Source organism: Salmo trutta, chromosome 11 (assembly GCF_901001165.1).
Source record: "Salmo trutta chromosome 11, fSalTru1.1, whole genome shotgun sequence".
Classification (NCBI taxonomy): Eukaryota; Metazoa; Chordata; class Actinopteri; order Salmoniformes; family Salmonidae; genus Salmo; species Salmo trutta.
The window spans coordinates 4630656-4774834 of NC_042967.1; the positions used below are offsets into that span (position 1 = coordinate 4630656).

Sequence of the window (144179 nt, forward strand, 5' to 3'; positions counted from 1 at the left end):
GGCTCAGATTACCGTGTCTGCAGTAGCGTAACAGGCGTATAAGAAAGCTAAAGCAAAGTTGATACTGTGAGATTTCAAAACGTTTAAAACCATGACTTGATGGAGACTGTCAACAAACACAGCAAAGAGCTGCTGTTTCTATGAGTGAGTTCATGTTTAAGTTTTTACTCAGCACTGTCAACACGTTTTATTCAACCATTTTATAAATGTTTATATATCTTTTTAAATGGTCCGAACAACAATGCATTGGCAGGGCAATTCAAGCAAAGCCAATATGCAGTGAAATTGTATTGGGCCTATAGCCTACTGCACAAACCTCATAGCTAGGGTATTGTTTTTAATAGGTTAATGTTGCATAGGCTTATATTTTTTAAGTCATGTAAAAAAAAAAAATCTGAGAGGTAGATCTCGGCTTGTATTTTGACTCCGAAAGTTATCTTGACTCAGAAAAGGTTGGTGACCACTGGTATTGGGTGTGATCGTGTAAAATGTTTAACGGAATCAATATAATAAATCCAGTATACAGTAACAGTTCAGATTAATAATTATTAGGCAGTGCAGTTGCAGTTCAAATGCAAAATTACTGGGCATAATATTAACAGACTTATAATAACAGATGATGCTATTGTATCATTATGTTGACCAAACAAACCAGATGGGCTATTATTCAGAGATCAGAGGATAATTAACATCCTTTCAGAGAATTTACTGGGGTAATAATAACCAGAGTTGATTTTGTTATGATAATCTCTTTTAACCCAGAACTAAAGTCTCACGTAATTGGTCAGCTGCTCTATTAAATTCTGGGTCCATACGTGTTAAGAGAAGAGATGCTAGAACGAGGAGCGGAAACGGAATGAGGAGCTCTATAACCTCTCTTTTTACAAGTTACGGTCCGAAATTCGAAAGATGCTAACACCTGCGAAATTGTGATTTGTCCAAATAACCAACGAGGACAAAACCAAACACCGGAACTACTGCTGCTAGTCATCCAACGCATCCCGTTCCTTTCCGACAGATTCTATGGTAACCAGTTATGTTTACGTCAATCTGTCCACGAGAGATTAACCTTGTGATAACACACAAGTGAATGCTGATTTTATTAGATTAGGAACACAAAGACTACACATATTTGCCACAACACCATCATCAGGAGGAAAAGTAATTGATATCGGCCGTTTCGTGGTTATTTCTTTGTAAATCAACAGAGATACATGAGTGCACATTTTTGTTTTAGCCAAGCACTAGACCTGTTTAACATCAATAACTTGATGATTTCTTATTTAGTTTTTTTTTTTAAATGTCTTTATTTTTGCCTAAAGTATACAATATTTTATATCAATAACATCAGTCTCACTATTATCTCATCACCCTGAAAGACATTCCAAAACAAAGAATAATTCTGGTTTCTTAAAAAAAAATCTAACTTTATTTTGGGAATTATTATTTTTTGTTTGTTTTGATTACAAATTAATTCCCAGATATTATTAGATAAAAACATGGATATTTCAACAAAGGGATATATATTTAAAAAAAAGTGCCACCCCACCCCCTGGGAAAGCAGAGATTATGACCCCCGACCCTCCTACCCAACCCATCACCACCCCAACCCCCCCACTACTTTTATTCCCATCTCTTGACAGAATATCTCTTCATTTTCTTGCTTCTTTCCATTTTCATCCTGATTTCTTTCTTTATGGACTACCAGTATATGACTATCCAGGTTCACTTTATGTCTGAAGCTTTTCCCGCAGTCAGAACAATTAAATAAAGTCTCTCCTGTGTGAGTCAGCATATGCTTTTTAAGCCTATATTTGTGTCGGAAGCTTTCTCCACAGTCACCACAGCTAAATGGTTTCTCTCCTGTGTGAGTCAATGTATGCACGTTCAAGTGCTCTATGCGATTGAAGTTTTTCCCGCAGTCACCACAGTTAAATAATGTTTCTCGTGTGTGGGTCTGTATGTGCCTGTTCAGATGTCCCCTGTGTCTGAAGCATTTTCCGCAATCGCCACAGCTTAAAGGTTTCTCTTCTGTGTGAATCATTATATGTTTGGTTAGGTCTCCCTTCTCCTTGAAACTTTTCCCACAGTCGCCACAGTTAGATAATGTCTCTCGTGTATGAGTCAGAATATGCCTGTGAAAAGGCCCCTTGTGATTGAAGATTATTCCGCAATGTCCACAGCTAAATGGTTTCTCTCCAGTATGAGTCTTTATATGCTCATTTAGGGTCCCTTTGTGTTTTTTAGATGTGGTGCTGGGTTTAGTGCTGGGTTTCTTCAACGGTGGGCTGGTATCCAATGGTGGGCTGATGTAAAGTCCTACTGGATCGCTGCTTGCGGCTGAGCTGTGGCTGGATGCATTGCCTTGACTATCTGGAGGGTCACAGGGATTGTCAAGGTGGGTTACACTGACAAAAGGTTTTAGATTCATTGGTTTAGAGTCACTCTCTCTGTACTCCAACGTCTGGGAAAGAGTCAAGGACTGAAGTTGATCCACCTGATCGCATTCACTTTTCACACCGGGAGGAGTGAATATAAACTCTATGATGTCAGCCTCCAGCCCTTGAAGCTGCCCTACCTCCTGACTGGTCTTGATTTCCTCCTGTTCCTCTTTAATCTGTGTGGGCTCTGGTTTCTCCTGTCCCAGACTGGGGCTCTCCTGCTCACAGTGCTGCTGCTCAGGGGTAACCTCCTCTCCAGAGACAGCGAGCAAGAACTGGTGGGAGTCTATTCCACACCGTTTTATCTCGGGTGTGATCCGCAACAGTCTCCGAAACCGGTCAATCTCCTGTTGAGATCGGGAAATCTCTTCCCGATACTCCTTTATCACTTTCTCTACTACGTCAAAAATCTCCACTGCAGCCACCATTAAACGCTCACTAATAAACACACTCAAAGACTGTAGTTTAGCCATTTTCAGAGGACTGAGTGTTCGGTATTCAGTTCAATGCGTCTACGCCAGGTGCCTTCTACAAAAACAAAACAATTATCAAGCCTACTTCCGTGTTGTCTTCTTCGTTTGTGTTTGTCAGCGGTTGAGTCCCAAAACAGATAACAGCGCCCCCAGCAGTTGTGAGCTGGGATAGATAAGAACAAACATTTGGTTGGAAGGTTACTATGCTGAATGCATTCAACTGAAATGTGAGTATGCTCATGTAAAATATGATATATCTGTTATACGGTAATATAAATTTAAACATAATGCTAAGATAGAGATACTATTCAAATACAAAATATTGGGCATAAAATAACCAGTGGTGGAAAAAGTATCCAATTGTCATACTTGAGTAAAAGGTAAAGATACATTCATAGAAAATGACTCAAGTAAAAGGGTAAAAAGTCACCCAGTAAAATACTACTTGAGTAAAAGTCTAAAAGTATTTGGTATTAAATATACTTAAGTATCAAAAGTAAATGTAATATAATTATTCTAAACAAACCACAGAAGTGGTTAGAACTACAATTTCAGCTGCATTTTTGGTCGCCGTCGCTGGACGCGATGCAACGTGAGCTCCTGAGTGGCGCAGAGGTCTAAGGCACTGGATCTCAGTGTTTGAGGCGTCACTACAGACACCCTGGTTCGACACCCAGGCTGTATCACAACCGACCGTGATTGGAAGTCCCATAGGGCGGCGCACAATTAGTCCAGCGTCGTCCGGGTTTGGCCGGTGTAGGCCGTCATCGTAAATAAGAATTTGTTCTTAACTGACTTGTCTAGTTAAATAAAGGTTAAATAAAAAAAAAATAAAAAAAAAATGTGAAACAGGGAGTTTTAGTTCTTCAGAGAAAGCGTAGGTGTATTCGAACCATTATATTTCCTAAGCACTGAAACATTTTGCCATTTTGGTTTTGGAATCACAATCATGAAACACCCCTTAAACATATTACATAATGTTCTCACTACAATTTAGGACTTACAGTGGTGCACTTTATTTTTTTATAAATAGACCAAATGGCTTTCAGCTAGAGTTGAATATACTCATCAGTAAACTTGGGAAACAGCTTGATTGTACTACTAGACACTTTTAATGATAAGAATAAGCACATATTTGATTGATCAGAGGGATTATGTTCACATGCCAAGCCAACAGGCTCTGGGCCAGAACTTTAAACGCATCAGTTTTCACTATCTGAACAACTGAATCACTACATAGGCTAGGGTTGAATATAGTCATCATATATGCCAGGCTACACATATTCATATACAGCATACATAGGCCTACACGTTGTAGGTCAAAATAGTTTTAGGTTTTAGATCAGAGGCATGGTGCCGTGAGGTGTTTCCTCACTTGAAGCTAACTGCTGCGTGCCTGAGTGACCCGAGATAGAAGGGAGTCCTGTATGACCACAGTCCTGAACTCTGACTCCCCCATCTGCTGCTGATGAAACAGGTTTAAAGGGCTTTGTACAACGTGTGGTTCTAATCCAGAATTCTGATTGGTTAAAACCGCATTCCAGGTGGTGTCTATCCCCCAAGTTACAACCGGCTAAATCTATGACGTTAAAATGCCTATTTACTCTGTTCCATCTAACTGTGCAATACACTGTCTCATCAGCCCAGCAAGGCAATTTATAAACTTGATCTCCACTATAAAAAGCATCTAGACATTATCTCACATTTATTTTAGACTAACACTTTGAGATTTGTATAAAGAGATTTGTATAAACTTTGCTGTCTGTCTCTCCGACATTTGCAACATTGTTTCAATATTCAAATTCGATCTCCAGCTGTCCCATAGTAATGAACATGTCGGGAGTCGGGACAAGAGAAAGAGGCAGGCAGCGTTTCTCAGCCAGTCGAGATCATGAATCAGCTAGCACAGTTTTTATGGATTTTTTCAAAGAAATGTCAATTGAAAAAAAGATCAAACAAAACAAAGTGCAGCAAGTTTGCAGTCTTTCCATCTTCAGTTTGAAGTGGTTTGGTTAGCTGTGTTGTAGGCTAGCTCCTCTGAACAACAGTGTCCTGACGAGAGAGCACATTGTCTATGACAAGCGAAATCGTGCCTCATTAGCTCATTGTTATGGATGTATCCAAATAAATGTCACTAGAAAACAGCGTAAACAAACGCAAAGGGAGCTACTGCTATTATTCTGGCTGCACTGTTTGACCTGACTGTAAGTTAGCTGTTGTTGGCTAGCTAGCAACAAGGGATAAGAACGTTGCCAGCCAGTATGGCAATGGAACATTTAGAACGAACGACTGGGTCGCATCCATAGATACAGAACAAATAGACTGAACGACTGGATCATGTCTCTGGCAACCGAACTGATAGAATGAACGACCAGCCACCTTGGGTAGCAACCCTAGATTTGTGTTGGGACTATATGTTGTGCAAGGATGAAATGGTATGAATAAACTAATCAATATAACGTTTTTAATGAAAATATGTCAATCATTATTTGAATATGTTGGTAACCCGTTGTATAAAAGTGATAATGCCCAAGAAGCCAGTGTTTGTCTCGGGCCTAACAACACCCGTGCCAATATATCCTCCAAACACCGGCTTCTAGGGCATTATCGCTTACTTATTTTACACATGATCAGAGAGGGAGAGCGACATTAACCCCTTTACCAAAAGAGCAACTTCAATCTACAAATATCTATTATTGTACAGTGCTTCCCTTAGTTGTAAATGAGAACTTGTTCTCAACTGGCCCACCTGGTTAAATAAAGGTGAAATAAAATCTTTTAAAAAAAATATTTTCTCACAATAAAACCTCTTGCATGCATTTGTTAAGAGTCATTTCAGGGGCTGGCCCATCTCAAGTAATAATTTCATGGGAAAATTTAACAATAACAAGATAGAATGAGACAAATATATAATTCATTTACACCTACTAATATGTTTTCCAGTTGTTTGTTTCCAAAAGATGACAGTTGCTTAATGGTTAACTGATGCCCCAGACATCTAATGACGATGGTCCCCTCCTCAAAAGAGCAGTAGGGGAACCAACCTTTTCCACCACATTCATCTAACAGGGAAGACACAGAGAGCTTGCCATGAATAACATACATACATACTGTTTAGTGTTACAGGGAACACTAAACAACATTACATGTTGTCTGTAATCTATTGATGTGACTAAATGTATCTGTAATCTATTGATGTGAATAAATACATCTGTAATCTATTGATGTGACTAAATGCATCTGTAATCTATTGATGTGAATAAATACATCTGTAATCTATTGATGTGAATAAATACATCTGTAATCTATTGATGTGACTAAATGCATCTGTAATCTATTGTTGTGACTAAATGCATCTGCTGTTTGCTATTGTGAGAAAGGAAATCACTTTAAACATAAAGATACTAAATGTAGAATTGAAGACGTCTTTAACCGCCTGAACTAGATCTGCTCGTCTCCTCCGACCCTCCTGTGGTCCAGTTGTGTTTACACCTATGAACAATTAAACATGGTGCAGAATGACACTTGACATAGTATAGGACAAGTATAGCCACCCACCTAGTTATTATAATTATTATTACAATGATTATTATAGGTATTTATGGAAAATATGCTTAGGAAAACAAGAAACACAGCAACCACTTTGTCTGGCTTTTAATCTGTTTTACAATAGTACTTTACCTGCAAAGAAAAGGCAGAATTCTCTGACAACTCCAGTTGGCATGACAAACTGTTGCGCTCCACTAGTGGCCAGGTGCTGCACCTCCTTTTGTTCTCCATTTTTCTTCAAGATGACTTAACAAGACTTAACAAGAAGAAAATGTATTAAACTACATAAGGAAGAACCAAACATTACATTCATTTGATAAGAAATAGTCAAGTCTACACTTTTTATAATGAAAACAAATGACTAATTACATTTTCTGTAACACATAATAATTATATCTAAGTAATCTCTGAACCTATATTAACCTCTTCTCTTCTTTCATACTTCTTATCTTACCCTATGTGAGGTTCTAAAACAGTAAATCTTGTTCCAGCGCCATGGGATGCAGGTCTACCGTGACACAGCGCTAAGGCGAGCACACTATGTCGTTTCACTATTTAACCAGATGTTCACCTGACTAACAGGCCAAAATAGTTGAATCGTAAGTATGGCAAAAGTATGACCTACAGACAGGATCAGCTCTCTTTTTCCCTGGGCACGTCTCCCTAAACCTATGACCTTTTTATGTATTGCTGTTTTTAATTTAAAGTGAAAGCCAATAAGTATATATTGGTGATAGGATCATTGTATGAGAATTAGCGCTGAATATTGTGTGATATTATTGCGGAGCGCTCCAATGGTGATTATAGAGATGTGACTCTCTAATATTGGTACTGAAAGATATTGGTGCTTCAGATAATACATCTGTAGTCTATTTGAAATCAATCTCATGCACATCAGATACAACTGATTGCATTAGGCTGCATCAAGGGCTTTGTGATTCGCTGGCCAGTCAATTCAGGTGTGATAGTGGCGGGCTGGATAAAAATGCTTTCTTACTGTTCACTTGGAAACGAATTAGGAAACATGGTATCACTTTGTACTTACATAAGAACTGCTATGCAATTACAGTCTAGCATATTGGTTGTTAGATAACAGCACAACTCCAGCCAACATGTTTCAGAACAACTGCATTTATTATTGTTTACTAGTTATATAGGTTTGAGGGCAGCTTGATGTAGTCATTGGCGAAAATCTGATATCAACTTTGGAGGGGACAATTACATTACATTTTCTCAAGAGCAATTCCTGAGGGGGACACCAAAAGTAGTGCTGTAACACATATCCTACATTGTAATATGGTAAATGTATATTGAGGAACCAAAGAAATAAGGTGTTTGCCGTACTCCTAACCACCGGTACCCAAAACTTACACAACTAATCACAACAGCAATACCATTGCCTTTAACAAATCTTAGTTCAGTCACCAGTTTAAGTTGAGAGTGGGGGTATCCATGGCATTTTCCAATTATGTTCCTATTTTAAAAGTCAAAAAAATTGAGAACCTTTCATAATGTTGCCAAACAAGGACTCAACAAACTTACCTGAGACTCCTTGTCTCTGCCAGTCTGTCCCTGCATATCTGTCCCCAACTCTGCTGTCTGTGTGCCATCTGTTGCCTGCTCTGCCTAATGACATCATTGTGAAACATTTCCATTAGAATTTCATTTCTTTCTTATGAACATTTTATCAACTAGTCTTTGAGATATTAGGCTACTAGGGTTCTTACTATGCGTTTTGGTGTATTGAAAAATACTCTGATGTCCGTCTTTTATTTTTCTGCCATTTTTCTACCTGGCTGGCTGGCTGGCTACACACACAGTGTGTAGGTTATTTACAGTAGGAGATGGGCTTCTATCATCTTCAATCATTCTATTTGGGCTTCGATCTAAAAGGTAGCTAGCAAATGTGAAACGGATTAAAATGACAAGAGTTGACAGCTGTATGAGCTCACCATTTACACAACATATGCTGCAACCTTTTATAATTTTAATAGTTTGTTTCATGTTGGCTGGCTTCCAACAATAGCTGAATTTGCAAAGCTAGTGAGCACCAATTCAGTTTCAGTGGTGTTTGCTATAATCTTTGCTACCCGGGTTAAATAAAGGTGAAATAAAATAAATTAATAAAAGTTCACTTGCGACAATTTAGCTTTTGCAACGAGACCATTAAATATATTTAAGACAATGGTAGAAGAGAGTGTAGTTCTGTTCAGTTTGGATTTCAGTTTATCGCTAACCTTATCACAGGGACTTTGAAGCACTAACTTACATCATCTGCATGCTGATTCCATCTTTGACGACGCCACATAAATGGAATAGGTACTAGCTAGCTTAATAGTTAATATTTGCGCGCTAGCTCTGCATATTCAGCTAGTGTGTGTGCGCGATTGACTGGATTAACCTCACGTCAGTTACGTTCATTGAGTGCCTTTCAGACAGTAGATACGACCTCTCTGTTACCAAGCAAGATAAGGAACTGGCAGTGGATCAAACCATTGTGAGGCAAAGGGTGGGGGGGTTGCAATCTTTTGAAACTTAAAAACGCGCTATTAAGTGTCTATAATCAGCACAATTGCTTTCATTGCGTATTATTAATATTATTTAAATTACATAGTTATGTTTCAGTGATATATTGGGGGGGACCAATCATATTTTTCCCAGGATGGGGGGGTCGTGTCCCCCCGTCCCCCCCGGGATTTCCGCCCCTGGATGTAGTGTGACTAGCAGTGGTGGAAAAAGTACCCAATTGTCATACTTGAGTAAAAGTAAAGATACCTTAATAGAAAATTACACAAGTAAAAGTGAAAATCACCCAGTAAAATACTACTTGAGTTAAAGTCTAAAAGTATTTGGTTTTAAATATACTTAAGTATCAAAAATAAAGGTAATTGCTAAAATATACTTCAGTATCAAAAGTAAAAGTATAAATCATTTCACGTTCCTTATATTAAGCAAACCAGACGGCAGAATTTCCTTGTTTTTTTAATTTACGGAAAGCCAGGGGCACACTCCAACACTCAGACATAATTTCCAAATGAAGCATTTGTGTTTAGTGAGTCCGCCAGATAAGAGGCAGTAGGGATGACCAGGGATGTTCTCTAGATGTGTGTGAATCGGACCATTTTCCTGTCCTGCTAAGCATTCAAAATGTAACGAGTACTTTTGGGTGTCAGGGAAAATGTATGGAGTAAAAAGTAAATTATTTTCTTTAAGAATGTAGTGGAGTAAAAGTAAAAGTTGTAAAAAATATAAATAGTAAAGTAAATTACAGATACCCCCCAAAATTACTTAAGTAGTACTTTAAAGTATTTTTTACTTAAGTACTTTACACCACTGGTGACTAGATACACTATCATTACTACTTACATATGAATACATCTCACAGCTGCTGAATGATTATGAATTGATAAGTGATTTGTAGTGAACCGCATAGTTTTAGGTAATACATTTCTGAATACATTCCATTTATGATTCAAACCATGGACCTCATTCCTGTAAATCACTCATTAATTTGCAAAAACCTTCAACAATGAATGCTTATTGTTAGAAGAATCTATATACCTCCTACCCCTGGGCGAGATCATGTGACATCACAAAGTCCACTGCTATGCTGATGACTCCCAGCTCTACCTCTCCACCACTCCCCTCCCTCCCACCTCCCTCATCAGCTGCGTTTAACGTCCAGAGCTGGATGAGCATGAAGCACCTCAAACTCAACAGCAACAAGACAGAGGTCATGCTCATCTGCTCCAAATCCATTCTCTCCAAGCGTCACCACAGATGATTTCCCGGTCCCTCTGTAAACACAATCAAACGCCTCTGTGTTTCCTTGAAAAGTTCCCTCTCTTTCGAACCCCACATAAAAAAAACAGCACCCGTCCGGTTCTGCATTCTCCCACCTATGCAATATCTCCAGGCTCCGCCCCTCACTGTCACACCTCAGCACCCTCATCCATGCCGTCGTTACTTCCCTACTAGACGACTGTAACACTCGCCTCATCAGATCCCCACTAAACTCATCAATAGACTCCAACTGGTTCGGAACATTCCATAATCCACACCCACACCAGATCAACTGAATACATCAAACCAAACCTCATCAATCTACACTGGCTCCCTGTGCAATCCTGTATTAACTTTCAAACACTCCTCCTCACCTACAAAGCCCTCCACAACCTGGTACCCGCCTACCTCTCTAAAATTCTCCTAGTCTATGCCCCCTCCCTCTCCTCCTCTTCCGGTCTCCTTGTCTCCCCCCATTCCAACTCTCCACCATAGGTGCCCAGGCCTTTAGCTCTTATTCCCGTCACTAACACCTTAAACCAAATCCTTACCCTAAATCGGGTTTGTAACCTCTTCCCAACCACTCCCTCCTCTTTATATCTGTCTTGTTTTGTCCGGTCATTTTTAGATTGTTTAGATTTTATATTGCACTATTGATTGATGCACTTGATTTATCGAAGAAGAAAAAAACACAAAAAAAGAATGTCGTTGGTCAGTTAATATAATTGTTTAAGTAATACTCTTACTTTAAAATCCCCTTTAAAAGTATCCAGCAGGAAACAGTCTTATTTGAAATGAGGAATATCTTATATTTTTCGGACTAAAAAAGGAATACTGTGGAAAGACGCATTATGAAATGGAGAGGTGAAAGTAATAGAGTAATTCTCAACATTTCACATCAGAATGTAGGACTACATGTTTTATGTTGGAATACACATTAATCTGAGAATACCTACCTTTCTGTCACACCCTGATCTGTTTCACCTGTCTTTGTGATTCCCCCCCAGGTGTCAACCATCTTCCCCATTATCCCCAGTGTATTTATACCTGTGTTCTCTGTTTGTCTGTTGCCAGTTCGTTTTGTTCCTCAAGCCTACCAGTGGTTTTCCCCTTGCTCCTGTCTTGTTCTAGTTCCTGTTTTCTAGTTTTCCCGGTTTTGACCATTCTGCCTGCCCCGACCTTTGAGCGTGCCTGCTGTTCTGTACCTTGTCACACCACCCTGTATTATTGACCTCTGTCTGCCCTGACCTCGAGACTGCCTGCCGTTCTGTACCTTATGGACTCTGATCTGGATTACTGACCTCTGCCTGCCCTTGACCTGTCGTTTTGCCTGCCCCCTGTTCTAGTAATAAACTTTTGTTACTTCAACACTGTCTGCATCTGGGTCTGCTCCTGAAACGTGATACTTCCCACTTCAAAAGAGCATCTTTCCTTTATTTTCTCTCCTCAGCAACAACGGAAAACACCCCGAAACATCCCAATTTTTTTTGGGCATAGGAAACATATGTTTACATTGCCAAAGCTAGTGAAATAAACAAAGTGAACAGTAAATATTACACTCACACAAGTTCCAAAATAATAAAGACATTTTACATGTCATTATGCCTATATACAGTGTTGTAGTGATGTGCAGATAGTTAAAGTACAAAAGAGAAAATAAATAAAAATGGGTTGTATTTACAATGGTGTTCGTTCTGACCCATCTGTCTCTCACTCTCTCTTCCCAGCAACAATAGGAAAAATCTGTAAAGCCCTCTGCACACCACTCATGGTTCATCTTGATTGGCCCCAACAATCACACACCCTTCACATGAACAGAAACTGTCCCAACATATTTAAAGTAACGGTACATAATAATTTCACCAACATAGGCCCAACTGCGAAGGCTGTGGTAAAACGTAGAGCTAATCCACATATTATTATTATTTAACCATAGTTCAAAATATGTTTTAACAGGGTATTACATTTATTATTTTGAGACAAACATTGAAGGTAATTGTAGAACATACCATGAGTGATGCGAGAAATACTCATTGAGTTGGAACAGACTAGAGTGGGAACAGAGACATTACATGTAGCTACAACTTGACGAGGATAGCTAGCTAATTTAGCTAGCCAGCTAACTATCATAGCTAACTTAGCTAGCTCAGAGACTATGAAACTATGAAATTCAGGATCTAAACAGCTCATCAAGTTATTATTCAAACATGCTTTTTTAAGAATCATGCTAAATCTAAATATACTGCTCAAAAAAATAAAGGGAACACTTAAACAACACAATGTAACTCCAAGTCAATCACACTTCTGTGAAATCAAACTGTCCACTTAGGAAGCAACACTGATTGACAATAAATTTCACATGCTGTTGTGCAAATGGAAGAGACAACAGGTGGAAATTATAGGCAATAAGCAAGACACCACCAATAAAGGAGTGGTTCTGCCTGTGGAGACCACAGACCACTTCTCAGTTCCTATGCTTCCTGGCTGATGTTTGGTCACTTTTGAATGCTGGCGGTGCTTTCACTCTAGTGGTAGCATGAGACGGAGTCTACAACCCACACAAATGGCTCAGGTAGTGCAGCTCATCCAGGATGGCACATCAATGCGAGCTGTGGCAAGAAGGTTTGCTGTGTCTGTCAGCGTAGTGTCCAGAGCATGGAGGTGCTACCAGGAGACAGGCCAGTACATCAGGAGACGTGGAGGAGGCCGTAGGAGGGCAACAACCCAGCAGCAGGACCGCTACCTCCGCCTTTGTGCAAGGAGGAGCAGGAGGAGCACTGCCAGAGCCCTGCAAAATGACCTCCAGCAGGCCACAAATGTGCATGTGTCTGCTCAAATGGTCAGAAACAGACTCCATGAGGGTGGTATGAGGGCCCGACGTCCACAGGTGGGGGTTGTGCTTACAGCCCAACACCGTGCAGGACGTTTGGCATTTGCCAGAGAACACCAAGATTGGCAAATTCTCCACTGGCGCCCTGTGCTCTTCACAGATGAAAGCAGGTTCACACTGAGCACGTGACAGACGTGACAGAGTCTGGAGACGCTGTGGAGAACGTTCTGCTGCCTGCAACATCCTCCAGCATGACCGGTTTGGCGGTGGGTCAGTAATGGTGTGGGGTGGCATTTCTTCTCCATGTGCTCGCCAGAGGTAGCCTGACTGCCATTAGGTACCGAGATGAGATCCTCAGACCCCTTGTGAGACCATATGCTGGTGCGGTTGGCCCTGGGTTCCTCCTAATGCAAGACAATGCTAGACCTCATGTGGCTGGAGTGTGTCAGCAGTTCCTGCAAGAGGAAGGCATTGATGCTATGGACTGGCCCGCCCGTTCCCCAGACCTGAATCCAATTGAGCACATCTGGGACATCATGTCTCGCTCCATCCACCAACGCCACGTTGCACCACAGACTGTCCAGGAGTTGGCGGATGCTTTAGTCCAGGTCTGGGAGGAGATCCCTCAGGAGACCATCCGCCACCTCATCAGGTCATACAGGCACGTGGAGGCCACACACACTACTGAGCCTCATTTTGACTCGTTAAAGGACATTACATCAAAGTTGGATCAGCCTGTAGTGTGGTTTTCCACTTTAATTTTGAGTGTGACTCCAAATCCAGACCTCCATGGGTTGATAAATTGGATTTCCATTGATTATTTTTGTGTGATTTTGTTGTCAGCACATTCAACTATGTAAAGAAAAATATATTTAATAAGATTATTTCTTTCATTCAGATCTAGGATGTGTTGTTTAAGTGTTCCCTTTATTTTTTTGAGCAGTGTACAACAGGCTATACTTGCCAATGACATACAGTGGCAAGAAAAAGTATGTGAACCCTTTGGAAATAGCTGGATTTCTGCATAAATTGGTCCTAAAATTTGATCTGAACTTCATCTAGGTCACAACAATAGACAAACACAGTCTGCTCAAACTAATAACACACAAGCAATTATACATTTTCATGTCTTTATTGAACACACCGTGTAAACATTCATAGTGCAGAGTGGGAAAAGTATGTGAACCCTTGGATTTAATAACTGGTTGACCCTCCTTTGGCAGCAATAACCTCAACCAAACGTTTTCTCAAGTTGCGGATCAGACCTGCACAACGGTCAGAAGGAATTTTGGACCATTCCTCTTTACAAAACTGTTTCATTTCGGCAATATTCTTGGGATGTCTGGTGTGAACCTAATTTTATTCAAATCCTTTTACAAGTACGTCTACCCAGCTTTTTTTACGAAGTTCCTTAAATGTGCTGAGAATGTACCAAAGCCAAGTAACTGTCCTTCAACATTCCCATGGAAGGATGTTTGCAAAAAGAACAATTGGACAACAACACTCTCACCATGCTTTATGGTTCTTAGAACTTTGTGTGCTAGCTGAGAAGTCTGTTTTGAAATTCCTTGGCGGTCCTCTTGAGGACATCACGATTCAGGCTCTAATTCTCTGACATTCTTCAGAAGGTTGATCACGGGATCATCTACTTTGTTAAATGACAGCTAAAATATGAAAGGGCGTTATTTTGTATTGGGACTTTTACTTGTAATTATATGTATTAATAAATAGTAACCCAAATAGGATACATTCACATTACCCACAGATCTAGCCTCAGATTACCATAACCCCATTCACTGTACTTGTGCATGTGACATTAAAACTTGAAACACAGCTTCAGTTGGTCAGTAGTATCCTGTTCTAGTCCTAGGCCCTACTGTATGTCTCAAGCCCAGTTAGGCTCCAAGTCTCCAGCAGTTTGTGGCCTTAGTAGTAGCTGGCTATGAGTCCCGCTGCCTTATCAGGCCCTAGGCCTCCCGCCCTGCTAGGGTCTCAGCCATCTGACTTAAAGTGCCCACCCTTCCCGGACCCTGTGGGCCTGCTGCCTTCAGGTGTGTAAACCTGAGTCGGTACACTCCTGGCCTCCATGCATGGTCCCCAGAAACGACACTGCTCCTCTAGTTTTACGGCCAGATGCAACTTGACTGTCCTACTGTTGCCCACACCTTTGATTATAGCAATTTTATTGTTCAGATTTCCATTGAAGGCAACATAGGCAGAACAGCAAAGGGACCATGAGGGTGAAGTTCACCTCTAGTTAGTGTGTGTTTCTGTCGTGTCGAGAAGAGGATGCAAATCATTTTTATCAAGGACCCTTCTGTAAAGAGGCAATGACAGAAAAGTGTGTGTTCTCTTTCTCTTGGACCAGTTAAATAAATGTTTAACTCATACTTTTTGATAAGCAAACCCACTTTTATTCTGTCTTTCTCTCCATCTTTCTACTTTTTCCACCTTGCACTCCCTCTTTTCTAGAGTAAATCATAACCATGGAGACACTGAACGAAATTGATCACCTCCAATCATCTGGCTTTGGTATACCCCGACCCAGACTTCAACTCCTTCACTGGTTCTCCCACGACTGTCACATTCAACAACGACAGTGCGATGGTGACAGAGCACAACCCTAAGAAGGCGTTCGGCTTCCTCTGCTTCATCGATAACCAACTGCTACCAGACCAGGGCTTACCGTACTATGAAGTGGACAATCTGAATGCCCCAGGGTCTGAGAACCTGCTGGATTATGTTAGCGAAAACCACACAGGACACAATGACGAAAGCAACATAGACCGGATCATCATCAGCCTGCAGTCAGACCTGGTGTTGGACAGGATCTACGTGATCCAACATGATCATCACAGAGGTGCTTTTGACTCCCAGCGCACCTATCGCATCAGTAAGGGTTTGGTCAGCCTATAGGGATAAGGTCAGAGACCTGACAGCGTGGTGCAAGGACAACAACCTCTCCCTCAACGTGATCAAGACAAAGGAGATGATTGTGGACTACGGGAAAAGGAGGACCGAACACGTCCCCATTCTCATCGACGGGGCTGTAGTGGAGCAGGTTGAGAGCTTCAAGTTCCTTGGCGTCCACATCACCAACAAACTAACATGCTCCAAGCACACCAAGACAGTCGTGAAGAGGGCATGACAAAACCTATTCCCCCTCAGGAGACTGAAACGGTTTGGCATGGGTCCTCAGATCCTTAAAAGGTTCTACAGCTGCACCATCGAGAGCATCCTGACGAGTTGCATCACTGCCTGGTATGGCAACTGCTCGGCCTCCGACCGCAAGGCACTACAGAGGGTAGTGCGTACGGCCCAGTACATCACCGGGGCCAAGCTTCCTATCATCCAGGACCTCTACACAAGGTGTGTCAGACGAAGGGCCTAAAAATTGTCAGACTCCAGCCACCCGAGTCATAGACTGTTCTCTCTGCTACCGCACGGTAAGCGGTACGCGAGCACCAAGTCTAGGTCCAAGAGGCTTCTAAACAGCTTCTACCCCAAGCCATAAGACTCTTGAACATCTAGTCACATGGCTACCCAGACTATTTTCATTGCCCCCCCACGCTGCTGCTACTCTGTTATTACCTATGCATAGTTACTTTAACTCTACCTATATGTACATATTCCCTCAATTACCTCGACTAACTGGTGCCCCCGCACATTGACTCTGTACCAGTAACGCCTGTATATAGCCTTGCTATTGTTATCTTACTGCTGCTCTGTAATTATTTGTTACTTTAATTTCTTACTTTTCTAGGTATTTTTGTAAAACTGCATTTTTGGTTAAGGGCTCGTAATTAAGCATTTCACTATCAGGTCTACACCTGTTGTATTCGGCGCATGTGACAAATAAAATTTGATTTGAGTCAGTATCATCCGTAATCTGGAGACGGATGAACTCCTGGAGGAGACCGGATCCTCTTAAGACTTTTCCCCCTGGCCAAAGGGCATGTAGACAGAGGCATCGTACACAATCTGATGGTCAAAGTCAAAATCTTTAACTGTATTATTTTTTTTCCTTAAAAATGTATAATAGGCATGGGTATGAAATCATGTCTTCGATATTCCCCATCCATTATGCGTTGTAGGCAATTGTGAATGTTTTTATAAAAGGCCTTGGTTTTAGATGTTTCACATTCTGCGGTTATTTTTCCCCGACAATTTCACCTGCAATAGTTAATGCCACTAGTCTAAACTAGGAAACTGTAGTTATACATGTGCAGTGTTCAACCAATTAGCAAGTCGGGGGGGATTCATGTTTCTAATAAAGGACATGATTAGTTAATTCGTTTTTCATTTTAAATATTTAGTACAAAATGTTGAATATATCAATAACATCGGTCCCACCACATCAACACCATACTTTGAACAACAGCCTGTACTGTACTGTTTGACCATTATATCATTAATCAAATAAAATGAAACTTTATTTACATAAAATAAGTGTTTTACAAAATTAAATTAATCACATATCCATTTCTCTGAAACCTGGGTCGTTCAACCAATTAGGTGCCATTTGAGTGGTATAACCTCATTTTAACCCCCTAAAGTCTAAGGGCCCGGGTGTAAGAGTCACACAACCAGCGCTGGACATGGAGCCAACATGGAGAACCTGACAAACTTTTCTATCCCTGCAATTTTGTGTTTGCAGACTCATGCAAGTTGCTAGCTGACCAAGATCCGTTTTATTTCAGTAACTTTAACTAAAGTCTAAGGGCCCGGGCTGGGTTTTCTACTAAGCTAACATATGAAATTATTTTAAGATGGTCATACCAAGGATAATTTAGCTATTTCATTTAGACTTTTAGGACTATTTTATCTAACAAAATATACAGTATATACTGAACAAAAATATATACGCAACATGTAAAGTGTTGGTCCCATGTTTAACGATGTGAAACTAATTCTTACTCCCAAGTGGGTGGCCCTGGCTCCCATATGGGTGGGCCTATGCCCTCCCAGGCCCACCCATGGCTGTGCCCCTGCCCAGTCATGTGAAATCCATAGATTAGGGCCAAATGTATTTATATAAATTGTCTGAGTTCCTTATATGAACTGTAACTCAGTAAAATGTTGTGTTTCGAATTTTGTTCAGTATATATATATTTTTTTGTTGTTGTTGATGAAACACTTAATTTGGCCTTACTGATATTAGCCCATAGAAACACATTGAATAACAGATTCTTACATGGAAAAACAGTCCAAAAACACATCAAAAGGAGGTATGTTTTTGAAGTGTCTGTCCTATATCTGAGAGATACAAGAAAGCTCATAAAAAAGTTGGGGTTTAATTACCCGTATACCTTTGACATGGAAGTTCCATTCATTTTTCATCCCAGTACCAGGTTACCTTCAGATGGGGGTCGTAGAGCAAAACACCATCATGTTCATGAGAGTCTCATCTTTCCATACAGAGGTCATATTGGTTTGGATGCTACAGGCGTTCTTGTGAGAAGAAAGATTTTTGATGGTCTGACAAACACCACCTTCCACCACAGATGCGGAAGGCTGACATCGGCGGATGCGGTAGGAGATGCAGCCCATGCACAAAATACAGATATCTCTAGTTTAAACACAGATTTTGATGGGGAATTTTTAAATTATAATTAGATTGACACATGGGTATGTCAATCCATTTTAAAAAAAACATTCCCATTCCAAGAGGTTAATAAAAAAATACTATAGCCTATTAGGTGCCAAATAAAGTAACAGCCATAAATCCCCTTGTGATGCATTTACACTATGATTTGACTATTAGATATTCAATGTCTCTTTTGAAAAGTAAATATTTAAAATGGAATAGTCACACCATATTAAAACATAACAGGGTTGACCTTAAAATGAGGGACAGGTTGTTGTTTTTTTTACCTTAAAATGAATCACTAATAAAAAAAATATCTTCAGAAATGACTGTCAATGCAACCAAAAAACTTGGGTTTTACAATGTTGGTGAAGACTTGAAGAAATGTTGAGGTTAAGTGGGTTAAAATATTCCTACAAGTCACAGAGGATGCAAAGAGGGACATATGTCAATATACTGAATTTTGGCACTTTAGTCTTTCTTCATATAAAAATGTTGATTTATAGATTTTTCCATATGGTCTAGGTTATATTAAACAATACTTAATTTAATGTAAGAGGCTTTAAAATTCAATATTTGTGCACAATTTATACTTAAAATATCAACGGCACTTATTTTGTGGAACGACCCACCTACAAGAATGATTTAGAGTTGCTTTGCTTTAACAGTTTTGTCCATATCCTGCTTCTTATCTTAATTTTCTTTCTTCTTCTTTCCACTATCTTTCTGTTTTCTTTCTTTGTGGATGAACAGTATATGTCTGACGTTAACCTTGTAATTGAAGCTTTTTCCACATTTAAATGGTTTATCTTCCTTGTGAATCATTATATGTTTGGTTAAGTCACTCTTTTGCGTGAAGCTTTTCCCACAGTCAACACAGCTAAATGGTTTCTCTTCTGTGTGAGTCAGTAAATGAGAAGTTAGGTTCCTTTTCCTATTGAAGCTTTTCCCGCAGTCACCACAGCTAAATATTTTCTCTTCTGTGTGAGTCAGTAAATGAGAAGTTAGGTTCCTCTTCCTATTGAAGCTTTTCCCGCAGTCACCACAGCTAAATGGTTTCTCTTCTGTGTGAGTCAGTAAATGAGAAGTTAGGTTCCTCTTCCTATTGAAGCTTTTCCCGCAGTCACCACAGCTGAACGAATTTTTCTCCTGTATGATTCTGGATATGATCAATGAGGGTCTCCTTGCGATTGAAGCCTTTCCCACATTTTTCTCCGGTGTGAATCATTTTATGTCCGTCCAGGCTCTACTTGCGAGTGAAACTTTTCCCGCAGTCACCACAGCAAAATGATTTCTCTCCTTTCTTCTTTCCATTTTCTTTCTTTGTGGACAAGCAGTAAATGCTTGTTAAGGCTAACCTGGCGATTGAAGCTGTTCCCAGTCTCCACAGCTAAATGGTTTCGCCCCTGAATGAATCCTCGAGTGCATCTTCAGTCGGCCAACCCGAGTAAAGCATTTGCCACAGTCATGGCATCAATGAGTTTTTTTTTTAGACGTGGTGCTGTTTTTTTTTAGGTTTCCTCAAAGGTTTGCGATCAAACAGCTTAGAGTCATTCCCTCTGTCCTCCAGTCTGGGTTTGGGGAAGATCACGTTCACTATTCACACAGGGAGGAGTGAACATGAACTCTATGACGTCAGCCTCCTGTCCCTGAAGCTGCCCTACATCCTGACTGGTCCTGATTTCCTCCTGTTCCTCTTTAATCTGTGTGGGAGCTGTGTCCTCCTGCCCCAGACTGGGGCTCCACTCCTGCTCAGGTATAACCTCCTCCTCCACAGAGACAGCGAGAGATAACTGGAGGGAGTCTATTCTACGTGGTTTTATCTCCGGTGTGATCCGCAGCAGTCTCTGAAGCCGATCATTCTCCTGTTTAGATAGGGAAATCTCTTCCCGATTCTCTTCTACCACTTCCTCTACTACGTCAAAAATCTCCACTGCAGTCACCATTAAACGCTCACTAATAAATACACTCAGACTGTAGTTTGGCCATTTTCAGAGGACTGAGCGTTCGGTATTCAGTTCACTGCATCTAAACCCAAGCAAAGAATGTGCCATGTGTAAAATCAAAACAATCCTCCCACTAATTCTACTTCTGTGTTTTCTTCTTTTCTGTTTGTCAGTGGTTGGCTAGTCCCAAAAAAGAAAATAGTGTTATGAGCTGGAGAGATAAGAAAAAAAATATGGTTTAAAGGTTGATATGGCGAGTGTAAAATGTTTAAAATAGTCAATATAATGCAATTAATACAACGGGTTGTTCTAATTCTGAGTGCTGGTTAAAACCGCGTTCCAGCCGGTGTATATTCCATAAGTTACCACCGGCTAAATCTATGACGTTAAAATGCCTATTTACTCTGTTCCATCTGACTGTGCTGTCACTGTCTCATCAGCCCAGCTAAGTAGGTTATCGAGTTTTGTCCAAACAGGAAAAGGCCAGTGTCAATTCACCCCCTTGGGGGCTGTGCCGTGGCGGAGATCTTTGTGGGCTATACTCAGCCTTGTCCCGGGATGGTATGTTGGTGGTTGGAGATATCCCTCCAGTGGTGTGGAGGCTGTGCTTTGGCAAAGTGGGTGGGGTTATATCTTACCTGTTTGGCTCTGTCCGGGGGTTTCATCGGATGGGGCCACAGTGTCTCCTGACCCCTCCTGTCTCAGCCTCCAGTATTTATGCTGCAGTAGTTTATGTGTCGGGGGGCTAGGGTCAGTCTGTCACATCTGGAGTATTTCTCTTGTCTTTTCCGGTGTCCTGTGTGAATTTAAATATGCTCTCTCTAATTCTCTCTTTCTCTTTCTTTCTTTCTCTCTCTCGGAGGACCTGAGCCCTAGGACCATGCCTCAGGACTACCTGGCTTGATGACTCCTTGCTGTCCCCAGTTCACCTGGCCGTGCTGCTGCTCCAGTTCCAACTGTTCTGCCTGCAGCTATGGAACCCTGACCTGTTCACCGGATGTGCTACCTGTCCCAGACCTGTTGTCCCAGACCTGCTGGAACCCTGACCTATTCACCGGACGTGCTACCTGTCCCAGACCTGCTGTTTTCAACTCTCTAGATACAGCAGGAGCGGTAGAGATACTCTCAAAGATCGGCTATGAAAAAGCCAACTGACACTTACTCTTGTGTTACTGACTTGTTGCACCCTCGACAACTACTATGATTATTATTTGACAATGCTGGTCATTTATGAACATTTGAACATCTAGGCCATGTGCTGTTATAATCTCCACCCGGCACAGCCAGAAGAGGACTGGCCACCCCTCATAGCCTGGTTCCTCTCTAGGTTTCTTCCTAGGTTTTGGCCTTTCTAGGGACTTTTTCCTAGCCACCGTGCTTCTACACCTGCATTGCTTGCTGTTTGGGGTTTTAGGCTGGGTTTCTGTAGAACACTTTGAGATATCAGCTGATGTAAGAAGGGCTATATAAATAAATTTGATTTGATTAGTAGGCAAACGGAAGAGTGTCCTCCATTCGATAGCCTCCTCCCGGCTAAAATACTCATGAGTATCCTCCCAGCGGCTAGAGTGGAAGTGTTTTAAAATCTGCCACAACCCCTTAGAATCAGCTGTTGTTTTTCAAGGAAAAAAAGCATGCACACATTTAAAAAACGCTACTTTTCATTTTATCTATAAAATGTATTGCACAACGAGCTACATTTGTTTGGATCACTTTACAGATATTTTTGGGATTCATCCTATGTAAACGTAATTCGCCTCTCCTCTATTACTTTTTTAAAAGGAGGCGAAGAGAGGATGAAGGTGAGGACTTGAGGAGTCAAGCACTACCAATTGAGATTCTCCCGTTGCTTGCATCCCAATTCTCCACAGTTCTCCCAAAGTGTGAACTTGAATAATGCCCGTAATAGATTTCAAAGCATTGGGTTGGTGTTAGCATTGGCTGGAGGGAGTTTCCATCATTATCAAATCCATCAGGACTCTAGAGAACATAATAGAACAGTGTTCCTCACTCCATTCCCGGTTGACCCCCAGGGAATGCACATTTTTGTTTAAGCCCAGCACTACCACAGCTGTTTGTAATCAGGTAATTTAATCAATGATTGGTTAATTAGTTCATATCCCCTTTTTCCACCCTGAAAATTATAACATCTTTAATGTATTGATAACATCAGTTTTGCCATTCTCTCATAGCCCTGAGAGACACAAAAACAATCAGGAATTCCTGTTTCTAATAAGGTGAAAACATCAACATACTTTGAACAACAGCAGTGTTATCACGGGTGTCGTATAGATTAGACCAAGGCGCAGCGGGTTGTGTGCTCATCATCATATTTTATTATAAAGAACACAAAAAAACAATAAACAAAGAACGACAGGAAACAGTTTTGCAGGCTATAACTACAAGCAGTGCAAAAACAACTACCCAGAAACAAACAAGTGAAAACAAACTCTTTAAATATGACTCTCAATCAGGAACAACGATGAACAGCTGTTCCTGATCGAGAGCCACACAGACCACAAAGAAATATAACCACTAGAAAAACCCTACAATACAAAAACCAGAACATATACCAAAACCCCGGAACACATAAATAATGTGTTCCCTCTACGATACACATAACCCCCGAACCACATAAAACAAATACCCTCTGCCACGTCCTGACCAAACTATAATAACTAATACTCCCTCTACTGGTCAGGACGTGACAAGTGTGAGTTTCCTCACAGACCAGGACTGGTTTTTCCTACAATACTCTGTACTCTTTGATCATGAAATTAAATCAAACTCATTTTACAAAAGTAAATGAATCACACACATACAGTATATTTATCTTAAACCGACAACATGAATGATCCAGAATTGCTTTGCTTTCCTAACAGAGTTGTCCATCTCCTGATACTCTCCTGATCTCTGTCTTAATTGTCTTTATTTTTTCCAATTTTGTTCTGTTTTCTTTCTTTGTGGATGTTCTATATAAACTCAGCAAAAAAAAGAAACGTCCCTTTTCGTGACCCTGGCTTTCAAAGATAATTCATAAATCTACAAATAACTAAACACATCTTCATTGTAAAGTGTTTAAACACTGTTTCCCATGCTTATTCAATGAACCATAAACAATTAATGAACATGCACCTGTGGAACAGTCATAAAGACACGAACAGCTTACAGACAGTAGGCAATTAAGGTCACAGTTATGAAAACTTAGGACACTAAAGAGGCCTTTCTACTGACTCTGAAAAACACCAAAAGAAAGATGCCCAGAGTCCCTGCTCATCTGCATGAACGTGCCTTAAGCATGCCGACTGCAGATGTGGCCAGGGCAATAAATTGCAACGTCCGTACTGTGAGACGCCTAAGACAGCGCTACAGGGAGACAGGACGGACAGCTGATCGTCCTCGCAGTGGCAGACCTCATGTAACAACACCTGCACAGGGTCGGTACATCCGAACATCACACCTGCGGGACAGGTACAGGATGGCAACAACAACTGTCCGAGTTACACCAGGAACACACAATCCTTCCATCAGTGCGGGGCTTGTAGGCTTGTTTTAAGGCAGGTCCTCACCAGACATCACCGTCAACAACGTCGCCTATGGGCACAAACCCACTGTCGCTGGACCAGACAGGACTGGCAAAAAGTGCTTTTCACTGACGAGTTGCGGTTTTGTCTCACCAGGGGTGATGGTTGGATTCACATTTATTGTCGAAGGAATGAGCGTTACACTGAGGCCTGTACTCTGGAGCGGGATCGATTTGGAGGTGGAGGGTCCGTCATGGTCTGGGGCGGTGAGTCACAGCATCATCGGACTGAGCTTGTTGTCATTGCAGGCAATCTCAACGCTGTGCGTTAAAGGGAAGACATCTTCCTCCCTCATGTGGTACCCTTCCTGCAGGCTCATCCTGACATGACCCTCCAGCATGACAATGACACCAGCCATACTGCTCGTTCTGTGCGTGATTTCCTGCAAGACAGGAATGTTAATGTTCTGCCATGGCCAGCGAAGAGCTCGGATCTCAATCCCATTGAGCACGTCTGGGACCTGTTGGATCGGAAGGTGAGGGCTAGGGCAATTCCACCCCAGAAATATCTGGGAACTTGCAGGTGCCTTGGTGGAAGAGTAGGGTAACATCTCCCAGCAAGAACTGGCAAATCTGATGCAGTCCATGAGGAGGAGATGCACTGCAGTACTTAATGCAGCTGGTGGCCACCCCAGATACTGACTGTTACTTTTGATTTTGACCCCCCTTTGTTCAGGGACACATTATTCAATTTCTGCTAGTCAACATGTCTGTGGAACTTGTTCAGTTTATCTCAGTTGTTGAATCTTATGTTCATACAAATATTTACACGTTAAGTTTGCTGAAAACAAATGCAGCTGACAGTGAGAGGACGTTTCTTTTTTTGCTGAGTTTATTACTGTCCATGTTCAATTAGTGTCTGAAGCTTATCCCACAGTCACCACAGCGATATGGTTTCTCTCCAGTACCTTTATGAGTATGTATTTGCGCAGGTAGGTTTTCCTTGAGTATGAAGCTTTTCCCGCAGTCACCACAGTTAAATGTTTTTTTCTCCTGTGTGTGTCAGTAAATATACAGCTAGGTTCCCCTTCTTGTTGAAGCTTTTCCCACAGTTACCACAGCTACATGGTTTCTCTCCTGTATGAGCCCATATGTGCCTGTTAAGGCTAACATTCTGTCTGAAGCTTTTCCCGCAGTCACCTCAAATGATTTCTCCCCCGTGTGAGTCAGTACATGCCTGTTTAGAGAAACATTTTGATTGAAGCTTGTCCCCCAGTCACCACAGCTAAATTGTTTCACTCCGGTGTGACTCCGGATATACTCAGTTAGGTTCTTCTTGTGTCTGAAGCTCTTCCCGCAGACATCACAGCTAAATGGTTTATCTCCTGTATGAGTCTTTATATGCTAATTTAAGGTCCCTTTGCGATTGAAGCTCTTCTCGCAGTAACCACAGCTAAAGGGTTTCTCTCCTGTATGAGTCTGTATGTGCCTGTTCAAGGTCCCCTTGCAATTCAATCTTTTCCCAGTGTGAGGTTTTTTAGAAGTGGTGCTGGGTTTCTTCAATGGTGTGTTGGGATCCAATTGTCAGCTGATGTCAAGTCCTACTGGATCGCTGCTTGCGGTTGATCTGTGGCTGGAGGCATTGTCTTGATTATCTGGAGGGTCACAGTGACAAAAGGTTTGAGATTCACTGGTTTAGAGTCACTGTCTCTGTACTCCACCATTTGGGGAAGAGTCAAGGACTGAAGTTGATCCTCCTGATCACATAAATTTTTTCACACAGGGAGGAGTGAATATGAACTCAATACGTCAGCCTCGAGTCCCTGAAGCTGCCCTACATAATGACTGGTCCTGGGGGGGTCCTCTTCTTCAGAGACAGTGAGAGGGACCTGGAGGGGGTCTATTCTACATCGTTTTATTTCGGGTGTGATCCGCAGCAGTGTCCCTAGCCGGTTATTCTCCTCTCTAAATTGGGAAATCTCCTCCTTGTAACTCGCTACCACTTTCTCTATTACTCACAAAATCTCTACTGCAGCCACTGTTAAACGCTCACTAGCAAACACACTCAAAGACTGTACTTTGGCCATTTTCAGAGGACTGATAGATCGGCATTCAGTTCAAAACAAAATCGCCTCGACTTGCAGAATTGCTTGCATTGCCTTCTTCTTTTGTTTTCAGCGGGTGGCGAGCCCAGAAATAGACAACAGCGCCGCCCGCTGGATGGTGTTTTGAGCCGGGATAGATACAAAAGCAAATTGGAAGGGTTTTATTGTGAGTGTGATGTAAACGGAATCAATATAACAATATATTTCCAGTATATAGTACTAGTTCAGATGAATGACGAGGCTGTACAGCTACCGTTGAAATACAAACAATTATATTGGGCATAAAATAACAGAAAGAAGATGCTACTGTGTCATTCTGTGCTCACTATTTTACAACTTGATGTTAGATGGTTCCTCACCCTGAAAGTAATCTATGGGCCAAGAGAAACTGTAATCCATGGTTCAGTTTTCTTTAAACAGTCACTACAAACTTCAGCTAACCTTAGCACTTAAATTAGAATACTTGAAACTACTACTTAAGTAGTTTTTGGGGGTCGCTGTACCTTACTTTACTATTTATATTTTTGACAACTTTACCTTTAACTTCATTACCTTCCCAAAGAAAATTATTTCTCCATACATTTTCCCCGAGACCCAAAGGTACGCGTTACATTTTGAATACTTAGCAGGACAGGAAAATTGTCTAATTCGCACATTTATCAAGAGAACATCCCTTGTCATCCCTACTGCCTCTGATCTGGCGGACTAACTAAACACATGCTTTGTTTGTAAGTGATGTCTGAGTGTTGGAGCATACCCCTGGCTAATCGCAAATAAAATAAAAACAAGTAAATAATGCCGTCTGGTTTGCTTTAGTCCCAACAACGAATATTCAACATCAAAACAAACTCGCCTCCACTGACGTATGCTCGCCTCCAATTATATTTCTGCGTTGTCTTCTTTTGTGTTTTTCATCGGATGGCGAGCCTCTAGCTGGATGGAGTTGTAGCAAAGTGCAGTTGTAAATTAGTGGTCGGGCACATCATTCTGTAAATTTAAGCAGATCTTGCGGTGTTTTTTTATACTTCTCTCCAGTCTCAATGTATTATTAGTATAGATTATAGGGATTTATTTTATTTTTTATGTGTCTGTGCGTGGCAAACTTTCAGCTCAGATGATAAGGGTAGGTTCTATTGATTCACAAAGGGGCCTGTTTGTTTATCATATAATTAGAGCTTGTAACAGTTAGAATATTTACACATTTCCATGACACTAGTGTGAGTGAATACTGTAAGTCATTGGCCAATTTGATTAAATTGAAATAAACTTGAACTGTTCAAAATGCAACTTTTAGGCAAAACACTGACATTATTGCAATGTAACGTTAGTTAACCATCCGAGAGCCCAAATAGTACCTTATTCAATATGGGTGCCATTGCCTGTACATTTGTCAAAAATATTGTACACATATTTACAGTCACTTTGATATACTATTTACGTGTGTGTGTGTGCATTTGAGGAAAAACATGACAGTATTGATGATGAGGGCTCTTGTGCAAGTCGCACTACTATTTTATATCATTTCCGCCTCCTTGAACAGGGAATATAATGGCTGACACTGGGCCGATAAGTGTACATTGACTGAGGGGATTCATCAACAACACCGAAACGACTTATTTGTATTTATTGAGACACAGTCTTCTCCTGGCTCATAGAATGAGCCGTTGACCGTAAAGTGTTACGATAATTTCTCAAAAACTCACTGAGGTAATTCACTTCTTTCCACTACTTGTATTAGCCAAGGCAAGTGGCTAGTTCACCACCAGCTAGCTAACGTAGCATCATCACGCAGTTCGCTAGCTACCTTCCTACCTCCTTACCCAAAACAAAACTAGGTTGGTGCTGTATTTTCGAGTAGACATTAGCTAATGTATTTAACCAGCTACGTGGACTTATTTTGAAACTGTTATAGCCAACAATAACTAACTAGGTAGTTATCTATCTAGGCATGCAATCTTGTCAGGCCGTGAAATCTTGTTTGTTTTTAGTTAGCCAGCTAGCTAGCTAGATAGGTCACGCTAGCTAACGTTACTAGCAAGTAGACGTTACCTACGCAAGTGTCTGCAAGGTATTGTAATTCCTAGCTAACTGTAATTCCTACTAGATAGTGACGGTACTTTACTCTTCGAATTTAACATTAGCCTTTGTTTTGAACATTTTTCAAACTTTCAAAGGGCAGTGAATGCAACAATTTGTAACGTTAGTTAGCCTTCAATGTATTTTCCATTGTCGGAATTTCACCCCCAGTTTTCGCGGGGAAGGGGGGGCTCATGCGTTACCATGGCGTGCAACTTCATGTTGCCAAACAGTGACAAAGCCAACTAGTTTAGATTTGCATAGCCACATTGGTATCCCAAATGATGTCTACACCGCATCGATAGGCTATTGGAGTGTATATTGATGACGGTTTTTGTCCCCATTCTTCTTTCTTTACGTTAGCTAGAAATTCTCAGAGGGGGGGCTAGTTGTTGGTAGTGACAGTTGGCTCCCTCGAACTTGCTGAAGTGGAGGGAAATTCGGAAACTTTACCGGGAATTCTAGCGGTCTACAACGCTGGTTTTACACTAATTCCTCTTGACTAAACAGTGCATTTTGTTGAGAAGTTAGCTAACTACTGTTAGTCAGCAAGAAATCCTTACTCAGTCCGCGATCTCGCCAAAAGCAAACCAACAAATGAATAGTGGGTAACTGAATACATCGCACAGGTACGTAATCGATAGGTAAGGTAACGTTATTGATATCGGCACAGTTGTATTATGAGCTATGTCATAAATAAGTCATAGAATGGTTTGTAGCTAACTATGGTGTTTTGGATTATTAACGTTATGCCTTATGTTATGGTTTAGTTCACTGTAATACTTGTCATACTAAAGGAAAGGTCTGTGAATGTTGCTTAGCTGCAGGAACATTCCTCCAAACAAGGCACAGTTTCTGAAAGCAACAAACACCTCTAGAATCATGCACTCTGTTAATGTCATAACAGCGTAGCTACTTGGGAAACACACCTCTGTATATTGGTTTCCTTGTTTGTTTTGAAGTGTGTGTGTGTGTGTCAGGTTTTCCATGAGGAAAATGTGGTGCCAGACAACGTGACCTGAAAGATTTTAATTTGCTGTCAATTTGAAAAATGTACCTGACCCATAATGTTATGCATTGTGTGTATGACCCATTACAACTTCCACCCACGGTGCTAAGAATGACAGAAATGTAGATTATGGTATTCATTTTAACAGAACATCCAACTCCTGTAATGAAGCAGATACTAAAGCATTATCTTCAAACATTTGGCAAAATGCAATTTGTGGTAAAACAACACCATTCCAAACATCGCACCTGATGCCAGTGGTTTCATATGTGACAGAGAAATCTGTTAGAAACTTAGGTTGCTAATATAACTGGGATTGTGCCTTTGGCTTCTGGACAATGAAAGGTTATATGAAAACCAACAGGAGAGATGCTGGTTTAAATGGCATATGAGGAATTCTTTATAAAATAATTGCCTCTGTGTTTCTATGGTCAGATTTTTCCTAGGCTGCTTTGAAGGAAGGTAAGACATGCCTCATAATATGAAGTAAAACTTTCAGGTTAAAATTGTTTGTAAGTATATGTTTTCAAAATGCATACTGCTGCCAGCTCACATTCCAAAGTGGTGGGTGACGTGCTGATAGCATGCCTACCTTTGCACTTGATTGGGAGGCATGTTGCAATTGCCAGTTGAGAAATAAAAATAGTAGTTCTTTTTAATCGTGGCCGTCAAAACTGTTTTCAGGTGACTGCTTTCAAAATTGTTGCCCGATGACTGGTCTTATAAAAGTACATGTTTTACTTCAGCAGCAACGAGCTTTTTATTCCGCTCAAAATAGGCTCTGTGTGCAGGTATGAAATGATACATTACGACCCAGGTTCCTTCTAAAAAAAACTCGGCACTGAGAAAATTTCAGGTCTGCTGAGCTCGAACTTGAAAGTGGTAAAAATTCTGTGCAACTTCCAGTGTGCATTTACTCTGAACACTGAGGCTGTACCTGCTTTAAGTTAGTTTGAACAGTGGCCACGTATGTAGGCTACTGTGGCTATTTGATCATAATGTAGCCCTACCAGAGTGGCCTACTATCAAAAACAATGACGAAAATGCACCCCATAACATTTTAACATGGAGCTGTTCTATCTTTCAGCCTACAGTAGCAGCCAATGTGTGGTGTTCAATGTAGGTTTACATTCCATGAGACTTTTGAAAAAAACATACAGGGCTTGACAATAACCTGTTCATCAACTTGTCCTTCAGACAAGGTGACTGAAAATGCTGTTTGATCCAAGAAACCACTTTACAAAATAAAATCAATTATTATTGTCATACTATTATTACAGAGAATCAGAAATTACGCTACCCTCTGCCTATTGGCTACTTAGCTTATTCAAGCCTGTCTCAAAATACAACACTGCCCCTTTTAAGACAAAGCTCTTTATCTGACTCGCTATTCAAAGATGTCTGTGCAATCAGTCACCCATTGTTGACTAGAAATGAACTATTACTGACTACTAATTATCTATAACTGGACTAATAACTCTATTGGACTAATAACTTTATTTGCATGTAGGTCTACTGTAGCTCAGATTGGTTATGCCGCACCGGTCTGTATAGAGTATTATTTTTATTTAACTAGGCAAGTTGGTTAAGAAAAAAATATTATTTAGAATGAAGGGCTAGGAAGAGTGGGTTAACTGTCTTGTTCAGTGGCAGAACGACAGATTTTTACCTTGTCAGCTCGGGGATTCGATCTAGTAATCTTTTGGTTACTGGCCTAACACTCTAACCACTAAGCTACCTGCCGCCCCAGGTACGGGCTGAGTAGTGTGTCAATGCAATAGAATTCAAATCCGACGCGTTCTGTCTACAACAATCTCTTGCATAGTTTTTTGTTTTATGTTACATTGAATCAACACAATATTATCAATTTTCAATCACAATTTCCACAGTAAAGGGAAACGTTGATAGTGTTAACAGCGAAAAACTCTAGAACAATTAGGTTTATGCAGTAAACTATAGGCTCAAAACATTGTCACTGTATATTAGCTTTGCTTGAATTTCTCTGTCAACGCATTGTTGTTCGGGCCATTTAAAAAAAAATCTATAAATATTTCATAATTTGAGGTAGGCTATATGATCACACCGGTAATAGATCCGTTGATGTATTACGTGTGAGGCACATCTGAGTGAGCATATATTTGAAATAATTTGCTTTTAAATTTAATTTTAGTGGGCTGATGGTGCCTGCATCTGGTGGTCAGTCTCAGCAGAGGGGAGAGGGCAGCAGACTGAGCGTCCGCCTCTCAACATCCCTCCGCTCTCCCTTTCCTCCACTGACACTGACCAAAAAATGGACACCGTCTTCCAGCTGATGGTGAAACTCGAGTTGCACCACATTAATTCTGCCTCGTGCACAAATTCATGTTACTCCTATGGACAAAAAGTGAAATATTCCTCTGTATTAAAAAAGACCCAAGCTGCTAATAATGACGCATGCCTATAGATACACTTTCCTGCTCATGCATTACTGCTGCACTGCTTGTTGTAGCGCTGAGTGGAAATAGGAACCTGCATTTCATGGCCTATAAAAGTGTTGACAGTGCTGAGTAAGAACTTGAACTCAAATGAACTCATTCATATAAACAGCAGCTCTTTGCTGTATTCGTTGACAGTTTCTCTCTAGTCAGGGTTTTAAAAGTTTTACAGCAAAGTAGATACTGTGAGAGTATCTTTTTCTTTTACCCATGCGACGATACTGCAGACATGCTAATCTGAGCAATCTGATTGGCCATCGGTAGGCCTGTAGTGCACTTGATTTGCTCTCTGGGCCCTAGGGAAGGCAGAGTTTCTACCTTCAGACACATAAAATGGCAACAGTTCGCCTACCTGGCGCGCAGGGCAGGTGAATTGGGTGCACCTACCACCGACAGCCCGAGACCAATAAATAAATAGGAACATAGTGCTTTATTATTGTGTTTTTTACAGAAATGTTTCAGCGATTGACTAGGAATGCATTGGAGGTCGATCGTGATCGACCGGTTGGTGACAACTGTATTTCCATCAATTAATAAAAAGCATTATTTTGCACTGGGAGAATTATTATGATTTTTTTTCTTCTCCTGGTCAATTTGTCTGGCAACAATTTTATTGGCTTTTCATGTTGTTATCGTCCAAAGGCCGGCAATTACCCGCAAACGGAAACCCTGGTGAGTGAATGAGTACAGTATGCCAGTATGAAAGAGACCTACTGTGTGTGTGTGTGTGTGTGTGTGTACAGGCTTTTGTCTCCAGTCCAAAGCCGTTCTAGAGTGTTGACTGACAATGCATGCCATCAACACAACAGGTGCGGCGCGGAGAAGGACATGGCGACAGGGGGCACTCCCTTTGACGACTGCGCAGATGACCAGGAGCTGCACAACTGGACCGTTACCAACGGCAGCAGCCTAGAGGACAGGCTCAACAACATGGTACAGAGAAGATGAGAGAGACAATAGTTGCGTCCCAAATGGAACCCTATTCCCTATGTAGTGCAATGCACTACTTTTGATCAGAGCCCTATGGCTCTTGGTCGAAAGTAGGGCACTACTGGAATAGGGTGACATTGGGGACCATTGAGAATGGACACTAAAAGGTTGAATTCTAACTGGAGATTTGCGAAAGTAACTAAAGTCTTTGATTGCGTGAGTTGTTTGTGCATATAGCCCCACAGTGGAGATGTCATAAAACCTAGAGGTCAGGGAAATGGTTCCAATAATTTTCCCACCATCTACGCAATACGCCGTCCTTATGTGAAGTTTTTCTAAAATCCCTTATTGGGAAAAATGAATGTTGGAAAAACTATTGGAACTATTTCCCTGTTTGACCACTAGGTTTTATGGGTATTATGACTCTTACTGTGGTACTCTATAGCTTTAGTTAGGATTCAGCCCCCTCACTGTCTAGCTCTAGAGTCTGTATGTCTACCTACAATGCTGACCAAAGTGAGACATGAAATTGAAATAGTGTATTACAAGTTTATTGTGACGTGTCCCTTTTGGGGAACCACGATGTGCTTATCATCAAGCAAGTACAGCATTATACAGTACATGGTATTACATAAAACACATGCATATGTGGATATGACCGTCTGTCCTTTTTTAAAGCTTGACATTTACTTAAGTTTCCCCTAAGTAAATGTCAAGGATCAGCTTCCCCTCCCCCAACCCCAACCTGAACCATATGTGGTAGGGAAATGCAAAACTGACCCAAGATCAGTGTTTAGGGATAACTTCACCCTACACCCCTTTTTGAAAGCTTCCTGTCCCCTCTCAGGACTGGGGCATCCAGCAGAAGGCGGCCAACCGCTTGACGGAGAAGAACAGGAAGAAATTCTCAGCTGGCGGCGTGGCGGAGAGCCGGCTGACCAATGACATCTCCCCGGAGTCCACACCTGGCACGGGGCGGAGAAGGACAAACACCCCTCACTCCTTCCCCCACGTCAAGTACACCACCCAGATGTCGGTGCCCGACCAGGCCGAGCTGGACCGTCTCCGGCAGAGGATCAACTTCACTGATCTAGACGAGGTGAGAGGATTCTCCATAGAGCTTTCTTAACCAAGTATTTCTTCTTGGAGTATTTATCTGTAATTGTTGGGGGTTGGTGTCTGGGGGGGGGGTCATAGTTAATCCAGAAATGTGTAAAGTTCATCGAAGATGTTGTGGAAGGGTACTGTTCATGTAAAAACGCTCACTTTTCTTGGTGTGTTGTCTTTACGAATGTGAACGTTTTAAACTATTCAATGTTCCAAAGGACCTTCTTTCCAGCTTTTTATATCGCAGAGGTTCTGCTGCATTGTACTGTAACTTAGACTGGAAGCCAGGTTGTGACACATCCCTCGCGCTCTCTTTTCCCAGAGGAGCGTGGGCAGCGACTCCCAGGGTCGTGTCACAGCAGCCAACAACCAGCGAGAACTGGCGGCGGAAAACAAAAAACCCTTCAAATTCCTGCCGCTGCATGTCAACACCAACAAGAGTCGGGACACGCCCTCCACCTCGGCCCCCGCAACCCCCTCCGTCGCCGCCACAGCCAAGAAGCAGAGCCCTGGCCTGGGTCTCAGGGACGCGTTAACCCCCTCCCTGCCCAGCAATGACACCCCCAGGCTAGGTAGAGGGGCCGAGAGAGGGCTCCTTCCCTCTAGGGAGGATGGGAGAGGAGAGCGCAGCATCGACAGTAGCCAGGTAGGTAATGTCTAGGCACTTGGGTTTACTGGATTAGGGCTTTTCAGCACTTGCATTTTATACTCTCTGTATGTAGTCTGTTTTGTTTGATCAGCCACTTATTGCACAATGCAAATTATTGAAGTTTGTAGTTTCAATAATTAATTAAAATAGAACAAACATTGGACAATGCATACAATAAAGGAAGTTTATTTGTGGGTACATAGAGGAAAAACGTGTACATTTGTCTTACTCAGTAACCCATTTTGGACGTCTATATAAATAGCATACCTTGGAACAGCATTTTCACCGCTCAAGTCTGTGCTTGCGCTGAACTGATCGTCCTGTACTGTCTGCAAACGGTCACATGGCATGCTGTGCTCTCGATCTTGTAAGAAAATAAATGGTAGAACGAGGATGGGAGACTAGGCAAGCAAGATGATGATGAAACCAGTGCTTATTTAGGGCAATTTAAAAATATGCCACCACCGCAGGTTCCCAAGTGAGTTCTGCCCTCGTTTAGCTCAGTCTGCAGTGAGCGGACTGGTATCCGCGCTCTCACACACCATTTCTCTGTCTCGCTCTCTCTATCATTTACACTCAGACATGCACGCACACATGCTCTCTCTCTGCTGTGCCACTATCTCATAACACCCTGTCTCTCACACACCCTTAAACTCTCTGGTGTCCCTATCAGGTGGTGAGCAAGTTGGTTCAGATCCGGGAGTATATCGGCAAAGCCAGCTCCATGAGGGATGACCTGGTGGAGAAGAACGACATCCCGGCCAATGTGGAGCGCCTCACCCACCTCATCGCCCACCTCAAGGAGCAGGAGAGGTCCTACCTCCGCTTCCTGCAGAAGATGCTGGTCAGTACAGTACGCTGGCTTATCACGGCTTTCTCACGGTCTCTCTTTCTGTGTCTCTGTTTTTCTCCTTTCTCTCTTTGGCTTGATCTGTCTGTCTTTATTTTTCTCTTTCTCTTTCCATCCTTCTGTCATTTAAGGATGAAAGTGGCTGATTTCGAGAGACTTTTAGTTTGAATTCACTCTACGGTATTGATAGTAAAAACAAGCTACGGCAGCCTTGGGCTTTTGCCTGTTAAAGAAGCCTGCAGTCCACTGCTTCTTTCTCACATTGCTGTTGATAGTTCAAGGTGTTTTGCTTGGAACTTTTCACTGCACCCTGGTCATGTATTTTTAATGCCAAGGCGTCTGAAACACGCCGGCAAGACAGTCGTGTATCTTGTTCTATTTGGCAGACAAATCTAGGACATGACACACATTGCTTCTGAACTTCTGGATGGCACGTGTCATTTGATCTTGCTGTCAGCGCATCTTGCTATCAATATTACATAGGTTACCCCCCTCCGGCATTTATGTGCGAGTAGTTATGACTATTTTCATTGTTGTATACTAACTTTTTCACTCCATCCACTGTTCAAGTATTACATTGAAAGGGAAGGAAACGGTTGAAGACCTGTGTTCCCATAGCCACTACACCCTCAGTGTCCATAGTACCATAGTTCGGGCCAAAGAGGGAGACCGTGCTTGTAGTCCGTGCCTACTATTTTACTGACCGCCGCCTTTTCTGTAGGCGAGAGAAAACGAGGAGGACGAGGCGGGAACACTGGACTCAGCCGTGGGTTCAGGCTCATTGCCAGAGAGCACCACCCTCAACATCGAGGTGCGCTCCTCCGACGCCTCCAATGCCACCGTAAGTAGCCCTTCCTCTAGTTCTGACAACCAACCCCTCCTGCTAGTTTTTTGTTTTATAGAGGAGTTTGGATTGGTCACAAACGAGATCATCTGATATGCTGCATAGGGATTAGAGGTTGACCGATTATGATTTTTCAACGCCGATACCGATTATTGGATGACCAAAAAAGCTGCTACCGATTAATCGGCCGAAAGTAGCAACGCATACAAACCTAGCTAACTAGCCGCCGAATAGGCATCAACTCACCACGTAGCTTATTCTTAATGTTTGTCCATAGGCAACCAGAGTGAGGACAGACATTTTTCGGAATAAACGTGATGAGTGAAAAACGCAATGAAATAGACCACTCACTACCCGGTATCTTATTCTGCCGCTATACAGCTTTGTATGCGTTGTTTTTTGGCAACCTTGTTATTTACAAAGTTTTTGGAATAGATTCCTGTTGGAACGTTCCACAAATTATACCCACCGGGTTTGAAGTCATAAATGGCTTGAAACACAGCGACGAGCTGCTGGCAAAACGGACGAAAGTGCTGTCTGAATGAATGCTTACGAGTTATGTCAATGTTATGTCATAATTACGTAAAATTCTGGCAAGTTAGTTCGCAACGAGCCAGGTGGCCCAAACTGTTGCATATACCCTGACTCTGCGTGCAATGAACGCTAGAGATGTGACACAATTTCATGTTAGCAGGCAATATTAACTAAATATGCAGGTTTAAAAATATATACTTGTTTATTGATTTTAAAGAAAGGCATTGATGTTTATGGCTAGGTACATTGGTGCAACGACAGTGCTTTTTTTCGCAAATGCGCTTGTTAAATCAACACCCGTTTGGCGAAATAGGCTGTGATTCAATGGTAAATTAACAGGCACCGCATCGATTATATGCAACGCAGGATACGTTACATAAACTAGTAATATCATCAACCATGTGTAGTTAACTACCGTAATTTCCGCACTATTGAGCGCACCTGAATATAAGCCGCACCCACTGAATTTAAAAAAAATTATAATTTTGAACATAAATAAGCCGCACATGTCTAAAAGCCGCAGGTGCCTACCTGTACATTGAAACAAATTAACTTTACACAGGCTTTAACGAAACACGGCTTGTAACAAAAATAAATAGGCTTTAACGAAGCACGGCTTGTAACAAAAATAAATAGGCTTTAACGAAGCACGGCTTGTAACAAAAATAAATAGGCTTTAACGAAACATGGCTTGTAACAAAAAATTAGCAGTAAACAGTAGCCTACCAAGAAAGTCATTGGTCACTATCTTCCTCCTCCTGTACACTGAAACCATCTCCTTCGGTGTCGGAGTTGAATAGCCTCAGAATTGCTTCATCCGATATTGGATCGTTTTCATTGTCGCTCTCGTCACTTTCATCCGGAGGCAAATCCCCCGCTGAGCCCTCTTCAACACGCAGCAGTCCAGCCTTTCGAAACCCGTTGATGATAGTGGATTTTTTGACAATGCTCCACGCTGTCAGGACCCACAAATTTGAAAGCGGGAAAAATCCATATATTAGCCGTGTCATTGTTTAAGCCGCGAAGTTCAAAGCGTGGGAAAAAAGTTGCGGCTTATAGTCCGGAATTTACGGTAGTGATTATGTTAAGATTGATCGTTTTTTTATAAGATATGTTTAATGCTAGCTAGCAACTTACCTTGGCTTCTTGCTGCCCTCGCATAACAGGTAGTCAGCCTGCCATGCAGGCTCCTCGTGCGTTGGATTGGATTAGTAACCGGAAGGTTGCAAGAACGAATCCCCGAATCCCCCCTGAACAAGGCAGTTAATCCCCGTTCCTAGGCCGTCATTGAAAATAAGAATGTGTTCTTAATCTGACTTGCCTAGTTAAATAAAGGTGTAAAAAAAAAAAAAATTCTAAAAAGTCAACAACAAAAAAATATAAAAAATTAATAAAAAATCGGCAAATCGGTGGCCAAAAATACCAATTACCGATTGTTATGAAAACTTGAAATCGGCCCTAATTAATTGGCCATTCCGATTAATCGGTCGACCTCTAATAGGGATATGCATTACAATCTCTACCATATAGTAAGACACTTCGTCTAGAAGTAGTGTCACCCAAACAGACCAAGGCTATTTTATTGCTGCCATCCCTCCCTCTTATCATCCCATTCCCTCTCTCCCTCCCTCTCTCCCTCCCTCCTTCTCCCGTTCTCTCCATCCCTTCCATTGCCGGTGTAACACCAGGAAGTCTGCGCTGTCAGCATCTGACGCACTACCAGTTCTGCTTGTGCTGGTGATTTCTTATGTGCGTGTCTCCAACAGGGCCGTATTGCAGGCCGCAGTGACCAGAAGGAGGAGCTGGAGAACTTGAGGAAGCAGCACGAGCTCCTGAAGAAGATGCTGGAGCAGCAGGAGCAGCTCAGGGCTCTACAGGGCCGTCAGGCAGCACTACTGACCATGCAGCACAGCTCCCAGCAAGCCACACAAACCATGGCTGACACCGGTGAGACACGGGCCACATAGAGTGCACGCAGAGGAGCACACACAACCACATAGTGTAAACACACACTGGACACACAGCGCACTTGCAGAGCTGGTAGCTACACACACACGTAACCTTTTTTCATTTGGTGTGTGTGTTCCAGTGCCGACAGAGACCACAGGCAGTGTGTCAGGGCTGAGCATCACCTCGGAGCTGAACGATGAGCTGAACGACCTCATTCAACGCTTCCACAACCAGCTGCACGACTCCCAGGTACCAGCAACATACAATACTGGGTCGTATTAATTGGGGCACACCATAGTCAAAAGTATTAGCGCTTCTGTCTGATGCCTAATGAATACAATCCTGGCAAATGTCGAAAGTTGTAATAACATGGTATTGTTACCACTCTATTACCTGACGTGGTGTATAACCCTGTAACTAGAATGATTACATTTAAATGGGGGTAACTAGGCAAAATGAATTCTTCATGTTGAGTAATTAGGACTTATTACCATGTTATTACCACTTTATCCTATGTGGTAATGTAAAATGCTACCCATCAAAGTAATAAATTATGTTGAATGTTTGTTCAACTACTAACACTTACTAACATCCTGTGTGCCTTTCCTTCCTCAGACCAAGGCAGCAGTCCCAGACAACCGCAGACAAGCCGCGAGCCTCTCCCTCTCCCGGGAAGTCTGCCGCTCTCGCTCCTCCCAGCCTTCCCTTCCTTCCCGCTCTGCCTCCTCCTTCCTCCATCCCAGCTCTCTCACCTCCCTGACCTCTATCATTCCCACGTCGGCCTCGGCGGCGAGCGCCAAGCTGACCAAGTTGCAGGAGCTGCAGGACAAGAAGCAGACCATGGACAAGATCCTGCAGGAGCTGCACTCACTCCGTGACCAGACCCTCAACAACAACTCCTGTAAGTTATGGCGTGTCTCTGTAACTGACTAGTAGTAGGTAAACACCGTCAGGGATGGAGGCCCGGAGGGGGGGGGCAGTGATATTATTTGCGAGATTCTTGCTTATTTAAACACCTACAAATGCCATTTCCTGCAAAACATTGCCTTTAATGATGACAAACTTGTATTTATTTATTTTTATTTTTTGCGCAGCTCCCGTCTTACGTTCTTTGCGGGGAACCCTGGTGCATATGATAGAAGCTTGTAAGTTCGCTGCCGTGCATGTGTGAGTAATGTGTGTTCTGTCAGGTCGCGGTGGCAGTGTGTCCCTGTCCTCTCAGCGTAGCCTGGCTCTGGGCGCGGGCCCCTCCTCGGACCGCCCCTCTGCCCTGTACCGGGAGCCCAACGGGGCCTCAGCCGTGAGACGGGACCCCTCCACACACACCCAGCAACCCCAGCATGAGGACGCCCCGGCAGACAAACTCCGGTACTAAACTCCAACTATTATTACAATCAGTGCACATCACACCACAGTTGTATTCATAAGGAACCAAATGGTAGAAAACTGACTGAAATGCAGAGGGACTTCCTGCACTTGCCCAAATCACATTTTATTGGTTGCATACACATATTTAGCAGATGTTATTGCGGGTGTAGGGAAATGTAGCAACATGCTTGTGTTCCTAGCTCCAACAGTGCAGTAATATCCGAAAATTCAAAACAATACACACAAATCTCTAAAAGAATGGAATTAAGAAATATTAGGACGAGCAATGTCTTAGTCCGGCGTATGAATATGTATGTGTGCATGTATACAGTGCATGTGTGCATGTATACAGCGCATTCGGAAATCGTTCAGACCCTTGACTTTTTCCACATTTTGCCTTATTCTAAGAGGGGTTAAATAGTTTTCCCCTCATCAATCTACACACAGTACCCCATCATTACAAAGGAAAAACTGGTTTTTAGACATTTTTGCAAATGTATTAAAAATAAACTGAAATATCATATTTACGTAAGTATTCAGACCCTTTACTCAGTACTTTGTTGAAGCATCTTTGGCAGCGATTACAGCCTCAAGTCTTTTTGATTATGACGCTACAAGCTTGGCACACCTGTATTAGTGGAGTTTCTCGCGTTCTTCTCGGCAGATCCTTTCAAGCTCTGTCAGGTTGGATGGGGAGCGTCGCTGCACAGCTATTTCCAGGTCTTTCCAGAGATGTTCGAACGGGTTCAAGTCCAGGCATTGTCTGGGCCACTCAAGAACATTCAGAGACTTGTCCTGAAGCCACTCCTGCGTTGTCTTCGCTGTGTGCTTAGGGTCGTTGTTCTGTTGGAAGGTGAACTTTCGCCCCAGTCTGAGGACCTGTGTGCTCTGGAGCATTTTTTCATCAAGGATCTCTCTGTACTTTGCTTCGTTCATCTTTCCCTCAAACCTGACTAGTCTCCCAGTCCCAGCTGCTGAAAAATATCTCCACAGCATGATGCTGCCACCACCTTGCTTCTCCGTAGGGATGGTGCCAGATTTCCTCCAGATGTCACGCTTGCCGTTCAGGCCAAAGAGTTCAATCTTGGTTTCATCAGACCAGAGAATCTTGTTTCTCATAGTCGGAGTCCTTGAGGTGCATTTTGGGTGTACTCCAAGTGGGCTGTCGTGTTCCTTTTACTGAGGAGTGGCTTCTGTCTGGCCACTCAACCATAAAGGCCTGATTGGTGGATTGCTGCCAAGATGGTTGTCCTTCTGAAAGGTTCTCCCATCTCCACAGAGGAACTCTGGAGCTCTGTCAGTGACCATTGGGTTCTTGGTCACCTCCTTGACCAAGGGCCTTCTCCCCCGATTGCTCAGTTTGGCTGAGCAGCCAGCTCTAGGAAGAGTCTTGGTGGTTCTAAACTTTTTCCATTTAGGAATGATAGCCACTGTGTTCATGGGGACGTTCAATGCTGCAGACATTTTTTTGGTACCCTTTCCCCAGATCTGTGCTTTGCCGCAATCCTGTCTCGGAGCTCTACAGACAATTATTTCGACCTCATGGCATGGTTTTTGCTCTGACATGCGCTGTCGACTGTGGGACCTTACATAGACCGGTGTGTGTGCCTTTCCAAATCATGTCCAATCAATTGAATTTACAACCGGTGGACTCCGAAGTTGTAGAAACATCTCAAGGATGATCAATGGAAACAGGATGCACCTGAACTCAATTTCAAGTCATAGCAAAATGTCTGAATACTTATGTAAATAAGGAATTTCTGTTTTCTCTGTCATTATGGGGTATTGTGTGTTTGAGTACAATTTTGTATTTAGTACATTTTACATTAAGGCTGTAATTTATCAAAATGTGGATAAAGTCAAGTGGTCTGAATACTTTCCGAATGTACTGGATGGGATGTATAGACATGGATAGTAAACTCAGCAAAATAAAAAAGTCCTCTCACTGTCAACTGCGTTTATTTTCAGCCAACTTAACGTGTAAATATTTGTATGGACATAACAAGATTCAACAACTGAGACATAAACTGAACATGTTCCACAGACGTGACTAACAGAAATGGAATAATGTGTCCCTGAACAAAGGGGGGGATAAAATAAAAAAAAGCAGTCCGTATCTGGTGTGGCCACGAGCTGCATTAAGTACTACAGTGCATCTCCTCCTCATGGACTGCACCAGATTTGCCAGTTCTTGCTGTAAGATGTTGCCCCACTCTTCCACCAAGGCACCTGCAAGTTTCTGGGTGGAATGGCCTTAGCCCTCACCCTCCGATCCAATAGCTCCCAGACGTGCTCAATGGGTTTGAGATCCGGGCTCTTCGCTGGCCATGGCAGAACACTAACATTCCTGGTGAGACACAACTGCGACTCGTCAGTGAAGAGCACTTTTTGCCAGTCCTGTCTGGTCCAGCAACGGTGGGTTTGTGCCCGTAGGCGACGTTGTTGCCGGTGATGTCTGGTGAGGACCTAACTGGTGAGGACCTGCCTAACAGGCCTACAAGCCCTCAGTCCAGCTTCTCTCAGCCTATTGCAGACAGTCTGAGCACTGATGGAGGGATTGTGCGTTCCTGGTGTAACTCAGGCAGTTGTTCTTGCCATCCTGTACCTGTCCTGCAGGTGTGATGTTCGGATGTACTGATCCTGTGCAGGTGTTGTTACACGTGGACTGCCACTGCGAGGACGATCAGCTGTCCGTCCTGTCTCCCTGTAGCGCTGTCTTAGGCGTCTCACAGTACGGACATTGCAATTTCTTGCCCTGGCCACATCTGCAGTCCTCATGCTTCCTTGCAACATGCCTAAGGCACGTTCACGCAAATGAGCAGGGACCCTGGGCATATTTTTTTTTGGTGTTTTTCAGAGTCAGTAGAAAGGCCTCTTTGCATAACTGTGACCTTAATTGCCTTCCGTCTGTAAGCTGTTAGTGTCTTAATTACCGTTCCACAGGTGCGTGTTCATGAATTGTTTATGGTTCATTGAACAAGCATTGGAAACAGTGTTTAAACCCTTTACAATGCAGATCTGTGAAGTTATTTTGATTTTTACGAATTGTCTTTGAAAGACAGGGTCCTGAAAAAGGGACGTTACTTTTTTTGCTGAGTTTGTGTATAGAATATTATGTCTGTAGGATGGTATATATTCAGCAATAGTTGAATAGGATGGCATTGAATACAATGATTAAAACAGTATGTAAACATTATTGAAGTGACCAGTGTTCCATGTCTATTGGGACTACCTGGACTTAATGAATACAACACAGTGCCGATGAAGCAAAGGAGATGAGTAGAGGGAACCAACTCAGACTATTAGCATGCGCCCTTTGTATCTCTCTGGTACCGGCAGCTGAAGATCCATACTGTACCTTCAGACAAACTCTACCATCCATCACCCTTATCCCTCTAATTCATTCATTAGTCTGATGAATGAACAATAGATCCAATTAGTCAAGTGTCACTCCTTCATTGAATCAGTTGTCCATGTATCAACCTTAGTCTCTTTCCCCCATTCCATGTCTCCCCATTCAATCCTCCACACTCTCTGAAATGTGACTCAAAAGGAATAGACTGCTCTGTCTCACTTATGGTGCTTTTAAGACATTTAAAACAGAATCAGGCCTAAGTGTGTGTGTGTGTGTGTGTGTGTGTGTGTGTGTGTCCACAGGAAGCTGAAGGAGGTGCACAAGCGTCTGAACGAGCTGCGTGAGCTAGTGCAGTACTACGAGCAGACATCAGACATGATGGTGGACACAGTCAACGAGAATGTGAAGGAGGATGAGGAGACTGAGGAGGAGACTGAGGAGGACGGCTCCATGCTGGAGACCATGTTCGACTCGGAGCAGGAGAACCGCCGGCCCCCCATCACCAACATAAGGTACTTGAAGGACACGGACGGAATAGGGTGAAGTCTTTATTATTCCTCATTAGAGCTGTTTATTAGTGGGCCATGTCCAATTCTGATACTAAGCATCACAGACCTGGGATTCGAACCGGCAACCATGGACAGTAACTGGTTAGTTTCAAACCAAGCATATAATCTGTTCCCTTCATGTACCCCAAATTACCAGTTTATTGTAAAAGCTAGGTTGTTTTCAATTACTTTCCTGGCTAAGAAATATTATAAAGGTTTAGATAATACAATTCCCAAGTGCAAATCACGCCGGAGAGTGAAATTGAGACTTGACCCTCTTCTCCATCTTTCTTTCCCCTGGTCAGAAACCCACAGCATTCTGGGAACTGGACAGAAATGAACAGTCTGACCAACGGCCGAGGAGGCGGCAGCACCAACAACCACGTTGACGGGAGGCTCAACACCGAGTGTGAGATCAACAACCGCTCTGCAGCAGCCAACCTCCGCAGCCTCAACATCCCCTCAGCCATAGGTAGCGTGACACACATGCGCACATTACATGCATGCAACCTGTATACACACACAACCCACTCATCTCACTAACCCTCATTGTTTCTGTCTCCACCAGAGTGCCAGTACAACCGCCCCTACAACCAGGTCAAGGACGACGATGATGACGATGCCCTGGAGGATGAAGAGGAGGTGCCGGGGGTCGGGGGCCGGGACAGCGAGGGCTCGGGGTCGAGCAGAAGGAGCAGCCTGGAGAATGAGGACGCAGACTTCGCCCACAAAGTCCACCGGCTGCAGACCGCCAAGCAGAAACTACGGCAGCTCCAGGAGCTGGTGGCCATGGTGCAGGTGAGAGGACTGACGAGAAACAGAGAAGCATATCAAATCTATTTATATAGCCCTTCTTACATCAGCTGATATCAAAGTGCTGTACAGAAACCCAGCCTAAAACCCCAAACAGCAAGCAATGCAGGTGTAGAAGCATGGTGCCTAGGATAAACTCCCTAGAAAGGCCGAAACCTAGAGAGGAACCAGGCTATGAAGGGTGGCCAGTCCTCTTCTGGCTGTGCCAGGTGGAGATTATAATAGAACATGGCCAAGATGTTCAAATGTCATGGTCAAATAATAGTAATCACAGTGAACAGGTCAGGGTTCCATAGCCGCAGGCAGAACAGTTGAAACTGGAGCAGCAGCACGGCCAGGTTGACTGGGGACAACAAGGAGCCATCATGCCAGGTAGTCTTGAGGCATGGTCCTAGGGCTCAGGTCCTCCGAGAAAGAGAATTAGAGAGAGCATACATAATGTCATCATATGAGAGAGATATAGAATCTGAAATAAATTGTAGGCCCCATAGTGCAAGTCAGTAATGGGACCAATCTCGTCCAAAAAGTTGACTCAAGTTTGCCAAAAAGCACCTGGATGATCATCAAGACTCTTGGAAGTATGTTCTTTGGACAGATAATTCAGAAGTATAACTTTTTGGATGACATGGGTCCCATTTATTCCTGGCGAAAACCAAACATTGCATTCCAAAGAACCTTATACCAACAGTCAAGCATGGTGGTGGTAGTGTGATGGTTTAGGAGTACTTTGCTCAAGAACTGGATGACTTGCCTTAATGGAAGGAACCATGAATTCTGCTCTGTATCAGAGAATCCTACAGGGAACTGTCAGGCCACCTGTCTGTGAGCTGAAGCTGAAGCGCAGGACTTTAAACGAGCAGTTCATGCTTGAAAACCCACAAATGTTGCTGAGTTAAAGCAGTTTTGCATGGAAGAGTGGGCCGAAATTCGTCCACAGTGATGTGAGAGACTGCTCGACTACAGGAAGCGTTTGGTTGCAGTCTTTGCAGCTGAAGGTGGCACAACCAGCTATTGTGTGCAAGGGGACAATCACTTTTTCACACGGGCATTGGGTGTTGGATAACTTTGTTTATGAAATAAATTAAATTAGTATGTCATTGTTGTGCTATTTGTTCTCTTTATCTCATATTAGGTTTTGGTTGAAGATTTGATAACATTCAGTATAAAAAAAACATGCAAAAATAGAGCGAATTAGAAAGGGGCCAAATACTTTTTCACAGCACGTGTGAGTAGAAACATATCAACACGCATATAAGCCAATAATACAAAATAGAACACATGGTATTGAATCTAAAATGACCATGGTGCAGCTGAGTGGTCTAAACAGTTCGGAGTGGAAGAGGACCCTTTTGCAGTCCAAGAAAAATAAAGAGCTGGAATTTGAGTCATTGATGGGCAATGGCCTTATGGAATAGTAACCGTGTGACTTCCTGTCTCCAAGAGTGATGATACAGATGCCACCACAGCCGACGAGGGTCTCCACCAGCAGCCCAACAACACCAGAGGTGCTGCTGCTGGCTGCTCCTCCGCAGGCAAGAGCCCTAGAGACCTTACCCTCACAGACAAGGCCAGGTAGGAGACTGCTCGCACCCATAGGCTGCACCAACACACGCAGTAGAGGCCGTTGAACCATAATAAATGTATGAAAGTACCTGTGTCTATTTATATCTAAGTGAGTGCATTTAAGCATGTGAATTACACAGCTGTTGATTCTGTTTGTGCATCTAAAATATGTTGTGTGTGTCTCAGGGAGAAGCTGTATGAGGAGAAGCTTTGTCAGCAGCAGCAGGAGTTGCAGCAGCTTCACGAGGAACGCCAGCGGCTGATGGAGATCCAGGACAAGATCCAGGACCTGCAGTGGGCCTGCCCCGATCTGCAGGTAACACGTGCATGCACACACACTGAGAACTGAGCACACACCACCCTATTTCCTGATTGATTGTGTTGAAAGGCTTTGGTGTCAGAACTTCTTTCTGACCTCTTTTTAACCGTAGTGCTCTATATTGGTAATAGGGTATTATTTGAGACAGCCTCTCACACACTCTCTCCCTCCCATCTTCTCTCCAGTCGTCAGTGTCCAGCAGCACAGTGAGCCAACAGGCCCTGATGAGGAAGCCCCCAGCTGCAACTTCCACCCCGGCCCCTCCCCCTGCTCCGGCTGCAGCCCCCAAAGCCAACGCTTCTCCTGCTGCCACCGCTGTGCTCAAACCAACAGCCCAGGCCGCTGCTAATGCCTCTGTCACTGACAACGAGGTGGGTTCTTTATTTTGATTTGACAGGGTCAGTTCACTGTAACATCAAGGATAGTATGCTCATCCCACAGACTTATAGTGCTGGCTCGCCAAAATCAAAAGGAACACTTGTATCACCCGCTTAGTGCAAGGCTTTTCTTGAGGGTTAACTGGTAAGGGTTAGCGTAACCGTGTTAGCCATGGCTGGATGTCAGGGAGCTGTATAGTAGTGTGTGGGTTATCTTGCAGATGTAACCATGAAAATGACACTGCTTATTTACCTTCATGGTTCTCCAGCAGCTGTGGTGTGAGATGCGGCGCCACCAGATCCTGCGGGAGGAGCTGCGCCAGCGGAGGAAGCACCTGGAGTCCCTGATGGCCGAGCACCAGAGGAGGAGCGGCCTCAGCGACTCCCCCTACAAGATGGAGGACACAGAGGGACTCGCTGCCTCACAGCCTCTTAGCAGGGACGAGAGGTGAGCGAAGCATTACCCCTAGATTAAGACCCCTAAATAATCTGGGAGAATTCCATGATGTGAAACATTCTGAATGTTGCAGATACAAGTAGAATGACGCTTTTAGCCATCATGTGCTTTCATATCTACATGAAGTGCCTTGGGAGATCGGTTTAGTCTCTGAGTGGGGCCTTACTTGACTTGTTTCCCCCCTCAGGACCATGGCCACGTGGGGCGGCTCCACCCCCTGTCAGCTAGACGAGGACGGCTACCCCTCTGAGATGGGTGCTGAGGAGGAGGAGGAAGAAGAGGACGGAGCAGAGTCCAGCTCCAGTGATGACCTGCATCTCTACTCCACTAGGAAGCAGAGATCCTACAGCAATAGGAAGGCACTGGGCAGGTCTGTGAAAAATTCATACAAGGATATCTATTTTTTTTTTCTATTCAGGATAAAGAGACAGGGCACGATAGTCTTAACCTCTAAAAGTCTAAGCGGGGGGGGAGAGTAAGCTACATATGGAATTGTTTTAAGATGGTCATACCATGGCTCATTTAGCTATTTGATTTAGAATTTTAGGACCCCTTTGGGTATTAAAAAAATATATACCGTTAGGAGATTTTAAGAAAGATCAGGATATATTTTTTGGACACATATTTAACCCCTTAGTTTAGTGGCAACAAAATATCTCCATACTTCTATTTGTTTGCATGGGTTACCTTCAGACGAGTCCCGTGACACTTGTATAGCAAAAGGGTGAAAACCATCGTGTTCGTGCGTCTCATCAATCCATAGTCGTAGTAGTTTTCTAGGCCAAACCGTTCCGACGCTACAGACGTTTTCAAAATTAAAATCTGTAATATCTTATGTTTCACGAAGTCGTGGCTGAACGACGATATTAAGAACATACAGCTGGCGGGTTATACGCTCTATCGGCAAGATGGAACAGCGGCCTCTGGTAAGACACGGGGCGGGGGCCTATGCATATATGTAAACAACAGCTGGTGCATGATATCTAAGGAAGGTTTTGCTCGCCTGAGGTAAACCATCTCATGATAAGCTGTAGACCACACTATCTACCTAGAGAGTTTTCATCTGTATTTTTCATAGCTGTCTACATACCACCACAGACCGATGCTGGCACTAAAACCGCACTCAATGAGCTGTACACCGCCATAAGCAAACAGGAAAAAGCTCATCCAGAGGCGGCTCTCCTAGTGGCCGGGGACTTTAATGCAGGGAAACTTAAATCAGTTTTACCTAATTTCTATCAGCATGTTAAATGTGCAACCAGTTCTAGACCACCTTTACTCCACACAGACGCGTACAAAGTCATAACTCACATCAACACCATTATCCCAGAAACCCTAGACTCACTCCAATTTGCATACTGCACCAACAGATCAGCAGATCTCTATTGCAATCCACACTGCCCTTTCCCACCTGAACAGAAGGAACACCTATGTGAGAATGCTATTCATTGACTACAGCTCAGCGTTCAACACCAGAGTGCCCTCATAGCTGCACTTCCTGATGGGCCGTCCCCAGGTGGTAAGGGTAGGTAACAACACATCCGCCACGCTGATCCTCAACACGGGGGCCCCTCGGGTGTGTGCTCAGTCCCCTCCTGTACTCCCTGTTCACTCGTGACTGCATGGCCAGGCACGACTACAACACCATTAAGTTTGCTGATGACACAACAGTGGTAGGCCTGATCACCGACAACGATGAGACGGCCTATAGGGAGGAGGTCCGAGACCTGACTGTGTGGTGCAAGGACAACAACCTCTCCCTCAACGTGATCAAGACAAAGGAGATGATTGTGGACTACAGGAAAAGGAGGACCGAGTACGCCCCCATTCCCATCGACGGGGCTGCAGGTTGAGAGCTTCAAGTTCCTTTGCGTCCCCATCACCAACAAACTAACATGCTCCAAGCACACCAAGACAGTCGTGAAGATGGCATGACAAAACCTATTCCCCCTCAGGAGATTTGGCATGGGTCCTCAAATCCTTAAAAAGGTTCTACAGCTGCACCATCGAGAGCATCCTGACGAGTTGCATCACTGCCTGGTATGGCAACTGCTCGGCCTCCGACCGCAAGGCACTACAGAGGGTAGTGCAAACGGCCCAGTATATCACCGGGGCCAAGCTTCCTGCCATCCAGGACCTCTATACCAGGCTGTGTCATAGGAAGGCCCTAAAAATTGGTCAGACTCCAGCCACCTAGTCATAAACTGTTCTCTCTGCTACCGCAAGGCAAGCGGTATCGGAGCGTCAAGTCTAGGTTCAAGAGGCTTCTAAACAGCTTCTACCACCAAGCCATAAGAGTCCTGAACAGCTGCTCCCCCTTTCTACGCTGCTGCGACTCTCTTATTATCTATGCATAGTCACTTTAACTCTACCTACTTGTACATATTACCTCAACACCAGTGCCCCTGCACATTGACTCTGTACCGGTACCCCCTGTATATTGCCCCACTAGTCTTATTTACTGCTGATTTTTATTTTTATTTTTTATATTTTTTTTCTTAACTGCATTGTTGGTTAAGGGCTTGTAACTAAGTAATTTCACTGTACCTGTTGTATTCGGAGCATGTGACAAATACAATTTTATTTGCTTAATCAGTTGTAGTAGGTAGGAGGGGTTAGGGTTAACCCTAAAACAACTCCAGTCCTAGAGAGATGCTGGGTGTGCAGGCTTTTGTTCCACCCCATAGGTTTCTATTGATATATGGTTACATACGGTATTGTTCTGCCATTTACTTGGTTGGTATTTTCTTATTGTTGCATTCTCGAGAAGGAACCTGCAAGTAAGCACTTTGTTGGATGATGACCATACGTAGGCCGTTTTTATAAGACTAATAAAACTTGAATATTGGCATCATGAAAGTTCTGGGGGAAAATTGGGTCATGCATTCACAGCAGCACCCACAACTTGTTGGACACCCAATAATACAAATATATCACTCACCCCCTTCTTTCCCCAGCAACGTTCTGAAGCCGCCCCAACAATTTGCATCTGTAGCTAGTGGCCGACCCTCTCCCCGTTCTCGAGCCAAACAACAACAACAACAGTCCCAAGCCCATGGCGGCATCGGGGGTGCGAGGCGCCAGGAGAACCTGCGTTGGGCGGCTGAGCTGTCCTTCCAGGAGGGTTCTGGCACTGGGTCTGTGTTGGCATCAAACCATTGGCAGGAGCAGGTGGGCACACTACAGAGGCAGCTGGACTTCAGCACCAGCATGTGTCAGACCCTACTGCAGGACCAGCAGGTTGGTATAGCAGTTGGCACACACTTCAGTCACCTCACACCAATACATATGCTTATCTAAAACATTTGACATGGTTGAGGCGTGCCTGATTTAGCTTGTCAGGTACGAGGCAAGCTGGCATGAGGAGTTTGATTTCTATGTACCTGACAAGCTAAGCTATATCAAGGGAACCTTGCATGTCAACATTTTGGAATGTATTGATTTTAGCTTGTCTGGCATGAGGGATTTGCCCGCATTTCAGACTATTCCATTGTTTTCTTTGTACCTTCCAAGCTAAATTAAGTGCCTCAAGTATTTCAAATGTTTGGAATACGTATCAAACCATGTCTGAATTCACCAAACCGAAGGAGGTACTTGAGGTTAATTTAGCTTGCCTGACATGAGGAGTTTGTTTCCATTGTACATGACCAGCTAAGCCAAATAAAGTACACCAAGTATTTCAAATATTCGTAATATTGTGTGTTCACGCCTGGTCTGTGTCGTGACTTTACTTTCATTAATCTGTTGACTGTTATTTATCTAATCAAGTGACTGTTTAATTGTTACCCAATTTTAAATGAACTCATTAGGAATTGGGGCACCACGAGAGCGGTTCTTGAAAGAGTTACCATCTCCCGAATTAAACTCTAAGGGTCTTTTATTATCACATCCATAAACGGTCAACGTATTAATGATAACCTTGTATCATATCATCATTCTGAACAGTTGTAACCTCTTGCGTCAGCAAAAGCCCCAGCCTTACTTATGATTCAGTGCTACACATTGGTTTAATTATTTATTTACTAGCTAACTAAATGGTAACACAGGATAAACATACACACTTAATACATTAGCAAAAGGTCCCTAGTGGATTGACATAATATGGCGGCTTGTTACAATGGGAAGGGGGACATAATACTTTGGTATGTTTAGAAACTACTCTCACAGTAATCATATACTTTGCACACTAACCGCCACCCGTTTGGTATAAGAAGTCATCATGAATGTATTTACGTGTAATTGTCTTGGTTCATCATGAACACATGCTTTGTTTGTAAATTGTTGGAGTGTACCTCTGGCTCTCCGTAAGTAAACAAAACAAGAAAATGGTGCCGTCTGTTTTGCTTAATATTGGGAATTTAAGTATATTTTAGCAATTCCATTTACTTTTGATACTTAAGTATATTTTAAACCAAATACTTTTACTCAAGTAGTATTTACTGGGTGACTTTTACTTGAGTAATTTTCTTTTAAGGTATCCTTACTTTTACTCAAGTATGACAATTGGGTACTCTTTCCACCACTGATGCATTTCAAGTTACAGTATTTACATTTACATTTACGTCATTTAGCAGATGCTCTTATCCAGAGCTCCTTTACAAAAAAAAATATGACATCACAAAATAACAACCAAATTAGTGTTCTTTTAGGTCACATCTGCCCATTCCCTACGTTGTATGTTAGAAATATTGTTCCAGTATTTGCTTTAGAATGTGTTAGCGTTTCAGTGGGAAATGTCTGTGTAGACAAAGGCACATTACTGTGTGAACATTGGAGAGGGATGTTCTCTCCTTGATTTACTATCCCCACCAGCTCCCTTCTCTCCCCTCTGTATGTGAGAGGGGGTCCGGCTGAAGTTATTTATTGCAAAGCTTATCTGACCTATTTGGAGTCAGGACATCTGTTTCACCCAACCTACAGTAAAGGTAGCAGCAACCTAAGGCTTTAGGCACCGCCAAATAATGTTTGGCATTTCTGCTCGCTTTCCTTTCTGTTAAATGTCTATTACATTTCACTAAGGTCGATAAAGTAAGTTAATAAAGAAAATGTATTACTCACGCCAGTCTTGTGTTAGAGGTGCCTAAAATGGATTTTCTCCACGTTGTCATTGATATAGCATGGTGGCGGTGACACTTAACCTATAGGGCATGGTGTTGAATTTGAATTTATCCAGCGTGCGTCGTCCTGATGGAAATGCAAACGCTGCTATTCCTTTTATACAAATCAGCCGTTGGCTTGAGATCCTATTTGACTGGATGTCAGAACCTGTATGGGGAAACCAGTTGACAGACGGGTTCATGAATACCATTTTGTTCCCCTCCTTCTTTCTATCTCTTTCAAACTTTCTTTCTCTCTCCACACACACACACACACACACACACACTTTCTACATCTCTTCTTCTCACTCATCTACCCGTTTTCCTTGTCCCTACCCGTTCTCCCCTCCAGACGTTGTCCTACATGCTCCAGACCCTGCTGACAGGACCATACAACGCGCTGCCCAACAACCTGTCCTCCCCCCAGGTCCACCTGGTCATGCACCAGCTCAGCCAGTGTTACACACAGCTGGCCTGGCAGCAGAACAACGCCGAAAGGTAGACCGAACACACAAAAAAATCAACTAGAAATATGGATTCTATTGGTTTATTTACATTTTTGTCATTTAGCAGATGCTCTTATCAAGAGTAACTTACAGTATGTAAGTGTGTGCATACTTTTTCGTACTGGTCCAACCATGGGAATCGAACCCACAATTCTGGCGTTGCAAGCACCATGCTCTACCACCTAAGCCACACGGGCCCCATTTGACACAGATATTGTACAACAAACATTGCACCATATTTTAGCTATATACTGTAGCTAATTCTCATCTGAAGTCCCCAGATACTTTACTAATATGTTAATGTCACTGGCTCAATGTACTGCATGAGGGAAATGATCAGTGTCTGTTTTCCAGACCTTACAATTCAGTTGAACATTTATTCATTGCAGCTTTCGTTTGTTAGGTGCACACGCATGTCATGTCTACATTAGTTTATAGCTCTAAGTGCATAGCCAATCATGGTTTAATGACTATGCAGTATATGTGAACATGACATCAGGTTTAAACATGACTTGTGAATACAAGAATGTGGTTAGATTTTAACACTTGACTTGCCTGTGTTTGTCCCCAGACTGAAACTGGTGCTGAGCGACCTGCTTCGTCGTCAACAGCAGCAGCAGCCGCCCTCCTCATCGTCAGGTCAGCAGGCCCAGAACCAGGGCTCCACGTCCCGGGACTCCGGCAGTGCCTGTCCCCCCTTCTCCCCCACCAGTCTCTTTCTCCCCTTCATCTCCTCCATGCCCCCCTCTGTCAACCAGGCCCTCCACCTGCCTCCCGGCCTGGCCGGCTTCTCACCCCTCTCCTCCGGTAGGCCTTCCAACACCCTTTTATACATACATCTTCCATCCATTGTTTTTCGATCCTTCCTCGTTGATGTTATGACATATCTGTTTTGTATGAGTGAAAATTCTCAAAGGAATGAGAATGTACACAGTGTATACCAAACATTAGGAACAGCCTCAATTTGTCAGGGCATTGACTCTATAAGTTGTCAAGCGTTCCACAGGGATGCTGGCGCCCATGTCAACTCCAATGCGTCCCACAGTTGTGTCAAGTTGGCTGAGTGTCCTTTTTGGTGGTGGACCATTTTTGATACACACGGGAAACTGTTGAGCGTGAAAAACCCATTAGCGTTGCACTTCTTGACACAAACTGGTGTGCTTGGCACCTACTACCATTCGCCGTTCAAAGGCACTTAAATTCTTGCCCATTCACCCTCTGAATGGCACACATACAAAATCCATGTCTCAAGGCTTAAAAATCCTTTAACCTGTCTCCTTAAAGCTTTCACCTGATCAGTCTGTCATGGAAAGAGCAGGTGTTCATAATGCTTTGTATAGTTAGTGTTCAAATACAGTCTCTTTCAGGGACTGGGTGTGCAAAAATGTATCAATTGCTTTTGTAATAATGTCATAGAAGGCACTCTTCTTTAAATACTCGTCACCTTGACCCAGTTCAATTCAGAGGTTAGCTTTTAGAAATTGAGAAGCTATTGCACATATGAGTGTTATTGAAGAATAGAGGGCATACTGGAATAGTAGGAAAAATTCCTGATTTGATATGTTTGTAACCAAGTGTTTTCCAGATTACAATATATGCAGGTTGATGTTTATTGTCATCAGTCTTGTCCTGGAGGCAGAACTGAACGATTTCCCCTTAAATAAGCCAGTCAAAATTGTCTCTTGTAATAATTAATACAATTTAAAAGCTTTTTAGTCTTAGTTTAAGATTAGGGTTAGTAAGTAGGGTTGGGTTTAAAATCTGATTTTATTACTTTGTGGCTGTGCCAGCTAGTGACCACGCTGCAGATTTGCCTCCAGAACCAGATTCATGATGGAAAAACTGCTAACCTACACAATATACCTCTGTCTGCTCACTTCATTTCTTTCTCTCCTCCACAGGGTTTAACTTCAACCCCCTGTTCCCTTCTGCTATGGGGGAGTTCCCTCAGAGTGCTGGTGGCCAAGTCAGCCCAGACAACCAACAGCAGCAGCTGGATCCCAACACCTCAGTCAAGACAGAGTACTTGAGCTTCCCCCCGCCCCTACAATGCTCCCCATTCAACACTGTAGACAAAAGGTGTGTGTGTTAGTGATTGATTGGCGAAAAAAAATCAAATAGTTGCATATCGTGATATTTTTGGATGATATTATTACTGATGTTTGACTCCCAAGTATCGATTTGTAAAATCGATGTAGGCAGCGTTAGCTAGCGCTAGTTGGTTGTACCTGTGCCAAAACTCCAGTATTTATTTATCCTATAGCATGTTCTCCATCTTTTTTAAATAGTGAGCCAACATGCTTTCAGTACTTCCATTTTCCTGACTGATCAAAACTAGTTTTCTCTTGTCCCTCTACAGCAGACATATAGTGAGCAATATGTTTGGAACATCAAATCGCAATACAATCTGTGTCAAATCGTAATACATATAGAATCGCAATACATATCGTATTGGCACCTAAGTATCGTGATAATATTGTATCGTGATGTCCCTTGCCTTTCCCAGGCCTGTGTGTGTGTGTGTGCAAAGAATGAAAGGCATACTTCATTGCTACTTAGTTCTATCTTACTCACATTTTTTTCCTTCATTAGTCCAACTGTCTTTCTCTGTCTGTATCCATCCCACCAGGCCCCGGAGGCAGAATGAAGGAACCGGCAGTCGTGGCCATGAATCTGGCTGGCTCAACGTCTCCCAGCCTCCAGCTCCTATCACCGAATCCCCCTCCCCTCTACCCCATAGAGGGGCTAACAACACCCGGCCCCAGGCCTTCGACCAGGCCTCCCAGGAGAGCTTCAGCAGCATGCCGGACCCGGCTGACCCCACCATCGTCACCAAGGCCTTCAGGGCAGGACGTAAGGCCTCTGCCCAGGCAAGCCTGGCCTCCCGCGACAAGACGCCCAACTCCAAGAGGAGGACCCGGCTGGCCAAGGGACACCACAAGAACACTGGTACGGGGACATGGGATACTGTGTAGGGACCTGTAATGATTTATATTGACTGCTTTTTCTCTAGAACTTGACATTTCGTTCCTTTCCGGCAGCTCAGTTAGGATGGCCAGGAAGTAACTCACACTGACCACCACGACTGTGTAGCACCTGCCTGTTGATATATTTACAACATAATACTAGAGATTTGAAGACCTCAATATTTCAGAGACAGAACTGAAACAGTATTGCTCAAGGCGACTTGGTCAACACTATCTATGCAAAAGACGAATGCACAAATAGGGTATTTTTTTAAACATATGTGTGTAAATGTTTCTTTTTGCATATCTAACACTTTCTCCCCTCTTTGTTTTGTGTGTTTCACTTTCCTTGCTTGTGTATCTCCAGGAGTGGAGAGTGACAGCGTGTCCAGCACGGCCAACTTTGTCCAGGAGAGGGTGCCGCAGCCCCATCGCCAGAGGGACCAGAACCAGAGCCTGCTAGACAAACTGACCCAGGAGAAACTGGACACCAAGACCAAGACGGGCAACAAGCCCAACGACCTCTCCTCCGGTACAAAACCTTGACCAGATCACACCACACCTTGTCCACTCACATCTTCAGTTTCATTATTATTGTTATTTGAGTTTAATCTTGGTTTAATTGTTTTTATGTCCTCACATTTTTGTAACGTGACCACATTTTACTTTTTGTTTATTTATTTTTGGTTTATTTATGTCGTTACTTTTTTGATTTTCCTCACAGCCTATGCTTGGAGAACACCTTTCCTCTCTAACAGAATTGCATGCACTGAAGCGCCAGGTAAACTCACCCCTAGCACACAGCTACAGTGGGGGGAAAAAGTATTTGATCCCCTGCTGATTTTGTACGTTTGCCCACTGACAAAGAAAGGATCAGTCTATAATTTTAATGGTAGGTTTATTTGAACAGTGAGAGACAGAATAACAACAAAAATATCCAGAAAAATGCATGTCAAAAATGTTATGAATTGATTTGCATTTTAATGAGGGAAATAAGTATTTGACCCCCTCTCAATCAGAAAGATTTCTGGCTCCCAGGTGTCTTTTATACAGGTAATGAGCTGAGATTAGGAGCACACTCTTAAAGGGAGTGCTCCTAACCGCAGCTTGTTACCTGTAAAAAAGACACCTGTCCACAGAAGCAATCAATCAACCAGATTCCAAACTCTCCACCATGGCCAAGACCAAAGAGCTCTCCAAGGATGTCAGGGACAAGATTGTAGACCTGCACAAGGCTGGAATGGGCTACAAGACCATCGCCAAGCAGCTTGGTCAGAAGGTGACAACATTTGGTGCGATTATTCGCAAATGGAAGAAACACAAAAGAACTGTCGATCTCCCTCGGCCTGGGGCTCCATGCAAGATCTCACCTCGTGGAGTTGCAATGATCATGAGAACGGTGAGGAATCAGCCCAGATCTACACGGGAGGATCTTGTCAATGATCTCAAGGCAGCTGGGACCATAGTCACCAAGAAAACAATTGGTACCACACTACGCCGTGAAGGACTGAAATCCTGCAGCGCCAGCAAGGTCCCCCAACTCAAGAATACATATACATGCCCGTCTGAAGTTTGCCAATGAACATCTGAATGACTCGGAGGACAACTGGTGAAAGTGTTGTGGTCAGATGAGACCAAAATGGAGCTCTTTGACATCAACTCAACTCACCGTGTTTGAAGGAGGAGGAATGCTGCCTATGACCCCAAGAACACCATCTCCACCGTCAAACATGGAGGTGGAAACATTATGCTTTGGGGGTGTTTTTCTGCTAAGGGGACAGGACAACTTCACCGCATCAAAGGGACGATGGACGGGGCCATGTACCGTCAAATCTTGGGTCAGAACCTCCTTCCCTCAGCCAGGGCATTGAAAATGGGTCGTGGATGGGTATTCCAGTATGACAATGACCCAAAACACACGGCCAAGGTAACAAAGGAGTGGCTCAAGAAGAAGCACTTTAAGGTCCTGGAGTGGCCTAGTCAGTCTCCAGACCTTAATCCCATAGAAAATCTGTGGAGGGAGCTGAAGGTTCGAGTTGCCAAACGTCAGCCTCGAAACCTTAATGACTTGGAGAAGATCTGCAAAGAGGAGTGGGACAAAATCCCTCCTGAGATGTGTGCAAACCTGGTGGCCAACTACAAGAAACGTCTGACCTCTGTGATTGCCAACAAGTGTTTTGCCACCAAGTACTAAGTCATGTTTTGCAGAGGGGTCAAATACTTATTTCCCTCATTAAAATGCAAATCATTTTATAACATTTTTGACACTTTTTTTTTTCTGGATTTTTTTGTTATTCTGTCTCTCACTGTTCAAATAAACCTACTATTAAAATTAAAGTCTGATCATTTCTTTGTAAGTGGGCAAACGTACAAAATCAGCAGGGGATCAAATACTTTTTTCCCCCACTGTAAGCACCAGCTAACACTGATTGTCATTGATTTGAACTTTTGTGTAATATCGGTCATCCAAGCACCTCATGCATGTAATACAGTTAAACTTTTAACGGACTCAAACAAGATCCCAACCTTAGTGTAACCTTGGAGTCTCTCGGTTGATCTAATGGACTTAGCTAACAATTGAAAGGGGGATACCTAGTCCGTTGTCCAACTGAATGTATTCAACTTAAATGTGTCTTCCGCATTTACCCCAACCCCTCTGAATCAGTAATATGCTGGCATTTTAATTGGCTTTAAAAAAACATTTTTTTAAATGCAATTGCTTTTTCTTTTACATTTAGGAATGTGTTGGATTGTACAGTATCATTGCCTTCGATACATTACTCTTAGAGAACTACTAGGTGTGCAGGCTTTTCCTCCAACTCTACTCTTAACACATCTGATTCAGCCAATCAAGGTCCTGATGAAGGTATGTTTCAGCAGAGCTGGAGCCAAAGACTACACCGCCACCTGTGCAATACTGGATGGATGGATATATATAATATATCCCCAATAGACTGCCACATATGACTGCTTCTTATACTTGCAACAACATCTTCTCGAGTGTCTGTCTTGTGTTTTAACACCTCCAGATGCCAGCAGTGACTTCTCCCTGTTCGAGGCCCTGAGGGAGACCATCTACTCGGAGGTGGCCACGCTCATCTCCCAGAACGAGTCGCGGCCCCACTTCCTCATCGAGCTCTTCCACGAGCTGCAGCTGCTCAACACTGACTACCTGCGCCAGAGGGCACTCTACACCCTAGAGGTAAACACTTACGAATGAGGATTTAGTGCTGATCATAGACCAGCACTCCTATTCTGAGACTATAAATAGTATTTCATACAATCCATGGGTAAACCTCATAGTAATGGATACAAGCCACAAGGAGCTACTGATAAAGACCTGAGGTGTCGAAATATTGATAAATCACGTAGGAGCATAGAATGCAGTGTTTCTTCTAAATGTACAGCTCATGCTTTAACGTTCTTCCTTGCTGTTGGATTCTCATGTTTAACCACGTCTTTTTGCTGTTGACCTCCAGGACATAGTGACCAGGCACCTGACGGAGAAGAGTGCGGCCGAGGACCAGGCCTCCACCCTGGGCCCTGTTGCCTGGGCAGCCGGCTCCCAGTCGGAGCTCACCCCCAGCGAGAGCCTGGCCACCAGCGACGGGGTGAGACAGACGGATTTACACACACACACACCTGCCTCCTCATTATATCACTTGCCTGTCATATCTCCCACTCCCTCTTTTCTCTTCTCAAGCTTTCCCTGCCTCATTAAATCACTTGCCTGTCATATCTCCCACTCCCTCTTTTCTCTTCTCAAGCTTTCCCTATCTCTCGCTCTTTTCTCTAGCTCTTGCCAATGTCTCATTCCTGACACCTCTCACTTTCTCTCAACATCTCTCGCTCTTTCCAGCCATCCATCTTAAACACTGTCCATCTATTTTTATTTCACTCTCATCCATCTTAAACACTCCGTCCATCTCTTTTTCTCTCTCTACCTACCTCCTTTGTTCTCCACCCCCCCACCCCCCTCGTCTTTGAAATCGAGTGCTCCAGTTGTCAGTAAGGCTGTGCCTTGAGGCCTATCCGTCAGTCTGAGTGAAGCGTTGCGGTTGCTGCCTGCCGGACAGATTAGGTGTGTGGCTGTGCAGGTCTTTGTTCTAGCCCATATCCCCGGATGTTTCGCTAAATTATAACAATCCCTTTTGTCTTTGTAAATCACTCTTTTGTTCCCCAGTGATGGATGAGATGCCCGATTCCCCATGTTTGGAGAAAAGGATACAAGGGCAGATGCGCTGCCCATTGTTTTTAGTCTATTGCATCCCTCACTAATTTCACGAGATAGAATGGATGCAAAATCGGTCAAGGGAGTTTAGCAGAGCGGTCTCTGCAATGAATCAATGTTTTTTTTTTTGTTCTCCCCCCTCTCTTCCTCATTCGGACAATGAAGGATGAATGGGTTCTCGTTTAGGATTGAAAAAAAACAATTTTCTCTCTAAATTGTGTTTGTTATCCCCCATGGGTGAGTGGTGTGTGACTGAATTCCCTTTTTACCTCTCTCAGGATGTGTCGGAGAAGAACATCCGGATCATCAAGCATCACGTCCCAATTAAGAGGCGGAACGACGCAGAATCGGTAGACAACGAGAGCACCCTGTCCACCACCTCCAACCTGGAGCCGTTCGCTAACGACGACTTAGGTAAAAAGAAATACATGCTCTAAAATACAGCATATTAGGTTAAATAACTTCAGCTTGTGGCCAGTTGAGTTTATCCCGCATTGCTCTTCTAATATCCTTATCTTGTGTTCTCTTGCGCTCTCTCTCCCTCCCCTCTCCTGCCACTTGCTATGCTGTACTGCCAGGTAACACAGTGATCCACTTAGACAAGGCTCTAGCCAGGATGAGGGAGTACGAGCGCATGAAGCTCAAGGCTGAGTTTAGCCCCAACACCACCGCTGCTACTGCCTCTGAGGCCTCTGCTAACTCTTCTGCTAGTGCTGCTCAGCTGCTGGAAGGTACACATCTCTCTCTCTCGACTTCTCTCTGTTCTACAGCTCTCTATCTCTGGTAGAAATTCGTAACGCTTGCTCCCCAAAGCCATGTGCTTCGTCCCACTCTCCGGTGTTGCGGTCGGCGGGTGTGAACACTCCCACACATGTTTCCAAATGCAAAGCACTTTGGCTGTCTGCGGTCTCATGTAGAGTCCTTGATGTGTGCAGTCGCGCCCTCACACACTTAGTAAAGACAAATGGGATGTGGCAATGGTGTGCTGAGCTGTTTCGATTTCTCTTGGTGCCAGCTTACAAAACACAGACCTCAGATGGGAGATAATGTGTGTGTGTGTTTGTGTGTGTGTGTGTGTGTGTGTAAAGGTGCGGGAGTCTGGTCAGGTGATGTCCACTGTCCCCAGATCGACACCCAGCAGCTGGACAGACAGATTAAGGCCATAATGACTGAAGTCATCCCCTTCCTCAAGGTAGGAACCCAGGACCCACCTCAATACTCTATAGTGGTCTCCCTTTTGTCTCCTGTCCTTCATTTATACTAGGGGTGGTCAATCCTCATCCTGGAAAGCTACTGGTCTGGATGTGCCCAAGCCTTGCTCAGATAATCCCTACCATTGTGTAGCAGAGTTGTCATAATGCTTCAGCGAATGTACATTATCCAAGGGGCGTTGGCAGACACAATGCAAGTAACTTAATGTGTCCCTCTAATTGCCTTGAATGCCTCTGTTGATCCTACAGCTATTGTAGGCAGAAATCATGTACCTATGAAGCAGTTATACTGTTAGCACTGAGACGGTGTGCCCTAGTAGGAAGTCCACTGTGTGCAGCTCACCCTGCACTATCAGCTCAAACATAAATAACATGAGCATGTCTACTTATGCTAAGCTTCCCATTAAAGCAATGAAAACAATCAAGCATCCCAGAAAAGTTATAAAAATAGCCCACATATGTAGCCTAAGAAACAATATTCTATCTCTGAAACACACTTTGATACAGTGGTAGCAATACATGGCTATAACATCTACAGAAATGCCAATGATGGAGGTGTTGCAGTTTTATATTCAGAACCACATACCTGTAAAGCTTTGAGGATCTCATGTTAAATACTGTTGACGTAATATGGCTACAGGTTCATCTGCCTCACCTAAAGCCCATTCTTGTGGGAAGCTGCTATAGACCACCAAGTGCTGACAGTCCGTATCTGGATAATATGTATGATAATATATGTGATCTCAACAGAGAGGTATACTTTGTGGGTGATTTTTAAATATTGACTTTCATCAAGCTGCCTACTCAAGAAAAAGTTTCAAACTAACCCGTGCCTGCAACCTGGTTTAGGTTATCAGTCAACCTACCAGGGTAGTTACAAACAGCACCGGAATAAAATCATCAACATGTATTGATCACATCTTCACTAATGCTGCAGGAATTTACTTTAAAGCAATATCCAAATCCATAGGATGTAGTGATCACAATATAATAGCCATATCTAGGAAAACCAAAGTTCCAAAGACTGGGCCTAATAGTGTATGAGGTCAAACAAGACGTATTGTAGTGATTCCTATGTTGATGTAAAGAATATTTGTGGTTTGTAATGAGGAGCAACCAGACGCTGCGCTTGACACATTTATGAAATTGCTTATTCCAGTTACGAAGAAGCATGCACCCATTTTTAAGAAATTAAATAAAAACTGTTAAATCCCCTTGGATTGAGGAATTGAAAAACGGTATGGTTGAGAGGGATGAGGCAAAAGGAATGGCAAGTCTGGCTGCACAGCCGATTGACCAACTTAGTGAAAATGGAGAAATCATGTGACTAAACTGAGTAAAAAGAAGAAACTAATATGAAACAAAGATGAATGATAGTAATAAGCTTTGGAGCACCTTAAATGAAATGTTGGGCAAAAAGGCAAACTCTGCTCCATTCATTGAATCAGATGGCTGGCTCATTCTTCACAAAACCCACTGATATTGCCAATGACGTTTTCATTGGCAAGATTAGCCAATTTAGGAATGACGTGCCAGCAACAAACGCTGACACTACACATTCAAGTATAACTGATTTAAATTAGGAAAGACAAGCACTGTAATTTTGAATTCCATAAAGTGAGTGTGGAAGAAGTGAAAAAATGATTGTCTATCAACAATGACAAGCCACCAGGGTCTGACAACTTGGAAAATGACTGAGGATAATAGCAGATGATATTCCCACTCCTATTTGCCATATTTTTTTTCACCGTTTTATTTAACCAGGTAGGCCAGTTGAGAACAAGTTCTCATTTACAACTGCGACTTGGCCAAGATAAAGCAAAGCAGTGTGACAGACAACACAGAGTTACACATGGAATAAACAATAAACAAGCCAATAACACAATAAACAAGTCAATGACACAGTAGAAAAACAGAAAGTCTATATACAGTGTTTGCAAAAGGCGTGAGGAGGTAGGCAATAAATAGGCCATAGTAGCGAAGAATTACAATGGCAGATTAACACTGGAGTGATAAATGGGCAGATGATGATGTGCAAGTAGAGATACTGGTGTGCAAAAGAGCAGAAAAGTAAATAAAAACACGGAAAGAGTGTTTTATGGCATTGACGCTCATTTGGAGGTTTGTTAAAACACAGTGTCCAAAGAAAGGCCAGAAGTATACTGAATGGTGTCGTCTGCATAGAGGTGGATCAGAGAATCACCAGCAGCAAGAGCGACATCATTGATATATACAGAGAAAAGAGTCGGCCCGAGAATTGAACCCTATGGCACCCCCATAGAGACTGCCAGAGGTCCAGACAACAGGCCCTCCGATTTGACACACTGAACTCTGAGAAGTAGTTGGTGAACCAGGCGAGGCAGTCATTTGAGAAACAAAGGCTATTGAGTCTGCCGATAAGAATGCAGTGATTGACAGAGTCGAAAGCCTTATCAGGTCGAGGAAGACGGCTGCACAATAATGTCTTTTATCGATGGCGATTATGATATCGTTTAGGACCTTGACCAGTTCGGAAACCAGATTGCATCTTCAATTTTAAGCCTACTAGAAAGTGTATGCCCTCAGGCCTGGAGGGAAGCAAAAGTCTTTCCGCTACTCAAGAAAAGTAAAGCCCCCTTTACTGGCTCAAATAGCCGACCAATCAGCCTGTTACCAACCCTTAGTAAACAAATTGACAGGACTTTCAGCACGCTTATAGGGAAGGACATTCAACAAGCATGGCACTTACACAAATGACTGATTGGCTGAGAGAAATGTATGATAAAAAGATTGTGGGAGCTGTCTTGTTAGACTTCAGTGCAGCTTTTGACATTATCGACATTACAGCGGTAGGCCTGATTACCAACAACGAGACGGCCTACAGGGAGGAGGTGAGGGCCCTTGGAGTGTGGTGTCAGGAAAATAACCTCTCACTCAACGTCAACAAAACAAAGGAGATGATGGTGGACTTCAGGAAACAGCCGAGGGAGCACCCCCCCCCATCCACATGGAAAGTTTTAAGTTCATCGGCGTACACATCACGGACAAACTGAAATGGTCCACCCACACAGACAGCGTGGTGAAGAAGGCGCAACAGCACCTCTTCAACCTCAGGAGGCTGAAGAAATTTGGCTTGTCATCTAAAACACTCACAAACCTTTACAGATGCACAATCGAGAATCGAGAGTATCCTGTCGGGCTGTATCACTGGTGCGGTTGAGGGCAGTGCAATTGCCGTAAGGCTCTACAGAGGGTAGTGTGGTCTACCCAACGCATCACCGGGGGCAAACTACCTGCCCTCCAGGACACCTACAGCACCCGATGTCACAGGAAGGTCAAAAACATCAAGGACAACAACCACCCGAGCCCACTGCCTGTTCACCCCGCTAATATCTAGAAGGTGAGGTCAGTACAGATGCATCAAAGTTGGGACCGAGAGACTGAAAAACAGCTTCTATCTCAAGGCCATCAGACTGTTAAACAGCCGTCACTAACATAGAGGCTGCTGCCAACATACAGACTCAAATCTCTGGCCACTTAAATAAATGGACTTAATAAAGGTATCACTAGTCACTTTAAATAATGCCACTTTAATAATGTTTACATATCCTACGTTACTCATGTCATATGTATATACTGTATTCTGTTTATATATATATGTACATATTATATTCATCCCTTTACATTTGTGTGTATAAGGTAGTTGTGAATTTGTTACAGTACAGTCATGGCCAAAAGTTTTGAGAATGGCACAAATATTAATTTCCACAAAGTTTGCTGTTTCTGTGTCTTTAGATATTTTTGTCAGATGTTACTATGGAATACTGAAGTATAATTACAAGCATTTCATAAGTGTCAAAGGCTTTTATTGACAATTACATGAAGTTGATGCAAAGAGTCAGTGTTGACCCTTCTTTTTCAAGACCTCTGCAATCCACCCTGGCATGCTGTCAATTAACTTCTGGGCCACATCCTGACTGATGGCAGCCCATTCTTGCATAATCAATGCTTGGAGTTTGTCAGAATTTGTGGGGTTTTGTTTGTCCACCCGCCTTTTGAGGATTGACCACAAGTTCTCAATGGGATTAAGGTCTGGGTTTCCTGGCCATAGACCCAAAATGTCGATGTTTTGTTCCCCGAGCCACTTAGTTATCACTTTTGCCTTATGGCAAGGTGCTCCATCATGCTGGAAAAGGCATTGTTCGTCACCAAACTGTTCCTGGATGGTTTGGAGAAGTTGCTCTTTGAGGATGTGTTGGTACCATTCTTTATTCATGGCTGTGTTCTTAGGGAAAATTGTGAGTGAGCCCACTCCCTTGGCTGAGAAGCAACCCCACATATGAATGGTCTCAGGATGCTTTACTGTTGGCATGACACAGGACTGATGGTAGCTCTCACCTTGACAATCGGAAAGGGGGATTCATCAGAGAATGACTTTATCCCAGTCCTCAGCAGTCCAATCCCTGTACCTTTTGCAGAATGTCAGTCTGTCCCTGATGTTTTTCCTGGAGAGAAGTGGCTTCTTTGCTGCCTTTCTTGACACCAGGCCATCCTCCAAAAGTCTTTGCCTCACTGTGCGTGCAGATGCACTCACACCTGCCTGCTCTCATTCCTGAGTAAGCTCTGTACTGGCGGTGCCCCGATCCTGCAGCTGAATCAACTTTAGGAGACGGTCCTGGCGCTTGCTGGACTTTCTTGGGCGCCCTGAAGCCTCTTCACAACAATTGAACCGCTCTCCTTGAAGTTCTTGATGATCCGATAAATGGTTGATTTAGGTGCAATCTTACTGGCAGCAATATCCTTGCCTGTGAAGCCCTTTTTGTGCAAAGCAATGATGATGGCACGTGTTTCATTGCAGGTAACCAAGGTTGACAAAGGAAGAACAATGATTCCAAGCACCAACCTCCTTTTGTCATGCTGATTGAGTTTGAAGCTTCCAGTCTGTTTTTCAGAGTAATCTCCAGCCTTGTCCTCGATAACACTCACACCTGTGTTAATGAGAGAATCACTGACATGCCAGCTGGTCCTTTTGTGGCAGGGCTGAAATGCAGTGTAAATGTTTTTGGGGGATTCAGTTCATTCAATTAATTGCAATTCATCTGATCACTATTCATAACATTCTGGAGTATATGCAAATTGACATCAATGATGTCGCTCTTGCTGCTGGTGATTCTCTGATCCACCTCTACACAGACGACACCATTTTGTATACTTCTGGCCCTTCTTTGGACATTGTTAACTAACCTCCAGTCGAGCTTCAATGCCATACAACTCTCCTTCCGTGGCCTCCAACTACTCTTAAATGCAAGTAAAACTAAATGCATGCTCTTCAACAGATCGCTACCCACACCTACCCACCTGTCCAGCATCACTACTCTGGACAGTTCTGACTTAGAATATGTGGACAACTACAAATACCTAGGTGTCTGGTTAGACTGTAAACTCTCCTTCCAGATGCACATTAAGCATCTCCAATCCAAAATTAAATCTAGAATCAGCTTCCTATTTCGCAACAAAGCATCCTTCACTCATGCTGCAAAACATGTCCTCGTAAAACTGACCATCCTACCGATCCTCAACTTCAGCGAAGTCATTTACAAAATAGCCTCCAACACTCTACTCAACAAATTGGATGCAGTCTATCACAGTGCCATCCGTTTTGTCACCAAAGCCCCATATACTACCCACCACTGCGACCTGTCCACTCTCGTTGGCTGGCCCTCGCTTCATACTCATCGCCAAACCCACTGGCTCCAGGTCATCTACAAGTCTCTGCTAGGTAAAGCCCCGCCTTAGCTCACTGGTCACCACAGCAGCACCCACCCGTAGCACGCACTCTAGCAGGCATATCTCACTGGTCACCCCCAAAGCCAATTCCTCCTTTGGTCGCCTTTCTTCCAGTTCTCTGCTGCCAATGACTGGAATGAACTGCAAAAATCACTGAAGCTGGAGACACATCTCCCTCACTAGCTTTAAGCACCAGCTGTCAGAGCAGCTCACAGATCACTGCACCTGTACATAGCCCATCCAACTACCTCGTCCCCATACTGTATTTATTTATTAATCTTGTTCCTTTGCACCCCAGTATCTCTACTTGCACATTAATCTTCTGCACATCTACAATTCTAATGTTTAATTGCTATATTGTAATTACTTTGCCATCATGGCCTATTTATTGCCTTACCTCCCTTATCCTACCTCATTTGCACATACTGTATAGACTTTTTCTACTGTATTATTGACTGTATGTTTGTTTATTCCATGTGTAACTCTGTATGTGTTGAACTGCTTTGCTTTATCTTGGCCAGGTCGAAGTTGCAAATGAGAACTTGTTCTCAACTAGCCTACCTGGTTAAATAAAGGTGAAATAAGAAATAAAAAAAGATGGGGAGAAGTCCATAATAAAGCGCTGCTCTGTCTTAACAACACGATCAACAAGGCAGGTCCTACAGGCCCTAGTTTTGTTGCATCTGGACTACTGTTCAATTGTGTGGTCAGGTGCCACAAAGAGGGACCTCAAATGTACAATTGGCTCAGAACAGGGCAGCACAGCTGGCCCTTTAATGTACACAGAGTGATAACATAATGTGCATGTAAATCTCTCATGGCTGAAACTGGAGGAGAGTTTGACTTCGAAAGAAGTGTGGACATGCTGAATGCACAGCTCGGACTAGCACACAGCTCGGACACCCATGCATACCCCACAAGACAAGCCACCAGAAGTTTCTTCACAAACCCCAAGTCAAGAACAGACTATGGGAGGCACACAGTACTATAGAGCCATGACTACATGGAACTATAATCCACATCAGGTAACTGATGCAAGCAGTGGAATCGGATAAAAAGATAAAAATACACCTTATGGAACAGCGGGGACTGAAGAGACACTCGGGAACAGACACTCATACGCACACCCACTCAGCACACCCACTCTACACACACGTACGTTATAATATTGTTGTATGGTGGTATTATACATTTTGTATTGTAGATATGTAGTGGTGTAATAATGGTATATGATGTACTGTTTTATCTTTGGTTTTATGTGTGATGTAAGTGCCTTAATGTGTTTGGACCCCAGGAAGAGTTGACAGCAGCTAATGGGGACCCCTAATAAATACCAATGTGCAGACTCATGCTACATTTGGAGTGCGATAATATAAGAATATTGTGACTGTGTGACTTGAGCAATTGTTCACTATTGGCAATGGAAAAGCCCATGTTTTTGCTTTGACAAACAATTTGGCAAACTAGTATGATTTGAATCCAGAAACAGTCAGGGACCCAGGCTAGCAATATACTATGTTAAAGGCAAAGAACTGAAAGAGGTTGTTTTTGTTCTTGTGGTCTGTCAGGAGCACATGGACGAGGTGTGTTCCTACCAGCTGCTGACATCGGTGCGGCACATGGTGCTCACCCTCACCCAGCAGAACGACGAGAGCAAGGAGTTTGTCCGCTTCTTCCACCGACAGCTGGGAGGCATACTGCAGGTATGATAAGCATTATGATGATATAGCAAATTTAGAGGTTTTCCCCACTGCGACTCAAACCTCAGATTAGTCGGGTAACTGTTTATTTTGGTATAAGAGCTGAAAACATCCACTCAAACAAGTTAAAGTGCAGACTAACATAAGAATTTATATCCAGAAATATTGGTTCAGCCATTTTTAAAATTAGTATATGCAAAGATTTTTATGACCACAGCCTGTTGTTTCCATGGGAACAAATGAGCTATAGTGGGCAGAACAAGCAAGGAGGGGGCAAGAGCCAAGCATGAGCTAGTGAGATCCTATTGGTTCAGCCATTTAAAAAAAAATAAGTATCAATGTGCAGCTTTCTTAGACAGTATCAATGTGCAGCTTTCTTTAGCTTATCGTTATTGTCAAAATGGAGTCCTAAGTTTCTCTCCCTCCCCCTCAGGACTCTCTGAGTAAGTTTGCAGGACGTACTCTAAAGGACTGTGGCGAGGACCTGCTTGTGGAGATCTCTGAGATCCTGTTTAACGAGCTGGCCTTCTTCAGACTCATGCAAGACCTGGACAGCAACAGCAGTAGTACTGCTACTATAGCTAACTCCCAGGCCAGGCACAAGAACCACAAGAGACCTAATAATAACCAAGTCAAGCAGGAACACAGAAATAATGAGGTAGGTGGAGGGGATAGGGGTGTGGGTGAGTGTTTTCATATTGGATTTGTGTGTGTCATTCAATTTAATACGAAATGAGCGAATACATTTCAAGACAATTGAACATTTGACTACTTTCAGGAGAAGAAGTCTCCGGAGGTCGAGAAGTCCTTTTCCCCAGCATACCTCGATGAAGACAAAGTGAGGAAATCAACATTCAACATCTGATTTTCTTGTGTGGTTTCAAGCCAGATCTGTCTCTTTAGACTACACATAGTGTAATCCAGGGGTGTCAAACTCAGAAAATCTGCTATTTATTTGCCGTCGACGCTCCCGAACTGTCTAGCTTTCATTTCAGTGATTATTAGCAAGCTGGACAATGTATGAATGTAGGTCCATTATAATTTCTACAGTTTCAATTTGGTTTAGTCATTTTAAAATGTATGTATGTATGTACTCACTCAGCAAAAAAGAAACGACTTCTCACTGTCAACTGCGTTTATTTTCAGCAAACTTAACATGTGTACATTTTTGTATGAACATAAGATTCAACAACTGAGACATAAACTGAACAAGTTCCACAGACGTGATTAACAGAAATTGAATATTGTGTCCCTGAAATGGTGCATTAAGTAATGCAATGCATCTCCTCCTCATGGACTGCACCAGAGTTGCCAGTTCTTGCTGGGAGATGTTACCCCACTCTTCCACCAAGGCACCTGCAAGTTCCCGGACATTTCTGGGGTGAATGGCCCTAGCCCTCACCCTCCGATCCAACAGGTCCCAGACGTGCTCAATGGGATTGAGATCCGGGCTCTTCGCTGGCCATGGCAGAACACTGACATTCCTGTCTTGTAGGAAATCACACACAGAATGAGCAGTATGGCTGGTGGCATTGTCATGCCAGGATGAGCCTGCAGGAAGGAGGAAGTCTTCCCTGTAACGCACAGCGTTGAGATTGCCTGCAATGACAAGCTCAGTCCGATGATGCTGTGACACACCGCCCCAGACCATGACGAACCCTCCTCCTCAATCGATCCCGCTCCAGAGTACAGGCCTCAGTGTAACGCTCATTCCTTCGACGATAAACGCGAATCCGACCATCACCCCTGGTGAGACAAAACCGCGACTTGTCAGTGAAGAGCACTTTTTGCCAGTCCTGTCTGGTCCAGCGACGGTGGGTTTTTGCCCATAGGTGACGTTGTTGCCGGTGATGTCTGAGGACCTGCCTTACAACAGGCCTACAAGCCCTCAATCCAGCCTCTCGGCCTATTGCGGACAGTCTGAGCACTGATGGAGGGATTGTGCTTTCCTGGTGTAACTCGGGCAGTTGTTGCCATCCTGTACCTGTCCCACAGGTGTGATGTTCAGATGTCCCGATCCTGTGCAGGTGTTGTTGCACGTGTTCTGCCACTGGGAGGACAATCTGCTGTCCGCCCTGTCTCCCTGTAGCGCTGTCTTAGGCATCTCACAGTACAGATATTGCAATTTATTGCCCTGGCCACATCTGCAGTCCTCATGCCTCCTTGCAGCATGCCTAAGGCACGTTCACGTAGATGAGCAGGGACCCTGGGCATCTTTCTTTTGGTGTTTTTCAGAGTCAGTAGAAAGGCCTCTTTAGTGTCCTAAGTTTTCATAACTGTGACCTTAATTGCCTACTGTCTGTAAGCTGTTAGTTTCTTAATGACCGTTCCACTGGTGCATATTCATTAATTTTTATGGTTCATTGAACAAGCATGGGAAACAGTGTTTAAACCCTTTGGAAGACATGGTCCTGAAAAAGGGACATTTCTTTTTTGCTGAGTGTGTGTGTGTATATATATGTGTGTATATATATTTGACACCCCTGGTGTAGTCTAAAGGTTGGGATTAAGGCGTGTAAATGTCTTAACTTTTTACATCTCACTCTGTGTGCCAGGATGAAGACGAGACGGAGCAGAAAGAGACCGAGAGGGAGCAGCATGGAGGAGAGGGGAAGGACAGCAGGAGCAGTGAGGCCTCTGAGACGGAGGAGGAAGATGGGGTTAGAGAGGGACTGCTTCGCTCTATTAGTGAGTGAACACTACAATGCGAGAAGCCTCAATTAGCCTAAAAGCTACTCTGTAAAGTGAGTTAGTTCAACCACGGAAAACCTTGCTAGTGACCGTAGCTACTAGAGGAAGCTTGTGATCGAGTGTTCTGCAGGTTCACAATGGAGGATTTGTTGTGAATCTTTATGGTCACATCATTACAACTGTCGCCAACCTATTTCCAACAAAGTAAACTCCTAGTAGGATTGTCGAGTGCCACACCCTTGATTAGTGTTCCTAGTGCTAACCCTTCATTGTTTGTGTTCTTTGCCAGGTCTGTCCAAGGCGGAGACCCCGGCCCTGACTAACTACGGCAGTGGGGAGGATGAGAACGAGGTGCAGATGGAGTTTGAAGCTGAGCCCCAGGACGTCCAGACCTCCCTGCAGGCTAGCAATGATGGCGGAGAGCAACGGGTTAGGACAGACACACACTCAGTACACACACTTCCGTTAGACTGTCTAGTTACCATCTTCTCCTGTATTTTAGGTAGCAGCAAATGAAGCCCCATCAAATGGAAACCGAGAGACGAAGTCTGACCACGAAAACTCTGAGAGTAACGATGGTAAGAACGCTCACTGTTGTTTTTCTGTCTCTTGGCTTTTAGTCAAGTCAAAATAGTACCTGTTTTTCATCTACTTTTTGCTGTGTACATAGTCCACATTTTGATAAATGGTTGTCAGATGTTTTCATTATAGCAATGTTTGGTCTGATGGATGCCTGTGTTTTCAGCCCCTCTGATTCTCAACTAACCCCCCCCCCCCCATCCTGTCTCTCCCTCCCTCTTTTTTCCTTACCTTCTCCTCTCTATCCTAAACTTTTCTGCTTGCTTATCGCCCCCACCCCCAGTCAAGAGCAGTAAGTCCGAGTCCATTGAGATGGTGGACTCCCCAGAGGAAGAGCGTGAGGGTGTGGAGCACGGGAGGCAGGAGGGGGAAAGCCAGGGAGGTGCAGCCTCAACCACCACCAACAACCAGGAGGGCTCCCACTCACAGGGCTCAAACAGCAGCAGCAGCCCTGACACCGAGTCACCTGTCATGCTCAACATAGATGTAACACACTACATAGACCTATGATCCTTTTTAAACTACAAAAATCTTTAATAGTTCATTTAAGTTGTAATTTTATGTGTGTATTCCAATATCTTTATTACTTCTCCAAACCCTTTATAATGTATATGGTTTCATTTAATTCATGCAGGAGGTGGGATCGGGAAACATGAGCCAAAAGTCCGACGAGGAAGACTTTGTAAAAGTGGAGGACTTACCCATGCAGCTGAGTGTCATATGTGAGGTGGGACTAGCCAGAATGACTCCATTTCCCCTGTTATCAATACGTCCACTTCCTTTTTTTCCTCTTCTTACAAACTGTCTGATCATTGGTCTTGTGAAATCTAATAATGTTCTCTGTGTGTGTGTGTGTGTGTGTGTGTGTGTGTGTGTGTGTGTGATGAACAGGAGGCGCTCCAGAAGAGGGTAGTTGAGGAACAGCAGAATAATAATCTGTCTGCTGAGATCCTCAATGGGAACACTGACACTAGTGGACTAGTGGGCAATGGATACACACTCAAAGAACCAGGTAGGTACATACAGTATCTAGTGAAATGATTCACTATCTGGCACAGTTTTCATTTCAAAATTGTTTCATGAAACTGGTAGAGCGCAACTTCACAGAATGTCCAGGGAAATAAATGCATGTTGCAGCACCGATATTAGTCTGCCATGTAGACGTGTAAATGTTGGCTATGTACTATTTATACTTTATACTATTGTATCCATCTGTGTTTGCGATATCTCTAGGAAGACAATGATTCGTCTACTTTTTTTTCTTCTCATCTTTCTTACAGAAACGATAGGTGCACAAAGTGCATAAAAAGACCGTCTTGTACAAACGTTGTCGAATGACCACTACAGAATAATCCTAAAGATGTTCAGAATCCTATTGGTACTTAATGATTGGATGGTAGCAAGGGTTGGCGAGGCAATGTCATGACGTGCCAGTGACTAAGCTTCGCTCGAAACCGTTTGACCAACTACAACGGTTAAAAACAACTACAACGTAATCAACACTGTTTTGTTTATTTCTACTCCTGAGGCTGTATCTATTAAGCACGTCAGAGTAGGAGTGCTGAAGATCTAAGATCAGTTTGGTATTTTTGATCATCATACATACTGATTGTATGGGCAAGTTGGACCTGATCCTAGATCAGTACCCATGCTCTGAGACACTTGATACATACAGCCCCTGATTACTGAATGTGTTCTTTGATTTGGGGTTTTAGGGTGGGGTCTCTCTCTCACTCTGCTGCTGTGTTACGTATAAAGTTTTACAAGCTTTGTTTGAATCTTCTAGTCTAGCAAACTTGTTGAAAATCGCCTTAGTTCTGTTTTTTGCGGATTTGGAATCGGTTTGTCATTTTGAATAATTTTATTTGTTCATCTTCTTGGCCTTGTCTTATTCTCTCTCGCTAGCTCCCATGCTTTTCAAGCATCTGACCTTTTGAACTCTTAACTACAACACTAATGAACTACAAGTACGACTTCAAACTAGATTCAGGCTGCAAAGACTACATTGACACCTAACATCTTTTCCCTTATGTCATGGGGCTGTCGTCACCGTTTACTGCACTCTTAATGTTACCTTTTCCCTTCCAAATCTTAGTTTGACATTTTTTGTAGGCATGTTGACATTTATTTTTGTTTTCTTGGGGCAGTTTCCCATGTAATTAAAGATTACTACTGTATGTAGTTTTAAAGAATAAAATGATGGAACTTTTCAAAGCGGTGGCTTGTCTTTGGGTTTAACAAATGTAGTTTACTGGAAGGCTGTAGACATAAGACCTAAAATCAGATTACTTGAATGCAAACTATGAACTGATTGATCAATGCTTTCATGAGCCCAGATTATACCTGGTGCTGACATGTGTTCTGGGCACTTTCTCAATTGTGTAAAAATGTGACTTGTAAATAGATTTGGTAAATGGAGGCGTTTCCTCACCAATCATTCCCTACCGCGGTAGAAAGGCTTTATCGTTGATATAAATTACAGGCTAATACATGTTAATTTGGAACAAAGCGTGAATGGAAAATGTTTTCTAAATATTATATTAAGGTGCCATTTAACCCTTTACACTTGTGGGAATTGGCCTATTGAAATGTTTCTCACAAAGGCATATGCATGAACATGGAAGTAATTGAAAGGTAACCGTGTGGAAATTATTAGACCAAAGGGGAGTACACAAGTTCAACTGAATCCAAATTTTACACATGATTTGCATTTGAGCTTTGTGTACATTTTGATATTTTTTTTTTTTTAAACCTCCAGATACATCCAGTAACAAGACTATTATTGGGAAGTGTGGGGTAGGTGCAACAAGACATGTTACGCTTTCACAAGGCAATTCAGACATTGTAATTTTGCTGCACATAGAAAGGAGTCATGAGTGCAGCAGCAAAAAAATATAAATAAAATGGGCTCAATTTTTTTCAGGAAAATCAAGGGTATGATGACATTACATCTTGTAACTGTACATCAAACAGTGATCATAAACATTTGGCACTGTATAGACATGAGTTTTACGATTTGGAAAGTGCACATTTGAACTCCCAGGTGTTTGGGTTGCTTGTATGACATCAAAGTGGTATTTATTATAATCCCCTGTCATCTTTCAAAATACATCGAGTTCTCTTAATTTACAGCATTTCTCACTCAGACAAAGTTGCCCAATTACTGGGAAGGCAACTTGTTGCGCAATGCTCCAGTTCAGAGAATGTGATCTCTGACATATATAGCATGTTACTGTGCAGCCGACTGTTCCAATTGTGGTGCTTAACAGTGCCCAAATCTGCCATTTTCAACCCATGTACGAGTGTTAAGGGTTAAGCAATGTTGAGGCAATATTTCGATTGGAGCCTTTAGTTACAGTGCATTCTCCAGTTGTTTCTGAATCAGTTAAGCCCATCTCCCCACCACCGTTCTGTGCAATAGATTATTTAGAAACCCATCTGGAGGCTTCACCAGGGCATACAGGGGTTGGGGCAGTCACGGATGTAGGATTCCAGTTTGCCCTTGTTCACATCCATCAACGTGGTGTATGTGGTCAACTGCAATGACAAGTCAATGTCACTCGGGTGGTCTTTTCAAAAATGCTAACAGGACTTAGGCATTAGACAGATTTATTGAATCGATAGAAATACCTTGAATGGTTCCTTGTGAAAATGGTTGATAATAGTAAATAAGGGCTCACCTTGTTCAAGACTGGTTTTGTCGACAGCACATCGTACACGGTCTTCAGTGAGATGTTCTGAGAAGAAAGGATAGGGGAAAAGAATCTTAGCACTTTGTTTAGCACAAAGATACCTTGTCTGAATTTGTACAGGAAATTGAAACCAATATCCAGAAATCTAACGTAAGGAGAAGAGCCAAATTATAGTTGACTTTTTGTTCAGCCATGGAATGGTTGGTATCTGCCCAACTACATCTATATGGCTTATCTATGGTTGTAGTACTCACTGCCTGCATGGTCTGGTTCATACACTTCATGGCTGGAGTTCTGCGGTTGTCCAAGAACAGAGGCTCCTTCCAGTGATCGTAGTTTGTTTCCAGAACGTACCAGCGGCCCAGCTTCAGCTCAATCCTTCACAACAGGAGTACAATGTTTAGGAATGTGATGCTTCCTGATTAAATCAGGAATATCTAGGCCTCCTGCGTTGCGCAGTGCTATTAGTGTCACTACAGATCCGGGTTCGACGCCGGCCGCGACCAGGAAACCTATGAGGCGGCGCACAATTAGCCCAGCGTTGTCCAGGTTTGGCCGGCTGGGATGTCCTTGTCCCATTGCGCTCTAGCGACTCTTTGTGGCAGACCGGGCATATGCACGCTGACTTTGGTCGCCAGTTGTACGGTGTTTCCTCTGACACGTTGGTGCGGCTGGCTTCCGGGTTAAGTGAGCAGTGTGTCGAGAAGCAGTGCGGCTTGGCAGGGTCGTGTTTCGGAGGACGCATGGCTCTCGACCGTCGCCTCTCCCGAGTCCGTACGGGAGTTGCATTGATGGGACAAGACTAACTACCAATTGGACGTCACGAAATGGGTAAAAAAAAATCTACTTTACATGTATCCTTATGTAATAGAAATGTACCTATTGGCTAGACATTTCAGATTTCCCTGTTTTTGTAGTCTGGATCACATCCCTGAATGTTAAACAATATGACTAGTGTGACGCAAGGTGATATTGTTCCACCCCAGCACCTTTTCAAATCAGTGCTGGAACAGAAGCCTGCACAGCTAGTATTTCTCCGTGACACAAGTTAGAGACCCCTGCTACACTACTAGTGTGTTAGTATTTAATTTCAGTAGTTGAAAGTGGATAGTAATATGTTTTAGCCACTCACTCCCAGATGTCGAGGCTGAGGACTCTGGAGCGGGTGATGACACAGCCCTGGCCCGTCTGGTTCCCTCCCAGGATGAAGTAGGCTGGGGCCAGCAGCTTGGTCTGGGCCAGAAGGTTCTTTGCCTCCTCGTAGCTGGACACACACAGGGTTAAAGAAAGGGTGTGTTTTCACGTGAGACCAAAGAAATGTCAGTTTCGTAATGCTGGTCTTGAATGTGCTCAGGTTTTCCTCCATAATACAGCCCTCATTAAAGCAAGAATGTGTTATTGCCGTCAATAACAAAACATTAACAAATGATCACGTCAACTGTAGTTAAATGACATTGTCATTTGATACTTCCATGAAAGTAGAAAGATACCTGGTAGCGTTCTCTAAGACCGAGCGAGTGAGGAAGCTCATCCACATCCCATCTCTATTCCCCAGGATCCACTCCACGATCCCTGAGAGGACAGACACACTTAATATTCCCTGCTCCACATTCATAACAGGTCTATAAATGTACTGATTGAGAGACCGGGAGAGTTGGGTAGCTCACCGATGTATCCTCCATCAAGGCTGAAGCGCTCATTCATTGTCAGAGTGAAAGCATGCTTCAAAGAAAATGAGAAATGTTAACATTTTAGTCATATTACACTTTCACAACTACCATGATGTTAAAACAGATGTTTGTCATCATTGGCTGAAAAAGACGCCACTTCAGGGTCACATTCAAAAGGGATTAATTTTTCCTTTTTGACAATGTTCCCATTTGAAAATGTTGCTTTCTTCCATTTGTGCCTGCTGAATGCAGCCCGGAGCTCACCGGCTTGATGCCAGTCAACATGCCCACGTAGCCGGCGAAGTTAGTGGACTTGAAGACAGTCTTGTTGCGTCTCTGGAAGTCAATGTTGACCACCAGAGGCTTGAGTTTCTCTGTTATCAACCAGGACCTGTTCTTCATGTCCCAACTGGTAGAGAAAGAAACAATGGGATTATTTTCAGTAAAGAATGAAAGGTGTAGCAACTGGAAAAAAGTTTACCGAAAACCGGGTGGAGGTGAAATTTGTTAAAAGGTATTGTTCACCCAAATAAATGCACACCTGATATAAATCAGTGACTGACTAGTGATTTGGGTTTGTAATAGCTACAGTGTCCTATTAACACAATGCATGGTAGGACCCTTGATATGCCTTCCTTTGTCACTAAACCGTAGCAGTGACATTCTTACCCCATGAATAGTCCAAAGTCCATATTCCGCCCATGGATAAGGTTACCTATGACAATGCAAGAAGAAACCAAAATGCTGTGTGTACATGAACATTTCAAGCATCACGTCCTACCGTGATGACATGTACATAACTAAAGTATTGATTCAAATGTCATAACGTGAGCTACTTACCATTTGAGTCCTCTGCCACTAGAGAAGTGCACACCGTAAAGATCTCATAGAAGATGTTGTAGAGGACAACCTCGCCTGTAGTGAAACAAGTATAATAGAATCAGAATAGAGGGAGGTGAGAAACTAGAGACTGAATGATAGTGACGTTGGTTGAAATAAGCAATTGTGGGTTACTGTATATTACCAAGGGGAACACCCGAGGAAGTCGCGATTCCTTTTATTTCTTCATTGAATGGGTAGGGTAGGGTATCCACTATCAAAGGCTGCAGAACACACAAGACCATTGGTAATGTAATGTAACTGTTTCTGATCCATTATCAAATTAAATTATTTTGAGATGTAATAGTTTTCCAGTGAAATGCTCAAACGCTCTCACCAAGTCCTTGTCGACCAAATCTATCAGTTTCCCACTAGGAACAAATGCGTTGGCCAAATCCCTGATAGCCTGGATCATGTTGACCAACTGAAGAAAACCAGACAAATGGTGAATAAGAAAACAGTACGAGTATTGATCCTACTGTAAATACATTTACGTAATTGAAATTGATACGAACAAGACATGTAATACTCTCACCTCAGCCTTTTTGTCAGTGATGATTAGCTTCCATCTTTCGCTGGGGGGCAAATCCAGGTCTATTGTGTACCAGGTGACAGACCCTTTGAATCTGATCCAAATCGTGACATGAGAAATGTTAGATTGATGCATAATGACATTGAGGTCACCCTGCAAGTGGTATTACACAATTTTGTCATGTGAGATTCATTTTAAGGCTACAGTAGTCAAAGTTGCCCCAGACCAATTACAATGGACAGAGGCAGGTAGCTAATGACTAAATGCACCTGGTTATACACAATACAAACACTTCTTGTTAACCTGGCATAAGTGTGCCGCCTCATGCATGATCTGGGACCGGCCGGGTATTACGAAACTTATGCAAGTTGTTTAGATGTTATGGACATTTGGCAGCACCTCGGACAACTAGCTAACATAACTAGCATACTGTGACTAACTAATGGAAAATACTTACGTTGGACCTTTGGGAGGGTACATGCCCGTCTGGCATTCTTCCGTATACTGTTAAGAGGGCGAAATAAACCAAAGCTTTGTTCAGGTGAAAACGCACTTTCTAGCTAGCACTCAGGCGAACTAATATTTGGCAGACAGTTTACAATTACAGAATATTCATTATTTGGATCACTTACCGGTGGCACAAACTGTGCCGATACTACAGATAAGGACACCAAAAGAAGACAACACAACCTATCCATCTTGTGTCCCATTGTTTGTGTGTGAAGCTTCTCCTGACTTTTGGTCAGCTTCAAAATACGGAAGTGTATGCTTTCCTCGTGATTTGAGAGGGAGCGTACCATTACAGTATGGACGGGCGGTTACAACATATTTTATGGTGGCATTTTTCTCTGATTCAGATACATTAGTTGTTTTGTTTATGTCACGTATTACATTTGTATATGTAAGTGTATAAATAGGATTCTACTTATGTGGAATGATATGTCCTCCCACCCCTGATACTGGTACATTCCTGAATGTTATACTGAAATGAAAACAAGTGCACACATGACATGACTGGCAATTAAATATCAATAGTATGGGATTATTGTAGTTAAAATTGGGCACAGGTTACTCATAAAACTGAAAGCAAATTTAAGGGGTTGCGACAAATGACTTTTTAAAGCTAATTCGCTTGTCAGCAAATGATGTTCAAAATAGTTTGAAAAAGATGAGGAAAAGCGGAGGAGCCTTGTCATATTCACACCTTGAAGCTGTAGGGGAGCGTGGGGTAAATTGAGCCGAACACAAAATTCATAATTTGACCAAATATGTAGAAAGAGGTCATCATTTCATGGAGTCTGTGAAGGAAGAAACCACATGGGAAAAAGTATTAAGCAAGTTAGGTCCAAAAAAATGTAACAAGTCAAATGAATGTGTTAGAGGTTTCATGATGCTTTTATCGAAACCAAAGTAAATCATTGTTCTATACATCAGTTGGTGTCTCTATAAGATTTAATATGAGGACATAAAATGAGCATTAAAGTGCATCATTGTAGCTGTGTGGGCTAATATAGTCAAAATGTTTGCCTTGGGATAAGTTGAGCCAATGGCAAGTTGAGAAAATTAAAGTTTGTTTTCTTCCCAGGTGAAATGCAAGGCATTATTGCTGGGATATGAGGCAACAGGGCCTGGCCTATGTTAAAAGTACAAAGTGTTTGTAAGGTGTTAAGCCTGTGTTAAAAGATACTTTCAATTATTAAAAGACAACAAAGCAATTGTGTTGAATTGTATTTGGGAAATACAGATAGACATGGTTTTAAAAAGGTAGTGGTGATATTTCATTCAGTAGACATTTGCAAGCAGCTTAAAGGATCCAACCCTTTGTTACATTTTCACCTAAAATGACATACCCAAATCTAACGGCCTGTAGCTCAGGACCTGAAGCAAAGATATGCATATTCTTGATGCCATTTGAAAGGAAACACTTTGAAGTTTGTGGAAATGTGAAATTAATGTAGGAGAATAACACATTTGATCTGCTAAAAGATAATACAAAGAAAAAAGCATGCATTTTTTTTGTACCATCATCTTTGAAAGAGAGGCCAAAATCTATTATTCCAGCCCAGGCACAATTTAGATTTTGGCAACTAGATGGCAGCAGTGTATGTGCAAAGTTTTAGACTGATCCAATATAACCATTGCATATCTGTTCAAAATGTTGTATCAAGACTGCCCAAAATGTGCCTAATTGGTTTATTAATACATTTAAATTCATAATTGTGCACTCTCCTCAAACAATAGCATGGTATTATTTAACTATAATAGCTAGTGTCAATTGGATGCGGGGGGATACCGATTCCATAGAGGTTAACGTACCTTGTCCTGCGGCTCAGTTTACCACATACCGGGGGTATGTTTTGCCAAAATAACTTTTTTTGGACAAGCTGTTTTCAAAACTGTAAATGGTCACATGAATTGGGATTATTTCCAGGGATACACAACATCCTGAAATATGTAGATATCTTTGCTAGAACGAATACTACACTGCTCAAAAAAATAAAGGGAACACTTAAACAACACAATGTAACTCCAAGTCAATCACACTTCTGTGAAATCAAACTGTCCACGTAGGAAGCAACACTGACAATACATTTCACATGCTGTTGTGCAAATGGAATAGACAACAGGTAGAAATTATAGGCAATTAGCAAGACACCCCCAATAAAGGAGTGGTTCTGCAGGTGGGGACCACAGACCACTTCTCAGTTCCTATGCTTCTTGGCTGATGTTTTGGTCACTTTTGAATGCTGGCGGTGCTTTCACTCTAGTGGTAGCATGAGACGGAGTCTACAACCCACACAAGTGGCTCAGGTAGTGCAGCTCATCCAGGATGGCACATCAATGCGAGCTGTGGCAAGAAGGTTTGCTGTGTCTGTCAGCGTAGTGTCCAGAGCATGGAGGCGCTACCAGGAGACAGGCCAGTACATCAGATGTGGAGGAGGCCAACAACCCAGCAGCAGGAGGAGCAAGGAGGAGCAGGAGGAGCAGGAGGAGCACTGCCAGAGCCCTGCAAAATGACCTCCAGCAGGCCACAAATGTGCATGTGTCTGCTCAAACGGTCAGAAACAGACTCCATGAGGATGGTATGAGGGTCCGACGTCCACAGGTGGGGGTTGTGCTTACAGCCCAACACCGTGCATGACGTTTGGCATTTGCCAGAGAACACCAAGATTGGCAAATTCGCCACTGGCGCCCTGTGCTCTTCACAGATGAAAGCAGGTTCACACTGAGCACGTGACAGACGTGACAGAGTCTGGAGAAGCCATGGAGAACGTTCTGCTGCCTGCAACATCCTCCAGTATGACCGGTTTGGCGGTGGGTCAGTCATGGTGTGGGGTGGCATTTCTTTGGGGGGCCCGCACAGCCCTCCATGTGCTCGCCAGAGGTAGCCTGACTGCCATTAGGTACCGAGATGAGATCCTCAGACCCCTTGTGAGACCATATGCTGGTTGGCCCTGGGTTCCTCCTAATGCAAGACAATGCTAGACCTCATGTGGCTGGAGTGTGTCAGCAGTTCCTGCAAGAGGAAGGCATTGATGCTACGGACTGGCCCGCCCGTTCCCCAGACCTGAATCCAATTGAGCACATCTGGGACATCATGTCTCGCTCCATCCACCAACGCCACGTTGCACCACAGACTGTCCAGGAGTTGGCAGATGCTTTAGTCCAGGTCTGGGAGGAGATCCCTCAGGAGACCATCCGCCACCTCATCAGGAGCATGCCCAGGCGTTGTAGGGAGGTCACGGAGGCCACACACACTACTGAGCTTCATTTTGACTTGTTTTAAGGACATTACATCAAAGTTGGATCAGGCTGTAGTGTGGTTTTCCACTTTAATTTTGAGTGTGACTCCAAATCCAGACCTCCATGGGTTGATAAATTGGATTTCCATTGATTATTTTTGTGTGATTTTGTTGTCAGCACATTCAACTATGTAAAGAAAAATGTATTTAATAAGATTATTTCTTTCATTCAGATCTAGGATGTGTTATTTTAGTGTTCCCTTTATTTTTTTGAGCAGTGTATATTTCCCTTGATGGAGTGATGCGGTAAGCAAAGATTGGCTTAACTTACCCCCCTCTTCCCTACCGTATTCCCTAATAAACAAACATCAATGGACTGTCCCAAACATCTGACAGGTCTGCTGATCTGGTCAAAACAAAGATAGTGGTGGTAGGCATGTTGGCAATGATTTACAGGAAATACAATCCAGTTCACCATAACCACAAATGCAGTTTATTATCTGAGAGATGACGCATAGGGAAACCAAGTGAAACAAGCTAATCAGTCTTCTGAGCAGCCAGCTAGGGAAGGGGTTTAGGGATTGAAATTACACAATCCCACAATTGACTTTCTCTTACCCAAATAACATTTATTCATGATAAAAAGTTACATCAAAACAGATTAATCAATGCCAGCCAAACAAATAAAAAATAAAAGCCTTTTTGATTTCAATATAAGGAATTCAAAGACGAGTGGACAATCCATAAACTTTTGTATCTTCACTTGCAGTATCGGTCTGCTTTCATCTTGGCTCTCCTGTGGACAAATAAAAAGTCACAAGTGGTTATTTTTAGTCCTTACATCACCACTATCCACCACACAATGTAAATAGGTATCATGTGACAAGTCAGCTTGTCGCAACATGTTGAATTGAAACAGGTTTGCGCAAATAGGTTTAAAGGGTGTTGGCAGTTTGACCAGTTATGTGACTGACTCCTGCTATTAAAATAGCCATCAGTAGGAGTCATGTCACCAGTTCCAGAGTGATTTCTTGGAAAGGAAGTTCGGATGTGTTGATCAATAAAACCAGTTTGTGTGTTCTTGTTTCGTTTGGGGCAGCTACCGCCACTCAAATAATTTTCACTTATTCATGAATTGATGTCAATGGGAGACTGAATGAAAATTTGTTTAGGATTTGCCTCTTTATGAAGATGTTCTCCCACCTGTCTAACAGCTCCTCGTGGAACTTCCCATCTTTTCGGGCCATCTTCAGTGTGGTGCTGTCCTCCTCGTTCACCCTCAGCCGCCTGTCCTGGAAACTCTGGAATTTCTTTCTGTAATATCAGAAATCCGTGTTCAGTGAGACTTATTACACACACAAATATCATACAAAGCCTCATGATAAGACACGGAAGGACCAGTCACACCACTATCAAACACAAAGAATAGCATCACTGAATCAAATTTTATTGGTCTTACAGATATTTTACAGATGTTATCCCAAGTGTAGTGAAATGCTTGTGTTCCTAGCTCCAACAGTGCAGTGTTACAAAACAAAAACGCAAATCCTCCAAATAACATATTAGAACGAGCAATGTCAGAGAATATAAATAACATTGCACTCTCTGGGGCTACTATTATCAATGACAAATGTGTATAGAGCGACTTACACTCGTAAGTACCGTGCCATTTCCATTGAAGTAAACAGTGCTGAAAGTAGATACATACAGAGTGCAACGGGGCCGCAAACAAACGCATAGATTTTTATAAGGCGCGCTAACGACATTTAGACCCTCTAGCCGTGGTTACAGTCTGTCAGTTGTTTATGATTCACGGACAGTGCTCGGTTCGCGAAACACGCTCGGGGATGCTAAGCACTACATCACGATGACGGGCTCAAGAACAGCCATTATCGTCACGTCAACATGATGAGTCCATTTCCCCCGTGTTTTCCTCTAAAATAAAAAAAAATACGATGGAGGGGGAAGATAAAACGGAAAACGAAGTTGAAAGGGGAAGAGGAGAAACGGAACACAATGACAGCCTTGTTCACGCTTAGCCCTCAGAACTTAATGGGCCGCCGCAGGCCGTGAAAGCGGCTGCGGCGTTCCGTTCTCGTTTCCATCCCCGCAGCTTTGGCCCATCAATCAGCATTTTAAGGGAGTGGGATTGATGAAGTGGCACCCCTATGCTCTCCCCACCTTCTCCTCGCGCATCCGGGCCTGTGATTTAGTTGTCAAAATCTTGCCGGAGCAGAAGGTTGTCAGGTGAAAACTGGAGGGAAATCACTGCCTGTCTACGGAAGGTCATAGTGTTCAACCCCTCCACCTTCCTGGCTGTCTTTTCTACATAAAATGCTTCACCCACCACTGTGAGAACTGGTAGGTGAAGTTTAAAGGAAAATTCCACCGCAAAATGTTTTGCATGTCAACAATCAAGTTTAAGATATATAACTTTCAAAATACATAAACAAAAAGTCCCCTTTTCAGTACCCTGTCTTTCAAAGATAATTTGTAATCCAAATAACTTCACAGATCTTCATTGTAAAGGGTTTAAACACTGTTTCCCATGCTTGTTCAATGAACCATAAACAATTAATGAACATGCACCTGTGGAACGGTCGTTAAGAAACTTACAGACGGTATGCAATTAAGGTCACAATTATGAAAACTTTGGACACTAAAAGAGGCCTTTCTACTGACTCTGAAAAACACCAAAAGAAAGATGCCCAAGGTCCCTGCTCATCTGCGTGAATGTGCCTTAGGCATGCTGCAAGGAGGCATGAAGACTGCAGATGTGGCCAGGGCAATAAATCGCAATGTCCGTACTGTGAGATGCCTAAGAAAGCGATACTGGGAGACAGGACGGACAGCTGATCATCCTCGCAGTGGCAGACCACGTATAACAACACCTGCACAGGATCGGTACATCCAAACATCACACCTGCGGGACAGGTACAGGATGGCAACAACAACTGCCCGAGTTACACCGGGAACGCACAATCCCTCCATCAGTGCTCAGACTGTCCGCAATAGGCTGAGAGAGGCTGGACTGAGGGCTTGTTGGCCTGTTGTAAGGCAGGTCCTCAGACATCACCGGCAAAAACGTCACCTATGGGCACAAACCCACTGTAGCTGGACCAGACAGGACTGGCAGAAAGTGCTCTTCACTGACGAGTCGTGGTTTTGTCTCACCAGGGGTGATGGTCGGATTCGCGTTTATCATCGAAGAAATGAGCGTTACACCGAGGCCTGTACTCTGCAGCGGGATCGATTTGGAGGTGGAGGGCCCGTCATGGTCTGGGGCGGTGTGTCACAGCATCATCGGACTGAGCTTGTCGTCATTGCAGGAAATCTCAACGCTGTGCATTACAGGGAAGACTTCCTCCTCCCTCATGTGGTACCCTTCCTGTAGGCTCATCCTGACATGACCCTCCAGCATGACAATGCCACCAGACATACTGCTTGTTCTGTGCGTGATTTCCTGCAAGACAGGAATGTCAGCATTCTGCCATAGCCAGCGAAGAGCCCGGATCTCAATCCCATTGAGCACATGTTAAGTTGCTCAAAATAAAGTTTATATGCAGCCAGAATGATGCAGTTTGCATCATATGATTCTGATTGATTGATGATTTCTGATTCTGAAAGTTACATCATCTTAAATCTGATAAGATTTTGGGACTATATTAACAATAGACGAATGAAACAAATACCAAAAGATAGTTTTTGGGTGGAGTTGTCCTTTAACTGTGATGCATGCATTACTGAACTGGTATATGGTATAATTTCAGTACTGTAATTTAGATTAACAGTTCAGTGTTGATCCTTGTTGGGCTTGTTCAAGTTTTTCATAAATGCATAAAACATTGTCATGATATAGGGCAGGCCATTGCATTTCCTATACCTTTACCATGAATAAAGTTAATTTGGACAAGATCAGCTGTACAACAGGGGTAACAACCTCTCTAGACTAGAGGGCATGGAATCACCACCATGTATGATTACCGCTGCAAATGTTGCTGCCACTGTGACATAGGTAGAGAGACGGTACATACACGTAGTTGAGCTCGCAGTTCTTCACGTTGCCCCTGTCCTCGTCGGCAATGTCGTCGTTCCGCTTGACCTCCCTCTCCGCGCATGACCGGATCTGTTCATCATCATTTAAAAGAGGCAGAAGGAGAGAGGGGGAAAACACAAAACAGTTGCATGTTGAATAGCAATATCCTGGCCCCCCTAATGTTCAGAGACATTTAGTTTTTTCATTCCGTCACTAACTTCAGACTCCCCCATGGTGATGTAATTGCTATATTATAGGTGGGGGGGGGTTTATGGAGTGACCTTGTGAAATATATACATCACCTTAACCATCTCGTCGTCCCCCGCCAACTTGCTCTTGGCCTCAATGTCCCCACTTTCACTGTAGGAGATGAAACAGCTATTTGCTGCCATGAGAGCCATTTTGCCCTGGGAAAAAAATGGAAGACAAAACAGAAATGAAATGAAGAGATTAGTTGACAGATCAGTTTCACCTCATGCTGATACACCATTTGCGAGGTAAAAGCTCAATTATATGCAGAGAGCGTCAAGCTTTCTCTCCGATATGCATCAACAAAGCAACAAGTTGTAAGGAAAACGAGCCTTATCTATATCTAGGGTTACTTTGCAACAAATTCTATAAGATATGGCATTATATCACAGTCTTTGTATGCATTGACTTTGACGTTTTTTTTGATTGGCAGTTGCTTCACTCACGTCCTGGAAAACAGGTTCCCACTGTTCCCGGGAGCCGATGGCGTCGGAACGTCCCACCACGACCCCCTCCGAGGTGATCCCTAGATACTTCCCATAGCCAGACTTCAGGGCTACCCTGGGGGGGGAGAAACACGGGAGAACAAAATTCATTCCTGGATAATGGCAAGTTGATTCGAGTGTCTAACAACTTTTGCAAAGTCTATTCAAAGATCATTTGAACAACAGAAGCGAAGCTCTTTTATAACGTTGTAATTAAAATCCAATTTTGTATTTACAAAATTGCATACCTGCAGAGACTGTAAGTGTTCTTCCGAAGTCTATTATAACTCACCAGGATACACTTTCCATTCAGATTTGGGGGGAGAGGAAGTCAACATAAAATGTGCGTAGGTGATATTTACTCCTTTCATACGCACCTAGAGTCTGACAACTTGATGGCAGTGAATTGCTCCGGGGGGTCTGGCCCTTCGTCGTCTGCAAAATATCAAAGACAACATTTCCCTTTTAGAGTCACGAATCGCTGATTGATATTCTAAAAATCAGAGCATTCTCTCTTTATCATCCCAGAGGAGCCTTCGTTTTGGTTTAATGAGGATTAAAAACAAGATGACTCTTTACTATCACTTCAAACATTTGGGAGCTTGGCTCTGCCGACTTAACATTCAGAGTGTCGAGACGTTGTGTACGATTAGCATTTCTCACATTCTCTCGCCAGGTTCGTGATCTTGAAAAAGAAAATCTGTCGCAGAGGTGCCAATACAATGCATTTGATCTCGGATGTATTAGCGCACAATTACGATGTGTCATTCTGAAAACAGACCATTTGCATAACTTCCTCTAGCAGCGGGTCTACCCTTGAGACGCACTGACGTAGAGCCTTCACGTTTTACTAACGCTTCATGGTCATTTATAAACACACAACGTTGCTGCTGGGTGCTATTGATCGCGTACACCCACCCTAATCTCGGAAACCCAGACCTCAAATCTCGTGTAATTGCATCAGATGCTCGAGTAGGTTCTGGGGTGAGATGTATGAGAACAGATGCTATAAAGACTAGAGAAGTCTCCAACCCCTTAAACGGAAACTCTCAGCTAAAGGCTCCACCCCTTCAGAAAATGTTCCACTTGTAATCATTTCTTGAAATCCCCGCCCCCATTTAAGCACCATCGTCACACAATCCTGATCTGGCCAAATAATCAGCGACGGGAAAGCAAAGCACCGGGACTACTGTTGCTTGTTAGTCATCGTAGTCCAAGAGATTAAACCCACCCTGACCGATGTAAAATTACAGGCAATCCTTATCCTGAGTTCCAAAACTCTTCTCTGGCTTTGTAGGCTCGGCCCTAATTTGTGTTCTGTCACCTGGAGCTGCATGGCAAATTGTCCAGGAACAAAGGACAATTCTCAAGGACTAAATCAGCCCTTCCCCCTCTAAGGGGCCAAAATGTATATCTCTTTTACAGTATCAAGAGGACTGACTATAAAATTAATGATAGAATAATGCTGTAATATCCATGTTTGGTATCTGAAACCTGTTCACTCAGGATAACTCTGATTCTAACTATATGGATGTATCTTGTATAAAGTGAACTCTGAATTACTATATCCAAAAAGGTTTTATGGTCCTCTGTCTTATTTACATTGGTCTCATCCCCCACACAAGCCTTTAAAATGATATGATCACCTGTGGAGATTGGGCATGTTTAGGTTACTGTCAACTTGGCATCATTTGATTGGTTAACGGTGATTGGTTTTGGGTTGAAAGGTTACACCTTCAGATGTTATAAATGGAATGAAATGCCTTTGTTCTCTCTCTTATCCTGTATCCAGTCCATGGAGGAAAGTTGTGTGATCAATTCTCATTTCCTAGACTTCTAGGCCTCTCTTTGTACATGCGTTGTCCTGTAAGTTAACCTTAGGATCTATATGCTTGGAATATTGCCTAATGCTTGCTTGTATATATTCATTATCTTTATGGAGTCAGAAACATTTTAATAGGCTAATTGCTTAGTCGCATGTGATGTATATACTGTATAATATACTGTATAATATACTGAATATTCACATGTCAACTATTACTGCCCAATATAGCTTCATGCCCTAGTGTCCTTTCCTCTTTCATCAGTGATGGATAAAAGTTGTGGATGGATTTCTACCCTATTGCTTTGACCTATCATGTTTTTCTCTAAATGTAACCTTTATTTAACTAGGCAAGTCAGTTAAGAACAAATTCTTATTTACAATGACAGCCTACTCCGGCCTAACCTGAACAACGCTGGGCCAATTGTGCGCCGCCCGATGGGACTCTCAATCACAGCCGGATGTGACACAGCCTGGATTCGAACCAGGCACTATAGTGACACCTCTTGCACTGAGACGCAGTGCCTTAGACCGCTGAGCCACTTGGGAGCCCTGCCAGATCATGTCCTGCCAGATCAGTGGCCACTGATGAAAGGAAGCTAGTTAATCATACAGAGAAACACTCCGTAAGGATGTGACCATCACAGATTCTCACAACGTTAGGGAAAGTTAAAGGGGGGAAAGTCTGTCAATTTCAAGGACAGATTGATGCAAATTGGGAAACCACACCTCTGTGTGCAATCATTTGGGCATTGGGATAGCGAATAAAATCCCTAGGCTCACATACCTCCATGTTTCTCAGACCACAATAGTCAGACAGGTTATAGTCTAATCATATTTCATCCCCTAAAGCAGGCCTATATCTCCCTGTGACCCTTGAGTTTACACAGAGGGTATTCACAATGTCTCCTGCATCCAGTGACTAAGCACCTCGAGGGCTTTTCTCAGCTTGAGAAGGCGAAACTATTCTAGATGGGTTTCCTGCTTACTGAAAATCCCATAAAAGTGCAGAAACATCATCTCTCTCTCTCCCTGTAACTCAATTTCTCTTTCATCTCATTTAAAATGTGCCTGCCTCCCGAGTTAGAGCCTCACCAAGGGAATAGGAATGGTTCATGTTTTTATCTCCTGGCGCATTTTCCCCTCTTAAATAAAAAAAACGTGAGCTGAATCCCAGGTCTGCGTTTCTGTCTTTGGAGGGTGGATGGGTTTTATTGAACATTTCTTAAACATGTCTCGCCTTAAGGCAGAGAATCTTTGCCTGGAAACTCCCATTTAGTCTAGCTTGGCTAGTTAGGTTAGGTGCTCCACCCCCAAGTCGAGTCCTTTTGCCAGAGGCTCAGGGTCTGGTGTAATGGGGCTCTGGCCTGCTAGTCAGTGGGGCTAACGGTGGGGAGACGAAGCATGTCGCCTGTGAGTCTTTGATTGAAAGATGTGATTCCGGCACGTTGGCAATGTCCCTCTAACTTGTAACGATAAACATACTATCGAAATGAAATGGTTGGTGCCTATCTTTCCCATTCATTTTAGATTGTGGACTACAGTTTTCACCTTAGCCTACCGTGTGGGTCCGGATACTCGCAACAGATGCTATCTATCGTGGACCCCAGACACAATACCATTTGGTGGTATGAAAACACGTGACCAATTTAAAAGTTGTGCTGCAAAACTATCCATTTAAGAGGCAAGGAATCACAATGACATTAGTTCAATGAAACTCATGTGGATCTTTGCCTGTTACCTTGTTGCATTCTAACCCAGCACAGAGCTGTGCAATACATTTCCTCCTTGTAAATGATTTCATTGTCTGCAAGTGGATGGGCACCATAAATCGTAGCTAGCACCGGATTCATATTGATGATATCCAATAACATGCTTGAGAGGACAAAGAAATGGATTAATGCCTGTTGTGTGTGTGTGTGTGTGTGTGTGTGTGTGTGTGTGTGTGTGTGTGTGTGTGTGTGTGTGTGTGGAGGAGCAATTCCAGCTTCCTCTCTAAACCATTACCCGGCAAGCTGTGCAGAAATGAATGTCCTAATAGCTTCTGGAACAACATAGTAGTTCAGTTCTCCCTTTCATTTTACATGTCCACTCTCTCAGAGTGTGATTTCAAATTGATTTAGAATGAAAACGCCACTAAATCTTATACCGTTTAGGACAAAATTGGTTTTGAGTTCTAAACGCTTGGTACTTCACGTAGGCAGCCATCGAATGCGGCGGTCATCGAAAAAGCAAGAAAATGAAGTTGGAGGAAACAATTAGGGAGTTCCCCCCCTTATTCTCCACAAATGAATGACACAAAAAAATTGCCTGCCGCTTTGCCGGGCTAGCCACGCTAATGGAACGCAATGTCCATTACAGCTCTTAAGGTTTGCTCTCTTCGTATTAGAATAGAATGGAACATGAGAAAACTAGGATCTTCTTCCATTCTATTATGGGATTCATTCATTCCTGACAATTTCCAGCTCCATTTGCTCTGCCTATAATGCCCGATTACAGAATCCGTTGCAGACAAAAAAAGTGTATTTAAATAAAGTACCCCTTTTTTCTCCCCAATTTCGTGATATCCAAATTGGTAGTTACAGTCTTGTCCCATCGCTGCAACTCCCGTATGGACTCAGGAGAGGAGAAGGTCGAGAGCCATGCGTCCTCCGAAACACGACTCCGCCAAGCCGCACTGCTTCTTGACACATTGCTCGCTTAACCCGGAAGCCGGCCGCACCAATGTGTAGGAGGAAACACCGTACAGCTGGCGACCAAAGTTAGCGTGCATATGCCCAGCCGCCACAAGGAGTCGCTAGAGGACATCCCTGCCGGCCAAACCCTCGGATAACCCAGACAACACTGGGCCAATTGTGCACTGCCTCATGGGTCTCCCAGTCATGGCCGGCTGCGACACAGCCTGGGACCGAACCTGGATCTGTAGTGTCGCCTCTAGCACTGCGACGCAGTGCCTTCGACCGCTGCGCCACTCGAGAGGCCCTGATGCAGACAATTTAAGTAAATGCAAGCGACATGCTGGGCTGGCTTGCATTTCAAAAATGACTTTATAAGAGGGAACAATCAACAGGACCACTTCAGATTTTTTTCTATCTCCTTCATTTCAAATCTTGTTAGTTTGAATTGCAAGGCTTTAACAAAGTGAAATCATTTAAGAATTTAGTCATTTTAGAGTGACTTCTGACAACTTGAATGACGTTGCCATCTAAAATGGTTGAACAAGACACCAGACTGCCTGGACTTAAGCCGTTTATGTTCAAACAATGTGTGCTCAAGCTACCAGTTGCGAGACCAAACCTTACTATAACCAGCATTTATGATAATCAAAATGTATGATGATTATAGGCAAATCAAGTTCCAATTGAAACTACGCTCCAATTAGTTTTTCTGAGGCATGAAGATGCCTTTAGTTTAGTGAGCCAACCTGTTTTGAGTTGTGCAGACCACCCAAGTTGGAGATACCCTGGTTGGCAACATTGGTGCAAGCAACTTGAATCACAGTTGATTTCAGCAGCTGAGTTGCTCGGGATGCTACAGAGATGAGGGGATTAAGAAGTGTTTAGGCATTAGCTTGCCAAACTACCCTCTCAAAGCTCCTGCAACATCTGGCTGACATTTAACTGTGTCCATGGTTACTAGCCTGGTTCCACAGCTACACCAGCGGAAGAAGGCAAAGGATGATGGCGAATTTAGCCCCTGGTCAGAGGCCACTTCTGGTGTGCCACAAGAGGGCGTGGTCTCACCACATCCGTTTCTCCTTCACATGTCCACCCGAAAAGTTGTCTTCAGTGACACTGGGTATGCTGATGATGTGGAGCTGTCCCAAGCCATATACCACTAACCAGCATCCTGGAGGACACTTCCATGGGCTTGGAGGCAAAGCAGCTGGATGAGTTGGCTACATCCAACAACATGCTCCTGAACGGGAAAAAGTATGGAAATCTGGATATGCTTTGAGAGAGACCCTCCACAACCTGCACCACTCATCCTAGGAGGACAGGAAGCACCAGTGGTAACAACAGCCAAGTATCTTGGTTTTCATCTAGACTCTAACCTCAGTGGTGACACACATGTGGAGCAGTCAGTGAGGGAGGCCTCAAAACACCTGCACTTTTTGACTGTTCTTGACAGAAATGGCCTACCCACTGAAGATCTGGTCACAGTCTATACTACCCTGGTGAGGACTGGTCTGGAATACGGTGGAGTGCTGTTAGTTGGATGCAGCAAAAAGCAGCAGGCCCAACTGGACAGGGTGCAGAGGAGGGCCCTGAGGATCATCTCCATAGGTGGAGCAGTCCAACCACAGCTCCAGTCACTGCAGAGCAGGCTGCAGTGCACCCGGCAAGGTGTATGCACATTCAAACACACATCTGCTCCATCTAATAAAGGGATGTGAGTGCACCACCAGGCTTCGAGAAACAGACTGTCCTGTATTACTGCCCGTATTATACATAAAAAAAAAATTAAAAACACACTACCCACTGCTGTCAGACTGTACAATAACACGGAACCCAAACCGGCTAGCTAGCTTGCACTTGCTAGCTAACTTGTCCTATTTAGCTAGCTTGCTGTTGCTAGCTAATTTGTCCGGGGATATAAACATTGAGTTGTTATTTTACCTGAAATGCACAAGGTCCTTATCTCCGACAATTAATCCACACATAAAACGGTCAACCGAATCGTTTCTAGTCATCTCTCCTCCTACTAGGCTTTTTCTTCTCTGGACATTATATTGCGATTGGCAACTTTCATAAATTAGGTGCATTACCACCACTGACCTCGTTCGTCTTTCAGTCACCCACGTGGATATAACCAATGAGGAGATGGCACGTGGGCACCTGCCTCTATAAACCAAAGAGGAGATGGGAGAGGCAGGACTTGCAGCGCGATCTGTGTCACAAATAGAACTGACTTCTATTTTAGCCCTTGGCAACGCAGGCGCTCGTTGGCGCGCCCGAGCAGTGTGGATGCAATAATTGAATAATATAGATTTCAAAATTTGACTACACCGCACGCGATGCGAGCGGTGTAGTCAGCCTGTAACTCTAGCTCTTACATATTTTCAAAGTAGACCTAATCTTTTTTTAACAATTCAGTTTTCCATCATCAAAAGAAAATGTCCAGGAATACACTATATATACAAAAGTATATGGACAACCCTTCAAATTTGTGGATTCTGCTATTTCAGCCACACCAGTTGCTGACAGGTGTATATAAAAAAAAAATATTTGAGCACACAGCCAAGCAATCTCCATAAACAAACAATGGCAATACTGAAGAGCTCAGTGACTTTAACGTGGCACCGTCATAGGATGCCACCTTTCCAACAAGTCAGTTCATCAAATTTCTGCCTTGCTAGAGCTGCACCAGTCAACTGTAAGTACTGTTATTGTGAAGTGGAAATGTCTAGGAGCAACAATTGCTCAGCCGCGAAGTGGTAGGCCACGCAAGCTCACAGAACGGGACCGCCAAATACTGAAGTGCGTAGTAGAGGTCGACCGATTATGATTTTTCAACGCCGAAACCGATTATTGGATGACAAAAATGTGTAATATATTTGTAATATATATTTGTAATAATGACAATTACAACAATACTGAATGAACACTTATTTTAACTTAACATAATCCATACATAAAAATCGATTTAGTCTCAAATAAATAATGCAAAAACGCTAATGTTTAAGGTCCTTGCTCAGAACATGAGAACATATGAAAGCTTGTGGTTCCTTTTAACATGAGTCTTCAATATTCCCAAGTTTTAGGTTGTAGTTATTATAGGAAATATAGGACTATTTATCTCTATACCATAGGTATTTCATATACCTTTGACTATTGGATGTTCTTATAGGCACTAATAGTATTAACATCCTAATAGCGGGAGTTGATAGGCTTGAAGTTATAAACATCGCTGTATTCAAGCATTGCGAAGAGCTGCTGGCAAATGCAGGAAAGTGCTGTTTGAATGAATGCTTACGAGCCTGCTGCTGCCTACCACCGCTCAGTCAAACTGCTCTATCAAACATCAAATCATAGACTTAATTATAATATAATAAACACACAGAAGTACGAGCCTTAGATCATTAATATGGTCAAATCCGGAAACTATCATTTCGAAAACAAAACGTTTATTCTTTCAGTGAAATACAGAACCGTTCCGTATCGAACGGGTGGCATCAATAAGTCTAAATATTGCTGCTACATTGCACAACCTTCAATGTTATGTCATAATTATGTAAAATTCTGGCAAATTAATTACAGTCTTTGTTAGGAATAAATGGTCTTCACACAGTTCGCAACGAGCCAGGCGGACCAAACTGCTGCATATACGCTGACTCTGCTTGCACAGAACGCAAGAGAAGTGACAATTTCCCTAGTTAATATTGCCTGCTAACATGAATTTCTTTTAACTAAATATGCAGGTTTAAAAAAATATAATTGTGTATTGATTTGAAAAAAAGGCATTGATATTTATGGTTAGGTACATTGGTGTAACGACAGTGCTTTTTTTCGCAAATGCGCTTGTTAAATCATCACCCATTTGGCCAAGTAGGCTGTGATTCGATGATAAATTAACAGGCACCGCATTGATTATTAACAACGCAGGACAAGCTAGTTAAACTGGTAATATCATCAACCAAGTGTAGTTAACTAGTGATTAAGTTAAGATTGATTGTTTTTTATAAGATACGTATAATGCTAGCTAGCACCTTACCTTGACTCCTTGCTGCACTCGCATAACAGGTAGTCAGCCTGCCACGCAGTCTCCTCGTGGAGTGCAATGTAATCAGTGTCCCAAAAAAAATGCAGATTACCGATTGTTATGAAAACTTGAACTCGACCCTAATTAATCGGTCGATCTCTAGTGCGTAGGGCGTAAAAACCGTCAGTCCTAATAAAATGGGTTTCCATGGCCGAGCAGCCATGGGCAATGCCAAGCGACGGCTGGAGTGGTGCCATTGGACTCTGGAGCAGTGGAAACGCGTTCTCTCGGTTTTGGCGGATGCCAGGAGAACGCTACCTGCCCCACTGCATAGTGCCAACTGTAAAGTTTGGTGGAGGAAGAATAATGATCTGGGGCTGTTATTCATGGTTCGGGCTAGGCTTAGTACCAGTGAAGGGAAATCTTAACGCTACAGCATTGAAATGCTAGACGATTCTGTGCTTCCAACTTTGTGGCAACAGTTTGGGGAAGGCACTTTCCTGTTTCAGCATGACAATGCCCCCATGCACAAACCGAGGTCCATACAGAAATGGTTTGTCGAGATCGGTGTGGAAGAACTTGACTGGCCTGCACAGAGAGCCCTGACCTCAACCCCATCGAACACCTTTGGGATTCATTGAAAAGCCGACTGCGAGCCAGGCCTAATCGCCCAACAACAGCAGCAAAGAGGGGCACCAACTCCATATTAATGCCCATGACTTTGGAATGAGATGTTCGACAAGCAAGTGTCCACATACTTTTGCCCATGTAGTGTATGTATCCAAGTGTTCTGCAGTATGTTTATGCCATGTATTATGTATCCAAGTGAATGTTTTCTTATGCTATTTTCTATGCAATTTTTTTATGATGTAAATTCTGCATTTCTTCAGTTTTTCTGTGATGAATAATGTCAAACTAAAGGCTACTCAGTGTTCATGTCTTGTGATGGGTAACCCTACCCCAAAGATTTGTGTTAACTTTCTGAGCCCTTCTACAATGGACAAATAGGTATGGAAAGTTTAGTTCAAATCAAACGGGGTGCTGTCAAAAAGTGAGTGAATTCAAAAGGATTTTACCCTTAGGTCTTGAATTGTGCAGACATCTACTATTTGATACCCGTGGTTTGCAATCTCTTCCACTGTTTGTGTTTCATAAGTCTCAAACAGTAATCTGTATGTCAACATATCAAAAGTTCCACTACGTTAAACCTCCCTCACTGCTCCCTGGTTACAGGTGGAGCAGGAGGGTGAGAGCTGTAACAGGGACTCGACCCCTAACTCAAGCGGTGCAGAGGTGAAAGCCTAACGGACTGTACCACAAAAGCCTCTGGGTAAAGGCAGTACAACGCTCCCATACACCACTTAGTCAAGCATAACATTTTATGATCACGCCCCACACACATCATCACCAACACTTCAAAATGAACCCTATCGACTCAGTGATGTAACAAAAGGCCAAATGCCTCTCAAAACACGTCCCCCTGTCCAATCAAGTAGCATAACAACCTAGTATGGCATACAGCAAATTGTGTGCATCATCATGCATTAATGCAAAACACATGACACCCTACTCCCTATATTATTGTGCTCTACGTTTGGCCAGAGCTCTACGTGGCTCTAATGAGATGTGGTGCACTATAAAGGAAATACTGGGTAGATTTAGCTCAAGAAACTCTCTCTTTTCTTACCTTGATGTGGTGCACCAACTGTGAACAGACCAGTATCCAGGGCATGGATGTAGGAATTAGTCTGCATCTCTATTGCAACCGTTCCTGAAATCTCCCCAAAGCCACTGATACACCACCATCCACCTAGAAAGCAGAAATAAAACATAGTTGTTTGCTACTTTGTGGAATATCGTAATAACCATTTTCAGTTTAGTTACATATCTAGCTAGCTAGCTGCATAGATTGACCAGCAAACAACATACCAACAATATCAGGTTTATCTTGTGCATCATCTCTTTTTCTCTTCTTATCCTTGTGCTTCTTCTTCTTTCTACAAGACAATTGTGGATCAACATTAGCAAGGTCAAATTAGAAATGGGGGGAAAAAAATAAAATAGCAAAGAGTTAGCTAGCTAACATTAGCCAGTAGCTAACTGTTGATGCCTGGTCAGTCAATGAATGACAGCTAGCTAGATAGCATTATTAGCCAGCTTGATTCGCCATATTCTACACAAACAAATATTGAATTCGATGTTGAGGAATAAACGCACCCCTTGTTTAGTCCTTTCAAAACAAGTTTTGTTGTTTTCACTTTTGAATAGTCAGCCATAGCTTCAGATTATGATAAACTAGCTAACATACACAAACGAAAACAACATGGGAGTACGGTGCCCGTCGAGGTAAAAACGAATATCACTTAACAAACGAGCGACATCTATTGTTTGGAGAATATATTACATTGTATGTGTTCGGGAAAATACATTGAATGTGTTCAGATTCGGAATAATGCCTTGTTTGTTTTTCAGCACTTTCTTTTATGCTATTTAAAAGTTGGTGTGTAACTAATTATGTGTTACTAGGTGTGACAGAGAGTCGCACACTATATATAATTTCACTGTTTGTCTACATAACCTGGTTCAAACATTCATGACATTGCCCTGAAGAAGGTACAGTGATGCCAAAACGTTTGTGGTTTACCCAATAAATTACTGGAAGCTTATATAGAGGGTGTGTGACTCTCTTTATTTGTATAGCCTACAGTTTACTCGCTGTTAGTCAGCAGTCAGCACCTCTACTAACTTTTTAGACTAAGTGTGCCAGAGAAAATCAAACACACAGACACACACACACACACGTGCTCTTAAACTTGCACATGCACACACTCAAAATATCACCCCAACTCACACACACACACACATGCATGCCGTAGTCAAGGGGCAGCTTAAGTGCCCATGTGCACAGTCTCACATAGAGTGTGTCTCTGTAAACTACCTGAGTCCAGGCCAAGGCTGGCAGTGTGAGGGAGATTAACTGTCTGTTTTCTGGCTCAGAGGGGTACTGGAGTTTGGCTTTTCTCTTAATAGACTGTGTGTCTGCTGTCCCTGACCAGCAAATTACTGTAAATTACTTCCCAGACGTTGGTTCTGCTTTTTCATTCACCAAGACTCCTGGAGGGGTTGAAAGAGAGCATGAACACAGACCAATGCACGCACACGCACGCTTACATGCACACACACACACACACACACACACACACACACACACACACACACACACACACACACACACACACACACACACACGTATTCCACCTCAACGAACACGCATATGTGTGCTGCTCAACATCACACAATGCACCAGAAGAGTTATACACAGACTCCACCAACTGCTAGCAGGTACATGGCATTGTGTCAAATTCCTGCACCAATTCCTCCCAGAGTCTTCGTTGAAACAATCAACCTGTGAGCCATAGCAGATATCGACCTCCGAGAAAGGGGTGCGCTCAAACTAATGTTTTTACTAATGACACCCCATTAAGGAAGAATAGCCCAATCAGGAAGCCTGTGACGGGAGGTAATAAATCATTGGATGACAGTGTCAGGAATAAAATTAATGAGACAGAAGCTTGTGCGACCTGCCCTTTGTGGCAGCTGTGTTTCTCAGAGCTTAAAAGTCACACAGACAAAGAGGAGAGACTCTGAAGTCAATGAAATGCTTTCAGCGATGATAAATGGTAATTTTAGGGAGTTGTATTGGCTCCTCGTTAGTTGATATTACAATTTACGATCAATCAATCAAATGTATTTTATATAAAGCCCTTTTCACATCAGCAGTTGTCAAAGTTCTTTACAGATACCCAGCCTAAAACCCCAATGAGCAAGCAATGCAGAGGCAGAAGCACAGTGGCTTGGAAAACTCCCTAGAAGGCACGGAGCTATAAGAAACCTAGAGAGAAACCAGGCTCCAGGGGTTGGCCAGTCTTCTTCTGGCTATACTGGGTATAGATTTAAGTAAGACAAATCAAATCTGCAAGGACATGTTAGGTGCAAGCAATATGGTGAAATTCCCTCACACCCTTCCACTATAGTTTGGAAGGAAATTAGGCAATTCGATTGGATCACAGCCCATTAACATTTCTCAAATGGTAAGATTGTAGTGAAAGTTCTCTAGATGCCAGACTTTAAAAAATTATTCAGATATTGCAGCGATAACAAAATTCGATAATAAACACTATAGGCCCTGGTCAAAAGTAGTGCACTACAAAGGGAATAGGGTGCATTTTGGACTCAGACTCTTATCTCTTTGTAATTGAGCTCTGTGATTTTCTCTTTCTGTTCTTTGCCTCTTTTTCATGTCCTTAAAATGCATTTTATCTAATAAGTCTTCCTGCCCCATTAGCTGCCTTTCAGCTGTGAAGGAAAATTCTTCGTCCTTTATGTGACCAAGACACAAAACAAGGATAACAAAAAAAATTGGTTTAGGAAATAGTGTTTCAGAGAGAAGAGAGATGTTAGTGGAATTTGGTTGAGTGGCATTTTAGTTTGACTTCTAAACGTGAAGGGATTATGACAATAAACTATGACAAACCCTTTGAAAGTTAATATCAAAGTGCAAGCACGCGCATGAGCACACACACATATACCCAAGCACACACCACAGTAAACTATGAACCCTATGATGATGGCTATGCACACAGTAAGTAGTTAAATACCCAGGAAAGCAATCCCTTTTGTAAAATGATGAGATTGACCAGAGGTGTTCCTAAATAACAGCTATTCAGTAAAAACCATCTTGAGGACTGAGTGCTCCCACGTCAGATAACGGCAGGCAGTACGAGATGTCACAATTGATAGGAACTGACATGCAACCCTCCCTTCCCTCTCTCTCGTTCTCTCTCTCCCTCTCTCCCTCCATCTCTCCCTCCTCTCCCTCCGTTCCTTTCTCCCAAACCATTAGCACTACGGTCCCTCAACTCCTGTTCCGCCCGCCTTGCGAACATAAGTGCCGTCTACTCTCTTCCGCAACCACCTCTTTCCTCTCTCTCCCATGTCACTCAAATCCTTCCTGCGAGGACTGGGGTGGTTCGGGGTGAAGTGACTGACAGCGCCCAAGCAGGTGTCCCTGACTCTCTGTTAAGTGACGGCGTGCAGTTATGCTCCTCTATGGGCCCCGCTGACTTTGTCAATGTCACCGGGCCCTGCTGACGGCTGCTCCTCAGGGATTACGACGGCGGTGCAGATGTACCAACTCCTGGAGTGCTCTTTAATGTGGGTGACATTGGAGAGACGGCAGAGAGTAAAGGATTCTTAAAACATGGTCCCAAGGGGCCCACTGAGTTAAAAATGACACGGTGATGTCATCTCCTGACTAGATGGGGGAGGGAGGGTATTTTTTGTCATTTGAGAGGGGCGTAACCTCTGACCTGATTATGAAGTAACCATCCATATAGGAGTGGTCGGGGCTTCCCACCCTATGGCTACATGGCCCAGTCCAAAAACAACCCCTAGCCTCTAAATCAAAGGCACTTTCTGTAGATCTGAAAAAACTGTGGGAGTATTCGCACAATATGGTAGTAGCTCCACCTTGCACTCTTAGGGAATTTGGCCCACCAAGATTTACATGCTAAAATCGCCACTGCTTAACTTGTCACACCCTGATCTGTTTCACCTGTCCTTGTTATTGTCTCCATCCACTCCAGGTGTTGCTTGTTTTCCCCAGTGTATTTAGCAGGAGGTCAGCGTTCCCTCGGCCCAGACGCCGCTGTCGACGTACCTGGAGAAGAGCCAGGGTATCTTCGACAAGCGGACAGTCGCCGGACCCCAGCTCCCCGCTATCACATTGGGCAGAGGGTATGGCTTTCCACTCGGGATCTGCCCCTTCGAATGGAGTCCCGCAAGCTGTCTCCCCGTTTCATTGGTCCTTTTCCCATCTCCAGAGTCCTGAGTTCCACCGCTGTCCGTCTTGTGTTACCCCGTACCCTCCGTACCCTCCGTATTCACCCTACCTCCATGTGTCTAGGATTAAGCCCTTGTCTCACAGTCCTTTGTCTTCTGTTTTCAGGCCCATCCCTCCCCCCGGGTCATCGATGACCAGACAGCGTATACGGTGAGACGCCTCCTGAGGGTTCGACCACGGGGCAGGGGTTTCCATTACCTGGTTGCACCGTCGACACCCCGGTCAGCCAGGTGGCGCCCCTGGGGGGGGGGGGGGATACTGTCACACCCTGATCTGTTTCACTTGTCCTTCTTAGTGTCTCCACCCCTTCCAGGTGTCGCTTGTTTTCCCCGGTGTATTTATCCATGTGTTTCCTGTCTCTGTGCCAGTTCGTCTTGTATATCCAAGTCAACCAGTGTTTTTTTCCCCGTTCTCCTGCTTTTGCTATTTCTCCTTTTTCTAGTCCTCACGGTTTTGACCTTTGCCTGTTTCTGGACTCTGTACCAACCTGCCTGACCATTCTGCCTGCCTGCCACTCTGTACCTCTTGGACTCTGATCTGGTTTTGACGTTTTGCCTGTCCACGACCATTCTCTTGCCTACTCGTTTTTGGATTATTAAGCATCTAAGACTCCAACCATCTGCCTCCTGTGTCTGCATCTGGGTCTCGCCTTGAGTTATATAACTTGGACAGATTTTGGACAGACATCAGTTCAATGTCTATTTTTGATTTACATTTAGTTGAGTTGTCAACTAACGTGAATTCCACATGAACTAAATAAAACAATTCGCCATGTCATTGAATTTAGGTTATAAGTTAGGTGAACATTTTTTGAATTCCCTTATGTGAGCTATTTTCAAATCCAATCATTTCCCCACGTTGATTCAACGTCATCACATATAACGTTTAGGTTGAAATGACGTGGAAACAAAGCTTCGCCTCCCTCTCTCTGTTAGTACCAAGCCTTCCAAAAAGAGAGAGGTCAGCAACACAAGGGTGGACCCTCAACCACAGACTCTATGGGCTGGTTTCCCGGACACAAATTAAGCCAGTCCTAGACTAAAAATAATATTCAATGGAGATTCACCACTGAAAAGACTAGGCTTAATCTGTGTCTGGGAAACGGGCTATATAAGCATAGCAAGCTGTAAACCATGCTTTTTCATACGTTTTTGACTTATGTTGTGTTACTGTAAATTCACTTCTGCAAATGAGAGTCCAATGAAAAAAAACTCCAGAAATACATTTAATTCAACCTTAAGTCAGCTCAAACAAAGTTATCACTTTGTGTCTGTGGGCTCCTTATGTCTGTGGGCCCTGCATTTCCAATTCTGTTTCAAGAAAGAAGAGAGAGCACAAATAAAAAGCTAATTAAGGTTAAACTGAAGATGTGCTGCGCTGTATACTCTCAAGTTGAAAAAAAGATTTAACTCGGGAAGAAAAAGGTGTTCAGACGATAAAAGTAGTAAGAAGCCGTCTAGGGGCTAATGTTTTGGAGTGAGTAGAATACTTCTCTCATGGTGTGCTGGACTGCGGTATTACCTGACTTCATGGGGCTCTACTTCGGGAAATTGACTACAGTCTCTAGTCATTTGTTGGGCTTATGGCAATTCCGCCGCAGGCTATGGAAGATGGGAGTTCAGCAAATGGATAAACAGCCATGAAATTTCCTTTCAGCACCTTGTTGGAGGTAGCAGACAACCCTTTTCTGCATTGTTTCTCTCTCCACCGCTCATTTTCCCGCCTGTCTTTTTCTCAACGCTCACTCGGAGCCTAGAGAGGATGAGAAACGTTGCACTCTCTGGGGGACGAGTGTCGCTAGCGACGCTACAGGGAGGAAAACAGAGGTAGCCCCTTTATGGGTTCCACGTGAAGAGGTCGGATGTTGGTGATAGGAAAAGAAACAAGTAGTAATTCTCATAAGGCCAAGTGAGAGACGAGTCAACGGCGGTCTGACTTTGCTAGACATGCCATTTCACGGTGGCACACCTGACAAACCTATTTCAAACAATGAACTTGATGGAGAACTGACATATGAATGGCTGCCAAACAAAGGTCCATGGTGGAAATTGTAATGATCAAAATGGCTCCATCCACGGTCATATAAAACAGGGTTGCTCTTTATTTGAAGGGTTCCTACATAACACATTCATAATCCATACATTATGCATTCATGACAGTAGCCTACTTGAGCATTTCATAACTATCTCGTTCCAGGCGACCAAATGAGGGTGGCTCATTTCATGAACGCTTATGTCAACAAATACATATAGATAATTGCAGTAGTAGTGACATTGATGTAACAAAAATATTAGTTTATCATATTAGGGGTTTGGAGAAAAACAGTGATTTGAGAAAATCCCTTTACAATCATCCGCCATCTCCGATTCCATATAGTGCCATGGACCACGGTTAAATATAGGCCCGTAGCTGGCTCTCTGTAATTACAAACGGTGCGGTGGAGATTGAAGAAACCAGTCATTTTGGTGTCCAGTAAAAAACATTTTAAAAAAAGACTAAAAATGTCTTCCCTTCTCTTTGTCAGAGCACAGTAATACACCATTGGACACACTAGTGACACTCAGGTTTGTCGCAGGTTACCCTGCGGTAGATGTCCTACGCATGCACACAGACAGACAGACAGACAGACAGACAGACAGACAGACAGACAGACAGACAGACAGACAGACAGACAGACAGACAGACAGACAGACAGACAGACAGACACACACACACTCCCCAGGTACACCTCAGCATGCCTTCTCCCTGGCAGGTGCTCGCTGTGTGGGGACCGTACCGTTGGCACACACTCCCGTTCCCGCTACAAAACTCCCTCACCCTCTCCTTCTGTCACTCTCTCCTTCCCTCCCTCCTTCCCTCTCTTCTTCCACTCGTCTTCTGCAGGTCCCTCGACCCTTTCATCCTTCCAGACCTAGAGGTCGTGCTTCATCAGTTGTGAATGTTAAAGAGATTAATTTAGCAGCCAAATGGGTCTTCTTGCTGCTGGGCCAATGAGATTAGGCTGTAGAGTCCAGTCAATGTGTGTGTGTGTGTGTGTGTGTGTGTGTGTTTGAGAGAGTGCATGTGCGCGTGTGTCTGTGTGTGCTAAAATTCAGTTTCAATATTTTATCATAGTCTACCCTCACCACTGTCTGTCACATGCCAACACTAGGGGGCAGTGTCACCTCATAGATACTGTATGTACTACTAATCACTAGGGTCAGTGCTATCCGAGATCCTTGCGATGTCCCAACCCTTACCCTAACCCTAACCTTAACCTGGCCTTACCTAACCCTCACCTTAACCCTTACCTTAACCATTTTACATTTCAACTTCAATGGGGTAGGGATGTCTCAAGGATCCAGGACTACAGAGACCTAACCACTACCAGCACAAGTCAAGTGAAATTGCTCATGCACAGTGCTTCGTGCTGCCAGCCTGCCACTGTGCCACTGAGTGTGCCACTGAGATTTAGGAAGGATTCTAAAGTAAATCATACTGAAATGTATTTGGCCTGTGCATATCTGAATGTGTAATTCTGAGGAACATCATTATATTTCAAGGAAATCTAATATGGCTTGTGATTGGAGTGTTGTGGAGTGTGTAGAGGGTGCAGGACGAGCCACCTGGGATGAGAGGAACTGGTTTATAAAGCACACATGATATTCATTGAGGTCCTTTTTAATGGCATAGGTACAGGTTGTAGGAGGTGAACACATCCATGTTGTGATACAGTTTGAGTTTGTCTACTGTTGATTCTAATTAAACGGTTAGTTCCAGCCACACAATCTGCTTGTTCAGTTGAGGGTCCAACTGTGATTATATATTGCAGTGTGGTAATTTACTTAGACCTTATAAAAAACAACTAACAGGTCTACATAAATGATTGTTGACATCCTTAAGGTTTTGAGATAAATATTGCATAGGGTTGTGTTCAGTAGAGCCTACTGCAGCAAAGGGTTTTGCAATGGAATTTATGATCCTCCAATCAAACAGTCCTCCACTGTAGGAGGTACTGCAATCACAAACTTTCATTGTGTGTGTGTGTGCATGTGTGTGTGTGTGTGTTAGGGTTGAATATTTTCTCAGTATTTTCTCATTTCACCCGGGAAATCCTGTATTTCCCGCCAAAACCGGAAGTGTCATTTAAAAGCGTTATCAAGCATATACAGTACCAGTCAAAAGTTTGGACATTCCTACTCATTTCAGATAAAAATTATACTTTTTTTTACTATTTTCTATGTTGTAGAATGATAGTGAAGACATCAAAACTATGAAATAACATATGGAATCATGCAGTAAGCAAAAAATTGTTAAACAAATCAAAACATATTTTATATTTGAGATTCTTCAAAGTAACCACCCTTTGCCTTGATGACAGCTTTTCACAATATTGGCATTCTCTCAACCAGCTTTATGAGGTAGTCACGTGGAAGGCATTTCAATTAACAGGTGTCCCTTGTTAAAAGTTAATTTGTAGAAGGAAGACCCAGAGTTACCTCTGCTGCAGAGGATAAGTTCATTAGAGTTACCAGCCTCAGAAATTGCAACCCAAATAAATGTTTCAGAGTTCAGGTAGCAGACACATCTCAGCATCAAATGTTCAGAGGAGACTGTGAATCAGGCCTTCATGGTCGAATTGCTGCAAAGAAACCACTACTAAAGGACACCAATAATAACAAGAGACTTGCTTGGGGCAAGAAACATGAGCATTGTACATTAGACCGGTGGAAATCTGTCCTTTGGTCTGTGGTCTGATGAGTCCAAATTTGAGATTTTTGGTTCCAACCGCCGTGTCTTTGTGAGACGCAGAGTAGATGAACGGATGATCTCCAAGTGTGGTTCTCACCGTGAAGCATGGAGGAGGAGATGTGATGGTTTGGGGGTGCTTTGCTGGTGACACTGCGATGTATTTAGAATTCAAGGCACATTTAACCAGCATGGCGACCACAGCATTCTCCAGCGATACGCCATCCTATCATTTGTTTTTCAACAGGACAATGACCCAACACACCTCCAAGCTGTGTAAGGGCTATTTGACCAAGAAGGAGAGTGATGGAGTGCTGCATCAGATGACCTGGCCTCCACAAGCACCCGACCTCAACCCAATTGAGATACTTTGGGATGAGTTGGACCGCAGAGTGAAGGAAAAGCAGCCAACAAGTGCTCAGCATACGTGGGAACTCTTTCAAGACTGTTGGAAAAACATTCCAGTTGAAGCTGGTTGAGAGAATGCCAAGAGTGTGCAAGGCTGTCATCAAGGCAAAGGGTGGCTACTTTGAAGAATCTCAAATATAATTTGTTTAACACTTTTTTGGTTATTATGTGTTATTTAATTGTTTTGATGTCTTCACTATTATTTTACAATGTAGAAAATAGTACTAATAAAGAAAAACCCTTGAATGAGTAGGTGTGTCCGAACTTGTGTCTGGTACTGTACATGTCTGGATTTGATTAGAGCTTTGATCAGCATGAAAATTCAAACCTGATGCTACCTGAGCTTGATGAGCCCTACATTGAATAAATGTGATGAGCCCCACATTAACAACATTTAATGAACCCAAGCCCAAAAAAGGCCAAATGATTGTGCCATTATCCAATAGATATTTAATATAGACTACCTCACATTACGCACAAAATAAAAACGTAAAAGCTCATAGACGTAGCTAGCTATATGCTCTCTTGGGTAAATAAATGAAACTAGCTCCAGTAGGCTAATCTTTTTGAGTGTGAACTGTATTACTGTACTGTATTGTATTATACTGTATTATATGGATTGGAATTACACAGATCGTTCAAACCATGATAAAACAGAAGAAAACGTGTGATTCTGGTGCAGCACATGCGGCCTACAAAGGTACAAGTATAGGCTCCAAATTGGATTTGAATTTGAAATATAATAGGGCCTATTTGTATAATTAGTAGGCCGACGCATATATACCTTTCATAATATTTCCCCTAATGTTATTAGCCTACCTCCTCTTTCTCTCTCTATCGTTGCTTCAATCCTTCCTCGCTTTCAACAGTTAGGCTAGATTAAATACGTTTCGTTGTCCTTATCTTAATCATTCGAATGACATCCTTGAATAGTATGCGACAAGAATTAGATGCAGAAAGAAGGCTTTCACTTCTCTTCACAAAGATTGAATGGTTATGGGTCTGAATAAATAACTATTGGCTGCTGTATTTAACTTTCAGCAAAAAAAGACCTTGCGTTCCTCTTCGAATAGTCTATTGGTACAAGATTTATTTAAAATCTATCCTAGTCTAGCTTTTCCTGCATGGGACTCCAATAGCCAAGGAGGGTTTTTAAAGGAGAGGCCCGTGGAGCACAGATGCTTGTGTATTTTGGAAGAGACAGAGGCTATAAGTTAGATGCTTATTATGCATAACCCATCATGAATTAGCTAAATATGTGGCTAATACTACATTTAATGAATTACCTCAAAAAGGTAAGCTAGGACATCTATATATAGGGCTATATGTAAATTTAGAACAGGATGATCTATTTTGAATGGAGTTGATGGAGAGAGAGAAAGACCGTGAGAGAGTGCTTGTGCGTGCACTGATTTAAAGCAACAATTTTCGAGTGATAGGCTGTTTTAAAATTCAGCAGCAGCAATAAAAAAAATGAAGTACAATTAAAAAACAAGCTGAACCCCAAAAGCCAGATGGATATTGGTAAATAAGACTGACATTCAGTCTTTATACTACTGTAGCATAGACTATGGGCCTACCAACAAATAAAGTTACCATGAGATGATAGGTCTACATGCATTGTGAACTGTACTTCATACTGAGATGGATCTGTCCCCACCCTGATGTTGAATCATCATGCAGAGGCCACAGAGGCTATAGAGAAGCCAGATTTAGACATTGCATATCATTTAACAGTTCCATTTCACGCTATGCTGTTCAAATAAATCATTTATTATAATTTACCGGTTCCTCGCAGTTATTTATCCCTGGAAAAGGGAGTGGTTTTGGCCTGTAAATCTCGGTAACCGGGATCCTGCCATTCAACCCTAGTGTGTGTGTTGCATGCATATGTATGGCACTGTGTGTGTGTGCAAACCTGGCGTGAAGTGAAGATACACTGAATGATTAACAGTATGTCAGTCCATGGCAGCTGGAACGTGATTCACAGCTCTCTGAATTATACATGTATGGGGAGGTTTGAAAATACACAGGTTGGTGCATAATTCAGCCCCTCCCTCTCACTCCGAGTGATTTTAGCCTGAAATGTTTGTTTGCGTCCCAAATTCCCTGAGTAAAGCATAAGGCTCTGGTCAAAAGTAGAGCACAATGTAGGGCTTAGGGTGCCATTTAAGACAAAATCCTTTACAGCTGGTGGGATATGTGATAAACAGCATGGGCTCCATGTTTGACAATATACTAAGAGGGACATTTTCCCATCCACCTAACTGTCTAGTAGTCATATCCCTTATAGTACATGGAGGCGTATGGCTGGGATGTGTTCATTAAGGTAATTTCCATGTAAAAGGACCAATGAGCATCAACATGAAGTTCATAGGAGCATGTCAAATTGGGTGTCAAATGAAAGCTAAGAGTTTATATTTGTAAGACATTAAGGCATATATCAATTTTTCAACCAATTTCCATCCCAAAAAATGTAAATAAGCAAAGTTGTATTTCTTGTCAAACAGATGGAAAAAGGGTCAACCAGAAAACATCAACCAGAAAAGACCTAAAAGGTATTAGAAACACCTCAATAGGGCATAATATTTAACAAGTTGGAACAGCACAGTACACCACACTACAGTACAGTACAGTACTACACAGTAGAGTGCAGTAAGAAAAGTAGAGTATATTAGTAGCACAGACAGTACAGTAAAGTAAAGTATAGTTCAGCATAGTACAGTAGAGCACCATAGAGTTGAGTACACTATAATGAATTGTATTGTACTGTACTGTAATGAACTGTACTCTACTTTACTGTACTCTGCTGTACTCTACTGTACTGTACATTGATGTCCAAACATGTGAAACACAGACGCCTATGATTTCTTCTGATTTGGTCTGGTCCGGACCAACCAAATTTGGTCTTGTTTGGTGGCGGAGCTCATTAACATAATAGCCATTGTGTAGAATAATACCCACGTATACAAAGAAGGATATTGCATATTTCTACATTTATGTACCTACTTAGGATACATCACCATGAAGAGAATAACATTAATATCCATAGTCATGCATTTTATGTGTAGTACAGATCATGGAGCCATGATAAAATTCTGTTACCGCAATTCTGTTACCGGGTGTAAATCCACTTCACTTACTGTAGTTCAATAATCAAAAGAGATTTTTTCAAAACTCAAGGCGTCATGTCATAACTGACACTCCATTCTTTCTGCAGACATTGTTGAGTCTTAATTCGGAGCAGATATTTACCAGAGTTTTTGGAAAACGCGGACACGGGAGATTTTACCGAAATTCTGTTACCGAACTTTGCACCAGCACAGTTCTTCCAGTAAATGGGTTTTTGTTCAGTGTAAATTATTAAAACTAGTCCTTGTGCGTAGTTGTATGGTTTGTTAAACTTTGAAATCAATGGTTTATGTTTGGCATACATTTTTGGGCAAACTGTGGAATTACAGGTAACTGGAAAATGGGGTGAAATGGAGAGAAAAACATATTTAAACATGTTTTCCTTCGGGTTTAATCTCAGTAGTCTAAAGTGGCTCCCTCTCCTTGCCACCTCTCCTGCACCTGATTCTGCACTGATCTCAAAACACAGGATGGGTGAAAGCAACATGTAGGATGCAGTCCAGGAATGATATCTCACCTATCCATTTCTTTATGTCAGTGCAGATGGTGACGAGGCCACGGATACCTTTTGATGCTCATTCAAGTATTAGAATGTCCTCCTGCTTTTCAGATGCGAATAAGGCAGGCATCATCTCATAAGCATCACCTGTTCCTGACAACACTGCACTGTCCAACCAACGACCTCCATTCAGTTGAACATCGTCCAATCAATGGGCTTTGAGTATTGTGATGCTATGGAGTCAATATTGAAAATAACAGTTGGTATGTTACGGCATTATGATGAATATCCTTTGTATTCTCCCAAGGTTGATTTTGTTTGACAATTGAAATATCGAAATAAGGTTCTGGGCGACAGCTTCAATTATTTTAGTTTTTACATTCCTAAGACTGAGCACCCCTTTAGCAGTCCAGAAAATATCTGAAATCCTGGTTAGAGTGCCAGTACACTACAACTATAAAGATTGATTTGACAATTGTTAAGCTCCACTCTTCTCAAAATGGAGGATTGTCTTATCAAATCCTCATGTCAGAAAAAACTTCTGCAATTTGTCAAGGAAATAGTAGTGTAGAGCATCACATCTACTATTCCAAACAAATTACAGAGAGCTACTGCATTGCAAATGCATTATTCATCACATTCTGAATCAGACACAGGCTCATTTGTATTTCTCTCTGCTGCATTTGAGATGATGCAAACATCCACTCTCACTCTAAATGTCAACGTTCTAAAAACAAAAAGCGTACCTGAGACAACTGAAGCGTTTTAATACTCGGGTTAAGCTCTGATCAATTTTGATTCAGAAGATGCAATCTGAGAGAAGAGAGATACCGAGAATGGGGTGGAAAGGAAGATAGAGGGAGACGAGGAGAGTGAAGGAAAGCGAGAAAGAGGGAAGGAGAGTCAGAGAGAAAGCAAAGAGAGGAAATGGTGGGAGAGAGACTGGGGGGATATTGAGAGAGGGAGTGAGATAGGGAAACGAGAGGAGAAAGTGGGGAGGAAGAGAGTATGAGCCTTCTGCAAAATAAATAGCCTACTCCAAACAAAGCCAACAGAGAGGATGTGCTGTGAAAGGTAACGGGGTGAAGGAGATCCAATCGGCCATAATAGGGTGTCAATGGAATTCAGCGAGTCTAATGTTTGCCTGTGTGAACCATTTGCTTTGCACAAATCTCAATAGTGGTGTTATATGGACAGTGCATGATGAAAACCAAGATTTAGAGTGTTACAGGTATCCGTAGTGTGTATCTTGTGTGTGTATTTCTTTTCTCTCCTTCTCCCCTCACAGGTGGCAATCATCATTCCCCAATCAGTCATCAATCTGAAGACACACTTCCTGTTTCCATTAACCAATCACATCCCCTTTCCCTTGGTTTAAAAACCCCGTCAGTTGTTTTCTCAAGAGCTCAATCGCTCTTTGGTGATCTCTCTTTTGTTTTTGCAACTACATGTCACTTTGTCTGTTAGCCTGTGAGTTTTGTTATGGTGTTTGACTGTTTGTTTGATGGTGGGAAAAGGGGGTACCAAGACAAGTCGCCCATGGGCATACACTACCTGTAGGTAAATATTGTCTAAAGAACACTAGTTAGAACTGGGCGGACCACCCACTGTATTTTATTGGTTAGTGAGCTAGCTGTTGTTGACGCAGGTAGACTAGCTTAGGGTGTTTTTGAATACTCTATTTCTTTCCTTGGGTCCAGCTCAGCCCCTTTTCCCGCCCCCCTTTACCGTGTGTTTTAAAAATAAACCATGAGTGTTTGACGGTAGACTTAAGTTGTCTGTGGTTTTTTTGTTCTCACTGTTCCTTTTCACTGTTATAATTTGCATGAGTTATGTTACAGGTCTCATTTCCACCCCCCCCCCCTCCCCCCTAAACTGCCGGGCCAAAGGGATTTGTAACATGGAGCAAGAGAATTCCAGTAAAATAGGATATCTGATTTTCTCTTGATAAATGTTGAATGTATTCCAGCATCTCCACTCAATATTAGGAAGATGTTCCTAATGTTTGGTATTCTCAGTGTATATGAAAGGCTACAGTATACTCCAAATTGCTTTTCACTATTTCCCTACCTCGGGGGGGAAAACATGGTTGAGTTCTCATAGACCGCCAACAAAGTCTCAATTTACATGTTGCTTATGAGTGCATTTCACACTACTTTTGGATTATAATTGGATTGTAAGGCTCATATGAATGTCCTGCTTAATATGTTTGTCATCGTCGTAAATCAACATTATACTTAAAGACTTCAACCAGTAAAATCCTATCCTATGTAGGCTGCAGAAATGTAGGCAATGAGTTTTGGCATTCTAGCTTACAACTGTTGCATCCAAAATGGGTATTTTGCTATCGTAACCAAATATAATCTTATCGACTGTTCAAGCAATAATCTAAACATTGTTGGCCTGTGAGAACACAAGTCGTTTTGTTTAGAAGTAACAGCCTAGATTTAAGTAGCTATGTTGAATGGGTGTAAATGGCGAAGGGCAGTTCTCCTCCAGGGTGGCAGTTTTTTAGGCCTTGTTTATGAGGTGAATAGCGATTTGGAGTATATCAAGGTGCTGTGAGGAAGCCTAGGCAGAGAGCTCTATAAATATTGACTTTCGTTTTTTGATAACCTTTTTGAGGGTTGACAAACTCTGGTGCCATGGGATTTAAGATACTCATTAAAGAAGTAGGGTTTCAGATGTTTTCACAAGATGGGAAGGGACTCTGCTGTCCTGACATTGGTGGGAAGCTTGTTCCACCATTGGGGTGTCAGGACAGAGGAGAGCTTTGAGTGGGAGATACCCTCCCGCACCCAGATAAAGTCACTAAGGGGGCAGTTGAAATCGGTGAGGGGAATAAATGTTTGGAGATCTTGCATTGGAATTAAATTGAATTCTGCTTATACGCTTTAACAAAGTTTTAATGCAGAGACACCCAGATCAAGTCCTATTCAAATGTGTAGCCTCTCTGCTGCGCCTTATTAGCACAATGGATAGCACCCTGCAGCTAGGCTGTTTGGTAGGGCAATTCACCTATTACAAACAGCCTGTGAATGCAGCTGTACACACGGCTGTCTTCCCAAAATAACGCAAACTAAATGCGTTATATGAAAGTAGTAGCCTAGTTATTCATGCATGCAAACAAAAATACTGAATAGCAGTTTGACTTAGAATAGCGAATGAATTGAACACAGAACAGTGGTACGAAGTAGTAGGCCTAGTAAACAAAATATCAGATCGGTAAAGGCTTGACACAATCTATATTTAGGCTAGTTACATTAACAGTAAAAAAACGCAGTAAACAAAAGCCGACGGGAGATCCAAAACATGGCCTACAGCCTACTACAGTGAGATGCTGTCTTGCCAAATAAATAGGCCTTCAAACACGGAAAATCACACTGCTCATTTTTTTGTTTAAACTAGGCAAGTCAGTTAAGAACAAATTCTTATTTACAATGACAGCCTAGGAACAGTGGGTTAACGGCTTTGTTCAGGAGCAGAACGACAGATTTTTACCTTGTCAGCTCGGGGATTCGGTCTAGCAACCTTTCAGTTACTGGCCCAATGCTCGAACCACTAGGCTACCTGCCACCCTCTTGAGTTCAGCAACACCTTGTGATATGGCACAATACACTTCTGTGAATCTGTCACGCCCTGACCATAGAGAGCCCTTGGTTCTCTATGGTGTAGTAGGTCAGGGTGTGACTAGGGGGGTGATCTAGTATGTCTATTTCTATGTTGGTGCTAATATGGTTTCCAATTAGAGGCAGCTGTTTATTGTTGCCTCTGATTGGGGATCATATTTATGTAGTTATTTCTCCACCTGTGTTTTGTGGGATATTGATTGATTGTTAGTGTGTTTGGGCACTACGTCCGCACGGTCTTTGTAAGTTTTGTTAGTTTCACTTAAATATGTAGAACTATACTCACGCTGCGCCTTGGTCCGCTCATTTCCAAGAAAGTGACAGAATCAAATTTGACCCAAGTAATCAATTTGGGAAGGTTGAATACCAGGCGAGCTGCTGCGTTCTGGATAAGTTGCAGGAGTTTGATGGCACCAGCAGGGAGCCTAGCCAACAGAATTGCAGTAGTCTGGATGGGAGATGAAAAGTGCCTGGATTAGTACCATTTATTACATTTTAGTCATTTGGCAGATGCTCTTATCCAGAGCGACTTACAGTTAGTGCACTGCCTCTTAAGATGGCTAGGTGGGACAACCACATACCACAGGCATAGAAAGTACATTCTTCCTCAATAACGTAGCTATCAGCAGAGTCATAGCTGGCATCAAGGCAAAGGGTGGCTACTTTGAAGAATCTCAAATGTAAAATATATTTTGTTTTAACACTTTTTTTTTTCTTGGTTACTACATGTATGGTTACTTATTTATTGGTTACTGCATGTGTTATTTCATAGTTTTGATGTCTTCATTACTATTCTACAATGTAGAAAATAGTACAAATAAAGAGTGGGAGCTGTCACCCCGTATGGGTGGGAGGGTCAAGAGATCTGAGGTGGCAGAGCGGAGTGCTCGGGTTGGGGTGTAGGATTTGAGCATAGCCTGAAGGTAGGGAGGGCCAGTTCCTCTTGCTGTTCCGTAGGTAACCACCATGGTCTTGTAGTGGATGCGAGCTTCAACTGGACGCCAGTGGAGTGTGTGTGTGTGGACGAGCGGGGGGACATGAAAGAAATTGGGAAGGTTGAAAACCAGGGGTGCTGCAGCGATCTGGATGAGTTTGATGGCACAAGTGGGGAGCCCAGCCAACAGTGAGTTGCAGTAGTCCAGACGGGAGAGGACAAGTTCCTGGATTAGGACCTGCGCTGCTTCCTGTGTGGGGAAAGGTCATACTCTACGGATGTTGTAGAGCATGAACCTGCAGAAGCAAGTCACTGCTTTCATGTTTGCAGAGTGTGACAGGGTGTTGTCCAGTCACGCCAAGGCTCTTTGCACTCTGGGAGGGTGACACCGTGGAGTTGTCAACCGTAATGGAGAGGTCTCGGAGCAGGCAGGCCTTCCACGGGAGGAAAAGCAGTTCCATCTTGTCGAGGTCGATTTTTGAAGTATGGGCCAGCATCCAATCTGAGATGTCTGCCAGGCACGCAGAGATGCGTGTCGCCACCTGGGTGTCAGAAGGGGGGGGGGGGGAGACAAGTAGTTGAGCGTTGTCCACATTGCAGATGGAAGAAAGAAAGACCACCTCCCATCAACTGCAAGCTTCCTGAATGACCTTTTAGATTTTTTTTTTAAAGTGACTTTGAGATTGTGTATGAAAAGCGCTATAGAAAATAAATATATTATCATTGTTATTATTATGATATCATGTCGGCCAATAGGTGACACCTGGAAAGAAAGAAAGCGTGCATACTGCAAATGCTGTCAATGCTGCATTGAAGTTTTTACAGTAATCCTGCACCCCCCTTGGGAGCAGAATATGCAGGCTTTCTTTCTTCTTAGTCTGTTTTCGGCTCTGAACCGGTGTGAAAATTTGGGATGTACAGAAGGGCTTCAATATAACTATATGACCTGAAGTCAATCATGAACAAGTGTTCAACCTATTTTGACAAATGTTTTTTCCTCTATTATACACATCACAGATTACCCACAGACTCGACGAAAGGTGTCTCCACCTTGTACAGTCATTGGTCTACACCCAGAGCATTCAATACCTCACTGTAGCAAACAAACAGGTTACAGTGAGGTAGCTCAGGTGTGTGTATACAGCCATTGCTTAGAGACAGAGGGGAGGAGACACAGTGTGGTCTTCATAACTGAACTTCAGTTACATCAAATTCCATGTCTGTAGCGTTTACAAAGTGAACATATACTACATGACCAAAAGTATGTGGACACCTGCTCGTCTAACGTCTCATTCCATCATCAAGGGCATTACAGTAATATGGAGTTGGTCCCCCCTTTGCTGCTATTACAGCCTCCACTCTTCTAGGAAGGCTTTCCACTAGATGTTGGAACATCGTAGTCGGCGTTCCAATTCATCCCAAAGGTGTTCGATGGGCTTGAGGTCAAGGCTCTGTACAGGCCAGTCAAGTTCTTCCAGACCGATCTCAACAAACAATTTCTGTATGGACCTCGCTTTGGGCACAGGGCCATTGTCATTCTGAAACAGGAAAGGGCCTTCCCAAAACAAAGTTGGAAGCACAGAATCGTCTATATCATTGTATGCTGTAGCACTAAGATTTCCCTTCACTGGAACTAAGGGGCCTAGCCCAAAACCATAAAAAAACTGCCCCAGACCATTATTACTCCTCCACCAAACTTTACAGTTGGCAATATGCATTGGATCAGGTAGTGTTCTCCTGGCATCCGCCAAACCCAGATTTGTCCGTCAGACTGCCAGATGGTGAAACGCGATTCATCACTCCAGAGAACGTGTTTCCACTGATCCAGAGTCCAATGGCAGCAAGCTTTACACCACTCCAGCCAACGCCTGGTATTGTACATGGTGATCTTAGGCTTGTGTGCAGCTGCTCGTCCATGGAAACCCATTTCATGAAGCTCCCGACAAACAGTTCTGGTGCTGATGTTGCTTCCAGAGTCAGTTTGGAACTCGATAGTGAGTGTTGCAATCGAGGAGAGAAGATTTAAGGGCTACTCGCTGAAGCCCTCGCCGGTCCCATTCTGTGACCTTCTGTGGCCAACCACTTCACAGCTGAGCCGTTGTTGCTCCTAGACATTTCCACTTCACAATAACAGCACTTACAGTTGACTGGGGCAGCTCTAGCAGGGCAGAAATTTGACCAACTGACTTGTTGGAAAGGTGGCATCCTATGATGGTGAAAGTCACTCCGCTCTTTTTTGTTAATGTTTGTCTATGGAGATTGCATGTCGGTGTGCTCAATTTTATACACCTGTCAGCAACGGGTGTGGCTGAAATAGCCGAATCTACTAATTTGAAGGGGTGTCCACATACTTTTGTATGTATAGTTTAGTTCAACATACTTCACTGCAGCAAACACACAGGCTACAGGCAGATAAGGTGCAATAGCCATCGATTAGAGGGAGCAGTTGAGTTTAGGTCTTTCTCCTGAATTTAATGTGGCTTAACAAGTTGACTACACAGGACATACTATGTCTTTGTAGAGGTGGAGATGTGTCCTGAGGCAAGCAGACAATGTTAACTAATCTCATTCTATCTGATTTATTACCCTTGGGAAATAAATAGGCCTGTGGATTTAGTACCTGGTTTACTCATAATCTGACACACCAAGACACAAACATATAGAATTATATACAGTACACAATACTTTCTATGCTGTGTCTCATTCAATCCTACATAAGTGGCTATAGCCCACTCTTTGAAGAGATAGATATAGGTCTATATGAAATTGAACATTGCAAACGGTGTCCATATTAGGATAGCCTGAGTGTCCGCAGGCTGTCTTAATATGAACACCGTGCATTGCAGACTGGGTCATATTGGCCACATTCCACTGGGCACACATTGGTTGAATCAATGTTGTTTCCATGTCATTTCAATGAAATTATGTTGAACCAACATGGAATAGATGTCTGTGCCCAGTGGGATTGTTCTATAAATTCTCCTCTCAATCCTAATCCCATGGGAACTGTGTTTGGATTATACACAAAAGGTGCATCTTTGACTTGGATTTGCATGTTTGGATTAGTAAAGCCTTGTAATAGCTTGCAGAAAGCCACCATCTTGTTCCGACACACATTAACGTGATACTTCTTTCCCCTTTTTTAAAATATTTTTTACAAACAGACGTTACTCATCTGAGCCGAGGGTGAGCGCCAGGATAATTTCTGTTCTGGAAAATATGAGAAATGTTTTCTTGCTTCTACCTACGAGGCAGATGCAGGAGTCTCGAGACTCAATTATCAACCGTGCGAGTAAAACTCCCTCACCTTGACTATCTACTGTAAACAACAGACAACCAGATCAAATGGTCCAATTTGCATCTCCGACTCCTCAGAAATGAGCGAGACTGGGCGAGATATTGTGGATTGTTTGAGCTCTTTGAGTGCTGTCCTCCTTGTTTTCCTTACACACATTCTGTATACATTTCCAGTCGATTCTCACTCCGCCTACAGCATATCCGTCCACAAATCACGGTGAACAAAACAACAAATTGTGAATAGCAGGTGCCCTTTAGCAGCCCTATGTTTATTCAAGCTAGACCATGATATTCTCTTCTCCTTCTTCACCCTTCCTTTCTTTGACAAAAACAAGCCAAATGTACAGTAGTCCTCTGGGTAATCATGTATTATGTATCTCCGCACACATTTGCTTATCTAATAGGAGCGTATCGTCTCTGCTATTTAGGAAGCTTAGGGAAGAGAACGCCCCGGGGCCTCGCATGATTTGAATCCTCAGATCTGGCTCTTGATGTCACATCGCTCCTGGCAAGGAACGGGAAGGGGCTCAAAGCGACGACTCTCGTTTCGTAGCATAAAGTAAAGAGGCTTTAAAAGTTACACTGCAAATTGAAAACAACAAAACATGGTGCTCTAGATGCAAGGACTGACAGTCCATGACACCCAACACATTGATTGTTTACGTTCCTGTTTTTTGTAAAAGAAATGGATCATATAACCTTTTCAATGACTTAACTCATGAGGCATTTCTAAGTTATATTCTTCAAGAATCAATAAGTAAATCTCAAGAATTTAAATGACCATTAAACTTGCTTCGCCCAATCCCATACTGCCGTTTGAAACTCAGAGAGAGAAAAGACTCAAAGGCCTTAGCAGAGAGTCCACATTTATGGGTGTTTTAGTCCTCATAGTGCCTGTAGGGCTAGATAATACTCACTGTATCATCACATCTATCTCTAGACTAAAGAAACACACTATATTGGCATTACAAAGAATTTTTCTTCCAAATCACCATTTGGTATAGATCAAGGGCTGACGTCTGTGAAACGTTAATAAAACATAATTCATAATTAGCTCCCATGTGAAAACTTTAAAAGGACAGTAATTTACACCGCTTCGTTAATTTAATGAATTAGCCTGTAGGCTAATTAACAAGGGTTTATGAGAATCTTGATGTATATGATGTCTTTCAAATATTAAAAAGCTGCTAATTTGATTAGCCTTCCATTGAATTGTTCAACTGGTACACTACCGTTCAAAAGTTTGGGGTCACTTAGAAATGTCATTGTTTTGAAAGAAAAGAAATCAATTTTGTCCATTGAAATAACATCAACGCTGTGCACTACTCCCTTCACAGAATAGCGCAAACTGCCTTTAACCAGAATAGAAAGAGTGGGAGGCCCCGGTGCACAACTGACCAGCAGGACAAGTACATTAGTGTCTAGTTTGAGAAACGGATGCCTCACAAGTCATCAACTGGCAGCTATTATTTTGTATTTATTTATTTCACTTTTATTTAACTAGGCAAGTCAGTTAAGAACAAATTCTTATTTACAATGACGGCCTACCAAAAGACAAAAGGCCTCCTGCGTGGACTGGGGCTAGGATAAAAAAATAAAAAAATATCAGACAAGAGAGACAAAACAGCACTACATAAAGAGAGACCTAAGACAACAACATAGCAAGGCAGCAACACATAACAATACAACATTTTAGCAACACAACATGGTATCAGCACAAAACATGGTACAAACATTATTGGGCACAGACAACAGCACAATGGACAAGAAGGTAGAGACAACAATACATCACGCAAAGCAGTCACAACTGTCAGTAAGAGTGTCCATGATTGAGTCTTTGAATGAAGAGATTGAGATAAAACTGTCCAGTTTGAGTGTTTGTTGCAGCTCGTTCAAGTCGCTAGCTGCAGCAAACTGAAAAGACGAGCGATCCAGGGATGTGTGTGCTTTCGGGACCTTTAACAGAATGGGACTGGCAAAACGGTTGTTGTATGAAGAGGATGAGGGCTGCAGTAGGTATCTCAGATAGAGGGGAGTGAGGCCTAAGATTGTTTTATAAATAAGCATCAACCAGTGGGTCTTGTGACAGGTATACAGAGATGACCAGTTTACAGAGGAATATAGAGTACAGTGATGTGTCCTATAAGGAGCGTTGGTGGCAAATCTGATGGCCGAATGGTAAAGAACATCTAGCCGCTTGAGAGCACCCTTACCTGCCGATCTATAAATTATGTCTCCATAATCTAGCATGGGTAGGATGGTCATCTGAATCAGGGTTAGTTTGGCAGCTGGGGTGAAAGAGGAGAGATTACGATAGAAGAAACCAAGTCTAGATTTAACTTTAGCCTGCAGCTTTGATATGTGTTGAGAGAAGGACAGTGTACCATCTAGCCATATTCCCAAGCACTTGTATGAGGTGACTACTTCAAGCTCTAAACCCTCAGAGGTAGTAATCACACCTGTGGGGAGAGGGGCATTCTTCTTACCAAATCACATGACCTTTGTTTTGGAGGTGTTCAGAACAAGGTTAAGGGTAGAGAAAGCTTGTTGGACACTAAGAAAGCTTTGTAGAGCATTTAACATAAAATCCGGGGAGGGGCCAGCCGAGTATAAGACTGTAACATCTGCATATAAATGGATGAGAGAGCTTCCTACTGCCTGTGCATTTTGTTGATGTAAATTGAGAAGAGCATGGGGCCTAGGATTGAGCCTTGGGGTACTCCCTTGGTGACAGGCAGTGGCTGAGACAGCAGATTTTCTGACTTTATCAAATCAAATGTATTTATATAGCCCTTCTTACATCAGATGATATCACAAAGTGCTGTACAGAAACCCAGCCTAAAACCCCAAAGGGCAAGCAATGCAGGTGTAGAAGCACGGTGGCTAGGAAAAACTCCCTAGAAAGGCCAAAACCTAGGAAGAAACCTAGAGAGGAACCAGGCTATGAGGGGTGGCCAGTCCTCTTCTGGCTGTGCCGGGTGGAGATTATAACAGCACATGGCCTAGATGTTCAAATGTTCATAAATGACCAGCATTGTCAAATAATAATAATCATTGTAGTTGTCGAGGGTGTAACAAGTCAGTAACACAAGAGTAAGTGTCAGTTGGCTTTTTCATAGCCGATCTTTGAGAGTATCTCTACCGCTCCTGCTGTGTCTAGAGAGTTGAAAACAGCAGGTCTGGGACAGGTAGCACGTCCGGTGAATAGGTCAGGGTTCCAGCAGGTCTGGGACATCAGGTCTGGGACAGGTAGCACGTCCGGTGAACAGGTCAGGGTTCCATAGCTGCAGGCAGAACAGTTGGAATTGGAGCAGCAGCACGGCCAGGTGAACTGGGGACAGCAAGGAGTCATCAAGCCAGGTAGTCCTGAGGCATGGTCGTAGGGCTCAGGTCCTCCGAGAGAGAGAAAGAAAGAAAGAGAAAGAGAGAGCATATTTAAATTCACACAGGACACCGGAAAAGACAAGAGAAATACTCCAGATGTGACAGACTGACCCTAGCCCCCCGACACATAAACTACTGCAGCATAAATACTGGAGTCTGAGACAGGAGGGGTCAGGAGACACTGTGGCCCCATCCGATGAAACCCCCGGACAGGGCCAAACAGGTAGGATATAACCCCACCCACTTTGCCAAAGCACAGCCTCCACACCACTGGAGGGATATCTCCAACCACCAACATACCATCCCGGGACAAGGCCGAGTATAGCCCACAAAGATCTCCGCCACGGCACAGCCCAAGGGGGGGCGCCAACCCAGACAGGAAGACCACGTCAGTGACTCATCCCACTCAAGTGACGGACCCCTCCCAGGGACAGCATGGAAGAACACCAGTAAGCCAGTGACTCAGCCCCCGTAATAGGGGTAGAGGCAGAGAATCCCAGTGGAAAGAGGGGAAACCGGCCAGGCAGAGACAGCAAGGGCGGTTCGTTGCTCCAGCCTTTCCGTTCACCTTCACACCCCTGGGCCAGACTACACTTAATCATAGGACCTACTGAAGAGATATGTCTTCAGTAAAGACTTAAAGGTTGAGACTGAGTCTGCGTCTCTCACATGGGTAAGCAGACTATTCCATAAAAATGGAAAGCCCTGCCTCCAGCTGTTTGCTTAGAAATTCTAGGAACAATTAGGAGGCCCGTGTCTTGTGACCATAGCGCACGTGTAGGTATGTACGGCAGGACCAAATCGGAAAGATAGGTAGGAGCAAGCCCATGTAATGCTTTGTAGGTTAGCAGTAAAACCTTGAAATCAGCCCTTGCCTTAACAGGAAGCCAGTGTAGGGAGGCTAGCACTGGAGTAATATGATCACATTTTTTGGGTCTAGTCAGGATTCTAGCAGCCGTATTTAGCACTAACTGAAGTTTATTTAGTGCCGTATCTGGGTAGACGGAAAGTAGAGCATTGCAGTAGTCCAACCTAGAAGTAACAAAGGCATGGATTAATTTTTCTGCGACATTTTTGGACAGAAAGTTTCTGATTTTTGCAATGTTACGTAGATGGAAAAAAGCTGTCCTTGAAACAGTCTTGATATGTTCTTCAAAAGAGAGATCAGGGTCCAGAGTAACGCCAAGGACCTTCACAGTTTTATTTGAGACGACTGTACAACCATCCAGATTAATTGTCAGATTCAACAGAAGATCTCTTTGTTTCTTGGGACCTAGAACAAGCATCTCTGTTTTGTCCGAGTTTAAGAGTAGAAAGTTTGCAGCCATCCACTTCCTTATGTCTGAGACACAGGCTTCTAGCGAGGGCAATTTTGAGGCTTCACCATGTTTCATTGAAATGTACAGCTGTGTGTCATCCGCATAGCAGTGAAATTTAACATTATGTTTTCGAATGACATCCCCAAGAGGTAAAATATATAGTGAAAACAATAGTGGTCCTAAAACGGAACCTTGAGGAACACCGAAATTTACAGTTGATTTGTCAGAGAACAAACCATTCACAGAGACAAACTGATATCTTTCCGACAGATAAGACCTAAACCAGGCCAGAACTTGTCCATGTAGACCAATTTGGGTTTCCAATCTCTCCAAAAGAATGTGGTGACCGATGGTATCAAAAGCAGCACTAAGATCTAGGAGCACGAGGACAGACGCAGAACCTCGGTCTGACGTCATTAAAAGGTAATTTACCACCTTCACAAGTGCAGTCTCAGTGCTATGATGGGGTCTGAAGCGTTTCGTGTACATTGTTTGTCTTCAGGAAGGCAGTGAGTTGCTGCGCAACAGCTTTTTCTAAAATTTTTGAGAGGAATGGAAGATTCGATATAGGCCGATAGTTTTTTATAATTTCTGGGTCAAGATTTGGCTTTTTCAAGAGAGGCTTTATCACTGCCACTTTTAGTGAGTTTGGTACACATCCGGTGGATAGAGAGCCGTTTATTATGTTCAACATAGGAGGGCCAAGCACAGAAAGCAGCTCTTTCAGTAGTTTAGTTGGAATAGGGTCCAGTATGCAGCTTGTAGGTTTAGAGGCCATGATTATTTTCATCATTGTGTCAAGAGATATAGTACTAAAACACTTTAGTGTCTCCCTTGATCCTAGGTCCTGGCAGGGTTGTGCAGACTCAGGACAACGGAGCTTTGGAGGAATACGCAGATTTAAAGAGGAGTCCGTCATTTGCTTTCTAATGATCATGATCTTTTCCTCAAAGAAGTTCATGAATTCATCACTGCTGAAGTGAGAGCCATCCTCTCCTGGGGAATGCTGCTTTTTAGTTAACTTTGCGACAGTATCAAAAATACATTTCGGATTGTTCTTATTTTCCTCAATTAAGATGGAAAAATAGGATGATCGAGCAGCAGTGAGGGCTCTTCGATACTGCACGGTACTGTCTTTCCAAGCTAGTCGGAAGACTTCCAGTTTGGTGTGGCGCCATTTCCGTTCCAATTTTCTGGAAGCTTGCTTCAGAGCTCGTGTATTTTCTGTATACCAGCGAGCTAGTTTCTTATGACAAATGTTTTTAGTTTTTAGGGGTGCAACTGCATCTAGGGTATTGCGCAAGGTTAAATTGAGTTCCTCGGTTAGGTGGTTAACTGATTTTTGTCCTCTGACGTCTTTGGGTAGGCAGAGGGAGTCTGGAAGGGCATCAAGGAATCTTTGGGTTGTCTGAGAATTTATAGCACGACTTTTAATGCTCCTTGGTTGGGGTCTGAGCAGATTATTTGTTGCAAACGCAATAAAATGGTGGTCCGATAATCCAGGATTATGAGGAAAAACATTAAGATCCACAACATTTATTCCATGGGACAAAACTAGGTCCAGAGTATGACTGTGGCAGTGAGTAGGTCCAGAGACATGTTGGACAAAACCCACTGAGTCGATGATGGCTCCGAAAGCCTTTTGGAGTGGGTCTGTGGACTTTTCCATGTGAATGTTAAAGTCACCAAAAATGTGAATATTATCGGCTATGGCTACAAGATCCGATAGAAATTCAGGGAACTCAGTGAGGAACACTGCATATGGCCCAGGAGGCCTGTAAACAGTAGCTATAAAAAGTGAGTGAGTAGGCTGCATAGATTTCATGACTAGAAGCTCAAAAGACGAAAACGTCATTGTTTTTTTTTTTGTAAATTGAAATTTGCTATCGGAAATGTTAGCAACACCTCCGCCTTTGCCGGATGCACGGGGGGTATGGTCACTAGTGTAACCAGGGGGTGAGGCCTCATTTAACACAGTAAATTCATCAGGCTTAAGCCATGTTTCAGTCAGGCCAATCACATCAAGATTATGATCAGTGATTAGTTCATTGACTATAACTGCCTTTGAAGTGAGGGATCTAACATTAAGTAGTCCTATTTTCAGATGTGAGGTATCACAATATATTTCAATAATGGCAGGAATGGAGGAGGTCTTTATACTAGTGAGATTGCTAAAGCGAACACCGCCATCTTTAATTTTGCCCAACCTAGATCGAGGCACAGACACGGTCTCAATGGGGATAGCTGAGCTGACTACACTGACTGTGCTAGTGGCAGACTCCACTAAGCTGGCAGGCTGGCTAACAGCCTGCTGCCTGGCCTGCACCCTATTTCATTGTGGAGCTAGAGGAGTTAGAGCCCTGTCTATGTTCGGAGATAAGATGAGAGCACCCCTCCAGCTAGGATGGAGTCCGTCACTCCTCAACAGGCCAGGCTTGGTCCTGTTTGAGGGTGAGTCCCAGAAAGAGGGCCAATTATCTACAAATTCTATCTTTTGGGAGGGGCAGAAAACAGTTTTCAACCAGCAATTGAGTTGTGAGACTGCTGTAGAGCTCATCACTCCCCCTAAATGGGAGGGGGCCAGAGACAATTAATCGATGCCGACACATCTTTCTAGCTGATTTACACGCTGAAGCTATGTTGCTATGTTTTCAATCACCACCTTCCGGAGACACCTGAAACCCCACCTCTTTAAGGAATACCTGGGATAGGATAAAGTAATCCTTCTAACCCCCCCCCAAAAGATTTAGATGCACTATTGTAAAGTGGTTGTTCCACTGGATATCTTAAGGTGAATGCACCAATTTGTAAGTCGCTCTGGATAAGAGCGTCTGCTAAATGACTTAAATGTAAATGTAAATGTTGCGCTTGGTGATCTCTGACTGTTTCATCCTAACATCGTTGGTGCCGACGTGGATAACAATATCTCTATACTCTCTACACTCGCCAGTTTTAGCTTTAGCCAGCACCGTCTTTAGATTAGCCTTAACGTCGGTAGCCCTGCCCCCTGGTAAACAGTGTATGATCGCTGGATGATTCGTTTTTAGTCTAATACTGCGGTTAATGGAGTCGCCAATGACTAGGGTTTTCAATTTGTCAGAGCTAATGGTGAGAGGCTTCAGACCCCATAACCCCATAACGGGAGGAGCAGAGACCAGAGAAGTTTCGGCCTCCGACTCCGACTCGCTAAATGGAGAGAACCGGTTGAAAGTTTCTGTCGGCTGAATAAGCGACACTGGTTGAGCATTCCTACAGCATTTCCCTCCAGAAGCCATGAGAAAGTTGTCCGGCTGCGGGGACCGTGCGAGGGGGTTTATACTAACATTACTATCTGTACTTACTGGTGCCACAGACGCTGTTTCATCCTTTCCTACACTGAAATTACCCTTGCCTAACGATTGCGTCTGTAGCTGGACTTGCAGCACAGCTATCCTCGCTGTAAGGCGATCGTTCTCCTGTATATTATAAGTACAACGACTGCAATTAGAAGGCATCATGTTAATGTTACTTAGCTTCGGCTGTTTGAAGTCCTGACGAACCATGTCCAGATAAATCCTCCGGGGTGAAAAAGTTGAATGAAAAAAGTTGAGTGAGGGGAAAAACAAAAAATATACGGTAATGAAAAAGTAGTCAGGTAGCAAAGTAAGATCGGCAACAAAACGCACAGCAGCACGTAAACAAGTCTGCAAGTTATACACTGCACTCTTTGAGAGAGGTAGTTAGCAAACCAGGACAAAGACCCCTCAGAGACACCAATACTCCTTAGCCGGCCCACAAGCATAGAATAGTCTACCGTTTCAAAAGCTTTGGCCAAGACAATAAAAATAGCAGCACAACATTGCTTAGAATCAAGGGCAATGGTGACATCATTGAGGACCTTTAAGGTTGCAGTGACACATCCATAACCTGAGTGGAAACCAGATTGCATACCAGAGAGAATACTATAGACCTCAAGAAAACCAGTCAGTTGATTATTGACAAGTTTTTCCAACACTTTGATAAACAGGGCAAAATAGAAATAGGCCTATAACAGTTAGGATCAGCTTGATCTCCCCCTTTAAAAAAAATAATGAAAAAGGTCTTAGATAGGCTTGGCAATGATAGGTGCAGCAACCTCAAAGAAGAAAGGGTCTAAACCATCTGACCCAGATGTTTTTTTTGGGGTCAAGTTTCAGGAGCTCTTTTAGCACCTTGGACTCAGTGACTGCCTGCAGGAAGAAACTTTGTTGCAGGGCAGGGGAACAAGTGGGAGAAGCATCGGGGATAGTCGCAATAGAAGGGGTGGGAGATGAGGAAATGTTGGACGGGCAAGGAGGCATGGCTGAGTCAAATAGGAATCCTGACATAATGAAGTGGTGATTACAACGCTCAGCCATGTGCTTCTTGTCAGTAACAACCACATCAACTTTAAGGGATCCTGGACTTCCTGACGGACCGCCCCCAGGTGGTGAGGGTAGGTAGCAACACATCTGCCACGCTGATCCTCAACACTGGAGCTCCCCAGGGGTGTGTGCTCAGTCTCCTCCTGTACTCCCTGTTCACCCACGACTGCATAGCCAGGCACGACTCCAACACCATCATTAAGTTTGCAGACAACACCGACAACGACGAGACAGCCTATAGGGAGGAGGTCAGAGACCTGGTCGGGTGGTGCCAGAATAACAACCTTTCCCTCAACGTAATCAAGACTAAGGAGATGATTGTGGACTACAGGAAAAGGAGGACCGAGCACGCCCCCATTCTCATCGACGGGACTGCCTGGTATGGCAATTGCTCAGCATCTGACCGCAAGGCACTACAGAGAGTAGTGCGTACGGCCCAGTACATCACTGGGGCTAAGCTGCCTGCCATCCAGGACCTCTACACCAGGCAGTGTTAGAGGAAGGCCTTAAATTGTCAAAGACCCCAGCCACCCCAGTCATAGACTGTTCTCTCTACTACCGCATGGCAAGCGGTACCGGAGTGGCAAGTCTAGGACAAAAAGGCTTCTCAACGGTCTTTACCCCCAAGCCATAAGACTCCTGAACAGGTAATCAATTGGCTACCTGGACTATTTGCTTTATGTGCCCCCCCCCCTCTTTTTACACTGCTGCTACTCTCTTTATCATATATGCATAGTCACTTTAACTGTACATACTACCTCAATTGGGCCGATCAACCAGTGCTCCCGCACATTGGCTAACCGGGCTATCTGCATTGTGTCCCACCACCCGCCAACCCCTCTTTTACGCTACTGCTACTCTCTGTTCATCATATATGCATAGTCACTTTAACCATATCTACATGTACATACTACCTCAATCAGCCTGACTAACCGGTGTCTGTATGTAGCCTCGCTACTTTTATAGCCTTGCTACTGTATATAGCCTGTCTTTTTGTTGTTTTATTTCTTTACTGTTCACCTAATACCTTTTTTGCACTATTGGTTAGAGCCTATAAGTAACAAATAAACTTTGATTTGAGGTACATGGGCAGCTGTGAGGAGGAGGGTTTATTCTCCAGGTCTTTAACTGTTTTTCAGAACTTCTTGGTGTTAGACCCACAGAGAGAGAACTGCTCCTTAAAGTAACTAACTTTGGCCTTCCGGATAGCCTGAGTGCACTTATTTCTCATTTGCCTGAACAAGAGCCAGTCAGCCTGAGTATGCGTGTGCCGAGCCTTTCGCCTAATGCAATTCTTGAGGTGAAGTAACTCCGTAAGATCATGGTCAAACCAGGGGCTGAACCTGTTTTTAATTCTCATTTTCTTTATGGGGGCGTGTTTGTTAACAATATCACTGAAAATATATAAAAAGAAGGTCCAAGCGTCTTAAATAGCTTCATTAAGCTTCATTAAATAGTATCCACAAAACACCAGTCTCAACGTCAACAGTGAAGAGGGGACTTTGGGATGCTGGCCTTCTAGGCAGTTGCAAAGAAAACCCATATCTCAGACTGGCCAATAAAAATAAAAGATTAAGATGGGCAAAATAACACAGACACTGGACAGAGGAACTCTGCTTAAAAGGCCAGCATCCCGGAGTCACCTCTTCACTGTTGACGTTGAGACTGGTGTTTTGCTGGTACTATTTAATGAAGCTGCCAGTTGAGGACTTGTGAGGTGTCTGTTTCTCAAACTAGACACTAATGTACTTGTCCTCTTGCTCAGTTGTGCACCGGGGCCTCCCACTCCTCTTTCTATTCTGGTTAGAGCCAGTTTGTACTGTTCTGTGAAGGGAGTAGTACACAGCGTTGTATGAGATCTTCAGTTTCTTGGCAACTTCTTGCATGGAATAGCCTTCATTTCTCAGAACAAGAATAGACTGACAAGTTTCAGAAGAAAGGTCTTTGTTTCTGGCCATTTTGAGCCTGTAATCGAACCCACAAATGCTGATGCTCCAGATACTCAACTAGTCTAAAGAAGGCCAGTTTTTTATTGTTTCTTTAATCAGCACAACAGTTTTCAGCTGTGCTAGCATAATTGCAAAGGTTTTTCTAATGATCAATTAGCCTTTTCAAATGATAAACTTGGATTAGCTAACACAATGTGCCATTGGAACACACTAGTGATGTTTGCTGATAACGGGCCTATGTAGATATTCCATTAAAAATCTGCCATTTACAACTAAATTAGTCATTTACAACATTAACAATGTCTACACTGTATTTCTGATCAATTTGATGTTATTTTAATGGACACAATTCTTTTGCTTTTCTTTCAAAAACGAAGACATTCCTAAGTGACCCCAAACTTTTGAACGGTAGTGTGTCTTCCGAAAGACATACTGTGTTGGCTTATATCTTTGCATGCACTTGAATAAGCTTTACATGACCATTCCAAAGATCAAGAACAGTCAAGTCAACAACAAATGGATTTGATTTGACATTGGCTCAATGACGTCTATGTCTATTGAACTCCACCAAATTTCGTTTGAATGGTTACAGTGTCCATAGTAGGATATCTGAATGGGACAAAATGATAATTGTTCAGTGGGTTAGTAATTAAGCTAACATTGAAAACTCACAGACCATCCCTTTAGCTGAGTTGCTGGTGTGTGAGTCACTTCCTTGGACATCCTCCCAGGTCAACATGACATTGCCTTCAGCGTCTCCCGGTAACCAGTCTTAACAAGGAGCACACCTCTGGGCAATACAAAGGGTTATCTGTTCTCCTGGGCAGTATTTCTCCAACTCTTTCGTAGAGCGAACAATGCACTGTTTTGTTCTTGCTCACCACTAACAGCTTAACAGGTCATTGTGAAAGATCATTTGTTTTCGTTGAGTTACCTGGCAAAGGTAAGATTTAAACACCTGATTTAACAAGTCAACTAATCACCTGATTCAACAAATCAATGCATCATCAAGCCCTTTGTTCAACCAGGTGTGTTCGAGATGAAATGGAATAAAAGAAAAAGTGCAACCCTATGGATCCTGTATAAGATTGAGAATGTGTACTCATTTTATATCAAGTTTATACATCCATTCCACCTGGAAGGACGAGTGCAGTTGTCAGGACTATAGGCTGTTCAGCACAAACAAGTAGCAGGAGAGGATTACTGTTGATTTGCGTGCTGCGGAGGCGAAAATCCCACATATGACTCAGCGCTGGAAATCACAGCCGAGGACAGAGAGACAAATTAGTGGAGCAGCATGGAGACGGTGGCATTCATCAACGACGGGCCTCACTCCCAGCCAGCAGCCAGCCCACTGTGGAAACCACAGTACAGTACGCTGAGAAGCACGCACACAGATGCATTCACACACAAAAATAATAATTACCCATTCTTCTTGTTTAAAGGAGATCCTACTTTGGGGACATATCAGAAAATATCTGATGTACGGTGTCCATATTAGGACAGTCTCAGTCTCAGTAGATGGCTGTCATAATATAGACACTGTATTTGTGCCATGACAAACCGTTATGTCCAGTCATTATTATAAAAGGTTTGAACTGAGACCGCTTAAGCCTTAAGTTCTCCAGTGTTTCGTTGTCATTGACTTTAACAAGGTAACTATGTCATCATGGTTACAACAACATCCCGATGTGACGAATTGGCTTATCAACACCTGTCAAAAGGCAAGACCTTGGGACTCGGGAGAAAACTCTAAGCACTATTTTCCCTTAAAGGGAAATTCCACCCAAACACTGTCTTTTGGTATTTGTTTCATTAGTCCATTGTTGATATAGTCCCAAAATGTTTTGCATGTCAGCAATCAAATTTTCAAGATATATATCTTTCAAAATACAGAAATGCAGCTGGTATGATATCTTGATTGCTGACATGCAAAACATTGTGGGACTATATCAAAATGGACTAATGAAACAAATACCAAAAGACAGATTTCCTTTAAGGAAAGTTGTGCAGAGAGTTTTCTCCCGAGTGAATTTGACCGAAATATTCCAGACAGGTTCTGAGCTTCAGTTGGTCAAGACCTCGCCCAGAGGACACCCAGAGGGAGCCAATCAAAGCCCAATGTGAAGAATTATGATGCAAGAGCACAATTCTTATTAACATCCAGTGTGACCAGACAGCAGGACATTGGCTACAGGTTGGATGAGTTATATATTTAATTACCGGCTATTAACCACTTTTCTGAGTCCTCTTCAGCCTCTGGGCACCATGGTGTCCATATTAGGACAGCTTTGACTGCTGAGACGAAGGCTGTTCTAATATGGACACCATACTGGTAGAAGATGGTCTTCCTCTCTGAGGCAACTGCAATTCTAAAGTCTTGAATGAATTTTGAGGTGTAATTAATTTGTGATAGCATACCACACAGTAACAGCACTCCTGCGGAAGAAAAGAAAGAAAATAATGTGTGCAAGCCAAGGAGAGGTCAACACTGCAAGACACAAAAGGCAAACTCTGTGAATATTCTGAAATTGTCACGCCCTGACCATAGAGAGCCTTTTATTCTCTATGTTGGTTAGGTCGGGGTGTGACTAGGGTGGGTAATCTAGGTTGTTTTATTTCTATGTTGTCCTGGTATGGTTCCCAATCAGAGGCAGCCGTTTATCATTGTCTCTGATTGGGGATCATATTTAGGCAGCCATTTCCCCACTGTGTTTTGTGGGATCTTGTTTTGTTTTTGTGTAGTTGCCTGTGAGCACTCCAGAACGTCACGTTTCGTTTGTTCTTTATTGTTTTGTTTGTGCTTAAGCTTCACTTTATAATAAAGATGTGGAACGCTACGTATGCTGCGCCTTGGTCCAGTTCTTATGACGATCGTGACAGAAATTATCCTGAATTTTTTTTTCCACTCCAGTCAAATATTCTATGCTGCTGAACAGACTTTCTACTGATTACCTAAGGCTCTGAGAAAACTTCCTCTACTGTTGCAAACTTAATTTAAGCAAATTAGCCTTGTTCTACTTGTTCTAACACAATCTGTCATGCTGCAAATGTATTTGCTGGAGCTTAAAAATGGATGAACGACAAGATCTGACACCACAAATGAAGTTCCCTCGGGGAAAAATAAAGTTCAACTAAAGTATTTATCGAACTTCAAGTAACTTCCTTCATCTAACTTTATTATTGTGAAACAATGTCTACAAAGTTTCAGGTGTTGTCGATTGTCATCATTTATCTATACTTAGAATCATGTGGAATATACACTGCTACCGGGAAATGAATCTCTGGTGGTCAGTAAATGTTTAGTGCGGATTGACAGGTACTTGCAGTGTGTCATCAGGTTAATACGGGGATACATAGTAGCATGCACATGTTGGCACGTTTCAATACGGGAACATGTAGGCTACACAAATCAGTTTCAGTAAGTATGTCAGATTCCGCTCTGGGTGCATGTCAATGCCTCTGGAAATGCTGCAGCCACGGACTGCGTCCCAAATCGCACCCTTTTCCTACATAGTGCACTGCTTTTGACCAGAGCCCTATGGGCTGTGTCCCACATGGTACCGGATTCACTAAATAGTGCACCGAAAGGTTGCTGGTTTGAATCCCTGAGCCGACTAGGTGAAAAATCCGCCGATGTGCCCTTGAGCAAGGCACTTAACCCTAATTGCTCCTGTGAGTCGCTCTGGATAAGAGCGTCTGCTAAATGACTAAAATGTTTAAATGTAATAGGAAATAGGGTGCCATTTGGGACGCAGCCATGGATATCCCCTGAGTGTGTGTTATATCATAAAGATTAATGTTAAATCTATGATATGATATGTTCAACCTATGATATGGGTTCATATGGAAGTGAGGAGACTTACAGAGTAAAAGGGAGGTTTAAATTGTGCAAGGAGTTTTGTTTTCATGCAAGCTCAGAATCTCGATGTCAGGACGTTGTCCATGATAACAATAGAGCCCCACAGTGGAGGTGTCATAATACCCATAAAACCTAGCGGTCAAACAGGAAAATGGTTACAATCCATTTTTCCCATAGGGGATTTTATAAACACCTAAAATGTGTACTTTTATGCTAATTATAATTTTTGAATCTGAGAGTAAATAGAGCCGAAAATATTGCTTGTCCTAGAGAGATTTTACACAATTATCAAAACGTCACGCCAGGGTAAGCCTACACGGAACCCAGCCCCTATTTTTAGTGTTTTTAAAATCCCCTAAGGGGAAAATGAATGGTGGGAAAACAATTGGAAACATTTACCTGTTTGACCGCTACGTTTTATGGGTATTATGACTCACACTGTGGTAGTCTATTCATGTTAGGATCTGACGTGGGTACATTTGTCCATGATATCGGTTTATGTCAGGATCTTGTAGTCCACAATATCAATTCACTGACTGCACGCAACTCTAGTACATTATTGGTGGGAACTTAGGCAAGTGCCTTCTCGCTGGGTCCAACATTGAATGAGCGCTTCCATCAGAGCAGCCCACACTCATTCTCTTCATACCCGGTGGGAGGTGCTAATTCCAACACTCTGACTGGTGTTTGCACACAATCACATGTGATGCTTCTCTACACTGAGTAGGCCCCTCTCTTGAGTAGTGGAAGGTACCCCAAAGCAAAAAAACGAAACGCGCAGGGACCCAACCAACTGGGCACACAATGGTTGAATCAACGTTGTTACCACGTCAATTCAATGAAATGACGTTGAACCAACGTGGAATAGACGTTGAATTGACGTCTGTGCTCAGTGAGAAGACACCATAACGGAGGGAAGAGGAGGACGGACAGACACACACCCATACAGACACTCGCACATGCAAATACACACTGTGACACGCACACTGTGACACACACACTTTTGACACCAACATCATGCAATTTTAATCCACAGAGCGTATGCTACCTTATTTTTTGATTGCCACAACCTTCTCAGATGTTGTGTACCTCCTCAAGTCTCCACCTCTCAAACACAAGAGTCAACAAACACTGACTGGCTCACATCTTCAAATTAATTGGCAATTAAGCCTACAGATGTCTGTCCACTTTCTACCTGCATTCTTTCCTTTCCTCCATCATTTCCACCTGCCCGACTTTGCCTCCAAAAATCTGTCTTTCCCTGCGTCCCCCATGTCTCTCGCGTTTGTAACCTTTCAGGATGCTAATGGTGGCTGGGAGAGTGGCAGAAAGACAGCTGTGACCACAGGGAGAGAGAGAGAGAGAGAGAGAGAGAGAGAGAGAGAGAGAGAGAGAGAGAGAGATGGAAAGAAGGAAAGAAAAAGGGAGGAGAAATGAGTGGGAGAGAAAGAGAGAGAGCATGGATGAGAGAGAGAGCGCAAAGAGAGGGGGAGAAGACTACAGCAAAAAAGTGAGAGCACATGGAAAGGTTATGATGGCTGCTGAATCTGCAATTCAGCAGCCATTAAGAATGACTCTCATTAGCGTTAATGACCCGTGCTTTACTCAGCTCTTAACACTAAACAGGGTAGAGACCATATCATCATACAATCACATGACAATCACATACAATTATTCAAACACTATTGAACACATTCATGTGCTTACTTGAGTCTTGTGAGTGAGTCTTAAAGCAGGGGTGTCCAACCCTCTACCTGGAGATCTACTGGGTGACTCGTGTCACCAGTTGTACGGTATGGCCAGGAGTGGGTGTGCAGGCTTTTGCTCCAGCCCTTCCTATTACACCTGATTCAGCTCATCTTATGAGATGATAATTAGTAGAATCAGATGTGATACTGTAGGGCTGGATCAAAAGCCTGCACATCCAGTCGCTCTCCAGGAGGAGGGTTGGCCACTCCTGGCCTAAAAGGTCAAGTCTGTGACCTTCTCCGACTGCGAGGATCGATGCGATACTTGGCATGGTGTTGAAATAGACTGCTGTTTACTTTATGATGGTCTGTTTCTCACTCAGTGAGAAAGGTCAGGAGACATTGTTACTATGTTGCTGAGAGACACAAGGGTAGACAGTGAGGTGGGCAAGCCATAAGAATAAATCCCTAGAATAGGCAAAGTCCCATCTCAGAACATTGAATTGAATGAGAATTTTGGTTCTAGTAGTTATTATTCTATTGAGCTGCCCTGGTGCTGTGAGGCCACGGGGTCATGTTCATTAGGTATGAAATGGAAGAAAACTGAGTGAAACGGGGAGGTACTACCTGAAGTTGTCCAATAAGAACAGCTTGCTTTTGTTTTCAGTTGAGAAATGTTTAAAAATGTTTTGCTACATAGTGCCCTGATGAACATGCCCCAGGTTTTAAACCTGCAACAATTCAACAATCAAGTCACCTTGTCATCATTCCTGCCTACTGTAGTATCCCTCCTCATAGAGACCAAACACAGCTTTATCAGCGAATGGGGTGGCTCCCCTTTGAAGGCCTAGAGAACGTGCCGGCGCAAAGCAAACTGCCCCCAGTTCAGCCCTCTCAGGGGTTTGTGTGCAAAACACCACAGCCGAGTCACTGTGGGGAAAGTGGCAAGAGCGGTAGCCATTGAACTATGAGGAGAATGAAGGCTGAGGATTAGGCTCTTTAAACATGACTGCTCTGTGTATGACTGGGAACAAGCTGTACTAATATAACCTAGTCAATTATATTACTGTTATATTAGACATTATTTTATTTTATGTTATTAATTCATATTATTGCCTTGTGTTAGTTTTTTTAGCTCTGTTATCTGACTGTTTTACTGTAAAGTGTTTTGAATGCACTGCAAATAAAGTTTGATTAAATTGAATATATTGTAGCCATTCCATCATATTGAAAAAGACAACTCCATGTTTTACTATAACTATTCCTTAGTCCTGTAGTCTCAGAAACCATATCCTGGTCCCCCTTCACATTTATATGTTTTGCTATCTGAAATCTGAATCAGAGGTTTCTAATAATCTGTACAGAATCTCCGTTCCTCTGTGCTCTCTTGTAATCTCAGCTCAGACTATAAATATGTATTTACTCTGTGGTGTATCAGGGAGGAAGCTCTCATCTCCCCAGAGTGGAGCAGTTCTAACTGTTCTCATCTCCCCAGAGTGGAGCAGTTCTAACTGTTCTCATCTCCCCAGAGTGGAGCATCTCTAACTGTTCTCATGTCCCCAGAGTGGAGCAGTTCTAACTGGTCTCATCTCCCCAGAGTGGAGCATCTCTAACTGTTCTCATCTCTCCAGAGTGGAGCATCTCTAACTGTTCTCATCTCCCCAGAGTGGAGCAGTTCTAACTGTTCTCATCTCCCCAGAGTGGAGCAGTTCTAACAGTTCTCATCTTCCCAGAGTGGAGCAGTTCTTACTGTTCTCATCTCCCCAGAGTGGAGCATCTCTAACTGGTCTCATCTCCCCAGAGTGGAGCAGTTCTAACTGTTCTCATGTCCCCAGAGTGTAGCAGTTCTAACGGTTCTCATCTCCCCAGAGTGGAGCAGTTCTAACTGTTCTCATCTCTCCAGAGTGGAGCATCTCTAACTGTTCTCATCTCCCCAGAGTGGAGCAGTTCTAACTGTTCTCATCTCCCCAGAGTGGAGCATCTCTAACTGTTCTCATCTCCCCAGAGTGGAGCAGTTCTTACTGTTCTCATCTCTCCAGAGTGGAGCATCGCTAACTGTTCTCATCTCCCCAGAGTGGAGCAGTTCTTACTGTTCTCATCTCCCCAGAGTGGAGCATCTCTAACTGGTCTCATCTCCCCAGAGTGGAGCAGTTCTAACTGTTCTCATGTCCCCAGAGTATAGCAGTTCTAACGGTTCTCATCTCCCCAGAGTGGAGCAGTTCTAACTGTTCTCATCTCCCCAGAGTGGAGCAGTTCTAACTGTTCTCATGTCCCCAGAGTGTAGCAGTTCTAACTGTTCTCATCTCCCCAGAGTGGAGCAGTTCTAACTGTTCTCATCTCCCCAGAGTGGAGCAGTTCTAACTGTTCTCATCTCCCCAGAGTGGAGCATCTCTAACTGGTCTCATGTCCCCAGAGTGTAGCAGTTCTAACGGTTCTCATCTCCCCAGAGTGGAGCAGTTCTAACTGTTCTCATCTCCCCAGAGTGGAGCATCTCTAACTGGTCTCATGTCCCCAGAGTGTAGCAGTTCTAACGGTTCTCATCTCCCCAGAGTGGAGCAGTTCTAACTGTTCTCATCTCCCCAGAGTGGAGCAGTTCTAACTGTTCTCATCTCCCCAGAGTGGAGCAGTTCTAACTGGTCTCATCTCCCCAGAGTGGAGCATCTCTAACTGTTCTCATCTCCCCAGAGTGGAGCAGCTCTAACTGGTCTTATCTCGCCTGGCTGCTGGCTGGATCCTCAGCTGTTGGAAGATTGGCACACGCTGCATTTTGCAGAGAGCGCGTTTTTAGAGACAGGTATGACTCTTTTGCAGAAAGTACAGATTGGCTCATCAGATATCGATTCCCAAAACCAATTGAATAGGATCTTTGCGAGGATTTAAGACCTACTTTAAAAAGGCAAACACATTCCATTCCGGTGCACATCCAAGTTGTCACACCCTGATCTGTTTCACCTGTCTTCGTGCTTGTCTCCACCCCACACCAGGTGTCTCCCATCTCCCCTCATTATCCCCTGTGCATTTATACCTGTGTTCTCTATTTGTCTGTTGCCAGTTCATTTTGTTCGTCAAGTCTACCAGCATTTTTCCCCTTGCTCCTGTCTTTTCTATAGTTCTAGTTTTCCCGGCTTTGACCATTCTGCCTGCCCTGACCCTGAGCCTGCCTGCTGTCCTGTACCTTGCCCCACTTCACTGGATTATTGACCTCTGCCTGCCCTGACCCTGAGACTGCCTGCCATTCTGTACCCTGTTCTATTAATAAACTTTTGTTACTTCGACACTGTCTGTATCTGGGTTGTCCCTAAAACGTGATACAAGTGCTATCCACCCTATTTTTTTGGCAACTGGCACTTTTCAACAGGAGCATGCGGGATCGGCATCTCACAGCCCTCGATGAGCCAATGTTTTGGATGCAATCATCAGCATAACGTACAGTAAAACATACAATTTCCATACACCATGGCACACCAGGTTGAAGTCAAGAGGGGTTTCTTTGCCATGATGCCATCAATGGGTTCCCAAATATGAACGGAGCAATGGATGGCACCCACATCGCCGTAAAACAACCATTCCAATATGATTTCAACTATGTGAACAGAAAAAACCCTAGTCATGGCATAGCGCGCCTCAAATGTATTCATAAATAAACACTCTCTCCCACAGGACTGCTTGTGTTCAGGTAAAGGCTATTAGAGGACAACAACACTCTGAACTAAACAATCTCTTCACTCCGAACCTGCCCCATGAGAGTAAATACGATCTCCGTATTTTGTCTCTGTGTAGCAAAGCTTCATAATTGTTGAGGTGCTGCACTTTCAGGGCTGCCTGCTCTGTATGGGGCTCTGTATTAATGCGTGTGTGTGTGTGCCTGTGCGTGAGCTGCCTGCTCAGCTCTGCATGGAGGTTTGTATTAATGTACGTGTGCATGTGTGTGCATGTGTGTGATGCTCTGTACTAATGTGTGTGTGTGTGTGTGTGTGTGTGTGTGTGTGTGTGTGTGTGTGTGTGGGTGACTACATGTGCGTGAGCTGACTGCTCTGCATGGTGCTCTGTGCTTGTGCTGCCAGCATCAAGGTGTTGTGACAGTCAACTCCCTGCTGTGGAAGCCACTTTGTATTTCAGTCAATTTAACAAAACAACGCTTAGTTTTCTCCCTCCCAGGCTGCCGCAAACAACGACAATATTTCCAAAGAAAATTTCAATAACGTAACATAATATTGGATAGTAGGGAAGACCAGGACAGAACTTGTTTAGTGATGCGTCATTGGCGTTAGAGAAGAGGAACGTTCCTGGAGGAGCTGTAAATATCCCAGGAGAATCAGGGTCAAATCGTCTCTGGACCGTTGGTGTTTGTCTGCTGCAAATGAAAAGACGCCAGTGGCGTGTACTCATGGATACCAAGGGAAGCCAGGCTTCCCCCAAATAAGTCATTTGTGTTTCATAAATTTCCTTCATTCGCAAGAGGCTGAATGTACCTCACCGGAGAAAGCACCTGAGCGAACGAAACAGCGGCCCTCTGTCTCAGTATGTGTAGCGTATATATCTGATGCTGTCTGTTCAAAATGAGTATGACATTATTGCCGCCCATAGCACTGAATGCAAGCGAGCATTTGGCCTCCCTTGATAAAAATAATAATAAAATAACAGCCAATCAACATTGAGCTACTAAGTGAGCTCAACTGTCAAAGAAAAAAAAGTCAAGTGACGCCATTTGGGATTTGGCTTAAGAACAATCACATCAGAAGCCAAATGTCATTGACAGAAAAAAACTTGAATTGTTGCATCTCATTGAGTCGTTGTCCATGCAGCTAGATGTAGTATGCTAATGTTAACTAGCTGGCCTGGCACAACGTTGCCCATGAAAGAAAGTTAGGCTAGCTAGCAAGCATTTTAGCCAGGTAGCCTAGGACAATAAAAACTTAAAGCTTGCACTGTATGACAGAGTCATAGACCGTTTAGGCAACATGAAAGAGGAGGATGGCATTGGCGTTTCTCTACAAGTAGGGTGAGTCAACATGTTTTTCTACTTGCACACACTCGCACGCACGCACGCACGCACGCACGCACGCACACACACACACACACACACACACACACACACACACACACAGAAATCAGTACCATTGACAGCCTCATTTAGATTACGTTGATTGGACTAAATCATTTTTGGTGTCTTTTAGTTGTCGCCTTTTTAGACTAAGCATCGGTGATTTGAGGATGTTTAAATGTTGAAGTTAAAATGGTTCTGGAATAGTGGAGGCAGCTCCTGTTTTCTTTGTGACTTGCGGCCACTCCGTGGTTGTAAATCAATAGTTGTTTAGTAGTCCAAAAATGTCGGAAACATTACCTTGCATGACCACGCTGTAGGTCAAACAGTTACATACAATTTGTTTGGTGGACTTCACCGGACAGATGTTGCTCTCTGGTTTTGTAATGAAACAAATGTGTGGTTGAATTTATTCCGCCACGGTGTCTTCTCATTATCTCGGCCTTTGGGCCTATATATGAAGGTGTCAAGGTATATGAACTAACAGGTTATAGAGCAAACAACACAATTATCACAACACAGGTTGTAATATGGCCGTTTATTTATGGCTTAACTTCCCTGGTGATTTTACCCACGCACCGCTACTGAAAGTCGCGGAAGGAGATTGGACCAGAACCTGAGGAGAAATCAGCTGTGGATTCACAATAGTGTAGTATAGTAGCATACAATAATGTGTTGAAGAGATGCAGTCATCACCATATGTATTTTACATTTGGCTCTATTGTCCTGCATTTTGCATTTGAGAAAGAATGTATTAGGCGACAGTACAGAATGTCACTTTTTATTTGAAGGTATTTTGATGCATATCTGTTTTACCATTTAGAACTGAAAGCACTTTATGTATCTAGTCCCCTCATTTGAAGGTGTTATAAGTATTTGTGATAAAGCAAATAACTGCAGCATCATCGTATAGCTAATGAGGCAACTGGCTATTTACGTGAGTGTGTTTATGCTCAAACTGAGCTCACAATACCTCTGGGAAGCTAAATCATTTTGACTAAGGCGTTCTCATTATCATGACTGGTAATGAGCGTACCTTAGCTGCAGTGTAAAGCTACTGTGGCAAGAAGAAATCAGATACAGGATTTACACAACAGCAAAATCATAACAAACTGCCTAGCTAACCAATTGTACACCTGTAGATGCACTAGTAGGTTCATCTATACAAAACAGGCAACACTCACTCTGGGGTTGCAGAGAAGACTGCTGTGATGGCTGGGAATAATAGGGCTTGTAATGAATGTCTCTCTCCACTCTCCAGGTGTAGGTGCACTTCTATAGAATATGTCACTTCTTTCTCCAGATATACTGTATATATATATTTCTATAGAAACTGCCACTCCACTCTTCAGATATAGATGTATTGCTATCGCATCTGTGTCCATTTGTACGACACAGTCTGCAGAATCAGGGGGATAATCTATTTCCTTGCGGTTCTACGCCCAGGGAGACATATTTACAGCTAATAACATCTGAGCAGCTTTCCAGAGCAGCACTGCTGTTCCTCCTCCTGCCAAAGACCTGTCAGCAACACACTGGAGCTGGCAGGACGGACAGATAGACAGACATAGAAGCTAGGAAGAGGGAGACACACACACACACACAGTCTTGTTTTACTAACCTTGTGGGGGGACACAATTGACATGCACACACACACACACACACACACACACACACACACACACACACACACACACACAGTTAGCTATCTGAAGTGTGTATTTCATGTGACATTCGCTCTATAGGTCACCTCCTCAAATGGTTTCATAATGGACATAAACTCTATTCTTTTCACTTGCACCATCACTCATAACCTTGAGCTGGTCCATTGTGTTTATTTGGATCCCCATTAGCTTTTGCAGAAGCAGCAGGGGTCCTTCCTGGAGTCCACAAAAACACCAAACACGACAAGTAACAAAAAACTGATACACAAGGACAGTCACACAATGTCACGGTCGTCGTAATGGATGGACCAAGGCGCAGCGGGTATGTGAATGCTCATTTTTATTAAACACGAAACAAAACAAGAAAACGAAGAACAGACAACAAACAGTCTTGTAGGCTCACACAGCAATACAAAGAACAATCTCCCACAATCCCCAAAACAAATAAACTCCTAATTATAGGACCTTCAATCAGAGACAACGATAACCAGCTGCCTCCAATTGAAGGCCCCAATCCCAAATACTAGACATAGAACTAAACCAAAAACCCCGGAAACATAAATAAAACGCCCCTCTACATAAACACACACTCAAAACCATATAAAACAAATACCCCCTGCCACGTCCTGACCAAACTATAATAACAAAATAACCCCTTTACTGGTCAGGATGTGACACCCACATTTAAAATACAATGACTTGTTTCATGAAATGCACACACCTGTGATGAATACCAACACTGAACTCTTTCTAAATGGCTTCTGATATCATCAGGATGATTCCTGTGGCCTGTAAATGGGCGGAGAAGAGCTAAATGAATTTGCGCCGTGCACCTACAGTACAAAATGAACCGTATATATTTCACAGGGTCAGTCTTGCTGACCGACCTGCCACAACAATTGGATCAAACAGGCTCTAATCAGTTTAGTAAAGCAATTAGTATGTCGGTCCCCTCAGCGGTCAGAAAGGGCCTGAGTGTGTGTGTGTGTCATTTCTTTCTGGTGCATAACAATAAGCACTTATCCATCTCCTGGGAGGTGTGTGAGTCGGAGTGTGTTTGTGTGTGTTTCAGGGTGTGTGTGTGTGTGTGTGTGTGTGTGTGTGTGCAGGGGCGGTTCTAGCTTGTATGGCTCCCTGGCCGAAACCCACCTTCAGCCCCCCCCCCCACCCCCCGCCAACAAAATAATAAGCACCATTCTGCACTAACTGTAATTTATATTCAGACATTTGGAACAACAAAAATAAATAATCATAACATTTAAAACTATATCAAAATAAAAATATATATAAAAAAAACAAGATTCATAAATATCAAAAAGAACTAACAAAGATAAATAGAAAAAAAATTGTGTTGATTTGGCACTCGAGCATCACTACATTACCCATCCCCCAACACTGTCAACCAAGAGTCAAGACTAAACCAATTCACCTTGGTGGTGTGCAGACTGGTTTTATTTTATTCTTAATGATTTCACACAAACCAGAGAAAAATGCAACAATATGTCTGTGAAACTACATATTCACAGTATTATGAATGAACTGTGGTTTATTTGGTAGCATTTCGTAGTGTGACTGATTTTACTAATTGCATTAGTACTGTACAAAGTTAGAGGTGTGCTATTTGATAGATTCCCCCGCTCCCCCTACTTTGGGCTTCCAGTGGGGAGACCTGAGGCCAACTTACCCACGCCCACCTCTCCATCTCGTACTTCTGAGTGGGAGACCTTCCCAGGCAGTAGCCTGCCTAGCTCACAAACTAGAATCAGTGCGCCCACTTCGACAAGGTTAATTGACCCACATTCCCACACGGTGACATGATCTCATTGACGTGATGTGCAAACGAGCGATAGAAAACCGATCGCGCAAATGTCACCAATCCAAAATGTTTTGTGCGGGTGCCCCGTGCCGCCCCCGGCAAGATGCCGCCCCGGGCGGCTGCCCATGTCGCCTGTACCTAAATCCGCCACTGTGTGTATGTGTGTTAATTTCGTGTTGTGTTCTTCTGCTGCCTCAGAGTTGTGTAATAATGAAGTTAGAGTGTAAACACAAAGCAAAGGGAAGAGCGAGATGAGTAGAAAGAGAGAGAGGGGTATGGGTTTCTCTCAAGTCTCACCTTTAAACGTCATTTGTTCTTTTTACTGGAAACAAAGTGCTGTTAGCACCGCTGTAGAGGTTTCTCTCAAATCTGATAAGTAGCAGCTACTCCTGTTTGGAAAGGACAAAGCTGCTACTCACAAAGTCAATATTTTTCAAATATTGGAAATTCTTCATGTTACTTTACTAGGCCTTAAGGAAAATCATAGGCCTATTTGTCAGTCATACTTTTCCCATTGGGGACCGTA

At 43.2% G+C, this 144179-nt stretch overlaps 3 protein-coding genes across 9 annotated transcripts; 1 reads left to right on the forward strand and 2 right to left on the reverse strand.

Moving 5' to 3' along the window:
- The first annotated feature begins 27205 nt into the window (after positions 1-27205).
- On the forward strand, positions 27206-74420 carry LOC115202126 (pericentriolar material 1 protein). Of its 7 annotated transcripts, none has more exons than XM_029766036.1 (40): positions 27206-27360; positions 32606-32729; positions 33574-33825; positions 34156-34479; positions 35156-35326; positions 36054-36173; positions 38477-38657; positions 38800-38909; positions 39276-39561; positions 39851-40028; positions 43686-43895; positions 44237-44403; positions 44500-44729; positions 46186-46316; positions 46494-46623; positions 46812-46997; positions 47273-47451; positions 47648-47830; positions 50418-50700; positions 52909-53054; positions 53634-53869; positions 54964-55141; positions 55692-56011; positions 56396-56560; positions 56753-56809; positions 59058-59230; positions 59508-59639; positions 60538-60673; positions 60838-60990; positions 61348-61451; positions 68805-68939; positions 69370-69594; positions 69715-69774; positions 71492-71624; positions 71917-72056; positions 72130-72205; positions 72490-72692; positions 72841-72933; positions 73098-73218; positions 73487-74420. In XM_029766036.1, the coding sequence occupies exons 2-40, from the start codon at positions 32625-32627 to the stop codon at positions 73510-73512; spliced, it is 6438 nt and encodes a 2145-aa protein (XP_029621896.1). In that variant the 5' UTR covers positions 27206-27360; positions 32606-32624; the 3' UTR covers positions 73513-74420. The 7 variants fall into 7 exon arrangements, with proteins under 7 accessions (XP_029621896.1, XP_029621894.1, XP_029621898.1 ...); XM_029766034.1 differs by lacking the exon at positions 27206-27360 and adding an exon at positions 27775-27944; XM_029766038.1 differs by lacking the exon at positions 27206-27360 and adding an exon at positions 27775-27944 and having other exon boundaries at positions 47276-47451.
- A 208-nt stretch (positions 74421-74628) lies between these two features.
- LOC115202129 (acid ceramidase) lies at positions 74629-79771 on the reverse strand. The gene is made up of 14 exons (XM_029766041.1): positions 79612-79771; positions 79437-79483; positions 78983-79073; positions 78785-78871; positions 78593-78671; positions 78409-78483; positions 78238-78283; positions 77833-77977; positions 77566-77620; positions 77389-77470; positions 77031-77162; positions 76153-76276; positions 75887-75943; positions 74629-75743 (listed from the first exon to the last, which is right to left on the reverse strand). The coding sequence occupies exons 1-14, from the start codon at positions 79687-79689 to the stop codon at positions 75654-75656; spliced, it is 1188 nt and encodes a 395-aa protein (XP_029621901.1). The 5' UTR covers positions 79690-79771; the 3' UTR covers positions 74629-75653.
- A 3554-nt stretch (positions 79772-83325) lies between these two features.
- On the reverse strand, positions 83326-98402 carry LOC115202130 (protein FRG1-like). Its single transcript, XM_029766042.1, has 9 exons — positions 98234-98402; positions 97946-98013; positions 97704-97826; positions 87870-87927; positions 87454-87568; positions 87061-87165; positions 86757-86848; positions 83926-84036; positions 83326-83518 (listed from the first exon to the last, which is right to left on the reverse strand). The coding sequence occupies exons 1-9, from the start codon at positions 98290-98292 to the stop codon at positions 83482-83484; spliced, it is 768 nt and encodes a 255-aa protein (XP_029621902.1). The 5' UTR covers positions 98293-98402; the 3' UTR covers positions 83326-83481.
- Positions 98403-144179: the final 45777 nt, after the last annotated feature.

What these genes read in the sequence shown, in the direction of transcription:
- LOC115202126 (XM_029766036.1), top strand. Translation starts at nt 32,625, where the DNA reads ATGGCGACAGGGGGCACTCCCTTTGACGACTGCGCAGATGACCAGGAG. An exon ending in CCTCTTAGCAGGGACGAGAG is followed by an intron (nt 47,452 to 47,647) that starts GTGAGCGAAGCA and finishes TTCCCCCCTCAG; the next exon opens with GACCATGGCCACGTGGGGCG. An exon ending in CTTCTCACCCCTCTCCTCCG is followed by an intron (nt 53,870 to 54,963) that starts GTAGGCCTTCCA and finishes TCTCCTCCACAG; the next exon opens with GGTTTAACTTCAACCCCCTG.
- LOC115202129 (XM_029766041.1), bottom strand. Translation starts at nt 79,689, where the DNA reads ATGGGACACAAGATGGATAGGTTGTGTTGTCTTCTTTTGGTGTCCTTA. An exon ending in TCACTGACAAAAAGGCTGAG is followed by an intron (nt 78,872 to 78,982) that starts GTGAGAGTATTA and finishes GGTTTTCTTCAG; the next exon opens with TTGGTCAACATGATCCAGGC. An exon ending in TGAACCAGACCATGCAGGCA is followed by an intron (nt 75,944 to 76,152) that starts GTGAGTACTACA and finishes CTTTCTTCTCAG; the next exon opens with AACATCTCACTGAAGACCGT.
- LOC115202130 (XM_029766042.1), bottom strand. Translation starts at nt 98,292, where the DNA reads ATGGCTGACTATTCAAAAGTGAAAACAACAAAACTTGTTTTGAAAGGA. An exon ending in ATCAAGTTGTCAGACTCTAG is followed by an intron (nt 87,569 to 87,869) that starts GTGCGTATGAAA and finishes CTCCCCCCCCAG; the next exon opens with GGTAGCCCTGAAGTCTGGCT. An exon ending in AACTGCGAGCTCAACTACGT is followed by an intron (nt 84,037 to 86,756) that starts GTATGTACCGTC and finishes CTGATATTACAG; the next exon opens with AAAGAAATTCCAGAGTTTCC.